Below are 125,375 nucleotides of genomic sequence, written 5' to 3'. Positions count from 1 at the left end.
AACTATTTAAAGTTCTGCTAGAAAAGGCAAACCCAATGTGAAGCATGTAAGTTTTTGTTTTGGGAAGAGTTCAACAATTTATGTGCCTTTTTAAGGCAATAATTTATTTTAAAGAGTGGGAGTGCAGCTTGTGGCCTGTTAACATCTGCCCTTGATATTTAAAATATTTGGCACAGTTTGTGAATCTGTTTTTTACCTATTCAAAATCATCTAACAAATGCTAGCCTGGAATTAAACTTTGGAGTATATAGGAAACAACACTGTCACTGTTTAAGCTTTGTATATAGAAAATATGTGGGTGTCGAGAAGGTATATTTTATTTTATTTATGTTGAGACTGTCTCACTCTGCCACCCAAGCTGGAGTGCAGTGGTGCAGTCATGGCTCACTGCAGCCTTAACCTGGGCTCAAGTGATCCTTCCACCTTACCTCCCAAGTAACTGGGACTACAGGTGCATGTCACCATGCCTGGCTAATTTTTGTATTTTTTGTAGAGATGAGGTTCACTATGTTGTCCAGGGTGGTCCCAAATTCCTGAACTCAAGCAGTCCACCTGTCTGGGCCTCCCAAAGTGTTGGGATTACAGGCGTGAGCCACTGCGCCCGGCCCAATACCTTACTATTAACCATAGTCATCCTACTATGTGATAGAATACCAGAACTTACTCCTCCTATCTAATTGTCACTTTATACCCATCGACCAGCCCTCCTCATCCTTTCTTCCCCCATCCCTTTCCCAGTCTGGTAACCACTGCATTAGACAGATTTTCGTTTTGATTTGTTCTATGGGTGACTGGTAGGTCTGACACGTCTTTGACTGTGGGCATCTTCCAGGTCCCACAGAACACCCTTTGAGAACATTCACATGCTGGCTGTCTGAGGCTTGATAAAGGTCCATGTTTTTATGAGCCTTGGAATTTGGACTTTGGTGATAGTACCTTTCAGCCTCTGTTTTCTCTATCCTGCCCCATCTTCTCTTCCCCCTCACAATCCCTGCCCCAGAGGAAACAAGCACTTGTGAATTGGTGGATTTGTCATAACTATGACAATACCGGGGGTTTTTTCCCCCTAGGAGCAGGTTTCTCCCTGATGCCCATGGATAGTACAGTCCTAGCCACAAAGGGGAGTTGAGCAAACATCGCCTGCTGCTGGTGCTGAATCCTCATAGGAATCATCATCAAGAACAGCCTCAAACCAGCCACTGTACCAGATGGCTCTCCCCACACTTGGAACCGTAATAATTTCTGGCATTGAGCCGAATCAGAACTGCTCTGACATAAAAGAAAAACTGTAATCCATAGCCCCAGGCCCAACACCTGGGCTGTCTCAGCTGCGAACTTGTTTCAGGTCGACTTGGGTTTGAGTCGTGGCCCCAGAACTTCACAGTTGTGTAGTCATGGAGAAGTCAGTTAACCTCTGTGAATCTCAGCATCCAGTGAGGAAATCCTCATCTCCCTCATAGGGATGCTGGATGTGTGCCTAGCACAGTGCCTAGCTTGCAGACAGTGTCCCCAAACAGAACCAGCCCTGAATAAATTGTGTGACACACAGGCCTCAGTTCTTGAAAAGGCTTTAGAGACTAGGCATGTGGCTTATGCCTATAATCCCAGCACTTTGAGAGGCTGAGGCTGGAGGATCACTTGAGCTCAGGAGTTTGAGACCAGCCTGGGCAGCACATTGAGACTTTGTCTCTAAAGAAAAAATCAAAAAAATTAGCCAGGCATGATGGCACGTGCCTGTCATCCCAGCTACCCTAAGAATTCCAGCCTGGATGACACAGTGAGACCTTGACTGAAAAAAAAAAAAAAAAAAAAAGAGGCTGGGCGCAGTGGCTCATGCCTGCATTCCCAGCACTTTGGGAGGCCGAGGCAGGTGGATCACCTGAGGTCAGGAATTCAAGACTAGCCTGGCCAATGTGGTGAAATTCTGTGTCTACTAAAAATACAAAAATTAGCTGGGCGTGGTGGCACACACCTATAATCCCAGCTCCTCGGGAGGCTGAGGCAGAAGAATCGCTCAAACCCGGGAGGCAGAGGTTGCAGTGAGCCAAGATTGCACCATTGCACTCCAACCTGGGCAATAAGAGCAAAAACTCGATCTCAAAAAAAAAAAAAAAAAAAAAAAAAATGGCCGGGCACAGTGGCTCACGCCTGTAATCCCAGCACTGTGGGAGGCCGAGGCGGGCGGATCACCTGAGGTCAGGAGTTCGAGACCAGCCTGACCAACATAGTGAAACCCTGTCTCTACTGAAAAAAATACAAAAATTAGCTGGGCATGGTGGTGCCTGCCTATAATTCCAGCTACTTGGGAGGCTGAGGCAGGAGAATCACTTGAACCCGGGAGACGGAGATTGCAGTGAGCCGAGATCGCACCATTGCACTCCAGCCTGGGCAACAAGAGCGAAACTACATCTCAAAAATAAAAATAAAAAAGGAAAAGGCCTTAGAAATTATTTGCCAAGGTTACACAATGTCAGGAACAGAGTTGGGAATAAGAAACAAAGTATTGCTGCTGTCTTGCAGCCTTCCTCTACCCAATCTGCATACCTTTCCCTAGCTAGTTAGCTGGTAGCCCAGGCAGTGCTAAACACCAGGTCTTAAATCTGAAGAAATAAATTGCTAGTTGAGACTGAGCAAGAGAGCTATTTTAGGGCAGACAAGCTTTCAGCACACCATAAATTCCATCACCTGGCAACTGCCTGATTTCTTGGGCAAGGCAACTTTCTGCCATCTGCATGTGTGGGCATCCAAACACGTGTTTGAGGTATGTGGCCTCTTGGGGCCTTCTCCCTGCCTCTGCTCAATAACCATAGCCATCTTCCAGGGAACTGTGGGCATGGGTTGGTGACATTCAAAATGCGAGTGACAAGGAGGTGAACAAGGTAGGCCCTCCCCCTACCGGGCTGGTATTCTGGGAACAACAGACAAGCTAACTGATGTCTTTAATGCCACAGTCAGCTTCTCTCTGCTCAAAATAAAAACTAAAATCTTTCTCAAGCTCTTCTCCCCCAACAATTAAGCCCTGAAGCCTTTAGGTGGGCAGAGAATGGCAGGCAGGTATCTACCTGGGGGTGGAGTGGGGAATTGTGGAGACCCAAAGGAGGGTTTGGAACCTGAGCAGGGTGGAGAGTGTCCCCATGAGTAGGAATGGATGAATGGCCTGGCATAGAGTATTAGCCCAAGCAGGGTGGAGAGGGTATACTTATTTGGGGATGGGGCAGGAGTGCAGAGTGTCAGAGACCGAGTGAGTGAGAGCAAACCCGTGGGTAGACTCCCCCAGTGGAGAGGAGAGGGTATCAGCTGGGGTAGATGAGGAGGGCATCTCCAAGGAGTAGAGCAGGCATGGGGTGTCTGAGTGGGGTGGCCCAAGGCAGGGTCATGTGCTAAGGAGGGCATCTGTGCAGGGATGGAGGTGATGGAAGAGGGGCTGCATACAGGCATTGGTCAAATAAGTTAAACGTATACGGCATTGGATTGGAATTGGAGGTATCAGTGTGAACTCATGGTTTTGGGTTTTTTGTTTTTTGCTTTTTTTGTTTTGTTTTTTTGTTTTTTGAGGCAGGGTGTCACTCTGTTGCCCAGGCTGGAGTGCAGTGGCACGATCACAGCTCACCACAACCTCTGCCTCCCAGGCTCAAGCAGTCCTTCTGCCTCAGCCTCCTGAGTAGCCGGGACTACAGGTGTGCACTACAACACCCAGCTAATTTTTGTATTTTTTTGTAGAGATGGGGTTTCGCCCTGTTGTTCAGACTGGTCTTGAACTCCCAGGCTCAAGCAATCCTGCCTCCTTGGCCTCCCAAAGTGTTAGGATTATGGGCATGAGCCACCATTCCCAGCCCATGGTCTTCAATACACTCATGCATACAAATTTTCAAAAGGCCAGGCGCAGAGGCTCACACCTGTAAAGCCTGGCGTTTTGGGAGGCCCAGGTGGGCAGATCGCTTGAGGCCAGGAGTTTGAGACCAGCCTGGACAACATGGTGAAACCCCATCCCTACAAAAAATATAAAAATAAGCCAGCAGGATGGCATACACCTGTAGTCTCAGCTTATTGGGAGGCTGAGGCAGGAGAATTGCTTAAACCCCAGAAGGCAGAGGTTGCAGTGAGCTGAGATTGTGCCACTGCACTCAAGCCTGGGCAACAGAGCGAGACTCCATCTCAATAAGTAAGTAAATAAATAAATAGGCCAGGCACGGTGGCTCATGCCTGTAATCCCAATACTTTGGGAGGCCGAGGTGGGTTGATCACCTGAGGTCGGCAGTTCGAGCCCAGCCTGGCCAACATGTGAAACCCCGTCTCTACCAAAAATACAAAAATTAGCTGGGCGTGGTGGTGTGCACCTGTAATCCCAGCTACTCAGGAAATTGAGGCAGGAGAATCACTCGTACCTGGGAAGTGGAGGTTGCAGTGAGCTGAGATTGCGCCACTGCACTCCAGCCTGGGCCACAAAGCAAGACTCCATCTCAAAAATAAATAGGGCCAGGTATGGTGGCTCACGCCTGTAATCCCAGCATTTTGGGAGGCCGAGGCAGGCAGATCACAAGGTCAGGAGTTCGAAACCAGCCTGGCCAGCATGGTGAAACCCCACCTCTACTAAAAATACAAAAATTAGCCAGGCGTAGTGGCGCGTGCCTGTAGTCCCAGCTACTTGGGAGGCTGAGGCAGGAGAATTGCTTTAACCCGGGAGGCAGAGGTTGTAAACCAAGATCGCGCCACTGCACTCCAGCCTGGGTGACAGAGCAAGACTCCATCTCAAAGAAAGAGAGAGAGAGAGAGAGACAGAAAAAAAGAGAAAGAAAAGGGGCTGAGAGGCAGAGGATGAGGAAGCAAGGAAAAAAAATAATAATGATAATAAAAAACCTGGAGTTTCTTGGGGAAATGGCAGATTCTGGGGCTGAGACAGGAAAAGTGTAAGATGAGCCCGGAACATCCATGCCAGAAAGTAAGAAAGGGCTCAAAGAACCATAGACACGTGTCAAAAGACAGGAGCTGTATGCATAAAGGCATGAAGAAAATTTTTAAAAAGGAGCCAGGCATGGTAGTTCATGCCTGTAGTCTCTGCTAATCAGGAGGCTGACGTGGGAGGATTTCTTGAGACCAGGAGTTTGAGGCTGCAGTGAGCTATGATGGCGCCTGTGAGTAGCCACTGCAGTCCAACCTGGGCAACAGCAAGACCTGTCTCTTTTTTCAATTTTAATTTAATTTAATTTATTTTTTTGAGACGGAGTCTCCTACTGTCACCCCGGCTGGTGTGCAGTAGCGCAATCTTGGCTCGCTACAACCTCCGCCTCCCAGGTTCAAGTGATTCTCCTGCCTCACCCTCCCAAGTAGCTAGGATTACAGGTGCCCGCCACCATACCTGGCTACTTTTTTGTATTTTTAGTAGAGACAGGGTTTCACTATGTGGATTTTATTTATTTTATTTTTGAGATGGAGTTTTGCTCTTGTCACCCAGGCTGGAGTACAATGACGTGATCTTGGCTCACTGCAACCTCTGCCTCCCGGGTTCAAGTGATTCTCCTGCCTAAGCTTCCTGAGTAGCTGGGATTACAGGTGCCTGCCACCACACCCAACTAATCTTTGTATTTTTGTATTTTTAGTAGATGGAGTTTCACCACGTTGGCCAGGCTGGTCTAAAACTCCTGACCTCAGGTGATCTGCCCACCTCGGCCTCCCAAAGTGCTGGGGTTACAGGCATGAGCCACTGCGCCTGGCCAATTTTTATTATTTATTTATTTATTTATTTATTTATTTATTTATTTTTGAGACGGAGTCTCACTCTGTCGCCCTGAGATTGCACCAGGCTGGAACGCAGTGGTGCAATCTCAGCTCACTGCAACCTTTGCCTCCAAGGTTCAAGTGATTCTCCTGCCTCAGCCTCCCAAGTAGCAGGGATTACAGGTGTCCGCCACCATGTCTGGCTAATTTTTTTAAAATTTATTTTTAGTAGAGATGGGGTTTCACCATGTTGGCTAGGCTGGTTTCAAACTCCTGACCTCAAGTGATTCGCCCACCTCAGCCTCCCAAAGTGTTAGCATTACAGACGTGAGCCACTGCGCCCAGCCAAGACCCTGTCTCTTGGAGAGAGACTGAGAGAAGCCCACTGGCCAGGGACAATTTGGACATCAAAAAAAGAAAAAAAAGATCATAATGGATTATAACCCATTGAATAAAATAGGAAGTCATGAGGCTATATAAATAAATTAGTAAATTGAAAGTTCAGTGTGAAACAGCATTCCATTCCTCATCAAAACTTCAAATTTACATGATTTATTCAATGGGTTATAATCCATTACTATCAGTATTTATTTTGATGCACAAAGTGTCAGATTTATTCATTACAAGGGGGAAAAAGCATATTACAGTGGAGAAGCCTGGCGGCCAGAAGCTCAATCACCTGATGGAAGTGAACATCATTAATAATGGGACACATAGCAGTTGCGTGCCTCCTGATAGGCTGAACAGAGAATACAGTGTTGCTGCTGGGGGATTTCTGCCAAAAATGTATAACCAGGATCTAATCACAAAGAAACATCAGAGAAACCCAGATTGAGGGACATGGTACAAAATAACTTGGCTGCATTACATCTTTGAAGGTGTTAAGGTCGTAAAAGACAAGGAGGGTCTGAGGAACTGTTCCAGTCTGAAGGAAACTGGTGACATGACAACAAGGAGAGCAACACATGATCCTTAATGGCTTCATTTTGCTACAGAGACATTATAGGGACATTTGGCAAAACTTGATTGGAATGTGAGGGTTAGATGGTAATAATGTATCAAGAATAATTTCCTGGCCAGGTGTGGTGGCTCATGCCTGTAATCCCACTTTGGGAAGTCAAGACAGGCAGATCAGTTGAGATCAGGAGTTTGAGATGAGCCTCGCCATCTCAAATACACAAAATACAAATCAAGTATTTTGTATTTGTCTCTACTCAAAATACAAAAATTAGTCGGGTGTGGTGGTCTGCAACCTGTAGTCCCAGCTACCCAGGAGGCTGAGGCATGAGAATTGCTTGAATTCAGGAGGCAGAGGTTGCAGTGAGCTAAGATCACGCCACTGCACTGCAGCCTGGGCGACAGAGCAAGACTCAGTCTCAAAAAATAATAAAATAAATAAAATAAAATAAAAATTTCCTGATTTTGATGCACATTCTGGTAAAAGCAGAGAATGTCCTTCTTTGCAGAAAATACTAAAGTATTTGAGGATGATGGGCTGTTAGGTTGGTAACGTACTCTGAAATTATTCAGGGAAAAACATTATACTATACTTACCCTTTTTTGTGTGTGTGTAATTTTGAGATTGTTTTCAAATAAATACATTTAATTAATTAACCTTCATGTCTGCCCATGTGTGCATACTAAGAGCCAAAGTGGTATGATATTCAGACCCCTAACACCTCTCCAACCTCACTACTTTACTAAGTGTGTTCCTGGCTGAGTGCAGTGGCTCACGCCTGTAATCCCAACACTTTGGGAGGCCGAGGCATACGGATCACTTGAGGTCAGGAGTTCGAGACCTGCCTGGCCAACATGGCGAAACCCCATCTCTACTAAAAATACAAAAATTAGCCAAGCATGGTGACGGGCGCCTGTAATCCCAGCTACTCGGGAGGCTGGGCAGGAGAATCACTTGAACCAGGGAGGCTGAGGTTGCAGTGAGCCAAGATCGTGCCATTGCACTGCAGCCTGGGCAACAGAGTGAGACTCCATCTCAAAAATTAAAAAATAAAAATAAAATCAGAGTGTTTTTCCAGCCACCCTTTCACTCCTCCTCCCCCAGCCTCCCAGCCTCCTGGCCTCTGCCCTTGCTGTGTCCTCCCATTATGCTTTCCTGCTCACTCTGATAGCTCACCTGAGGCCAGTCTGACCTTCGAGGCTTTGCTCAAGGGCTCGTGAATCTGGCTGCTTGAACTCTTGGGGCAATTCTGGCTGCTCCAGGGTTTGCCCAAATGGGTCTGGGGAGCCCTGGATGTCTGCAGATGTTCTCTTGGGGTCCCTGAGACCTTTTTCCCTTTAAAAGGGCTCTATACATTATTCACAGCAACAGTGTTTGTGCTATCCATTTGACACCGGGAGATAAGGCTTTGAATTATTCATTAGTACTTTTTGTTTTTGTCCAAATCTGATCACGTCAGTCCCCCGCTTAAGGAGCAAAATGCAGCTCTCATGGCTCCCCAGACTGCAGGCGTCTTCAGAATCAGTTCCCAACCTTCCTGTCCCTCTGTCCCTGTCCCTGCCCTTCACATACCTTCTCGACCCTGCCCATATCTGCCAAAGAACCCAGACCACTCACCTGTTTCTGAACTCCTGGGGCTTTTTTTTTTTTTTTTTTTTTTTTTTTGAGACAGAGTCTCGCTCTGTCGCCCAGGCTGGAGTGTAGTGGCACGAACTGGATCTCGGCTCACTGCAATCTCCTCCTCCGAGGTTCAAGCGATTCTCCTGCCTCAGCCTCCTGAGTGTCTGGGATTAAAAGTGCATGCCACCACACCTGGCTAATTTTTGTATTTTTAGTAGAGACAGGGTTTTGCCATGTTGGCCAGTGGCAGGCGCCCGTAATCCCAGCTACTCGAGAGGTTGAGGCAGGAGAATCACTGGAATCCGGGAGGCGGAGGTTATGGTGAGCTGAGGTCGCACCATTGCCCTCCGGCCTCGGCGACAGCGAGAGTCCATCTCGAAAAATTATTAAATGAAGTCCTCAAAATCATCTTCAGAAAAAGGCACAGACTTTACGGTCTCCTGGGCAGATCCTCAACCTTGGCAAAATAAACTTCTGAATTGATTGAGACTTGTCTCAGATACTTTTGGTTTATAACTCCCTCCCAACGCAGTTCTTCTGTGAGAGCCGTGAAGCCCCAGGATATGGCCCAGTGCCTGGCCCCTGGGGGTGGGGCAGCCGCAAATGCCTGGCGAGGTGTCTGTTGCCTCCTGGTTACCTCAGCAGCTCTCTGGGGTTCACATGGCTAGTTTAGCCAGGCCCAGCATGGACACCAGTCCTGGAGGGTAAGTGAAGGCAGGTCCCACGTTTCCTTATGGCCACACTCTTGGCCTTCTTCCCCAGAAACCCATGCCCCTTCCTCTGCCATGGAGAGAGAAGGTGGAGGGCAGCCAGGGAGAAGCGAGGCGGCTGCTGAGCAGGTGAATTCTCCCCAAATCATTACGTTTTGGAAGCAGCAGGAACCACAAACTGGGGTCCCGCAGAAACTGGGATTCCCTGGAGGCTCTGGTTAGGGGCCCAGGGTGGACTGGCTTGGATTGTCTTTGGTCATTGTAACCAAAGGAATGTCAAACTGGAAAATCCCAGCGAGCACTATTTTTAGAGACTCGGAGAGCATTTTTCCGGCTGAAGGGACAAGTTCCTTCAGAAGCAGCAGTTAACTCTCACCCCTGAACCACTCCTCCCTGGAACTCGCCCAGGCTCTGGCCCCTCCCTCCAGGCATGTGGGAACATTGCTGGAGGAGTCTGGTCAGGGCCCTGCCACCAAGGAGAGGGACAGGGACATCGGCTCCTTTCAAACACAAAACAATGGGTTTTGATTTTCACATCTTTGAGTCTAATCCTTCAGACATCAAGACTTATACTGGCACCTTTATTTTTAAATTTTTAATTTATTTTTTGAGACAGGATCTTGCTCTGTTGCCCAGGCTGGAGTACAGTGGGTGGATCATGTCTCACTGCAGCCTCTACCTTCTACACTCAACAGATCCCATCCTCCCCGCTCAGTCCCCCGAGGAGCTGGGATTACAGGTGCACACTTAACATGATTGTCTAATTTTTGTATTTTTTGTAAAGACGGGGTTTCACCATGTTGCCCAGGGTGGTCTCGAGCTCCTGAATTCAAGTGATCTGCCTGTCTCAGCCTCCCAAAGTGCTGGGATTTACAGGCATAAGGCACTGCGCCCAGCCTGGTACCTTTCTTTAGAAATAGAATCATTTGCCGGGCGCGATGGCTCATGCCTGTAATCCCAGCACTTTAGGAGGCCAAGGCAGGAGGATCACCTGAGGTTGGGAGTTCAATACTAGCCTGACCAACATGGAGAAACCCCGTCTCTTCTAAAAATACAAAATTAGCTGGGCTTGGTGGCACATGCCTGTAATCCCAGCTACTCGAGAGGCTGAGTCAGGAGAATCGCTTGAACCCAGGAGGCGGAGGTTGTGGTGAGCCGAGATTGCGCCATTGCACTCCAGCCTGGGCAACAAGAGTGAAACTCTGTCTCAAAAAAAAAAAAAAAAAAAAGAGAAATAGAATCATTTCATACCAAGTTGTTAGTCTTGAAGCACTAAATTAAAAATGTTCTTGTGTTTTTGGTTCATGCTTTTAACATTGATAATCGTTAATGATAAACTTAATCAGTCTTTCTCCTATATACCTTATGCTTGAAATCTTCTGCTTACCGTCCCTGTCTATATAATTTTCTGTTTGAGGTAGAAGTCTCTAAGGGCTCCTGCAAGTTTGTTTTTTTTTTTTCGAGACAGAGTTTTGCTCTGTCACCCAGGCTGGAGTGCAGTGGTCCATTCTCGGCTCGCTGCAACCTCCACCTCCTAGGTTCAAGCAATTCTCCTGCCTCAGCCTCCCGAGTAGTTGGAAGTATAGGTACATGCCACCAGGCCCGGCTAATTTTTGTATTTTTAGTAGAGATGGGGTTTCACCATGTTGGCCAGGCTGGTCTCAAACTCCTGACCTCATGCTCTGCCCGCCTCGACCTCCCAAAGTGCTGGGATTACAGGCGTGAGCCACTACCGTGCCCAGCTGGGCTTCTGCTAATTACTGAGTGTATAAAACGTAGTAGATCAAATCTATTGCTTAACAGAAGTTACAGGACAAGCTATCCCCATTCCCCTACATTTGTAAGGATGTACTGAGGAGGGGCCTCAGTGAGAGAAGAAATGAAGTGCAAACCCGTCTCCCCTCCCCATGATTAGGCACTGGCTCCAGACACAGAACACGCAGAGACCACAGTTTGGGAAGGTGTTTTGCTCCTAGCCCTTCATGAAATTTAGAATTTAAGGTCTTTGTAGGACCAATGCTTTTTTTTTTTCTCCTTTTCTTACTTTTCCTAAAAATAGGGTCTTGCTATGTTGCCCAGGCTGGTCTTGAACTCCTGGCCTCAAGTGATCCTCCCATCTCAGCCCTGCAAAGAATTGGGATTATAGGCATGAGCCACTGCACCCAGTCTAGACCAGTGCTTTTGAGGTTAGGACTCTCCATGAGTCCTGATGCTCAGGGAAGTCAGAGTGTGAGAGTGTGAGACAGAGAGAGAGAGAGAGAGTGTGTGTGTGTGTGTGTGTGTAGAAGGAGGGTACAGTTAGTGGTCTCCAGACTTGGAGGTAGTTGCCCTCAAACCCAGGACTAAATGAGACACTGAGGGACAAACCTGATCCAGGTGAACCAAGGTATCCCGGGGACTAGCCCCTACCTAAAGATGCTAAACATGAGCATGTTCTGAACAGACAGGTGCTGACTGTGTAGAGAAAAGGGTCAATGATAAGGAACTTGCTAGTGCCTAAGCACTGCCTGGGGTGAGAAAGATGCTGTTGTAAAAGACCCTGGGCAGCAGCCTAAGCCTCCTGAGGCCCAGGCATGTCCTTCCACATCAGCTGGCTGCCCTGAGCAGCTCTTCCAGCATAACGGGTCTGAGACAAGAATCAGCATTCTGGCAGTGTCTATCCTCCGGCAATAATTAACAAAGTAGCATCTGACTTATTCATCAGTCTCTTCTGAGTCTGGTTGTCCTGAGTCAGCTTGGATATGGGGACTAGACCCTGGAACCCAGGGACCTGGCCAAGGGCTGTCTGCTTCTGTGTCATCTTCATTTTGTCTTCAGCACCCGTAGACACCTGGAGGCACAGCTACACCCAGGGACTCATGATGTATTACAATCCAACGCCAAGGAAGGCACCACAATACCAGGTTTTGTCTACTATTTAAGGATCCATGTGGGATTCCCAACAACACCCTTTGGAAGTCTGCAAAATTCTTTTAAAAACCAGAAGTGAAAATTTTGAGTCTGTCCCTAGAACTAAAAATAAACTTAGGCTAGTGTCCAGGAACAGGAAACAGTTTAATAAGTACTGGAGGACAGCCTCCACTCTTGCCTCTGCTCAATCCATCGCTGCACTGAAGCCAGAGAGAGCATCCTTCAAGGCAGGCCTTGTTGGGCCACTCTCAGGCTTAGCCCTCTCCTGTTTCGAACCTACCCTCTTCTGTGGACCATGAGGTCCCACAGGGGACTGGTCCGCAGCTGCCTTTCAGCTTCAGGTCTCCTCTGCCAGTTCCCCACACTTGAATTCTGCACTCCTTTCTCTTCAGTGCGCCTTGCTGGTGCTTGTCTCTGGGCCTTGGCACATGTCGTTCCCTCTGCCCGCAGTATTTTCCCCAAACCCTTTTGCTTGGATAACTGGTGTTTGTATTTCAGATCTCAGCTGAAATTCTGACCCACAGACTCAATTAAATCTTTTTGCTGGAAATGTCCCTACCATCATGAACACCCTCCTTCCTCCAACAACACTCAGCACATATTCTGTTGCACTTACTGGTTTCAATACTGGCTCTCCATGTCCCTGCTGGCAGGGACTATCCGTCCCACCAAATGCCAAGTTTTTTTGTTTGTTTGTTTTTGTTTCTTTTCAGACGGAGTCTTGCTCTGTCGCCCAGGCTGGAGTGCAGTGGCGCGACCTTGGCTCACTGCAAGCTCCTCCTCCTGGGTTCACCCGCCATTCTCCTGCCTCAGCCTCCCAAGTAGCTGGGACTACAGGCGCGTGCCACCATGCCCGGCTAATTTTTGTATTTTTAGTAGAGACGGGGTTTCACTGTGCTAGCCAGGATGGTCTCGATCTCCTGACCTCGTGATCCACCCACCTCGGCCTCCCAAAGTGCTGGGATTACAGGCGTGAGCCACTGCGCCTGGCCGCCAAGTTTGTTTTTTAAAAAATCTTTTTTTTTTTTTTTTTTTTGAGACAGGGTCTCACTCTGTTGGCCAGGTTGAAGTGCAGTGGTATGATCATGGCTCACTGCAGTCTTGACTTCTGGAGCTCAGGTGATTCTCCCACCTCAGCCTCCCAAGTAGCTGGGACTACAGAGGTGCGCCACTACACACGGCTCATTTTTTTGTAGAGACATGGTCTCACCATGTTGCCCAGACTGTTCTTGAACCCCTGAGTTCAAGTGATTCGCCCATCTCCTCAGCTTCTCCCAAAATGTTGGGATTATAAGCATGAGGTACCACACTGGGCCTCAAACACATTTTTTTTTTTTTTTTTTTGAGATGGAGTCTCGCTCTGTCACCCAGGGTAGCACGATCTCAGCTCACTGCAACCTCCGCCTCCCAGGTTCAAGCAATTCTCCTGTCTCAGCCTCCTGAGTAGCTGGGATTACAGGGGCACACCACCACACCAAGCTAAGTTTTGTATTTTTGGTAGAGATGGAGTTTGGCCACGTTGGCCAGGCTGGTCTCAAACTCCTGACCTCAGGTGATCCACCCGCCCTGGCCTCCTAAAGTGCTAAGATTACAGGCATGAGCAACGTGCCTGGCCCTTAAACACATTCTTTTTTTCTTTTTTTTGGAGACAGAGTCTCACTCTGTTGCCCAGGCTGGAGTGCCGTGGCATGATCTCGGCTCACTGCAACCTCTGCCTCCCGGGTTCAAGCAATTCTCCTGCCTCAGCCTCCCGAGTAGCTGGGATTACAGGCACATGCCACTACGCCCAGCTAATTTTTGTATTTTTAGTAGAGTTGGGTTTTCACCATGTTGGCCAGGCTGGTCTCGAACTCCTGTTTCATGGGGTAATGGAGGACACTTGGCTTGTGCCTACTTTTTGGCTACTGTGGACAGTGCTGCTACAAACATTCATGAGGAAGGTTTTTTTGTGTTTCTTTTTAAATAAGAGCATAAAAATAAGGTTTTGTTTGTTTGTTTAGATGGTGTCTTGCTGTGTTACCAGGCTGGAGTTTGTAGTTACTCACAGGTGCAATCATAGCAAACTTCAGCCTTGAATTCCTGAGCTCAAGTGTTCTTCCTGCCTCAGACTTCTGAGTAGCTAGGACTACAGGCATGCATCATGGAGCCTGGCATGTCTCATGCAAGTTTTTGTTTCAGCACCTATTATCAATTTTTTTCTTTCTTTTCTTTTCTTTTTTTCTTTTTTCTTTTTTTTGAGAAAGGGTATCACTCTGTCGCCCAGGCTGGAGTGCGGTGGTACAGTCTCAGCTCACTGCAACCTTCCTCTCCCAGGTTCAAGCAATCCTCCCACCTGAGCCTCCCAAGCAGCTGGAACTACAGGCATGTGTCACCATACCCAGCTAGTTTTTTGTATTTTTTGTAGAGATGGGGTCTTGCCATATTGCCCAGGCTGGTCTTGAATTCCTGGACTTAAGCAATCTACCTGCCTTGGCCTCCCAAAGTGCTGGGATAACAGGCATGAGCCACTGTGCCCGGCCACCCATTATCAGTTCTTTTGGGTATATATGCAGGAGTGGAATTACTGTCTCATATAGTAATTCTATGTAACTGTTTGAAGAACTGCCAAACTTTCAACCCAGCAGTTACACCATTTACATTCTTACCAGCAATGTATAAGGGTTCCAGTTTCTCCGCATCCTCACCAACACTTGTAATTTCCTGTTGTTCTTATTATAGCTATCCTAGCAGTTATGAAGTGGTTTTGATTTGCATTTCCCTAATTTCCTTCAACTAATAACATCGAGCATATTTTCATGTGCTTGTCTAAGAGGTTTTTTTTTTTCTCTGAATATTCCTTTTTGGTAACATCTTCTTCTAAACTTTTTTTTTTTTTTTTTAATAGAGATGGGGTCTTACCGTGTTGCTCAGGCTGGTCTCGAACTCCTGGGCTCAAGCCATCTGCCCACCTCAACCTCCCAAAACGCTGGGATTACAGGCGTGAGCCACCGCATTCAGCCTTATTCTAAACTTTTTTTTTTTTTTTGAGACAGAGTCTTGCTCTGTCACTCAGGCTGGAGTGCAGAGGCACGATCTTAGCTCACTGCCACCTCTGCCTCCCGGGCTTAAGCGATTCTCCTGCCTCAGCCTCCTGAGTAGCTGGGACTACAGACATGCACCACCACTCTGGGCTAATTTTTGTTTTTTTAGTAGAGATGGAGTTTCGCCATGTTGGCCAGGCTGGTCTCGAACTCCTGACTGTAAATGATCCACCCACCTCGGCTTCCCAAAGTGCTGGGATTACAGGCATGTGTCACCACGCCCAGCCTTATTCTAAACTTTTTATGGTTACAGTATCTTCTCAGTTTACCTGAGAATACTGATATATACATGTGTATAAAATGGTATATATATATACACACACATATATATACCATTGTAAACATTTAATGACATATATCTTTTTTTTCGTTTTGACCTCTGTTATGTTATAGGCTTTCCTCAAATGTTTGGTGACTCTTAGTTGTCATTTATATTTCAAAGTAGGGTCCTCAAAAGCTCATTGGAAGCTCTGTGCCTGTAGGTGAGAAGTCTCAACTGTGGGATTCAGTGTTGGGTGATGTGGCTGGGCTCCACTTTGGGGTACTTCCCTTGTCAGGATCTTTGGGTGTTTCTTCTTGTGCTAATCATGTTTTCCAGAGAGAATGTGAGGTCTTGGCTACCATGATCTAGGGAAGGATGTCTGGGGGTCTCATTCATTAAGCAAACTTTCACTTACTCCACCTGTTTTTAGTACAGTATTCCTTCCCTGAACTGTGCCTAGTGATCTCTAACTAAGAAGCCTTCTGTTTCACCTTCTCCAGAGAACAAAGCTCCAGTCTTGGGGGATGGGTGTGAAAAGGGATCTAGGGATCCACTTGCTTCTTTAAAAGACTTCCACTTGATCTTATTACTCCTGCCTTCACCCCCTAACTCTACACTTACTTGGTGCTACCCATTCCTGAGCCTTTTGTTCTGTGATATATCACCTGTGCTGTATAATATTTCAGCCTTTCCCCTGCCAGTTTAGGGTTTGGCTTTCTTGGATCTGCTAAGTTACACTTGCCCATTTGCTTCCCAGCTTCCAACATTTTGTTGCCATTGTCTCCTTTCCCATTCCTTTTTTTTTTTTTTTGTAGCCCAGGCTGGAGTACAGTGGGGCAATCTCAGCTCACTGCAACCTCCACCTCCCAGGTTCAAGCGATTCTCCTGCCTCAGCCTCCCAAGTAGCTGGGATTACAGGGGCTCGCCACCATGTATGGCTAATTTTTTTTTGTTTTTGTATTTTTAGTAGAGACAAGGTTTCAACATGTTGGCCAGGCTGGTTTTGAACTCTTGACCTCAAGTGAACTCCCACCTCAGCCTCCCAAAGTGCTAGGATTACAGGCATGAGCCATGGTGCCCTGCTTCCTTTCCCATTCTTCATCCCAACAGTTTAATGCCCACCCACACCCCCTCAAAAAAATCCCTGTAACTGTCATTTCACTGGGATTTTGGGAGAAAGCAGAGGCAAGAGTCTACATCCAACCCCTCAATGTCACCATCGGCTGGTTGTCTATCCCAAGTTCTTAGTATATTGCTTAATCTATAGTAAGTGCCCGATAAATATTTGTTGATTTAGGGTCAGTCCTCTGTATCTGTGGTTTCTGCAGCTATGGATTCAACCAACTGCTGATAAAAAAAATTTGGAATAAAATAGGCTGGGCGCAGTGGCTTATGCCTGTAATCACAGCACTTTGGGAGGCCAAGGTAGGCAGATCACTCGAGGTCAGGAGTTCAAGACCAGCCTGGCCAACATGGCAAAACCCCGTCTCTACTAAAATCACACAAATTAGCCAGGCGTGTTAGTGGGTACCTGTAATCCCAGCTACACAGGAGGCTGAAGCATGAATAATTACTTGAACCTGGGAGGTGGAGGTTGCAGTGCGCAGCAATCATGCCACTGGGTGACAGAATGAGACTCCGTCTCAAAAAAAAAAAGTATTTGGAAAAAACAATAAAAAATAAGCTGGATGTGGTGGCTCATGCCTGTAATTCCAGCACTTTGGGAGGCTGAAGTGGGAGGACTGCTGAGACCAGAAGTTTGAGACCAGCCTGGGCAACATAATGAGACCCCATCTCCAAAAAAAAGAAAGAAAAAACAATTTAGCCAGGCATGGTGGTGGCATGCCTGTAGTCCCAGTTACTTAGGAGGCTGAGACAGGAGGATTGCTTAAGTCTAGGGGGTCGAGGTTACAGTGAGCTATGATTGTACCACTGCACTCCAGCCTGGGTGACAGAGTGAAAAGTCTATTTAAAAAAAAAACAAAAAACAAACAAAAAAAAACAAACCAGCGGGGCACGGTGGCTCACATCTGTAATCCCAGCCCTTTGGGAGGCTGAGGTGGGTAGATCACTTGAGGCCAGTAGTTTGAGACCTGCCTGGCCAACATGGTGAAACCCTGTCTCTACTAAAAATACCAAAATTAGCTGGGCGTGGTGGTCCCAGCTGCTCGGGAGGCTGAGGTGGGAGAATCGCTTGACCCCAGGAGGCGGAGGTTGCTGTAAGCGGAGATCTCACCCCAGCGCCCCAGCCTGGGTCACGAGCAAGACTCTGTCTCAGAAAACACACACACACACACACAAATATAGATAAAAAGTAATACAGTAGAACAATTATTTAAAGTATATGAGAGGATGTGTGTAGGTTATATGTAAATACTACACCATTTTATATAAAGGATTTGAGAGCATCTTCGGATTTTGGTATTCGAGGGTGTCCTGAAAACAAGCTCCCTCTCTTGCCCCCATACAGAAGGACAACAGTATTACAGTCACTGTCCTTCCCATCTTTGAAAAAGTTGAGGGCTGGGCATGGTCAGTCACACCTGTAATCCCAGCACTTTGGGAGGCTGAGGCAGGAGGATTGCTTGAGCCTGGGAGTTCGAGATCAGCCTGGGCAACACGGTGAGGCCCTATCTCTACAAAAATAATGATGATGAAACTAATAAATAATTTTTTTTAAAAAAAGAAAGAAAAAGTAGGAACCTGGGCTCTGCCCACCAATGAACTGTGTGACCTTGGACAAGCTACTTCCAGTCTGCAGCCTTAGTCTCTTCTTCTGTAAAATAGCAATAACAACGATACGTTCTTCAAGCGCCTTGCTCAGTGCCTAGAACATGGCAAGCTCTCGGTATTTGTGGTTGTGGAAGGGTTCAATATCAAAGCGACACTTCTTAGAAAGTCAGTGTTTTACTTAGCTTAAAATTAGCCTGCACACTTGAATTGTAAATTGGTCCCTAATTAATGCCCTTCGGGGCAAAATCTGTGTTTAACCTTACTTGATGCGTAGACAGAGCTAGCAAAGCTTTTCAGCTGAGAGGAGAGAAACGTGTCGGTCGCCTGGGTCAGCCAGGCGGGGACAACCTGCAGTGGGGCGGCTCCTCACCCTACCCCGCTCCGCCCCTGGCCTCGGAACCGGTTTGTTCCAGGCGCCCAGCGTGAGAACACAGGCACTTACCCACCTCTCGTCGGCCCAACAGTCCGAGTCAGGCCCACCCTGGCCACGCACCGTTCCCGGCACCCGGGTGGCGCAGCCCGTCTCTGTTTTTACCGGGAAGCTCCCCACCCTATGCGTCGAGGACCCCACTTTCTTCAAAGGAGAACCTGAGGCAGCGTCTGGGAAAGCAACTCCATGGCCTCCAGGTCCACCTCGACCCTTTCCTCAGCCCCAAGACCCCGCTGCCTGAACCCCATCGCCCCGCGTGCCGGGATCACCAGCGCCCACCAGCGGCTCCGGCCCCGGCTCTAGGCGCAGGTGGGGGCGGGGCCAGGGCGGGGCCTGAGGAGCCGGCGCCCCGCCCCGCCCCGGGGCCCGCGGCGCCGCCGCCTCCACCTCCCCCGAGCCGCGGAGCGCCTCCGAGCGGCCGGCTGCGGCCTGGCTCCGCCCCTCCCGGTCCGGCGCGCCGGCTCCCGCCTCCTTCCCTCTCCTGGCTCCCACCTCCCTCCCTTTCCGCTGCCGAGGCGGCGGGAGCCGAGCCCGAGCGGACCGAGCCGCAGCCGCAGCCGGGCGGCGGGCGAGAGGCGGCGGCGGCGGCGGCGGCGGCGGGCGGGCCGCGGGCGGTCAGTCGGGAGGCGGCGGCGGCGGCGATGCGGCGGCCCCGCTGAGTCCGCCCGCTCCTGGCGCCGGGAGCCAGCCGCGCGAGGCGGCCCGGGCCGGGCGGCAGCATGCGGAGCGGCGAGGAGCTGGACGGCTTCGAGGGCGAGGCCTCGAGCACCTCCATGATCTCGGGCGCCAGCAGCCCGTACCAGCCCACCACCGAGCCGGTGAGCCAGCGCCGCGGGCTGGCCGGCCTGCGCTGCGACCCCGACTACCTGCGCGGCGCGCTCGGCCGCCTCAAGGTCGCCCAAGTGGTAGGTGCCGGGCGGGGCCCCAGGTGCCCGAGGGTGGCCTAGCAGCACTCCTCTCTCCCCGCCCCGCTGCGGGGCCTCCGCCGCGTACCCGCTTGCCCGGGCCGGAGCCCGCTCCTCGCGCCCCCTCTCCCTCGTGGGGTCCCGGGGCCACTCTGCAGCCTCCTCTGGGGACCCCGCCCTCGGCCAGAGCCTGCCCTTCCCAGGCCGGCAGCCTCAGGTGTGCGCCTCCTACCTGAGCACCTGCCCTCGGGCCTACCTGTCCGCTCCGCTCCCGCTCCCGGGAGTCTGTGGCGTTACTGGGCTGGGTGCTGCTGGGAATCCTGCTGTCTCCTGGGTACAGCTGGTTTTAGCAACCTGTGGCAGGTTTTCCCGGCCCGCGCAACCTCCAGACGGTGCTCGTCTGTTTCTGCCTGCGGAGACGAGGGACTGTGGCTTGGTTCCCCCTTGATGTCTAGCTGGGTGCCAGGCGTATATGGTAGGAGCTTAGTATTTGCTGGATGGAGGCAGGTAGCCCTGATGCAGTGGGGGAGCCCAGATATGCCCACAATTCTCTACACTGCAGAGGTTTGTGTCCTTCTAACCAAGAAGACAGACTTGGCATCCCGGAATCCACCGCCCAGCACGGTGGCTGGCACTGCCCAATTGGTACCCAGAGTTAAATCTGGGAGGGCAGCCAGTTTTGGAGGTAGCAGAAACAGAGAACTTTCTGTTGGACTTGTCTGTAGTAGAGCTCATTTCTCAGGGTCCTATGTTTTAGCTTCCAGGGTGTTCTGGGCAGGGGCCTCTCAGCTCTGTTCCTGCTTTGTGGTTTTGTAACATGCCTCTGCGGGCAACTGCTTAGCTCTGTTGTGTGCATGCTCTAATTCAGAAAAACCCGTGTGTCCCCCCAACATTCTCTGTCACAGGCAGGCCTTCTGAGGCCACCGGCCTGAAAACTTTATAGACTTCTCATGGTCAGAGAAGCCACTTGTTCTCTCTCGCTCTCTTTTTTGAGACCGGGTCTCTGTCGCCCAGGGTGGAGTGCACTGGTGCGATCGTGGCTCACTGCAGGTTCGACCTCCCAGGCTCAAGCGATCTTCTCACCTCAGCTTCCCGAGTAGCTGGGACTACAAGCACGTTCCACTATGCCGGGTTAATTTTTGTATTTTTAGTAGAGATGGGGTTTCACCATGTTGCCCAGACTGGTCTCCAACTACTGGGCTCAAGCGATCACCCCTCCTTGGTTTCCCAAAGTGCTGGGATTACAGGCATGAGCCACCGTGCCAGGTCTGGTCCTCCTGTTCCTACTCGAGTGCATAAGCATTCCTTGGGAATAATATAATGTGTGGATACATACCCTTTAAATAAATGTCCTGGTGTTTGTAAATGACAGAATCATAGGCTATTTTATGTCTCTCTTGGGTGAAAGGCTTGTTCTGCTGACTGCCAGAGGGTATTTTTGAAGGGCTTTTTGGAAAGAAAAATGGATCAGATAATCTGTCTTCAGAATTTTAAATTTACCTTATCTGGTAAACTGGAATGTTTTCAAAGATGTATTGGTTTTGTAGTTTGGCTTTGCTGTTAGCAAAGAGAATGTAGGAGGTGAAGGGAGGTGTGCAATTGCCTTTTTTTTGTTTTTGAGATGGACTCTAGCTCTGTCGCCCAGGCTGGAGTGCAGTGGCACAATCTTGGCTCACTGCCACCTCCGCCTCCCGGGTTCAAGCGATTCTCCTGCCTCAGCCTCCCGAGTAGCTGGGATTACAGGCGCCCACCACCACGCCCAGCTAATTTTTGTAATTTTAGTAGAGACGGGGTTTCGCTGTGTTGGCCTGGCCAGGCTGGTCTCGAACTCCTTACCTCATGATCCGCCCACCTCGGCCTCCCAAAGTGCTGGGATCACAAGCGTGAGCCACCACACCCTGCCTGCAATTGCCTTTTAAAAGAGGCAGCTAGCCAGTGTTTGAGTATGGGGTGCCAGCAGCCCGTACAGATAATTAGAAATGAATAAGAAAAGAGCAGGGCTTGGTCAAATACCTTGCTTTGTTTGCACTGTGGGATTTTGAAAGTAAATAGAACTTGTCCCTAAAAGGATCTAGGAAAAGAATTGAAATCCAGTTTGTAGACTGTTAGTTATTACTGCATTGCTGGGACTTTATCACCTAAGTCGAGGGATGGAAGCTGGTGGCATTTATCATTACCTTTTGGTAAGGTACTGTTTTGTTGTAGTGTTGTTCTTTTCTTTTTTTCTTTTCTTTTCTCTCTTTCTTTCTCTCTCTCTCTCTCGCTCTCTCTCTCTCCCTCTCTCCCTCTCTCCCTCTCTCTCTCTTTCTTTCTCTCTTTCTTCTCACTCTTTTTCTTTCTTTTTTAAACACTCGGTCTAACTCTGTTACCCAGGCTGGAGTGCAGTGGCACAATCTTGGCTCACTGCAACCTCCGCCACCTGGGCTCAAGAGACCCACCCACCTCAGCCTCCCAAGTAGCTGGGACCACAGACGCACACCACCATGCCCAGCTAATTTTTTGTATTTTTGGTAGAGACGGGGTTTCACTATGTTGCCCAGGCTGGTCTCGAACTCCTGAGCTCAGGTGATCTGCCCGCCTCGGCCTCCCAATGTGCCTGGATTACAGACGTGAGCCACCACACCCGGCCTAGAGTTGTACTTTTCATCTGGAAGAACTTTTGGGCCTAGCCCGCAGAATCTCGCCTAACTCTGTTGTTTGTTAATCTCTAGAACTTAAACTCTGAGAGGTTATATGTGGGTGAGTAAAGGAAAGGGACCTGCTTGAAGGGTATGGCAACTTGAAATGGTTTTGCTGTAGTTGGCTTCCCAGCCTTGATAAAAATCCCACAAAACTCCAAGAAATTGGACTCTAAATTTAAACTGGAAAAGAAAATAAGAAGTCATTATAAAGATACTTCTGAGATCTTACAAAACTCAGAATCCATCAAGAAATATGAGTAAGTTCTAACTCTGTGGTTTGGAGAAAAATTTGACTTTTAAAAATCAGGAAGCTGAGGTGGGGGGATTGCTTGAGCCTAGGAGTTCAAGGTCACAGGGAGCTATTATGGTGCCTGGGAGTAGCCACTGTGCTCCAGCTTGGGCAACATAGCAAGATCCCATGTCTAAAAATAAATTTAGTTGTGTGTGTGTGTGTGTGTTTTTTTTTTTTTTTTGAGGCAAACTTTTGCTCTTGATGCCCAGGATGGAGTGCAATGGCACCGTCTCAGCTAACTGCAACCTCCGCCTCCTGGGTTCAAGCAATTCTCCAGCCTCAGCCTCCCGAGTAGCTGGGATTACTGGCGCCTGCCGCCATGCCTAGCTAATTTTTGTATTTTTAGTGGAGACAGGGTTTCGCCATGTTGGCTAGGCTGGTCTCAAACTTCTGACCTCAGGTGATCCACCCGCCTCAGTCTCCCAAAGTGCTGGGATTAATAGGCGTGAGCCACCGCGACTGGCCATAAATATAGTTTTTTTAGATTTTTTTTTTTTTTTGAGATGGAGTCTTGCTCTGTCACCCAGGCTGCAGTGCAGTGGCACAATCTTGGCTCACTTCAGCCTCCACCTCCCGGGTTCAAGCGATTCTCCTGCCTCAGCCTCCCAGGTAGCTGGGATTACAGGCGCCCGTTAGCACGCCCGGCTAAGTTTCGTATTTTTTAGTAGAGATGGGGTTTCCCCATGTTGGCCGGGCTGGTCTTGAACTCCTGACCTCAAGTGATCTGCCCACCTTGGTCTCCCAAAGTGTTGGGGTTACAGGCGTGAGCCCTGCGTTGGGCTGTAGACTTTTTTGTGGTGTTTTTTGTGGCCGATCGCAACCTGTAGATCCTTGCTATTCCAAGTTTGGCCTTAGGCCAGCAGCATTGCCATCACCTAAGGGCTTGTTAGAAATGCAGAATCAGTGGCCTCACCCTAGAACTTCTGAGTCACCTGCATTTAAACAAGATTCCTCAGGTGATCCACGTGTACATTAAAGTTTGAGACTTACCTTTCTATATCCTTTCAGTGTTAAAAAACCTTGCAACAGGCCGGGCTCACGCCTGTAATGCCAGCATTTTGGGAGTCCGAGGTGGCTGGATCACTTGAGGTCAGCAGTTCAAGACTAGCCTGGCCACCATGGTGAAACCACATCTCTACAAAAATACAAAAAATTAGCTGGGCATAATAGCGAGTGCCTGTAATCCCAGGTACTCCAGAGGCTGAGGCAGGAGAAGTGCTTGAACCTGGGAGGCAGAGGTTGCAGTGAGCTGAGATTGTACCATTGCATTCCAGCCTGAGTGACAGAGCAAGACTCTGTCTCAAAAAAAAAAACAAAAAACCACAAAACAAAAAAAAACCTCGCACAGGTGCTAGCAACCAGCTTTCGATAAATAGTCAACCTCAAGGCTGAGATTTTTCTGTAAAATGAGACTGCCAATACCTCCCTCAAAGGATTAAGAAGATGAAATAATATGTGTAAGTTAGTACCTACTGTATTATGCATCTAACTGATGTGCAATAAATGTTAGCTGTCATAGTGCTAACAATGCCTGTCTCTAAAGAAACTATGTGAAAATATCACCAAAAAATGTAATTATGTATTTGAATTAAAGATAGTTTAATTTCTTATGATTTAAGTTAAATTGATACTTTTAATGGAATGTGATTTGATAGTAAAGCTAATCTGAAACATTATGAAAAAATTAAATGGTGCAGTTGCATAGATTCTATCTTTCCTTTTTCTTTTTGAGACAAGGTCCTGCTGTGTGCCCAGGCTGGAGTGCAGTGGTACAATCATAGGTTACTGCAGCCTCAACCTCCTGGGCTCAAGTGATCCTTCCACCTCAGCCCTCCAACTAGCTGGGACTACAGGTGTGTGCCACTATGCCTGGCTAATTTTTAAATTTTTTGTAGAGATAGTGTCTCCCTATGTTGCCCAGGTTGGTTTCAAACTCATGAGCTCAAGCAACCCTCCCTCTTCGGCTTCCCAAAGTGCTGAGATTACAGGCATGAGTCACTTACCTCAGCCTATATCTTTTCAAAATGAAACTTGTACGTATCTCTTAGTTGGGGACAATGTCTAGTGTGGTTAAACAACTGATTTAAATTATCTGCTTCCTCCTTGTGTGAATTCTTTTTTTTTATTTTTTTAAATGAATAAAGACAGAATCTAATGAGACTGTGTTGCCCAAGTTGGTCGCAAACTGGGATTACAGGCGTGAGCCACCACACCTGATCCACATCCCTTTCTTGAGCCCTTCCCATGCTTAGATGACTTTCTGACAACGTGTTTGTATAGGACTTTTTAATAACAAAAGATGGGTAACAGGAATTTTTTTTTTAAGACAGATTTTTGCTGTCGACCAGGAGGTCGAGGCTGCAGTAACCTATGATTGTACCACTGCACTCCAGCCTGGGCACAGCCTGTCACCCAGGCTGGAATGCAGTGTCATGATCATAGCTCACTGTAACCTCGAACTTCTGGGCTCAAGGGAGCCTCTTGCCTCAGCCTCCTGAATAGCCAGGACTACAGGCATGCGCCACTATGCCCTGCTATTTTTTTTTTATTTTTGTAGAGACGAGGTCTTGCTATGTTGCCTCAAACTGGAGGCTAATCTCGAACTCCTGAGCTCAAGCAATCCTACTGTTTTGGTCTCCCAAAGTGCTGGGATTACAGGTGTGAGCCACTGTGCCTGGCCTGGAAATGTTTAAATGCAAATTTTAGCTCTGCTGATTTTGATGTCTCTTAATCTCATCACATCTGGGTTCCTCAGTTGTACAGTATGGGTGGTAGTGACTAATTGAGCATTTTAGGAATTGTAAGAATTAAGAGGTTAATGTTTGATAGTTGCTTTCTTACGTAACTCAAAAACAAATGTGAGTATTTGCACTTCAGGGGTGGGTAATGGCATATCTTTTATTTGATGGAAACCTTGTTAGTTTTTTAAATCTCAAGCCAGTCAGCATAATCCCTGGCTGGTTACTGTTCTCTGGAGGATGTGCAGGGGTGGGGCAGTAATACATTATAGAAATCATATACAACACAAATATAGCCACATTTACAAAGCTGCAACTTTGAGAAATGACTGGCTGTAGACATAGCACTGAGCTTATCAGCCCCAAATCCCCTCAGTTCTGTTGGAGGGGCTGGTTCAACCGAGGTTCAGCTGGGTTCCTGATTCGTAAGAGCTGGTCAAATGACCAGGCAGACACACAATGCCCCTGGTCAAACCGTGAAGGATTCTGCGTTTTGTTTACTACTGAAGATTCCTTTGTACTCCTGGCTCCCGTTTATCCCTAAAGTCATGCATATACAAGCGCATAATGGTAGATGAAGCAGTGGGTTTCTCTATGTTGGATTCTCCGGTCCACCATTCTGTGGCTCCTTGTAAAACAGTCTCATTTTCCTTTAGGAAGATTGTTGTCTTTAGGAGTTGTCTTCCTGATCAAGGACTTGGAGTCAAATAAATTCTAGCAGAAAAGCAAAGTTATAATTACTCTTAAGTTTTTTTGATGATTAAAAATAATGAAATTATAATCCACGATCTCAAAAGAAGTTGTTAAATGTAGGGTATACATGTGTTTTACAAAACCACACAAAGACAGTTCAAGAAAATGATACTACAGACCAATATTCCTCATATGAACACAGACACAGAAATCCTCAACAAAATACCATATAGAAAATAAAACCCAGCATAATGGAGAAAGAATAATACACCAAACCAACTGTGATTTATCCCAGGAACAAAAAGGTTGGTGCAGTTTTTGAAAGTAAATGTTATAGGTGTACACCATATTAACAGCTTAAAATAACAGGCCAGACACAATGGCTTATGTCTGTAGTCCCAGCACTTTGGGAGGCCGAGGCAAGTGGATTGCTTGAGCCCAGGAGTTCAAGACCAGCCTGGGCAACATGGTGAAACCCCTTCTCTACAAAAAATACAAAAATTAGCATGACATGGTTGTGCATGCCTGTAGTCCCAGCTATAGGCTAAGGTGGCAGAATTGCTTGAGCCCAGGAGGTCAAGGCTGCAGTGAGCCGTGATCGTGCCACTACACTCCAGCCTGGGCGACAGAGTGAGACCCTTTCTTAAAAACAAAACAAAACCCAAAGCCACATGATTCTATCATTTGATGCAGAAAAAAAAACTTTTGACAAAATTCAGTACTTTTCCATAATAAATGCTGTCAGCAAACTTGGAAGAGTAAGGAACTTCTTCAACCTGAAAAAGGGCATCTACAAAAAATCTACAGCTAACATTATACTTAGTGGGGAAAGAATGAATGCTTTCCCCCTATGATAGGAAATAGGCAATGACATCTACTGTCACCACTCATATTCAAGATCATACTGGAAGTCCTAGCCATTACAAAAAAATTAATAGGAGGCATACAGATCAGAAACAAAACTGTCCCTATTTGCATATGGCATGATTATCTAGATAGATAATCACATGGGAATCTATAAAAAATCTCCTAGAACTAATAAATGAGTTAGCAAGGTTACAGGATATAAGGTCAACACACAATAACCAATAGTATTTTTATATCCTAGCAATAAGTCATTGGAAATTAAAACAACCAATATCAGTTATAACAGCACTGAAAAGAATGAAATTCTTAGATATAAATCTCACAAAACATGTATAGGATCTGCTCACTGAAAACTACAAAACACTGAAGAAAGAAATCAAAGATGACCAAAATAAGTAGACAGGCGTTCTGTGTTCATTAGGATTGGAAAACTCAATATAGTTAAAATATTAGTTCTCCACAAATGATCTATAGGTTTAATACGATCCCAAAATCCTAGCAAGGTTTTTTTGTAGATAGAAGAATGCTGATTCTAAACTTTATATTAGCCAGGCAAAGGGCTAGTGATGGTTTATGGAGGTACGTTCCAGGGAGAGAGAACAATGACATGAAGTCACCCTTGTTTAGGGTAGAATGTGTGTGCATGTGTTGAGGGGAGTGTTTCTGAGAGTATGATGGACTTCGTATCTCTTACTGGCCATGAGACTTTTGGCAAGCTACTTGTTCACTCAGGCCACAAGCAGATCTCCTGCAGGTCTCTCACTTGGGGATTGTAAGTTGGGGATAATGGTAGTATTACGGTGCTGGTGAGCCCACCATGCTCCCTAGCTCAGCGTCTCAAGACACCACGTCATCAAAGCCTGTTGGAGGTTGCTATGGTCTGAATGTTGGTGTTCCCCCAAAATTCAGATGTTGGAACCTAAAACCTAGTGTGATAGTATTAAGAGGTGGAGCCTTTTGGGAAGTAATTAAGTCATGAGGGCTCAGCCCTCGTGAATGGGATTAGTGCCCTTTTAAAAGAGTTTGAAGGGAGTGTCCTTGCTCATTCTGCCATGTGAGGACACATAGAAAGTGCTGTCTGTGAAGAATGGGCCCTCACTCAGATAGTGAATCTGCTGGCACCTGGATCTTGGAGTTTCCACCCTCCAGAACTATGAGCAATAAATTTCTATTTATAAATTACCCATTTTGGCCGGGCGCGGTGGCTCACGCCTGTAATCCCAGCACCCTGGGAGGCCGATCACAAGGTCAGGAGATCAAGATCATCCTGGCTAACACGGTGAAACCCAATCTCTACGAAAAATATAAAAAATTAGCCGGGCGTGGTGGCAGGCGCCTGTAGTCCCAGCTACTTGGGAGGCTGAGGCAGGAGAATAGCGTGAACCTGGGAGGTGGAGCTTGCAGTTAGCCGAGATTGCGCCACTGCACTCCAGCCTGGGCGACACAGTGAGACTCCTTCTCAAAAAAAAAAAAAAAAAAAAAAAAAAAAATTACCCTTTTTATGGTATTTGGTTATAGCAACCAGAACAGACAACAGACTGATAGTGATACAGAATATCTCCAGAATGATACAAGTTGGGGAACTGGGTGGCCGAGGGCCAGGGTGTCAGGGAGACATTTTCTGCTGTATAACTGTTTGTACCTTTTGTATTTTATTTTATTTTATTTTTGAGACAGGGTCTCACTATGTTGCCTAGGCTGGTCACAAACTCCTGGGCTCAAGCGATCCTCTTGCCTTCAGCTCCCAAAGTCCTGGGTTTACAGGCGTGAGCCACTGCTCCCAGCCCTTGAATTTTATACCACAGGCAAGTACCTGCTATTCAAAAATTACTCAAATAGTAGATGTTACTAGCTTTACCTTAGTATAGCCTTAAAGCTCATATACTGACTGTAATCTTTAACTTTTCATGACTTTCCTTTCTTTGGAATTTGGAGGCCCTTGGGAAGAATGATTTAGATAATACAGACCACTTGGACAAACTTGAAGCTTAAATTGTTTTAAAATGCACTTTTCTGTTAAAAAAAAAAAAAAGCAAGCATTCTGCACAATAGTGGGTGCTTAATAAATTTGTTGCTTCTAATGGAAAACTTCTTCCATTTGAAAGGAATTTACCCTCATTTTATTTGTTAGTGAAAATGTTGTAACATTAAAGAAAATTAGAAATTAGAAAAATAATCATCGTATTATGACAGACTCAAATGAAAAGGACTTGGGAATTTTTTCCTTTCCAAAGGCTACATATGATCCCCTATGGCAAAGTCTGGTGATTACGGTTTCTAGTTTTTTTGCTATTAGGAAGATGCGTCAATAAATGTCCTCATGAGTGTAGCCTGGATTCTTTTTTGGAATTATTATTTTTGGTTAAATTTCAAGGAATGCTTTTACTACATCAAAGGACAAGACCACCACATTTCTGAACATTCAAAAAAAAAAAAATACAGACTTGATTGACATTTCTTCCCAAAACATATCTGAAGATCTCAGTTTATTCCAGGTTTCTGGTGTGCTTACCCACAAGTGTTATCCACAGACAACTGGGAAATGGTGATCTCTGTAAATCCTAATGGCTCCTCCTGGACCACAGGGCTAAATTAATTCTTTCTCCACAACTTTGGAGGAACTTTGTTTTTGTTTTTTGTTTTTTGTTTTTGTTTTTGTTTTTTTTTTTTGAGACAGAGTCTCACTCTGTCACCCAGGCTGGAGTGCAGTGGCGCAATCTCGGTTCACTGCAACCTCCACCTCCCGGGTTCAAGCGATTCTCCTGCCTCCTCCTCCTGAGTAGCTGGGATTACAGGCGCCTGGCTAATTTTTGTATTTTTTGTAGAGATAGGGTACCATGTTGGCCAAGCTGGTCTTGAACTCCTGAGCTCAGGTGATGTGCTCATCTTGGCCTCCCAAAGTGCTGGGATTACAGGTGTGAGCCACTGTGCCTGGCTGGAACTTTGTTCTTTTTTTTTTTGGAGACGGAATCTTGCTCTGTCACCAGGCTGGAGTACAGTGGTGCGATCTCGGCTGACTGCAACCTCTGCCTCCTGGATTCAAGGGATTCTCCTGCCTCAGACTCCCCGAGTAGCTGGGACTACAGGCGCATGCCACCACGCCCAGCTAACTTTGGTATTTTTAGTAGAGACGGGGTTTCACCATGTTGGCCGGGATTGTCTTGATCTCTTGACCTTGTGATCCACCCACCTCGGCCTCCCAAACTGCTGGGATTACAGGCATGAGCCACCATACCCGGCTCCGGAACTTTGTTCTTAATTAGAAATCAGGCCAGGCGCGGTGGCTCATGCCTGTAATCCTAGCACTTTGAGAGGCCGAGGTGGACAGATTGCCTGAGCTCAGGAGTTCGAGACCAGCCTGGGTAACATGGTGAAACAAGATCTCTACTAAAAATACAAAAAATTATCCGGGTGTGGTGGCCTATGCCTGTAGTCCCAGCAACTCAGGAGGCTGAGGCACAAGAATCGCTTGAACCTGGGAGGCGGAGGTTGCAGTGAGCCAAAATTGCACCACTGCACTCCAGCCTGGGCAATAGAGTGAGACCCTGCCTCAAAAAACAAACAAAAAATCAGTAAGAATCTTTCCCAGATTATGGCACTCCAAAGGATGCTTAGAGGTAAAGACAGGGCTGTATGTCAGGATGCTTCTCTCTTGGTAGAATGAATGCATACCTGGGTGCCTAGGAGAGAGCTCTTTCCAGCCTAAAGTCGTGCTGTACAGACTTGAGCTGCACCACATGTGTGGCCTACCCCATTAAGGACTGAGGTATGTCTGGAAGCTGGGGTTGATTTTTTTTTTCTTCCCCCACAGCAGTCTTCCCTGAGCCATTGAAATAGCCTGGAAATACCAGCATGGGTTCTTCAGCCTATAGCTGTTATCACTGACTCTCGCATCCTTATTTCTGGAAGTAACCCCAAATGCTTTTGCAGGATGACATGGGATTCGTTTGGAAAATAAAGTTACTTATTAGAGAGTAGAACAGAAGGGATCACAGATAATAAATTTTCCCAGACAGTCTCAATTTCCTGTGCTGCCTCATCAGACCATATTTTACTATATTTACTATATTTTACTATAAATTGTGAAGTATTCTAAGCATTGAAATTATAGCAATTCATGTGACAGTACCCGTGTGCTCACAATATACCCTGATATTTTTATTTGGAAAATAAGGTGATTCCTGGAGAACAGCCTATGTGTACAAGAGAAGTAACAAGCAGGGTGAGATGAGATGAGATTTGGGTTCATTAGCCTCAGGGCTCCAGGAAGGAGGAAGGATATAGACTGGGAGAGGTAGAGAGGAAGAGAGCAGGGAACCCCTGCTCAGGGGGATTGCTTCGGCCTGTCAGCTGACTTAAACTTTGACCTCAGTTTGAAGTGGTCCAGGGCTCTAGAGCAGGGCTGCAGCAGGCTGGAGAAGAGGCCAATAAGTAGAAGGGCTCAAGCTCAGAAAGTGACACCTCCTGGGGGAGAAGATAATTGCTTGTTTAAGTATTTGGAAACTATCCTATTTTTAAACAGTTTAACTTCTTGATGGGGGAGGATTTTTGTGAAAAATTCTCAAAGCAGTGGGTGGGGGGTGTTCAGGCTTCATTGCAGTGCCTCTCGTGTGTGGCCTTTTCTCCGGATGGGGGCTATCGCTGGTTTTCAGAGTGGGGTCCTGGGATCACTAGAGTTTATTAAGGTAGTAACGGGAGATTGAGAGTCAGAATGAGGGCTGGGGGTGCAGTGGCTCACGCCTGTAATCCCAGCACTTTGGGAGGCCGAGGCAGGCAGATCACTTGAGGTCAGGAGTTTGAGACAAGCCTGGCCAACATAGTAAAACCCAGTCTTTACTAAAAATGCAAAAAAAATTAGCTGGGCTTGGTGGTGGGTGCTTGTAATCCCAGCTACTCGGGAGGATGAGGCAGGAGAATCGCTTGAACCCCGGGAGATGGAGGTTTCAGTAAGCCGAGATCATGCCACTGCTCTCCAACCTGGGCGACAGAGGGAGACTCTGTCTCAAAAACAAAAAAAAGAGGGCCTGGGTACTAATTATATTTCAAACAGTCTATACTGTAAACCACAGTAAGCAGAATAAGGCAGATTTCTGCTTACATTAAGCAGAATGAGGTAAAATTTCTTACCTTCGGCTGGAATTTTATAATACCGATTACTGCAGGTTGATCAGGAGCTTTCAGTAAGCTTTTGATTAATACGCACCTGCCTTCATCTTTGCACTCAGGGTTTATTCTCTCATCCCTCACCCTCTTCCTGAAAATGCCCACTTAGCTATTTTTATTTTTTAAATTAGGCAGCCGCCTGCACTGGAATAGGCTCAGAGAGATTCCCACTTGGCTCTGTTCTTCTGGTTCCTGCTCAAAAGAGACCTTCCCTATCCCCCCGCATCTGGAATAGAACACTCCCCCACCCCACTCTGCCTTACTATTGACCCCTCTCACCCTGCTTGATTCTTCTCCAGAGCATTGACCATCCAGCTGGAAGGCCAGCTCCACGAGAGCAAAGACTTGGCTTTCAAGTTCCCTGCCGTATCCCGTGTCTAAACCAGGGTCTGGCACATAGGTGTTGAATAGACAGTTGAATGTACGTGTTTGTTTAATAAAAGAAAAAAAATGGGCCGGGCATGGTAGCTCACACCTGTAATCCCAGCACTTTGGGAGGCCGAGGCAGGCGGATCACCAAGTCAGGAGATAGAGACCATTCTGGCTAACATGGTGAAACCCCGTTTCTACTGAAAATACAAAAAATTAGCTGGGCGTGGTGGTGGGCGCCTGTAGTCCCAGCTGCTCGGGAGGCTGAGGCAGGAGAATGGCGTGAACCCGGGAGGCGGAGCTTGCAGTGAGCCGAGATCACGCCACCTGCACTCCAGCCTGGGTGGCACAGCGAGACTCCGTCTCAAAAAAAAAAAAAAAAAAAAAGAGAAAAAAATGGGTTATTAATGTAGTTTATAAGGTCAAGTTTTTGAAAACATGGAATCCATGGGGAAAATTTATATATATGTATATATATATATATACACATACATATATATATATATAGACACACACACACACACACAGACACACACACAACTAGACTCTATTTGAGGTGGAAAATATTGGAGAGAGAGTATGGAAATAAAATGCCATTGTAATTACTTTTTCTTTTTTTAACTTTAAGTAGACTATCTACTGCTACTAGGAAACAGAAGATTTTGCTTAGGAGACAGATTTTTATAAAAGTTGGGGAAACCATAAGAGGCTTTGCCAATCTTTTTGCCTAGAAAAGTGTAACATGAAAACCAGGATTCTGTAATTATTATTGAAGTTGTCTGCTTTCTGATTAACACATTCAGAAAGAGAGAGGCTTGTATCTGTCAAGCAAGTATCTTTCAAGAGACACTTTTCAGGCAAAGAAAAAGTCACAACTAGAATTGAAGCTGAGGGTCATAGTGATTATTTTTTTAAAGCTTTCTGACTAAAATAAAAGAACAACCGTTCTATGAGGCCTGCAAAGGGAGGCTGGCGATCTTCAGTGAAGGCTAGAGAAGGCTATAGGAAATACTGTTAAGCCAGCATTTTGTTGTTGACAATTTCAAATGAATGGTTAAGTTTGCGAATTAAATGAGTTAATAAACACTTAAAATGTTCAAAGTTTAATCAAATGTGGATAGTTCTGGATGTTTTCTTTACTGCCACTGCGATTTGATGACTGGTGCAGTGGAAGCCTTCATTTTTGTGGTTTCCCGTTTATTCCAGCACCACTGTGAAAAACAGTTTAAGGCTAAAAGATTTTTGTGCCAGTGGAAAAAAAAAAGAAAAACAACCCAGAAACAATGGCTCTTCCAGGGGTAGTTGCTTCCTCAGCTTGTCTACTTTCTTTCACCCATTTTCAGGCCAAGCCCTAGAAATGTGTATAACTTGAGATTAAGAGTTGGCTAAATAACTTGAAAGTTAGATCAAGATCAGTAACTAGATGTCAGTAAAAATGCTATCATTCACCCCTTTTTAAAAAATCCATACTTTCTTTATACACATTTGAGTGCCTAGGGTGGGCCAGGTACTATTAGAAATAAGACAAAAATCTCTGCCTTCAAAGAGCTCCCAGGCTCTTGGGAGTAAGGGTTTGGAGTGAGGCAGACAAAAGTACACAAACCATTGGACCACCTGAGCCAGGGGCTGTGATAGAGGCCTGGGGATAGTGGGCTTGGCAGGAAGCACTTGTGGCCATTTGGGAAAGGGGCACATTGCTGTAAGATGCTGAATGGCCAATGCCTGGAATAAGGAGGGTGTGCCTGTGGCAAAGGAATATCCCAGGTGCTAGGGTCCAGCCCAGAAAGGCGTGGTAAGAGGTGAGTCAAGTGTGGTTCACCAGGCAAAGGTATGGAAGGGAAGGGCAAGTGATTCAACAAATGGGGCAAGATGAGGGGGACCCAGGCTGGTGAGGGGCTGATTTGTTAGGCTGATGAATTTGGATTTTTCTAAAAGAGATGGGGAACAGTTATAACTGTGGCCATTGAGTGCTTGAAATGTGGCTGGGACGAATTGAGATATGCATAAATACAAAATACACCCTGGATTTTAAAGATTTAATAGGGAAAGCTGGGCGCCGTGGCTCACGTCTGTAATACCAGCACTTTGGGAGGCCGAGGCGGGCGGATCCCAAGGTCAGGAGATCGATACCATCCTGGCTAACATGGTGAAACGCCATCTCTACTAAAAATACAAAAAAATTAGCCGGGCGTGGTGGCGGGTGCCTGTAGTCCCAGCTACTTAGGAGGCTGAGGCAGGAGAATGGCATGAACCCGGGAGGTGGAGCTTGCAGTGAGCCAAGATCGGGCCACTGCACTCCAGCCTGGGCAACAGAGCAAGACTCTGTCTCAAAAAAAGAAAAAAAAAAGATTTAATAGGGAAAAATCATGTCAGCTATCATTAATAATTTTATACTGATTATATATTGAAGTAATATTTTTCGTTTTTCCTTTATAGAGACAGGGTCTCACTATGTTGCCCAGGCTGGCCTGGAACTCCTGGCCTCAAGTGATCCTTCTGCCTCAGCCTCCCAAAGTACTAGGATTGCAGGTGTGAGCCACTGTGTCTGGTCAATATTTTGGATATATTGGATTGCATAAAATATACTATCCAAATTCTACCTTTTTACTTTTTAAAATATGGCTATTAGAAAATTTTCAGTTGCATGTGTGGCTTACGTATTTCTGTTGGATATTTCTAGGTTAGAAGGTGGGTGCAGCGGCTTTGAGAAGGGTGAGATTATTGCAGCAGAACCTGGTTAGGGACTTTGAGTAGATCCAGTGAGAAAAGAAGGCTTAACTAACTGGTCTTTTGGCAGTGGAGATGGAAAGGACATAACTACATGAGAGAGAGTTAAGAGGTGGAGGTGGCCATTATGGTGTTTTTTTTTTTTTTTTTTGAGATGGAGTCTTGCTCTGTTGCCCAGGCTGGAGTGCAGTGGCACGATCTCAGCTCACTGCACGCTCTGCTTCCCAGGTTCACGCCATTATCCTGCCTCAGCCTCCTGAGCAGCTGGGACTACAGGCGCACACCACCACGCCTGGCTAATTTTTTGTATTTTTAGTAGAGGCGGGGTTTCACCGTGTTAGCCATGATGGTCTTGATCTCCTGACCTCGTGATCCGCCCGCCTTGGCCTCCCAAAGTGCTGGGATTACAGGCGTGAGCCACCATGCCCAGCGTTTTTTTTTTTTTTTTTTTTTGAGATGGAGTCTCACTGTCACCCAGGCTGGAGTGCGGTGGTGTGATCTCTGCTCACTGCAGCCTCCGCCTCCTGGGTTCAAGCAATTCTCGGGCCTCAGCCTCCCGAGTAGCTGGGGTTACAGGCACCCACCACCACACCTGGCCAATTTTTGTATTTTTAGTAGAGACAGGGTTTCACCATGTTAGCGAGGCTGGTCGGGAACTCCTGGCCTCAAGTGATCCATACGCCTTGGCCTCCCAAAGTGCTGAGATTATAGGCATGAGCCACCGTGCCTGGTGGGCAGTTATGATTTATTATATTTCTTGCTTTTAGTTTACAGTACATTCAATTCATTTCACAATCAATAAATGATACTAAAGGTAGCACTGAAGTGTGCATTGCTATGTGCCAGATTGTTAAGTGTTTTATGTGTGTTACCTCATTTAACGTTCATGGCAAGCTTATGAGGCAGACACTGTTAATGTTGCCATTTTACAGATGCAGAAACAGAAGCCTACTGGGGTCAGTAACTGGCTAGCTGGTGGGGAGCTGTGCAGTCTACCTTCCAAGGCCAGAGACCCTGTGTGAGTTTGTTTCTGTAACCATTAGGCGGATTGTGAGCATTGCTCCAGCATCACTCATCGGTCTCATCTTTTTTTTTTTTTTTGATGTAGAGTCTCGCTCTGTCACCCAGGCTGGAGTGCAGTGGTGTGATCTCAGTTCACTGCAACCTCCGCCTCCCAGGTTCAAGCGTTTCTGTTGCCTCAGTCTCCCGAGTAGCTGGGATTACAGGCACCCACCACCACGCCAAGCTGATTTTTATATTTTTAGTAGAGACAGGGTTTCACCATGTTGTCCAGGCTGGTCTCGAATTCCTGACCTCAAGTGATCTGCCCACCTCGGCCTCCCAAACTGCTGGGATTACAGGCATGAGACACTGCGCCCGGCCTCATCGGTCCCATCTTACATTGACTTGGTCTGTTTCTGTTTTCCCCTCTGCTGGCTCTGCTCCTGGGGGCGGGGGTCTCCAGCCTCAAGAGAACCCTTTTTGCATAATTCAGGGGTCACATCTCTCAGAGTCAGGGGAGAAGGGGGGCCCTCAGTTATTCTTTCTCCTTGGATTATTGATAAAATTTAAGAATTGCTAAAATCAGAACCAGTAAAAGTGATGAGGAAGCTGGAGGCCATCTTTTCCCATGGAGCGGGGTAAAGAAGTGAAAATTGAGACTTGATTGTCCTCCTTCTTGCCAGCAGACTTCAAAGTGTTTGGGGTCGGATGAATTATTGACCTGGAATCTTTTTCTTTACTTCTTAGAACAGCTAATACAGAGTATTGGCACCTTTTTTGGACTTTAACTTGTTTGTAGATATTAAAGGATAATTTTTTTTTTTTTTTTTTTTTTTTTTTAAGACGGAGTCTTGCTCTGTCATCCAGGCTGGAGCGCAGTGGCATGATCTTGACATACTGCAACCTCTGTCTCCTGGGCTCAAGTGATCCTCCCACCTCAGCCTCCCACAGTCAGCTGGGACCACAGGCGTGCACCACCATGCCTGACTAATTTTTGTACATTTTGTAGAGGTGGGATTTCGCCATGTTGCCCAGGCTGGTCTTGAACTCCTGGACTCAAGTGATCCACCTCAGCCTCCCAAAGTGCTGGGATTACAGGCGTGAGCCACTGCTCCTGGCCAAAGAATAATTTTTTAAAGATAAAATCATGACTCATACAAATGTAAAGTATTTTATTAATTAATGAGGGAAACAGTAGGATGTTACAACCAACTCAAAGGAAAATTCAAAGAGCAGACACATGCACACACACGTTCCATGAAATCAATTTCAGATACATGCAGCTCTGGCTTGGAGTTGAATCAATTGTCTCTCCACCAGACAGAATTAATTTGCCTATTTATAGATGAGGATCATTTGCATTGCTGTCAGTTATGTACAGTTTAACAGAGTTACAAATAGCTCAAGGACAATGAAAGGTGCAAATTCCATAGGATCAGATAACTTGGAAAGTTATGTTCTAACAAGGCCTAGTTTTCCATCGAAGATACTTGGTATTTTTGGTTCATTTCGAAAGCATTCACAATTTATCTTGAAATGGGGACTATGTGGCGAGAGGGGGCTGGGTGGGCTGGATTTTTATCCAGCTCATCATGTTAGAACCTCCCAATTTCATTTGTTTCTTTCTCTCCCTTTCCTCTGTTCCTCTAGCCTGAGAAGGGAGCCCCGCATCTCCAGGTTGCTAGAGGAGCATTCTTTATGGCTTTCTGCTCTCCTCTCTGGATTTTCATTTTTCTCTTTTTCCCCTGATGGCTTTGCTTTTCATTTCTTTTGTTTTTAGAGATGAGGCCTCACTGGGTTGCCCAAGCTAGAGTACAGTGGTGTGATCATGGCTCACTGCACCCTTGAATTCCTGGGCTCAAGTGATCTCCTGCTTCAGTTTGCTGAGTAGCTGGGACTATAGGCACGTGCCACCACACCTGACCCTGGTCACTTTTCTTCACGAAAATAGATCTTGAGGCAGGGCATGGTGGCTCATACCTGTACTTCCAGCACTTTGGGAGGCTGAGGCGGGCAAATCACCTGAGGTCAGAAGTTAGACCAGTCTGGCCAGCGTGGTGAAACCCAGACTCCAAATATAAAACTTAGCAGAGCATCATGGCACACGCCTGTAATCCCAGCTACTTAGGAGGCTGAGACAGGAGAATCGCTTGAACCCGGTAGGTGGAGGTTGCAGTGAGCTGAGATCATGCCATTGCACTGTAGCCTGGGCAACAGAGTGAGATTCTGTTTCAAAAAAAAAAAAAATATCTTGACCACCTACACTTAGGACCGTGCCCTTTAGGCCTCAGCTTGGCCTTTAAGGGCCTGAGTCAGGCTAGAATGATTAGGAGTACGAGTACAGATAAGACTACCTGTCACCATAGGGTTGGTGTGAGGTGGCCATGGGAAACATTTGATGAGTGTTGTTATTGTTAAAATGTCCATGGGCGCTTAATTTAGCCAGGTTCTGGTCCAGTCACTTTCCCATTCAGATTCTCTCCACGTAAATCTGCCAGCCTCAGCCTGGCTGGAAACTCTTGTTCCCCAAAATAACACGCTGTTGCTGCAAGGCCGCTGCTGCCCTTTGCCCAGCCTACAGATGCCCCAGAAGTCAGTGGGCCAGGGTGAGGCAGGGCCTCATGTCCCCTTCGCTACTTCCCTGCCTCCACCTGTCTTCCTCTGGTCCTGCCATGCCTGGCGTCACTGGTTTTTCTTTTCCTTTTTATATATTTTTTTGAGACAGGGTCTTGTTCTGTTTCCCAGGCTGGAGTACAATGACACAATCTTGGCTCACTGCAGCCTCAACCTCCTGGTCCCAAGTGGTCCTAGACCCTCAGCCTCTAGAGTAGCTGGGACTACAGGTGTGCTACCACGCCTGGCTAATTTTGTGTTTTGTAGAGACAGGGTCTTAACATGTTGCCTGAGCTGCTCTTGAACTCCTGGGCTCAAGCAATCCTCTTGCCCTGGTCCCCAAAGAGCTGGGATTACAGGCGTGAACCACTGCACCCAGCCTGAGATGGGGTCTTAACATGTTGCCTCAGCTGCTCTTGAACTCCTGGGCTCAAGCTGCCCTGGCCCCCAAAGTGCTGGGATTATAGGCATGAGCCACCAAGCCTGGCTGTCACTGGTTTTTCTCTGCTCTGATTGGTGTCCTGTGATGAAGCACTATCTTAGATTACATATGTCCCTGACTCTCTGGGCACTGGCTTTCTGAACAGATTTGGATAATAAGGAATACTTATGTTCTACTGTAGTAAGTTTATAAACATCTGCATGGCAGAGGCCCAGTTTTCTTCTGTAAAGTGCTCACAGTGGTGATCACTTGGTAAGCATTTGCTGGCTCAGCCAAGTTCAGTTTGATGGTGTTGGGAAGTTTGGAACAAGTCCCAAATCAAGGAAGAAAAGAAACAACTAATTCATGTTGAAGGTGAATGCATGGTATATAAATCAATAACGAAGGGTCAAGGTGGCTCCAAACAGTCAGAAACTCAAGAGTTTTAGACTCTAAGGGATCGTGAAGCTATTGTGTGCCTCCCTTGTTTTACAGGTGAGGAATCTGACCCCTAGAGAAGTTGGGGCTTTCCTGTAGCTACCCCGTTGGTTGGTGGCCCTGGGAGCTGAGCCTCAGGGTCGCATTCTTTCCCCATGCTTTACTGCCATAGGGATGGAGGTTTGATCCTTTCTGTGAGGCCAGATGTGGGACAGTTCTGTGATTTGTGATCATCTTTTGTGTCTGTTATATGGTTATGGGGAGAGACAGAAGAATTATGAAGAGCCTTAGGAGTTTTTTAGAATAGTAGTTTAGGAAAGACTGTATATGACACATCAACTCTTTGTGATGTTCTGTGTAAAGAGCAAGTATTTAACCAACTCAGGCAATTGCCCAAGTGAATGTACTGGGGCAGGCAATTAATTGACTGAGAGCCCCAAAGTTTGGATTGCAACAAAATCCTGGTGTTGGATATAACTTTGCCTTACTCTCTATGATAGTAAAGTGAGAACAGGATAATTTAACAGCAGATTTGTCTACATTCCCGTTAGAGTGTGATTTATTATTTTTTTTAGCTGGGCATGGTGGCATGCGCTTATAGTTCCAGTTCCTTGGGTGGCAGAGGCAGGAAGAGTATGAGGAGACTGGGAGTACGAGGTTACAATGAGCTATGATCGCACCACTGCACTCCAGCCTGGATGACAGAGTGAGGTCCTATCTTAAAAAAATAAAATAAGTATTTAAAAAATAAATAGTGTTGTTTTAGAGCTGGAACTGGGGAAACAGGCCCCCACTTGTCGTGTGTAAATAATTTGCACGGCTGTTTGGTCCTGCAGTATGTGGCGGTGGTGGAGGTGGTGGTGAGTGGTTGCTGGTGGTTGGCTGAGGAGTCACTGTGCATGTCCATGTCTCACCTTCACTAGATGCTTTGGAAAAGCTTCAGCTGTTGGTTTGGGTTGGGGGCCCAGGGACTGCCAGGCTGGTTAAATGAGTGAAGCCCACAAGAAATGACTAACTGCTAGGTCGCAGGGAGCCCAACAGGGCCAGGGGTCTGCAGAACTTCTCCTTTGTGTCTTTGCCTCCATGGAGTTCTGTAGGTGGCCTGCAGGTTTTTTTTTTTTTTTTTTTTTAATGAATAATAAAGTCTACCATTGTGTCTCAGATCAGATCAATATAAAGGAAAAAAATTTTGTTAAAATTCTGGCTGTTGGCTGGGCGTGGCTCACACCTGTAATCCCAGCACTTTGGGAGGCCCAAGGAGGATGGATCACCTGAGGTCAGGAGTTTGAGACCAGCCTGGCCAACATAGTGAAACCCCATTTCTACTAAAAATACAAAAATTAGCTGGGCATGGTGGCGCATGCCTGTAATCCCAGCTACTTGGGAGACTGAGGCAGGAGAATCGCTTGAACCCGGGAGGCGGAGGTTGCAGTGAGCTGAGATCACGCCATTGCACTCCAGCCTGGCCAACAGAGTGAGACTCTGTCTCAAAAAATTGAAAAAAAATTTTTTTAAAGTAAAGAATATATAGCACCAGGCAGGTGCAGTGGCTCACGCCTGTAATCTCAGCACTTTGGGAGGCCGAGGCAGGTGGATCACCTGAGGTCAGGAGTTTGAGACTAGCCTGGCCAACATGGTGAAACCCCACCTGTACTAAAAATACAAAAAATTAGCTGGGTGTGGTGGCAGGCACCTGTAATCCCAGCTACTCAGGAGGCTGAGGCAGGAGAATTGCTTGAACCCGGGAGGTGGAGGTTGCAGTGAGCTGAGACTGTGCCACTGCACTCCAGCCTGGGCAACAAGAGCAAAACTCCATCTCAAAAAAAAAAAAAAAAAAGAATATGTAACACCTTTCAGCATTTGGTCCTCTGTGAGGTCTGTAGATGATGACGTATTCAACACCAAATGACTGAATGAACACAGATACACAGGTAGCTTGCTGACTGATTTCAACGAGAGCATCCATTTGTTGAAATTCCACTTGAACCTAATTCCAGTGGAAATTAGTTTCCACTGAGAACCTAAGTTACCATCAGGATATCTGTCAAGCAATTGATGATGTGTGATGGGCAGTAGAGACTGATGCAGATAACCTGTTAGAATTTCCACTGTAGTTGGAAATTTGCACTGTCTGGGTGTGTGCACTGAGGGGCCTTTGTGACCGTCTGGGCTGCTCCCGGGCTATGTCTGTCCCTGTCTCTGCAGTGTTGGCCTGAGTTGCCAGGAGCAGATACCTGGGTTCCTTTGGGTTTCCTGCAGGACTCACTAGTAAGCCAGGCCTTTGAGGGAGGCTTGGAAGGGCCAAGCAGCTGGGCCTCATGCATCTTGGGGACTCATTAATCCAAAGGGACTCAGCTTTTCCATCTATCTGGTCAAGTGCAGCCTGTGGCCCCTGGGTCCCAAAGGCCTATGTCCTCCCTTCGCAGACCAGATTGTGACCCGACTGCATCTGAAAGAGAACTTCGCTCTGCCTAGCTCCATGCTAGCCTCACTAGCCTAAGGCCAACCAAGTGCTTCCTCCTCTGCCAACTGGGCATGGAGAGGGGTCTGTCCACCAAGCTTGTCTGGCAGGGGCTGATGAGCACTGACTGCCTTGCTCTGAGAACTTGGGGGCAAAAACTGGCTGGTGGAATGCGGGGGCCATGGCCCCATTGTGGAAGGCAGCACATGGTACTTTGTCTCAGATAACCAAGGACTGGCCACCATTGACCTCAAAGAATCCCACGACCAAGACTGTTTCAGGACCTGAGTGGAAGTTGCAAACATGCAAAGGAAGGTGGTGTTCTCAATAAAATGTCAATCCCCTGTTTGGTTACTGCCAAGAAGAGAACACTGGCTGAGGAAAATACTATGTTTTAAAGTAAGTAAACTGCAAGGAGTATGTAAAAAACATTGCTGCCTGGCTTGTTTGCAGTGGGAAACACAATCTCTTGCTTTAAGGAATGCCATATTAAGAGGCCCTGTGGAACAAACCACATTTCACTGTTAAGTAGCTGCACAAAAGTATAGTACAACATTGAGAATCTGCAGTGTGCACACTGAGGCATTTTCTGTAAATAATAGTATAACGTGGGCCGGGTGCAATCCCAGGACTTTGGGAGGCTGAGGTGGGTGGATCCCTTGTGTTCAGGAATTCGAGACCAGCCTGGGCAGCACAGGGAGACCCTGTCTCTACAAAAAAATAAGAAAATTAGCTGAGCATGGTGGTGTGAGCCTGTAGTCCCAGCTACTTGGGAGGCTGAGGTGGGAGGATTGCTTGAGCTTAGGAGGTTGAGGCTGCAGTGAGCTCTGATTGTGCTACTGCACTCCAGCCTGGGTGACAGAGTGAGACTCTGTCTCAAAAAAAAAAAAAAAAAAAAAAAAAAAAGCCAGGCGCGGTGGCTCACACCTGTGATCCCAGCACTTTGGGAGGCTGAGGTGGGAGGATCACTTTAGACCAGCCTGGCCAACATGTGAAACTCCATCCCCACTAAAAAATACAAAAAAAAAAAAAATTGATGTGGTGGCGCGTGCCTGTAATCCCAGCTTCTTGGGAGGCTGAGGCAGGAGAATCGCTTGAACCTGGGAGGCTGAGGTTGTAGTGAGCTGAGATCGCACCACTGTGATCGGAGCAAGACTCCGTCTCAAAAAAAAAAAAAAAAAAAAAAAAAGCCAGGCGCAGTGGCTTACACCTGTGATCCCAGCACTTTGGGAGGCTGAGGTGGGAGGATCCCTTGAGGTCAGGAGTTCAAGACTAGCCTGGCCGACATGTAAAACTCCATCTCTACTAAAAATACAAAAAAAAAAAAAGACAAAAAACTAGCTGGGTGTGGTGGCACGTGCCTGTAATCCCAGCTTCTTGGGAGGTTGAGGCAGGAGAATCACTTGAACTGGGGAGGCTGAGGTTGTAGTGAGCTGAGATCACACCACTGCAATCAGAGACTCCATCTCAAAAAAAACAAAAGTGTAACTCAAAAGTAACCCTTAAGAATCAGAGGAATAATAAAAGATTTTTTAGTGGAGTTGCAGGTATTACATTTTCTGAGATATGTTACTAACTTATATATTACATAGGTTATAATATATTATCAGCCTATATATAAGAATATATACATATTTTATATATATATGTATATATATAAGTTGTTGTAAAAGTAGTTACGGTTCTGGTCATTAGGTTTTTTTTTTTTTTTTTTTTTTGAGACGTAGTCTTGCTGTGTCTCCCATCTGTCTCCCAGGCTGGAGTGCAATGGCTCAATCTCGGCTTATTGCAACCTCGGCTTCCTGGGTTCAAGTGATTCTCCTGCTTCAGTCTCCTGAGAAGCTGGGATTACAGGCGCACACTGCCACGCCCAGCTAATTTTTTTTTTTTTTTTTGTATTTTTAGTAGAGACAAGTGTTTCACCATGTTGGCCAGGCTGGTCTCAAGTTATCCACCCGCCTCGGCCTCCCAAAGTGCTGGGATTTCAGGCATGAGGCACTGTGCCTGGCCTGGTCATTACTTTTAATGACAAAAACTACAATTACTTCTGCACCAACATATGTGTCATAAATATATCCTGATAGATTATATATACGTGTGTGTGTGTGTGTGTGTGTGTGTGTGTGTGTGTGTTTTGAGACATGGTCTAACCATGTTGCCCAGGCTGGAGTGCAGTCATGGTCATGGCTCACCACATCCTCGACCTGCCGGGCCCAAGTGATCCTCTGTAAGTCTCCTGAGTAGCTGGGACCACAGGTGTGTGCCACCACACCACTCCTGGCTAATTTTTTTTTTTTTAAATTTTTTTTGTAGAGACCGAGTTTCCCTGTGTTGCCCAAGCTGGAGATTATATATTTGAAATATTCATTACTGGTCTGTCTGTTCTCTCATCATGATGCTAATTTCAGTTGAATGCCAGAGAGCACCTGATGGTCTATTTGGGTAGAGTTTTCCCAGCTAGGCCAAGTTACAGGTGCCTGGCCAGCCTGTGGGTTGGTGCCCCTGAGTCAGGTGCCCACTCCTCTTGTGTGCTAAGGATCCTGAGCATGACAAGCTGTGTAAGCAACAGTCTGGAGTCACTTTCCTTGGAGGTTCCGGGGAGAGGAGGAGAAGATAAGGGATGAGAATGGAATGGTTAGTTCTAGAAGGGATCAGTGAGCCCGCTGATGTTTTCCTATGAAACCATTGTTGTTCTCTCCATCACAACTCTTTGCTGAGTGCTACCCTTTCCTGCACACCTCTTCCAAATTTTCTGTCTCCCCTGGGCCCACTCCCCTGTCTTTGTTCCATCTCAGGAGGCCTGCGGCCTCTTCACCATCACTCACAGGTCTCCTTCCATCCAGCCACCCGTGCCGCTTGCCTGATTCCTTCCCCTCTATTTGGAGACTCCTGAAGTTAGCCCTTCTCTTTGAGAAGGCTTCCCTGTTTCTATTCTTCATTCTCCAGTCGCACATCTGGTGAAGTGTCTTTTGGGAATCTGGTACTGTATGAGGCTTACGAAGCTGCTTTATGTCAAGGAGCTTACAGTCAAGTCATACATAAATTTGTCTGTAATATAAATATCAGTTTTTTTATCTTGAATATTTTCCAAAATGGCAAAAACTTATTTTCTGATTACAAAAAAATTTGTGTCCCTTGTTTTAAAAAGTCAGACTGATGTAGAAAAATAGAGAAAAGAGTAAAAATACTGGTGTTCTCCTCAGCTAGAGAGGACTCCCATTAACAGTTAGGTCTACATTGTTCTGGACTTTGTTCCCATGCGCATACTTGTAAAAATGGGTTATTACACATACCACACAGTTTGCTTCGGGGTATGATGCAGAGTGGTTTTTGGAATTACAGATTTACATTATTACTTTTTTTTTTTTTTATATGGAGTCTTGCTCTGTTGCCGGGCTGGAGTGCAGTGGCCTGATCTCAGCTCACTGCAACCTCTGCCTCCTGGGTTCAGGCGATTTTCCTGCCTCAGCCTCCTGAGTAGCTAGGACTACAGGTTCGTGCCACCACGCCCAGCTAATTTTTGTATTTTTAGTAAAGATGGGGTTTCACCGTGTTGGCCAGGATGGTCTCAGTCTCTTGACCTTGTGATCCACCCACCTTGGCCTCCCAAAGTGCTGGGATTACAGGCGTGAGCCACAGTGCCCGGCTACATTATTACTTTTAAGAACTTTTTATGGAAGTGCAATATACGTATAGAGAAGTGCACGATTTTTTTTTTTTTTTTTTGAGACAGAGTCTTGCTCTGTCGCCCAGGTTGGATCTTGGCTCGCTGCAGCCTCTGCCTCCCAGGTTCCAGTGATTCTCCTGCCTCAGCCTCCTGGGTAGCTGGGATTACAGGTGCACGCCACCAAGCCCAGCTAATTTTCTTTTTTTTTTTTTGGTAGAGATGGGGTTTCACCATGTTGGCCAGGCTGGTCCCGAACTCCTGACCTCAGGTGATCTGCCCGCCTTGGCATCCCAGAGTGCTGGGATTACAGGCGTGAGCCGTTGCGCCTGGCCGAAGTGCACAAATTTTAAATACACAGCTAAGATCTGAACATGATGCTTCGTTATGCTTTAGCCTCTCTCTGGTTGGCTCCATGTAGTAGACTCTCTCCTGCTTTTGTTTTGGTTGCCATTTTGAAAATTGCTTTATTTCCTTCTTTACATTATTTTTGTTTCATGATTAAGTGGCAAAATTGAAGGCTTTATTCTCTACTTTGAATCTAAAACAAAGCTAATTTAGAATTTGTCATATAGGTTTGAATTAAACAAATATAATAAAGGAGTGTGCACCATTTTCTTTCTGAGAGCATTAAAAAATCCAGCAAATGGCTGGGCGCAGTGGCTCACGCCTGTAATCCCAGCACTTTGGGAGGCCGAGGTGGGTGGATCACGAGGTCAGGAGATCGAGACCATCCTGGCTAACACAGTGAAACCCCGTCTCTACTAAAAATACAAAAAAAAATTAGCCAGGCACGGTGGAGGGCGTCTGTAGTCCCAGCTACTTGGGAGGCTGAGGCAGGAGAATGGCGTGGACCCGGGAGGCAGAGCTTGCAGTGAACTGAGATTGCTCCACTGCACTCCAGTCTGGGTGACAGAGTAAGACTCTGTCTCAAAAAAAAAAAAAAAAAAAAAAAAGATCCAGCAAATGTTTGAGCTGTTAGAGGTTTGGGCACATGCCAAGGATGTTGGTGGTCTTCACGTGCTCTTTTTTTTTTTTTTAATTAACATGTAGTAAATTGACTTTTTTTGGTGTACACTATTATGAGTTTTAGCATGCACATATATTCGTGTAGCCACTACCATAATGAGGATACTGAACAGTTTCATCAACCCACAAAACTTCCTCGTTCCCTTTCTTTGTAGTCACATCCAATTCTTGGCAACCTCATCTGTTTCTCATCAGTATAGTTTTGTCATTTCCAAAATGTCACAGAAATGGAATCATAAGTATGTACTTTTAAGACTGTCTTTCATTCAGTGTAATGCATTTGATATTCATTCATGTTGTATTTTATGAATAGTCATTCCTTTTTATTGCTGAGTAGTTTTCCATTGTAGGCATGCCCCACAGTTTCTTTATTCACCTGTTAAAGGGCATTTGAGTTATTTTCAACTTTTGGTGATTATGAATGGAGTTACTGTAAATATTCATACCATTTTTTTCTGTGAATGTAGGTTTTTATCTCACTGGGGTTAATACCCAGGAGTGAAATTGCTGGGTCATAGAGTAAGTGTTTCACTGTACAGGAAACAGCTAAACAGTTTTCCAGCATAGCTATACCATTTTGTATTCTTCCCAGCAGTACATGGGAGTTCTAGTTGCTCTGCCTCTTGGCTAGCACTTCATAGTCCTTTTTTTTTTTTTTTTTTTTTTTTTGAAGCTGTTGTAATATTCTTTTTGTTGAAGCAGATGAGAAATTAATTTTATTAGGAATAATGTAAAGAAATAAATACCAGCAAGTTTCTCAACTCTTCAGAACTCATGGTGATTTTAAGGTAATAGTCAAAAGCTTATTTAGGGACAGTGAAGTGTTGTCATCTGTTTTCCTCAGAGATCCTAAAATATATGACATTCTAGATTTCCAAGTTCAACAATTCAAATCTTACTCATAATATTATGACACTTTAAAGTTATCCAGAGTTTATTACATTCCAAATGCCAAAAATGAGGAGTTAAATCAAATTATGTATATTTACTTTAAGATCAACAAAAAATTTTAGTATATTCTAAGAATAGTAAAGAAAAAGCAAAAACATGGACAGATATTTCCGAAAACAATCCATAAGTTCTGTGGTCATAGCAACTCTACAAAACACCAGCAAGGCATCAGAATGGCCGTAAGCAGAACTTAGTTTGTATAGAATCAAGCATACAAACCAACCAGAAAATGGGGCTGGGCGTGGTGGTTCATGCCTGTAATCCCAGCACTCTGGGGGGCTGAGGTGGGAGGATCACTTGAGTCCAGGAATTTGAGACCAGCCTGGGCAACATAGCAAAACTCTGTCTTTACACAAAATTAAAAAAAAAAAAATAGCTCTGTTGGTGGCGTGACCTGTAGTCCTAGCTACTCAGGAGGCTGAGGTGGGAGGACCCTTGAGCTGAGCAGTTGGAGGCTTCAGTGAGCAATAATTCTGCCACTGTACTCCAACCTGGGTGACAGTGAGACCCTGTCTCTCAAAAACCAAAAGGAAAACAAACAAAAAACCCACAAAAAACGAAAAAACAGGGAAAAGTTTTGGTTCATATAAAGCAAAGAAAACAGAAGAAATATTATTTCCAAAGATGGTAACTACTTTTTTTTTTTTGAGACAGAGTCTCGCCCTGTCAGCCAGGTTGGAGTGCAGTGGCGCGATCACGGCTCACTGCAACCTCTGCCTCCTGGTTCAAGCGATTCTCCTGCCTCGGCCTCCTAAATAGCTGGGATTACAGGCACACACCACAACACCTGGCTAATTTTTTGGATCTTTAGTAGAGACAGGGTTTCACCATGTTGGCCAGGCTGGTCTTGAGCTTCTGACCTCATGATCTGCCCGCCTCGGCCTCCCAAAGTGCTGGGGTTATGGGCGTGAGCCACCGCACTCGGCCCTTTTTTCTTTTTTAAACTTTGTAAAGTTCGTATGTTAATATCAAAAGGGAATGTAAGGGAAGCTGATATGCATTTTAAACTGTGTGTAAATACATCTTATGTGTGTAGGTGTGATATTACATATGACAAGACACATTTCTACAAAGAAAATGGAGTTATTTAATATTACAACCTGAAATGTAGTACATAACAGGTCCCCAGTTCATTGCTTTGTAGAACCTTCACATTTATTTTATTTTACAAGTTTTATTTCTTTATTTTTTATTTTATTTTATTTTATTTTTTTGAGATGGAGTCTCGCTCTGGTGCCCAGGCTGGAATGCTGTGGTGCCATCTCAGCTCACTGTAGCCTCTGCCTCCCAGGTTCCAGCGATTCTCCTTCCTCAGCCTCCCGGGTGGCTGAGATTACAGGCATGTGTCACCACACCCAGCTAATTTTTGTATTTTTAGCAGAGATGGGGTTTTGCCATGTTGGCCAGGCTGGTCTCGACCTCCCGACCTCAGGTGATCCGCCCGCCTCGGCCTCCCAAAGTGTTAGGATTACAGGCGTGAGCCACTGTGCCCGGCCCCAACTTTTATTTTAGATATGGGGGTACATGTGCAGGTTTGTTATGTGGGTATATTGCACCCAGGTAGTGAACATAGTACCTGATAGGTAGTTTTTCCACCCATTCCTCACTCCCTCCCTCCTTCCAAGTAATCAGAGGTATCTGTTGTTCCCGTGTTTATGTCCACAGGAGCTTAATGTTTAGGTCCCACTTATAACTGAAAACATGTGGTATTTGGTTTTCTGTTCCTGTGTTAATTTACTTAGGATTATGGCCTCCAGCTCCATCCGTGTTGCTGCAAAGGGCATGATCTCATTCTTTTTTATGACTGCCATTGTAACATTCTAATAGGTGTGTAGTGGCATCTCATAATAGCTTTATTTTGCATTTCCCTAAAATGGCTAATGATATCAAGCATCTTGTGCTTATTTGCCATCTCTTGGGTGAAGAACCTGTTCAAGTAATTTTTATTGGGCAGTTTGTTTTCTTACTATTGAATTTTGAGAATTCTTTATATACTTTGGATACAAGACTTTTGTCAGATACGTGACTTGCGAATATTTTAACTCTGTGGCTTGTCTTCTTATTTTTTATTTTATTTTATTTTATTTTATTTTATTTTTGAGACGGAGTCTTGCTCTGTCGCCCAGGCTAGAGTGCAGTGGCGCGATCTCGGCTCACTGCCAGCTCTGCCTCCTGGGTTCATGCCATTCTCCTGCCTCAGCCTCCTGAGTAGCTGGGACTACAGGCGCCTGCCACCACGCCCGGCTAATTTTTTTGTATTTTTAGTAGAGACAGTGTTTCACCGTGTTAGTCAGAATGGTCTCGATCTCCTGACCTCATGTTCCGCCTGCCTTGGCCTCCCAAAGTGCTGGGATTACAGGCGTGAGCCACTGCGCCTGGCCTGTCTTATTTTCTTAACAATTTCCTTTGCAGAACAAGTTTCTTTCTTTCTTTCTTTTTCTTTCCTTTTCCTTTTCCTTTTCCTTTCCTTTCCTTTCTTTTCTGTTTTTTTTTGAGACAGAGTCTCACTCTGTCGCCCAGGCTGGAGTGCAGTGGTGCAATCTCCGCTCACTGCAACCTCCGTTTCCTGGGTTCAAGCCATTCTCCTGCCTCAGCCTCCCAAGTAGCTGGGATTACAGGTGTGTGGCATGATGCCCTGCTAATTTTTTGTGTGTTTTTAGTAGAGTTGGGTTTTTGCCATGTTGGCCAGGCTGGTCTCGAACTCCTAACCTCAAGTGATCCACCTGCTTCGGCCTCCCAAAGTGCTGGGATTACAGGCATGAGACGCCATGCCTGGCCTTTTTTTTTGAGACAGAGTCTCGCTCTGTCTCACCCAGGCTGGAGTGTGGTAGTATAATCTCTGCTCACTGCAGCCTCTGCCTCCTGGGTTCAAGTGATTCTCCTGTCTCAGCCTCCCGAGTAGCTGGGACTACAGGCATGTACCACCACACCCAGCTAGTTTTGTATTTTTAGTAGAGATGGGGTTTCATTGTGTTGGCTAGGCTGGTCTTGAACTCCTGACCTCAGGTGATCTGCCTGCCTGGGCCTCCCAAAGTGTTGGGATTACAGGTGTGAGCCACCACGCCCAGACCAAGTTTCTAATTTTGAAGAAGTTTTATCCGTTTTTTTTCTTATGGATTATGTTTCTGGTGTCATGTCTAAAAACTATTCTCAGCTTATAAAGATTTTCTCCTATGTGTTCTTCTGAATTTTATTGTTTAACATTTTACGTTTAGATCTATGATTCCTTTTGAATTAATTAAAATTTTTTTTTTTTTTTTTAAGAAACAGGGTCTTGGCCAGGCATGGTGGCTCATGCCTGTAATCCTAGCACTTTGGGAGGCTGAGGTGGCTGGATTGCTTGAGGTCAGGAGGTCGAGACCAGCCTGGACAACATGGCAAAACCCTGTCTCTACAAAAAAATACCAAAACAATTAGCTGGGCATGGTGGCATGTACCTGTAATTCTAGCTGCTAGGGAGGCTGAGGTGGAAGTCTCACTTGAGCCTGGTAGGTCAAGGCTGCACTGAGCCGTGATTGCACCACTGTACTCCAGGGCTACAGAGCGAGACTCTCTCTCGGAGAAACAGTGTTTTGCTCTGTCATCCAGGGTGGTCTTGAACTCCTGGTCTCAAGGCGATCCTCCTGCTTTGGCCTTCCAAAGTGCTGGGATTACACGTGTGAGCCACCATGTCCTGCCTATATTTAATGTAATTATTAGTATGCTTAAATTTAAACCTACCATTTTGTTATTTATTTTCTGTTTGTTCCCTCTGTTTTGTTCCTGTTTTCCCTTTCCTCTTTTCTTTTGGAGTCTTTGAATATTTGTTAGTCTTTCATTATAATTGATTTATTGAGTTTTGACTAGTATCTCTTTATATAGTTTTTTTAAAAGTGTTTGGTCTAGGAATTACATTATACATACACATAATTATAACATTAATATTTTATACTTTACTTATAATTAATATTTCATTACTTAGAATGAAATACAGAAACCTTGCAAGTACATAGGTCCCTTTACCTTCCTACTTTGTTTTCGTTGTCAAATACATTGAAATCCCAACATTGTTATAGATTTTGCTCTTAACCATCATGCATACTTGAAATAACTCGAGAAGAATTGTATATTATGTTTACTGAAGTTTTTACCATTTCTGATGCTTTTCTTTCACTACTGATGTTCCACGTTTCCCTCTGGTATCATTTCCATTCTCCGTGAAGAACCTCATAGCGTTTCATTTAGAGCAGATTTGTTGGCTATGAGTTCTCTTCATTTTCCTTTACCTGAAAATGTTTTTTTTTTTTTTTTTTTTTTTTTTGAGACGGAGTCTCACTCTGTCCACCCAGGCTGGAGTGCAGTGGCGCTATCTCGGCTCACTGCAACCTCCGCCTCCCGGGTTCAAGCAATTCTCCTGCCTCAGCCTCCAGAGTAGCTGGGACTACAGGTGCCCACCACCATGCCCAGCTAATTTTTGTATTTTTAGTAGAGACAGGGTTTCACCATGTTGGCCAGGCTGGTCTCAAACTCCTGAGATCAGGTGATCTGCCTGCCTCAGCCTCCCAAAGTGATGGGATTATAGGCATGTGCCACTGCACCTGGCCTGTTCTAAGCTTTATATAAAATAATCCAAGAAGTAGGGATGCATACTCTTTAAACAAATAGAAAGACAGAAAGTCTCAGCTAAGAAATAGAAGATATAAAGAAGAAAATGGGCCGGGTGTGTTGGCTCACACCTGTGATCCCAGCACTTTGGGAGGCCGAGGTGGGTGGATCACGAAGTCAGGAGATGAGACCATCCTGGTCAACATGGTGAATCCCTGTCTCTACTAAAAATACAAAAATTAGCTGGGTGTGGCGGCGCTTGCCTGTAATCCCAGCTACTTGGGAGGCTGAGGCAGGAGAATCGCTTGAATTTGGGAGGCAGAGGTTGCAGTGAGCCAAGATCGCACCACTGAACTCCAGCCTGACGACAGAGCTAGACTCCGTTTCAAAAAAAAAAAAAAAAAGAAGCAAATGAAAATCTTAGAACCATAGAACATAGTATCCAAAATAAAAATGGATGGGCTGGATAGCAGAATGTAGCTCATCACTCACTGTAACCTTGAACTCCTGGGCTCAAGCAATGCTCCCGCTTCAGCCTCCTGATTAGCTGGGACTGCAGGGGTATACCACCATGCCTGGCTAATCTTGGGTTATTTTATTATAGCTGCTTTACAATCTGATAATTCCAACAACTGTGTCATCTTGGCATTGGCATCTGTTGATTGTCTTTTTCCATATGAATTGAGATTTTCCTGGTTCTTTGTACGCCAAGTAATTTAGAATTATATCATGGACATTTGTTTATTATGTTATGGGACTCTGGTCTTGTTTAAATCCTATGAAGAATGTTGATTTTTGTTTTGTTTTCGAAAGCAATCAACTTGGTTGGGTTCAAGTGAGAAGTTCTGGTCAGTCTTCTGTGGGTTGAAGGTTCAATATCAATTCTGTTTCAGAGCCTTTGTGATGCTATTTGAATCTTTGCTTGGTATATGCCACCCAGTGGTCAGTCTGGGACCTAGGTGGTGACCTATCCCATAGTTCATTCTCAACATCTTTACTGCACTGTTTAGGGTCAGATACACATATATACAACTTGGGGTGAGCCCAGGAATTTATAAGCTTTGTGGGCTTGGTTTTTTGATTTATAAACAGGAGTTTATAGAACTTTATGGGTTTGCTTCCTCTTTCTGCTAATTCCTTGGTGTTTTCCAGCCCTTAGAACTCCTCTTTCGGGTCTGTGTCCCAAAAGCTGGTTGTTTAGTTACCCTACTCTGTTGAACAGTTTCCACAACTGTGTCCATGTCCTAGGCCACATGGTGGGAGGACAGGGGAAGGGGAAAGCAATGGGGTTCGCTCATGCCCTAAGAACTCGGGTTCCTCTGAGTCGACTCCTCTGTTGTGGACATCTGTAGTCTCCTGCTGCTGCATTGCCTCTGACACTTCAGGATTGTCTGGGGTCTGAAATCTAAGTGAGAATGAAGGAAAAAAAAGTTAAAAGGAAAATAAAACCCAGGATTGTCCTCAGTGTCTATGAGTGTTAGGAAAATCCCCCTGTCCACTTTTCTGGCCAGAACTAGAGGATTGTCCTGGACTCCCTATCTATACCAGACTCTCTTTTCTGGGTTTTTCTGGGTTTGAGGCTCCTTAGAGTCTAAGCTGGGGAACATTGGAGGAAAAATAGGAAACTGACTGTTGGTTCTGTGGTGCTTTGAACTCTGGGCATCTTCCCCATCTTCCTACTTCTATTTGTTTTTCAGCGTCCTGAAATAGCTGCTTTTCAGCATCCTGAAATAGCTGCTCTGTGCATTGTTTGCAGTTTGATAGCAGCATTCAGTGGGACAGACAGGCTGGAGTGTACCTACTTCATTAACTGGAACTGGAATTCCAAATTTGTGATACTTGGAAGCTTTCTAATTTGTTTTTGTTGTCTGTTTTTATTGTCTGATAGCCAAATAGGCTCCTGGCTTGCAGGCTCCTGGCTTGTGTAGAGATGAATCATGGTAGCATGGTGTTTTGGTTTTTTGTTTGTTTTGTTTTTGTGATAAGGAAATGTTTTATTTTTATATTATTTTATTTTTTTGAGACAGAGTCTTGCTCTGTTGCCCAGGCTGGAGTGCAGTGGGGCGATCTCAGCTCACTGCAGTCTCTGCCTCCCGAGTTCACGCAATTCTCCTGCCTCAGCCTCCTGAGTAGCTGGAATTACAGGCATGCACCACCATGCCTGGCTAATTTTTTTGTTGTTTTAGTAGAGATGGGGTTTCACCATGTTGGCCAGGCTGGTCTTGAACTTCTGACCTCAGGTGATCCGCCCACCTTGGCCTCCCAAAGTGCTGGGATTACAGATGTGAGCCACCACGCCCGGCCTGTAGTAAGGAAATGTTTTAAATATTACTCTGGGATATTCCTGGCATGTGCAAGGAATCATATAAAAGGATCCATTTTGATAAAATTTGGACTTAATGTTACTATCTTTTCATATTAACGAACAGACTTTTCTGCCTGTGAATATGAGAACAGAGCATTATAGAAAAGATTTGGGACTGCTTAGCTCTACTTCCCACCAAAAATGACAGTCTTTTACTTCATCCTTAACTGACAAGCGTTTAGCCTCAGTGTGACTGATGCCGGCTAAAATCACCAGGTCTGTTTTCACTTGGCTGCTTTTATCAAGTCTGTTCTCCCTGCCCTATATTCCTGTAGCTGAATCTTTGAACCTGAAATTTATACGGGTTACAGTCCATCTGCAGCACCAGTCTGGCTGATGTTGGGTAATTTTGAAGCTTATTATCTTACATATTAGCAATCTGAAATCTCTTATTCACAAATGTGGCAAGTGATAAACCAGCTTTGTATGTTTTCTCCCAAATAATTTCTAGAAACTTATGTGGCCCTTCACCTGAGCCCATGTTTTAGGCTGACATGGAACATTAATTATCAACCTTTGGATAGTGTCCAGTTGCATGTGGACCTGGTTTAATGACTGTTTCGTAGATGCCTGTTCATGCCCTGTTGGTCAGTCATTGCTCAGCTATTTTCCTGAGTGTCTGTTCGGGAGGGATAGAGCAGGGAGCCAGCTAGACACGATTCCGGAGACAAGCCCCACCGTGCGGTAAACTGCACTTCCTCACTTAGCACAGCGAGCAGGAGAGGGAAGAGCTGACTATGGGGACAGGGCAGTCAAGTGTTAGGAGATTTGAGGAGACAGCAGGAAGCCTGCAGAGGGAGAGGCTTATTGTGGAGGGATGAGGAAAGGCTTCCCAGAGCAGCTTGCAGTTATTTTTTTATTTGCTTGTTTTTAAATTACTTCTTAAAGAAATCACACAAGTAATACCAATTTAAGAAAAATTAGAAAATACCTCTAAGTTAAAAGAAAAAAACACATGTCCTAGTATCTTACTTATCAGAGATGAACACTAGTCACATTGTGTGTAACACTTTGTCTCCATATTTGTTTACATATGTGTCTGTGTGCATATATTTACAAGTACAGATTGCTTTGTAACGTGACTGTTTTATGCATGCATCTCCTTATCAATAGACTTCACAACATTGAAAAGTTTTCTTTTTAATTTACATGCAATAAATTTCACTTTTTATGGTGGAGTTTTGTTTGTTTTTTTTTTTTTTTTTGAGACAGGATCTCACCCTATTGTCCAGGCTGGAGTTCAGTGGCATAATCAGGGCTCACTGCAGCCTCTACCTCCCAGACTCAAGCAATCCTCCTACCTCTGCCTTCCAAGAAGCTGGGACCACAGACATGTGCCACCACGCCTGGCTAATTTTTTCTTTTTTTGTGGAGATGGAGTCTCACTAGATTGCCCAGGCTGGTCTCCAACTCCTGGGCTCAAGTGATCCTCCTGCCTTAGCCTCACAAAGTGCTGGGATTACAGGCATGAGCCACTGTGCTCTGCCTTGTAGTTTTAATTTGCATTTTCCTAATAGCTAGTGATGTTAAGGATCTTTTCATGTGCTCGTTTGTCAACTACGTATCTTCTTTCGTGATGTGCTCATATCTTTTACCCACTTTTTAATTGGGTTGTTTCTTATTGTGGAGATTTGAGTTTTTTGTATGTTCTGGATATAAGTTCTTCAACATTTTTTAAAAATTTAAATTTTTATTATGGAAACTTTCAAACACACACTAGTGAAGATAATAGTACAAGTCCCCACATACTTTTTATCCAGCTTTTACAGTATCACCATTTTGCATTTTTGTTTAATCAACACTCCCCTCCTTTTTTGTTGTAATATTTTAAAACAAGTCTTCAATATCATAGCATTTCAACTACAAATATGAAGTATGCATCTCTATCAGTTACGAACTTTATTTTAAATGACACATCCACAATATCAATATTACTTCAAAATAACATATAATTATTCCTTAATGTCATTGACTATCCTATGTTCACTTTTCCCCAGTGATCTCCAAAATGCCCTTTTGGTTTGTTTGAATTAGGATCTAAACAAGGTCCATACATGATTGCATTTGCTTGCTGTGTCTGAAGTCTCTCTTAATCTTACAACAGCCCTCATCTCCCTTTATGTCATTTGTTTGCTGATGAAATGGGGTAATTTGTTATATAGATTTCCCAGATTTTGGCCTTGACTGGTGGCTTTCTCTAGTGTGATTTTTTTTTTTTTTTTTTTTGAGGCAGAGTCTCACTCTGTTGCCCAGGCTGGAGTGCAGTGGCACGATCTCGGCTCACTGCAACCTCCGCCTCTGAGGTTCAAGTGATTCTTGTGCCTCAGCCTCCCAAGTAGCTGGGACTACAGGTGCACACCACCATGCCCAGCTAATTTTTGTATTTTTAGTAGTGACGGCACAATATTGGCCAGGCTGGTCTCAAACTCCTGACCTCAAGTGATCCGCCTGCCTCAGCCTCCCAAAGTGCTGGGATTACAGGTGTGAGCCATCACGCCCAGCCTCTAGTGTGATTTTAACATGCTCCTTTAACTTCTCTGTTTCCTGTAACCTGGTTACTCTATATAGCTTGACTGTGGGATGGGGTTGGGGGTGGGATGAAAAGAAGCTGTCTCAGGTCGGCTGAGACACTAGCAGGTGGAGTAGCTGATTGTCTTGCTTTTAGTGAAGCCAAGATTGATTGATGGGTGGTTGATCCATCTGTTTGAAATTCCTCATCGGTGGCTTTAATAGCTACTGATGCTCACAAGCTAGATCAGCCATTCTTCCTCCCTGTGGGAGGAGATTTTGCCCCCCAGGGGATATTTGACAGTATCTGGAGACATTTTTGGCTTTCTTCACTTGGGGGTGGGAGGAGTACTGGCACCTGGTGGTGTGGAGGCCAGGGATGCTGCTAAACATACTCAATGCACAGGACAGGCCCTCACAATGAAGAGTGATCCGGTCTGAGATGCCAGTAATGCTGAGTTTGAGAAATCTTGTTCTAGAGCCCAGTGTGGGTATCAGGATTTTGAAAGGATCCCTGGATGAACCAAGTATATGAGCCACTGGCATAGGTCAAGGGCCACAGGAAATCACAGAGCGATAAAACTGGTTTGGGCTGAAGAAAGAGCCACAGAAAGCTTTGGTGGAGGAAGTACGACTCGAATGGGAGTTAGGAGCGTGACTTTGATAAATGAACAGGCAGAAAAAGAATATTTTTTTGGTTGAGTTCAGCAGTTAATGCCCTCTAACTCCTGGTTTTCAGATGGATTGAGAATCTGGGTCCAGATCATTTCAAAATAATGGTTTCCTCCCTCCCTCCATCTTTCCCTACCTCCCTCCTTCCCTCCTTCCCTCCCTCTCTCCCTCCTTCCCTCCTCTCCTTCCCTCCCTTCTTCCCTCCTTCCCTCTCTCCTTCCCTCCCTCCCTCCCTCTCTCCCTGCTTCCTTCCTTCTCTCCTTCCCTCCCTTCTTCCCTCCTTCCCTTTCTCCTTCCCTCCCTCCCTTCCTCCATTCTTTCCCTTTCTTTGCTTTCTCGCAATCATAGCTCACTGCAGCCTAGACCTCCTGAGCTCAGTGATCCTCCCACCTCAGCCCTCTGAGTAGCTGGGACTACAGGCATGCATCACAACGTCTAGCTAATTTTTAATTTTTTCATATTTTTTGTAGAGATGGAGTCTTAGTATGTTGCCTAGGCTGGTCTCGAACTCCAGGCCTCAAGTGGTCCTTCCACCTTGGCCTCCCAAAATGCTGGGATTATAGGCATGGTTATGGCGCCTGGCCGATGATTTTCTAATTCAGTCATTCCTTTTGTATTTATTAACTGGAATTTTGTAAAGATCTTTTCCTCACCATCTGTTTGATTTTCCTGAAATACAGTTTGTACAGGAAAGGCAAGGTAAATGCTGATTCTTTTGATTCTTTTCCTTCATTAATTTTCCTAATAACAAGCTAATGCTTTAGCAACCTCTAAAGGTGAACAATGAGTTTTTTCTCCAAACTCATGGATTTTTACAGATTTGATACATGTCATTTAAAAAGCCTTTATTTTGAAATAATTACAGACTGAAAGATTGCAAGAGTAGTATAAAACAATATATACTTTGATCTAGATTCTCCAAATGTTAATTTTACCATATTAGCTTTATCCTTCCTCTACTGTCTCTCTCTCTGTGTTTATATATCTGTATATGTATATTTATAGAATATTTTAAGTCTTTTGAGAGTACAGACTTGATGTCTCTTTTATCTCTAAAAACTTCAGTGTCCTAAAGACAAGATTACTTTCTTACATAACCACACTGTAGTTACCAAAATCAGGAAATTAGGGCTGGCTGCGGTGGCTCACGCCTGTAATCCCAGTACTTTGGGAGACCAAGGCAGGCAGATCACCTGAGGTTAGGAGTTTGGGACCAGCCTGGCCAACATGGTGAAACCCTGGGTCTACTAAAAATACAAAAATTAGCCGGACGTGGTGGCGGGCGCCTATAGCCCAAGATACTCGGGAGGCTGAGGCAGGAGAACCGCATGAACCTGGGAGGCGGAGGTTGCAGTGAGCTGAGATCACGCCCTTGCACTCCAGCCTGGGTGACAGAGCGAGACTCCATCTGGAAAAAAAAAAAAAAAAAAAAAATCAGGAAATTAACACTGATTCAGTACTCTTAGCTAATCTATAGACCTTATTCATGTTTCCCTCTTTGTCTCAAAAATCTGTTTAATAAATGAAAATCCTAGATCATGTTGTCATTTAGTTGTCATGTCTCTTTAATCTCCTTGAGTCTGGGATAGTTCTTTAGCCTTCGTTTCATGTCATTGACAGTTGAAGAATACAGGCGAGTTATTTTGTAGATTGTCCCTCAATTTGGGTTTGTCTGACGCTGTCTCCTGTTTGGATTCTGGTTATTTTGTGGTAGTGTCGGGAACACCACAGAAGGGACGATGTGTCCTTTCAGTACATCATATCAGAGGCAGATGATGTAGATTTGACCCATTATTGGAGATCTTAACCTGGTTAAGGGGATGTCTGCCCAGATTCTCCACTGTTGAGTTACTGTTTTTTGTTTTTTGTTTTTTTCTATGTAGTTAATAAGTATTTTTTTGTGTGTGGGAAGATATTTTCAGACAATGTAAATATCTTATAACTTCTTAACCTTTCACAGCCTGGGCAACATGGCGAAACTACAAAAAATACAAAAATTAGCTGGGCTCTGTGGGGCATGCCTGTAGTCCCAGCTACTCGGGAGGCTGAGGTGGGAAGATGTTTTGAGACTGGGAGGCAGAGGTTGCATTGAGCCAAGATCACGCCGCTGTACTACAGGCTGGACAACAGAGTGAGACTCTGTCTCAAAAGAAACAACAATAACAACAACAAAAAACCCTTTCATTCATTAGTTTTAATGTCCATTGATGACTCTTGCCTGAATCAAGAATTATGATAGCTGCCAAATGGCAGTTTTTTAAATCCACCATTCCTTCTATATTTGTTGGTTGGATTTTCAACTGTAGGAAAGAGTTTTTCCTTTTCCCTTCTTAATTTATATTTGTATGAACTCATGAGTTTGGATTTTTTTCATTGATTTTAATACTTAATTATTATTTTTGTTTGTTTTTAGAGACAAATACTCTGTCTCCCAGATACTATGCTCTGTTGTCCAGGCTAGAATGTATTGGCATGATCATAGCTCACTGCAGCCTTGACCTCCTGAGCTCAAGAGATCCTCCCAACTCAGCCTCCTGAGTAGCTGGGACCATAGGCATGGGCCACCGTTCCCGGCTAATTTATTTTTGTAGAGATGGTGTCTCACTATGTTTCCCAGGCTGGTCTCCAGTTTCTAGGATCAAGTGATCTTCATGCCTTAGCCTTCCAAAGCGCTGAGATTACAGGCATGAACCACTGTACTCGGCCAAACTATAATTATTTATTTTGATGCTCAAGTTGTCTCAGATTTGGCCAATGGGAGCCCCTCTACACTGGTTCCAGTGTCCTTTAGACATGTTCCCTTCATTCTCTGAGCACAAGATGTTTCATGCTCATCTTGGACTCTCCTACCCCAGCCCTGGATTTTCCAGGGAGCCCTGCTTCCTTTAAGTGAAAAATGGTAGTATTTAGAAACTAAGATTTGGATCTTATATCTTGTATATATGTATGTAATACATATATACACATATATAAACACACACACACACGTTTCTGTCCTAGACCTCAGTTAGGCATTTTACCAAGAAATCCCTGTTCCTTTAGTGGGAAATAATATTTATCCTGTGGATGTCCTGTCCAAGACCTGAATTAGCCATTTCTCTAAGAAACCCTTGTTACTTTTAGTAGGAAATATTATTTAGAGACCTCAATCTGGGTACTTGGGGTGGTTATTGTCACTGAGTTATTACTTCTACGTCTTTTTGGCCGATAATAGCTATTTTTTAAAAAGAAATAAGTTCAGCTGGGCGCAGTACCTCACGCCTGTAATCTCAGCACTTTCGGAGGCCGAGGCAGGTGGATTGCTTGAGTCCCAGCCTTGGCAACATGGCGAAATCCTGTGTCTACAAAAATTAGAAAAATTAGCCAGGTGTGGTGGTGTGTGCCTGTGGTACCAGCTGCTTGGGAGGCTGAGGTGGGAGGTTGACTTGAGCCTGGGTGGGAGGTTGCAGTGAGCACAACACTCTAGCCTGGGTGACAGAGTGAGACTCTGTCTCAAAAAAGCCCCCCAAAACCCAAAAAACAAAAAGGAAATTCGGATACATTTTACATGTTCACATTTCTTTACTGGACTGGAGCTTGGTGAAGACAGGAAATATATCTGAGGGCTCTGTTGGCCCTTTCACATAGTAAGGACAATGGCTGCCATTTAGCTGAATACTCACTCTTGGGCATGGTGCAAAGTATTCTACATTTAATCCTCACAGCAATCCTTTAGCATCAGAATTGCCCCTTAATTCATTTTACAGTTGAATAAATAAAAGAAAATCCATTTTACAATTTATAAAGAGAGGCTCAGAGAAGAGAAGTAAATGTGCCCAGGGTCACAGTGGCAGAGCTGGGATCAGGGCCCAGGGCCGTGAGCCTCCAGAGCCCCACTCCTTAATTACTGTGCGACGGGCTATGCTAACGGCAAGAGGATTTTTGCACTCACATTTGTGGGTGCCTGGTGATATTACGTAGAGGTGCCCAGTTTGTGGGGGAACAGTTATGGCCTGGGTCTGGGGCTTAGATAGACATTCAGACTAGAAGGGTGAATTTGGGAGTGTGAGTCTGGAGGAGGGAGTCTGTTGGTAAGCATGTGTTTCATGAGAAGGCAGCAGAGGCGAGGCCCTGGAGAGCACCTGCCGTGTGACAGGAGGCAGGATGGGAAGGGGGAGCAGTGGAAGTCCAGTGCAGGTGGAGGGTGATCACTAATGCCTAGTGCTGTAGAGGGTTCTGGAGTCCAGATGTGAACCCCAACTCTGCTGTTAACAAGACTTATCTTGGCTGGTTTGTTTAACAACTTTGCTTCACTTTGCTTGTCAATAAGATGGGGATTAAAAACCATGTTCTTCCTGGGGTGATGAAAATGTTTTGTAATTGCATAATAGTGATGGTTGCACAACTTTGAATATACTAAAAGTCACTGAATTGTGTATTTTAGAGAGTGAATTTTATGGTGTGTGAATTATATCTTAATTAAAAACTGGCTGGGTGCAGTGGCTCACGCCTTTAATCCCAGCACTTTCGGAGGCCGAGGCAGGTGGATCACTTGAGGCCAGGAGTTTGAGACTGGCCTGGCCAACATAGCAAAACCCTGTCTCTGCTAAAAAAAAAAACATAAAAATTAGCCAGGCATGGTGGCACACGCCTCTAATCCCAGCTACTTGGGTAGCTGAGGCAGGGAGAATTGCTTGAACCCGGTAGGCGGAGGTTGCAGTGAGCCGAGATTGCTCACTGCACTCCAGCCTGGGCAACAGAGAAAGACTCTGTCTTAAAAACAAACAAAAACCAACCAACCATGTTTCTATCAGGATGGAATGAATTTTAAGAAGTGCCCAGCATCGTATTTGACTCATAGTAGAAGGGTTCAGCAAACGTAGACTTTTTAAGGAAGGCCACAGTGTCACACATTCTAGGTTCCACTGTTCTCACTGTCTCTGGAGCTGGGGACACCATTATAACCACCATGCTGAACAGTAGTCCCTGACCTGTGGGGTAAGGATGGCGGCCCTGGGGGTTATAGGTTTGGGCCTGTACTGCTAACCCTTAGCTCACTGCATCTCCCTCTCCTCTCCCAGAGACTGGTTCCAAGACCTGTCTCTCTGGATGGTGCAGAGGTCCTGAGGGTTGCCAGGGTAGTGGGTCTCACGACTGAGCTGGGTTTTCCCATTGGACATCCATCTGGCCTCTTACGATATGCAGTTCACTATTTTGGCTGAAATCAATCTTTAGCAAAAAGCTTTTCCCAGCCTGCTCGTTTCTCATTCAATGAGAAATGCTGTGCCCTTACTCTCAGTTATGGTGGTTGGCCAGAGTTGTTAGGTTGGGGAAGTACCCACGAAGTAAAGCAGGAAGAGGAAGGAAAGGAGGAGGTTTTGCTTTTGAATTGTGGGGATGCGACACTGCTTTCTGGGATTTCAGCTTCATCTATGAAGCTAAGACCATGAGAAAGGAAGGGGGAAAAGAAGATCCTAATGGCAGCAGTGTAGTTAAACAGCTTCAGATGTTTATGGTTTAAGGGCAGTTTGTTTCCTCTATCCTCTACATGTGCTTTGTTTTTGCTCCATTACTGATTTAAACAGTCTGAAAATTTGGCTTTTTGAGCAGGGTAGCATTCGCAATAAGATTCTGTGGGCAATCTCTTGGCAAGAAAGATGCTGACCATCCTGTGGTTTTCTGAAATCATGTGCAATTGTATCATCAAACCACATAATAAGGATTTCTGGATTTTCTTTTAAAAATAAGAAAATGTTTTGCACTTTATTGGATAACCCTGTTTGTGTGCTCTAAGTAGTTAGATACCAAAAAATAAACCTATTTTAATTGGAGCCTGTGATACAGTGTCCAGCCATTGTTGATGGGTAACCTGTGGGTTTAATGTATGTGTTAGAGCATGCTTCTAAGTATGAAAATTTACGTTGAAGGTGGGAATCTTGCCAAAAAATGGAATTGAATGCAATGTCCAAAGTTCAGCTCTTATTTATGGCTTTAGAATTCCAAAATAGCAAAATCGTTTACACAGAGAACCCGCTCGAAACATCCGTCAGGGACACTAATTGAACAGGCCTTAGTGACACAGGCCACACCCAGACCCAACCAAGCTTTCTGGGGCATCAGCAACCCAATGCTTCTGTCCTCGGCGGAAAACGGTGCCTTCAGGGATCTGTGGTAAGCACCACTTAGAGTGGAGTGTGGCCTCGGAGGCCGGCGGGCTTCCTTTGGGAGTGCACACCTTGCTGCCGTCTGCTGCAACCCAGGCTTGCCTGCACTCTGTTTTCTTTTGACCATCCTGAGTCCTTGGAAGCCTCTCCCTTTGACCCCATTTCTCCTTTTCTTGTCAACAGTGAGGAACTTACTTGCCTCCACCCCTTGGCTCCTTTACTCAACTAATCACTGTTGACTAATTAGTCCTCCTGGCCAGCCCAGGTGGCTTTAGCTCCTGAGGGCCGTCTCTGCCCTTCCAGAGCAGGTAGTTTTCTGTTACTTCTTTGCTACCCTCAGGTCCTAGCTTGGGCACTGCCAGAGAAAAGCAATGAAACCAAAGATCACATGCAAACACCTTGGTTGCAGATTGAATAATTTACACCTGCAATTAGCTCCTTTGTTTCAGAACCAAACATTATTTGCTCATTGCTCGATTGTCTCAAGGGAGAGGAGGGTGATATTTTAAATTTATCTTCCTCATGGGATGGCCTCCCTTGGGAGGGGAAAAAAACTCATGGATTATTTTTCTTAGAAAAATTAAGATATTACTACAGCTAGATCCCTTTGAGAATGAGCAGTCACGTTGTGGGCTTTGTCAGACTCTCAGCACTGGCTACCCCAGGTCTTGTACTGCTTTCCTTGAAGAGAAATCATACATGGTGATTTTTCCCATGGTGAATGAGGTAGGGGAGGAACTAGCTTTGGGACCTGGCCACACGATGGAGGTGCTGCCTGCTTCCTGAGTCGGGGTGTGAGGATCAGAGATGTTTGGACTGTGCCTGGTGCAGAGCCCTGTAGCTTCCTTACATTATTGATGCTCCCTAAGTGGAAGCCGTTGTTATTCCGAGGTGCCTGGCATTGCATAGCTATTTGCCCCCCTTTGCAGACCATATGAATGGCTTCTGGCCTGGGAACTTATGTTTTAAGGTGATCTGTTGTTTAGCGTGTGTATAAAGAGTGGCTTAAAACTCCCGATCTCAACACCGTGAAAGATGGTGGGGAGAGGCCTCGTGCCTCTTCTGTAGTTCCGGCTCCAGGAGCCCATCTTAACATCCCCTGTTGGTTGCTAAGAGAGGAGCTGGCTTCCGAAGCGGAGTCCCTTCCTTGCTCTCTGCTGCCCCCTCTGGATTCTCTGTTCTGCACATTCCGAGGTCTTCCAGCAGCCGTTAACAACTAGCCTTTTTCGTCTGTGGCTAAATACAAGCCCTGTCTCGTCTTTCAGATATTTTTTCAGTATTGGCAAGAATAGAGACATTTTAATTTCGAATGTGCTGGAGTTGATTAGAGCTTCGTCTGATTCTGAAGACACTTTGAACCCTGCTGTGTGTGCGCGTGTGGTCACCACTCAGCTTCCTAGGTCTTCACTAGGTTAACAGAGTCCTTAATAGTTGCTCCCCTGCTGGGTAAATGAGCTTCCATGTTTTTACTCTGTAAATTGTGCATGACATGACAAAGCTGAGTATTGACCAGCACATGTCTTTTGTGTTTCCCAAACTAGTTTACCTCCAGACATGGCTGTGCAAAGTGTTAAGAGGTGTGCGGGAGGAAGAAATCTGTGCTTGTGTAACATCCATATATTAAGTAAAGGTAAACAGGTTTTACTGTGAGGCTTTTCAGAACTGTTAAGATGCTGGTGTGCCTGATACCCTAAGACCAGGGATATAGTTAAGGTGGGAACAGCATGGGGCTTAGGATGAGAAGACCCAAAGCTGTATGTCTGCAGGGCCCACCACTCTGCACACTTGTGTCCATTTGGGGCTGCTCCTCTGTAAGGGAAAGGGCCAGGCTGCATCTGTAGTCTCAGCCTTAAAAAAAATTTTTTTAAAGCACAACAGAAATACTTTCCCAATGTATAAACCCGAACGATGGTTTACAAACTAGTCTTCTTGGAACATTAGTTTAGGAGAAGGCTATTAACAGGTGTTCTGTTCTTTGGCCAGAAAACTTTAGGAACTATTGCTAATGGGAGTATAAACATAAAACAGAGGCACTTTGGTGAGGAACTAGGTTCTATCCCAACCTTCCACCCACCTCCAGCCAACCAAGGAACACATCTTGAAAGCCAGGCACTATCTCACACAAATGTTCTCTCCCGCTTTTCCTCTAAGACCACCTGAGTTCGGTGTTGACTGGGAAGCCTTCTAAAGCCTCTGCTGCTGCCTAAGCCCTCATTGACCCTCCCTCTTCCAAATCCTAGCAGCACTTTTTGTCTCGATACCTCCCTGGGCACCGAGCCACGCACCTGGTTAGTTCTTTTTGTGTATAATAGCATGTGTTGGCTGGACTGGAACTGAGACCTTAAGCACAGAGTCTCCAAGTGCCACAGAACAATCAGGGTTGAGGGAGAAGTTGTCTGGCCCCACCCTGTTTGCCTGGGGCGTGGCCTTTCTTGTATATGTCTGTGATCCTGACATGTACAGGGATTAGGGGCCCTGAAAGAAGCCATACTCAGGAGAGGAGGGCAGCAGACGAGTGCCAGTGAGACCTCTGCCCCTGCCCCCCATGAGGAGGGAGTCGGGCTCTGGACCTGACTCGTGTTCATAGGAGGGTGTGAACCTGGTGCGAGGCTGAGGTTGAGCCCAGGCTTGGGGAGTAGGGAGGCTGCTGAGGACGGACCATACCTGCTCCTACTGTGGAGTCTGCAGGACACCAGGTGATACACGTCATGATTAAATTGGGATATACTCTTCAATAGATTTGAAATGACTTGTCATGGAAATAATGCATATGTCAGGAAGAAAAAAAATCAGGGATAGATAGATAGATAGATAGATAGATAGATAGATAGATAGATAGATAAAGAGAAGGAATCAAGACCAAGAGAAAAAAGGAGCATATTTGCTCCCTAAGCAGCTTGTTCACCAATGCATCCCTAGAGTTAGGATCGTGCCTGGCACGTAGTAGATCCTCAGTTAATTTTAGCTGAATAAAGGGATGGTACTTGCCTAAATACTACTTTGAAAAAAAAAATGGACTTTTAAAACATAAAGGCAAATGCCCACACCCCCCTCAGCAACTTTTTCTTTTTTTAAGAGACAGGGTCTCACACTATTGCCGAGACTGGAGTGCAGTGGCTATTACACAGCCATGATCATAGCTCACGGTAGGCAGCCTCAAACTCCTGGGCACAGGCGATCCTCCTGCCTAGGCCTCCTGGGTAGCTAGGACTACAGGTGTGCACCACTGTGCCCAGCAACCTCAGTCACTGTTTAGGACATAGTGTCTGGGGGCTAAGATTTCTCTTTTCTTTTCCTTTTCCTTTTCTTTTCTTTTTTTGACAGAGTCTCACTCTGTCAGCCAGGCTGGGGTGCAGTGGAATGATCTTGGCTCACTGTAACCTCTGCCTTTTGGGTTCAAGCGATTCTTCTGCCTCAGCTTCCTGAGTAGCTGGGATTATAGGCCTGTGCTACCACACCCAGCTAATTTTTGTATTTTTAGTAGAGACGGGGTTTCACCGTGTTGGCCAGGCTGGTCTTGAACTTCTGACCTCGGGTGATCAGCCTGCTTCAGCCTACCACAGTGTTGAGATTACAGGCATGAGCCACCGTCCTCGGCCTGGGGGCTAAGATTTCTTTCTTTTTTTTTTTGAGACGGAGTTTCATTCTTATTGCCCAGGCCGGAGTGCAATGGCATGATCTCGGCTCACTGTAGCCTCCGCCTCCCGGGTTCAAGTGATACTTCTGTCTCAGCCTCCCGAGTAGCTGAGATTATAGGCATGCGTCACCAGGCCCAGCTAATTTTATATTTTTAGCAGAGATGGGGTTTCGCCATGTTGGTCAGGCTGGTCTTGAACTCCTGACCTCAGGTGATCCACCAGCCTCGGCCTCCCAAAGTGCTAAGATTTCTTAAGATATTAATGATGAGGAAAAACCCAGATCCAGGAAAATATTTTCTTTCCCACACAGATGAAGACACCATCCTCGTAGCAGTTGGGAAAAGCAAGAATATTAGGTAGTAACAACCAAGGTTCATTTTTGTGCTTACTCTTTCTAGCCTATGTGTCCTCACTGCTGGTAGACCAGCTACATTTCAGAGCTTGCTGGGCACCGTGTTGAAGGGAGGTCTCTGGAACATCTCACACTGGCAACAAAGTCTTCCACCTGAAAGTGATGCACTTGGCAGCTCATTAGCCAGAAGTAGTCTTGTGGCCCCACACAAATTCAAAGGATGCGGGGAAGGTGCTGGATGGTGGAGAACCACAAATATTTGGCAGCCAGCATTAATGACTCCTACAACCCTAATGACAGACTGTCTTTTATAGGATGAGAGTTGCTTTGGATTCAAGTGAATACAGGCAAAGTGCATTTAAAGCAATGGGTCACCATCACTGTAAATAAAAATACCACTTTAATCAAATGATTTCACAACTTCTCTCACACAGATGTCTCATGAGTAATCAAAGAACAGCAAAGCTGGGTGTGGTGGCTTGCACCTGTAATCCCAGCTACTCGGGAGGCTGAGGTGGGAGGATCTCTTGAGCCAGGAGTTTGAGTCCAGCCTGGGCAACATAGTGAGACTCATTTTTTTTTAAAAAAGGAAGAACAATAGTTTGAAGTTAGGTTCTCTGGTGTTTTGTGTGGGTGATTAAGGCTGGATCCTGAACTTCTCTGAGTAGCACTCACAGAGATAGATGTTCACATTCCTCATTTGTCCTTTTGTCCAACTTCTTCCCCAGTCTCCTCACAGTTGGCCCTGCGCACACCTTCCTTACCCCCAACGGTGTATCAGAAGCGATGCTCACGTATTTCTAGGTGATGTCATAGATTGCTTTTTTAGATGGAAAAACAGGATAAGTTTTTGACTTCTCAGATGACTGACAAGATTAAATCTGGACTAAAAAGAGAACTTTCTTTTGTGAAAACAGGCTATAATTGTGATGCCTGTGTACTTTTTAAAAGGACTTTTTTTTTTTTTTCGAGACAGAGTCTCGTACTGTCACCCAACCTGGAGTGCAGTGGCATGATCTCAGCTCACTGTAACCTCCGCCTCCCCATTTCAAGCGATTCTCCTGCCTCAGCCTCCCGAGTAGCTGGGACTACAGGCACCTGCCACCACACTCGACTACTTTTTTGTATTTTTTTTTTTTTTTTTTTTTTTTTAGTAGAGGCAGGATTTCACCGTGTTAGCCAGGATAGTCTTGATCTCCTGACTTCATGATCCACCCACCTCGGCCTCCCAAAGTGTTGGAATTGCAGCTGTGAGCCACTGCACCTGGTCAAAAGGACTTTTAAAAAGTCCTGTCCGGGCTGGGCGCGGTGGGTCACGCCTGTAATCCCAGCACTTTGGGAGGCCGAAGCGGGTAGATCACCTGAGGTCAGGAGTTCGAGACCATCCTGGTCAACATGGTGAAACCCTGTCTCTACTAAAAATACAAAAATTAGCCAGGTGTGGTGGTGCACACCTATAATCCCAGCTACTCAGGAGGCTGAGGCAGGAGAATCGTTTGAACCCAGGAGGTGGAGGTTGCAGTGAGCCAAGATCGCGCCATTGCACTTCAGCCTGGGTAACACAGCGAGACTCTGTCTCAAAAAAAAAAAAAAAAAAAATTCATGAATGTTTCAAAACAAGGATTGGTTCTTAGAGGTCACTAAAATTTAACTCATAACCTGGATGTTTCAAAAAAGTGTCCATACATAGGGCATTTAATTTTTTTTCTAATTAAAAACACATATACTCTTTGTAGAAATTTTGGAAAATGAAAGCAGGCTCAATGAAAATAAACCTATCCACATTTCTACCATATAGATGGGTTCACTATCAATATTTTACTATAGATTCTTCCTGAATCTATAATACATACATGTGATATATTTACATACATGCAGTTATATACAATGTGTACATATATGTGTATATATTATATGCATGTATTATAAATACATATATGCATGAATATGCATATTTCTTACATATTCAAACACTACAGGAGTGTTAATTAAAAAAGGAAAAATCTCCGTGATTCCCCTGTTCCCCACGCAATCCTAATCCATAGAGAGGTATTGATTTTTTACTGTTTAACTTAAATCCTTCAGTGCACATAAATGTGTTTGTAAACACAAATATGCTTATTTTTTGTTCTTCATCAAAAATGGGGTCACTTTATGCCTCGTGTTCTGTACTCTGTTCTTTCTCTAAGTATCCCTTGGACCCTTTCCCCGCCAGTCCACAGAATCCCCCATCTCTCTGCCTTGTGTTTCTTACTCTATGTAGATGTGCTGTTGTTTATTCACCATGGCTCTCCTGCTGGACGCTTTGTTTGTTTGTTTGTTTTTGAGACAGAGTCTCGCTCTGTCGCCCAGGCTGGAGTACAGTGGCACAATCTCAGCTCACTGCAACCTCCACTTCCCGGGTTCAAGTGATTCTCCTGCCTCAGCCTCCCGAGTAGCTGAGATTACAGGCACCCACCACCACACTCGGCTAATTTTTGTATTTTTAGTAAAGACAGGGTTTCACGATATTGGTCAGGCTGCTCTCGAACTCCTGACCTCAGGTGATCCAGCTACCTAGGCCTCCCAAAGTGCTGGGATTACAGGCGTGAGCCACCACGGCCGGCCTGGTTGCTTTTTAATATGACACACAGTGCAGCATCATACATGTGCATTTATTCATAGGGTACATAGTCCTAGAATTTCTAGGTCTAAAGGTGTGCACAGTTACAGTTTTTTGTTTTTTGTTTTTGAGATAGAGTCTCTGTCGCCCAGGCTGGAATGCAGTGGCACAATCTTGGCTCACTGCAACCTCTGCCTCCCGGGTTCAAGCAGTTCTCTGCCTCAGCCTTCCAAGTAGCTGAGATTATAGGTGTCCGCCACCACGCCTGCTTTGTATTTTTAGTAGAGATAGGGTTTCACCATCTTGGCCAGGCTGGTCTTAAACTCCTGACCTCATGATCCACCCGCCTTGGCCTCCCAAAGTGCTGGGATTGCAGGCGTGAGCTACTGTGCCTGGCCGTGTTTTTTCTTTGAGACGGAGTTTTGCTCTTGTTGCCCAGGCTGGAGTGCAGTGACGCAGTCTCAGCTCACTGCAATCTCCGCCTCCCAGGTTCAAGTGATTCTCTTGCCTCAGCCTCCCAAGTAGTTGGGATTACAGGCGCCTGCCACCATGCCCAGATAATTTTTGTATTTTTAGTAAAGACTGAGTTTCACCATGTTGGCCAGGCTGATCTCAAACTCCTGACCTCAGGTGATCCGCCCACCTTGGCCTCCCAAAGTGCTGGAATTACAGGCATAAGCCACCGTGCCCGGCCAATTTTGACAGGGATTGGGAGATCACTGTCTGCATGCCATGCTGGTCTGTACCCTCACCATCAGTGTGGAAAATGGCCTGATTTGACATTCTCTCACCAGTATGGGATATCACTTTATAATTTTTATGAATCGAGTAGATGAAAAGGGTACCTCAGTTTGCATTTCTCTTGTTGGAAGTGAAGTTGAGCATCTGTTTATGTGTTTATTGGTCATTCCCCGCCCCTGCCCTGGGTCTGGAACATTGCAGGCTGCTGTGGCAGGGAAGGAGCATGGTGGAACTGTCTGTAGTTCCAAAAGGCTGCTGCCAAGGGTCACCACAGGTGTCTCCCCCACTCACACTTCATTGTCCAAACCTAGCAGTAGGTACAGGTTTTGAGGAGCTTAAGACTCATGATTTTGGGAAAAGAAAGACAAAAACACAAGACAGGTACAATAGTGAATATTGTTTTAAAATAAGAAACACACTAAATGACAAATTTTTTTTGGGGGGGGGCCTTCTTTTGACATCCAACAGGAAACAATAAATTACAAATTTAAAAAGCATTTTCTTTCTGTTTTTGTTTTGGCCTCCACTGCAATAGATCCTTCGTAGATTTGAACTTCAGTATGATCAGTAATTCTGAAAAAGTATACAAAGTCTACCGGACATTTCGGTTTACACAAGTGCAGTTCAGATTTTAGGTTGCCACTACATTGTTTCGAGCAACATCATGTCATTATACGGTCAATATGTTATGAGGCCCCATTCACTGATTTATTGATGACCACCTGTAGGATTTTGTCGCTGAACACTTGTTTCTTCATGCTGTTTCAGTGAGTTGGAAGCAATTTTGTGTGCCATTTTATTTGGGATTGTCAGACTTTGTCAATTTAAAATTCATCAGCTGTATCAAGATGCGATCTGGTACGTTGGGATACATAAAACTCCAAACTCCTGCACAGAAGTACTTGGCTGTTGGCTGGGGGTGGTGGCTTATACCTGTAATCCTAGCACTTTGGGAGGCCGAGGCGGGTGGATCACCTGGGGTCAGGAGTTCGAGACCAGCTTGGCCAACATGATGAAACCCTGTCTCTACTGAAAATACAAAAACTAGCCGGGCGTGGTGGTGGGCACCTTTAATCCCAGCTACTTGGGAGGCTGAGACAGGAGAATTGCTTGAACCTGGAAGGCAGAGGTTGCAGTGAGCCAAGATCATGCCATTGCACTCCAGCCTGGGCTACAAGAGCGAAACTCCATCTCAAAATAATAATAATAATAAAAATAAGAAGTACTTGCTGTTTATAGTACTGCCACAGTTTTGTGCCCTGCACACCCTGGAATTCTGATAAATTCTGTTTCATGTGGCTCCCATCAAAAATGGGAGAAAACATGTAGTGCATTTATAGTTGCATACACTACATTATTGAGTATTTTCCTGATAAGACACAACTCTCATTTAGGCACTGATGACAATAGAATTCTCTACTTACAATTTTACGCATTTGATGATCTGAAGAATTTCCCACAGACAAGCTTCTGGCTCTGTATGTTTCAAACCCTATTTCTCCTCCACTACCCACATATTTCTAGTTGGTCATCATAGGACAGTTTATCTCATGAAGTTTGGGGTCTGTTCCATTGTCATAATGTCAGATGAGCCTGTGCAGTGGTGTCAGAGCATATGTGAAAGCCATTCCTCCACTGGGAGTGCTACGGTAGCTTAACCACACGTGGAACCAGCAGCTAAACCCAAATTTAATGTATCCCTCCCTCAACTTCCAGTTAGCTGAATGCCAAAAATGCCCACTGTGGCTGGGTGCAGTGGCTCATGCCTGTAATCCCAGTACTTTGCAGGGCTGAGGTGGGTGGATCACTTGAGGTCAGGAGTTCGAGACCAGCCTGACCAACATGACGAAACCCTGTCTCTACTAAAAGTACAAAAATTAGCCGGCCTTGGTGGCAGGTGCCTGTAATCCCAACTACTCAGGAGGCTGAAGCAGGAGAATCACTTGAACTCGGGAAGCAGAGGTTGCACTGAGCCAAGATCTCACCACTGCATTCCAGCCTGGGTGACAGAGACTCTGGCAACAAACAAAACAAAACAAAAAATCGCTATTTCATTATTGCCTGGCACAAGAAGCTGTGACAGAAAGTTACAGTGGAAGGACGACTATTATGGTAACTTCATCAGCCAGTCCTCTCTCTTTCCTTCTCTTCCTGCTTTTTGATGCTGCCAATCATAATTTGCCACCGTTGTGGAAATCTGACAACCTATTAATATCAATTCTGGTTTTGTTTGTTTGTTCATTTGTTTGTTTTGGCGATGAAGTCTCCCTTCGTCACCCAGGCTGGAGTGCAGTGGCGCGATCTCGGCTCACTGCAAACTCTACCTCCAGGGTTCAAGCGATTTTCATGCCTCAGCCTCCTGCCTAGCTGGGATTACAGGCAGTTGCCGCCACACCCAGCTAATTTTTTATATTTTTAGTAGAGACAGGGTTTCACTGTGTTGGTCAGGCTGGTCTGGAATTCCTGGCCTCAAGTGATCCAACTGCCTTGGCTTCCCAAAGTGCTGGGATTACAGGTGTGAGCCACTGTGCCTGGCCCAGTTTACTTATTAAATATGAAAATATTTACTCTGGTCAGTTTGTAGGTGCCACCTGGAAAGGACACTCTCCAAGGGCATCCATAATCTCATGATTAGCAAACAAAAAAGTTTTTTCTTTGTATACATCTTTTTGGACATCTGTGTATAATTTGTTCACGTGACATTTGCTCACTTCAAGGTTGTTATAAGTTGAACTATTTTTGACTCTTTGGTTCCCTTGAAGTTGTTGGCTTCTAGTATCACTTTATCTGAGCCCTTCTTGGTCAATAGGTAGTTTTTATTTCAGCAGTGATTAGATTTCACTGTGCTAGAGAAAATGTTGACATTTTGCTGTGTCCAATGTCAGACAAAAAAATGTTTTGCTTGTAACAGCAGAGTATTAGAAACCATCTAAATGCCTATCAATAGGGGATCAATTAAATTGTGGTATGTGTATAGAGGTGTATATGTTTGTATTTATGTATCTGTCTATGTAATTACATATGAATACTATGTAATTATTAAAAGTAACATCTATATGTGGACATACCTGTGGATACACTATTTAGCAGAAAAAGTGGGCTAGAAAATAAGATGTATAATAGATATTTTATGGTTTAAATAGGTGTAGGTTACAACATGTTATTTTCTTATTTTGTATATAGCATTTTGTCATTTGTAGAGCCCTTTTACATATATTTTTGTTTGGGTTTTGAACACAGTGACCATTTGAGATTTGGAAAGGAGGCAGGTATAATTTTATGGGTGAGAAGCTAATAGGGAAATAACATAGTGAGGCAGTAAGAACTGGAGAGACTGAGAATCAAATCTTGGCTATTACATCCTGGCACCGCTTCTTGCTATCTACATGTCACAGAACCTTAATTTCCTTATCTGTAAAATGGGGCTAATAACTACCTCATAAGGATGTGCTGGGGAACTAAATGATAAAAAATGAGAAGTGCCTATAAGGTGTTTGATTTGTATGTACCTGTAATCAATGAGTAATGAGTAGAATATTAATGTTTTATAACAACAAGAGTTTTCCCTCCCTGATATATTATTTATTGCTGCGTAACTAATTACCTTAAAACTTTGTGACTTAAAACAAGACATCTTAGGCAGGCCACAGTGGCTCAGACCAGTAATCCCAGTGCTTTGGGAGGCTGAGGTGGGAGGATCTCTTGAGGCCAGGAGTTTGAGACCAGCCTGTGTGAGACCCTGTCTCTACAAAATAAAGTATTATCTGGGCATGGTGGTGTGCACCTGTAGTTCCAGCTACTCGAAAGTTTGAGGTAGGAGGGTCACTTGAGTCTAGGAGTTCAAGGTTGCAATGAGCTATGATTGCATCACTCCACTCCCTGGGTGACAGAGGAAGACCCTGTCTTAAAAAAGCAAACAAACAAGAATCAGATCTTTCTTTTCTTTTCATTTCTGTGTGTCAGGAATTTGGGGGGTGGCTTTGCTCTGGTTCTCTCAGGAGGTTGCAGTCAAGCTTTTGGCTAGGACTATGTCATCTGAACGCTTGCCTGGGGCTGGAGGACCCATATCTAAGATGGCTTGTTCAACATGGCTGTTGGCAGGAGGCTTTAGTTCTTGGCACTTATACCTCTCCATAGGGCTGCTTGAGTACCCTCAAGACATGGCAGCTGGTTTTTCCCCATCATGAGTGGTCTAAGAGAGAGCAAGGCAGGAACCATGCTAACTTTTCTGACTGAGCCTGTGCAGTCACACACCTGTGAAGTCATTTCTGCAAGGTAATAGGTCAGCCCTATTCATTGTTGCAAGGGTCTTCGCACTCTCCTCCCAGCTTCTGCCCTTGTCCTCACTGTAGTCTGTTCTCCACGAAGTAGCTGGTGGCCCTTTTAAGACCCAAAGGAGATCCTGCCACTCTCTGGTGCTTACATCACACTCAGAGTGAGAGCCGCATACCTCACTGCACCCAAGGGCTCTTTGGGTCTGACCTCCCTCCTGTGATTCTCCCTAGGGGCCACCTGACCCCCTTCCCAGGGATCTCACCTTGCTCCTCCCTCTGCCTCCAGTGCTCTTTCTCCAGACAGCTGTCCCTTATATGTTCAGCAACTCTGTCTCAAATAGCACCCTCCAGGGACACTCTGTCTAAACTTTATTTATTTTTATTATTTTTTTTGAGACAGAGTCTCACTCTATCACCCAGGCTGGAGTGCAGTGCAGTGGCGTGATCTCAGCTCACTGCAACCTCCGCCTCCAGGCTCAAGCAGTTCTCTCGTTTCAGCCTCCCGAGTAGCTGGGATTACAGGCGTGTGCCACCATGCCCAGTTAGTGGTTTCACCGTGTTGGCCAGGCTGATCTCGAACTCCTGACCTCATGTGATCCACCCGCCTCGGCCTCCCATAGTGCTGGGATTACAGCTGTGAGCCACTGCGCCTGCCCTAAACTTTATTTTATGTTAAAATTTTTTTAGACAGAGTCTCACTCTGTCACCCAAGCAGGAGTGCAGTGGCACAGTCTCTACTCACTGCAACTTCCGCCTCCCAGGTTCAAGGGATTCTCATGCATTAGCCTCCCTAGTAGCTGGGATTACAGGTGTGCAGCACCACGTCTGGCTAATTTTTGTATTTTTAGTAGAGACAAAGTTTTGTCATGTTGGCCATGCTGGTCTGGAATTCATGGCCTCAAGCAATCCATCCGCCTCAGCCTTTTGATGTGCTGGGATTACAGGCATGTGCTACCATGCCCAGCTAATTTTTGTATTTTTAGTAGAGACAGGATTTCGCCATGTTGGCCAAGCTGGTATGGAACTCCTGGCCTCGAGCAATCCACCCGCCTCAACCTCCTGAAGTGCTGTAATCCTAAAGGGATTACAGGCGTGAGCCACTCTTCCTGGTCTCTGTCTAAACTTTCAAACACCTTTGCCTCAGCTATGCTTTGTTCAGCTTCCCTGCTTCCATTTTTCTCCTTCGTTCTTATCACTGTCTAACTCACTCTGTTTTTAAATGTAATTAAAAAAAAATTCCTTTATTAGACTGTGAGCTAAGAGCAGGAGTTTTTGTCTGTTTTGTTCACTGCCACAACAAATGGTCTATTAGATTTGCATATCCGTGAAGCCATTTTTATGTTAATATTTAAGAATGTAGGTGTTACCTTCCCACACAAATATGGTTGAAGTTAGCATACCAGAAACATTTGTAACTCATCAGTACAGTGTGTTATTTCTTGCCCAAGATTACTAGATCTGATTACTGGGGTGAAAAAAAGGGGAAAGTTTAGGAGTTTCCCTTATGTGAACTCTTTCTTTTGTGAACTGATTGCAAGTTAGGCGTGTAATTCAGATGGAGAATTAAAGTCTGTGGTGCAATAGAGAATTATAAGAAGAGCCATTAGGAGAAGCACAGTGTGTATATTTAAAGACCCATATCTTTTGTGTTATTGACAAGTAAAAATTTCTATATTTACTGTGTACAGCATGATGTTTCTAAATGTGTATACAATGTGGAATGGCTCAGTCCCGCGAGGTAACGCGCATTATCTCACATACTTACCTTTTTTTTTTTTTTTGTGATGAGAACATTTAAAATCTACTCTTTTTGTTTGTTTGTTTTTGTTTTTGTTCTTTTGAGATGGAGTCTCACTCTGTCACCCAGGCTAGCGTGCAGTGGCACGATTTCAGCTCACTGCAACCTCCGCCTCCCGGGTTTCAAGCGATTCTCCTGCCTCAGCCTCCCAAGTAGCTAGGATTACAGGTGCCCACCACCATGTCCATCTAATTTTTGTATTTTTAGTAGAGACGGGGTTTCACCATGTTAATCAGGCTGGTCTCAAACTCCTGACCTCAGGTGATCCACCTGCCTCAGCCGTCCAAAGTGCTGGGATTACAGGCATGAGCCACCGAACCCGGCCTAAAATCTCCTCTTAACAATACAATGCAGTACATTGTTGTTGACTAAGTCACCATGTTGTACAATAGATCTCTTGAACTTATTCTTCCTGTCTAACTGAAATTTTGTATCCTTTGACCAAGAAGACCTGTGTCTTTAATGTGTTGACTTAGAAAAGACCACATATTGTTAGGAAAGAGGTTCTCTGTAGAAGTATTGACAATGGGAAAGGCAGAACCACTCTTCCATTCACCTGAAGACACTGACCAGGCAACCAGGAATTGTAGATGTGGGTTTTCTAATGGCTCATTCAGCCCCCATCTGCCAGCTATGTGCAAGTTACTGTGCTTGGTGCCTTGGGGGTAGATGGGAATGGACTACCTTGCCCCCTAAAAGCTCAGGAGGCAGAGGCTGCAAGATGGTAAGGATAGAATGCAATCACAGGTGAACCAGCTTTCCTGGGAGAGGGTGGGATAAGCTGATGTCTGGCAGGGAGAAGCAGTCAGGGAAGACATGGGGAGGAGGTGGCAGCAGCATCAAGTGGAGCATTGGAAAGCATGAGTAGGACTTCAGCAGGTGAAGAAAGGCCCCAGAACAGCCCGTGCCTTGGATGCTGCTGGCACTTTAATCATCTGAAGATCTCATCAGAAAGCAGATTCTGATTGTGTAGTTCAAGGGGAAGAAGCAGAGATTCTGCATTTCTCACAAGCTCTGAAAGACAAGTCTCTAGAGGACCACAGAGCTGCCTGCCTCTGCTTCCTTGACCTTTGAGGTGGAGGCCAGCCTGGAAGCAGAAGCAGCAGCATAGGCTTCAGATGCCACTGAACTGAGCGGAGTGGGAGCCTGAGACTGATCTGGCTTTAGGTGCTCGAAACCTTTCTTTGATCACAGGGCCATTAACTCCGCCTTTGGGCCTCCTCCTTCTCCTGAAATCCCCCTTTAAAAGTTCACTTGGTAATTTCCATTGATATCTACTTGATTTTATGATCTGCGAACTCTTAGGACATATTGCCAGAATGGTACCTTGGTCCTTCAGAAAAAAATTTATTTATTTATTTATTTTTTTGAGATGGAATTTTGTTCTTGTTGCCCAGGCTAGAGTGCAATGGCGCAATCTCAGCTTACTGCAACGTCTACCTCCCAGGTTCATGCGATTCTCCTGCCTCAGTCTCCTGAGTAGCTGGGATTACAGGCATGTGCCACCACACCCGGCTGATTTTGTATTTTTAGTAGAGAGGGGGTTTCTCCATGTTGGTCAGGCTGGTCTTGAACTCCAGACCTCAGATGATCTGCCAACCTTGGCCTCCCAAAGTACTGGGATTACAGGCATGAGCCCCCCCCAGCCTAGAAATTTATTCTATTATTGGTAGATTTATTAATGTTTTTTAATAAGCTACCATCTTCTTGTGATCAAGTTCAAAAAATGTATATTTTAAAACCATATGAATTAATTAGGTGGGCCTCTTGTTCCCACCTAATTGGGGGAAGAGGAGATTATACCAGTCATTGTTTTAAAGCCATCACGAGTCCCAGTTAACCTGTGTGACTTTAGCGGGAGCCACCAAGGTAACTGCAGATGGCATAAGTCAGACACTATCAGAATTCTGCTCTCCCAGTGTTTGGGATAATTGTGGTAGAGACCATGAATTAGAAACACACATAGGCAACACCCACTTACTTATTGGTGGCAGGAGAAGACCTAGAAACATTGTAGAGATGTTTCTGCTTCCCCCCAAGGGCCAGCAGTTTACACCCGGGGGGCCACATCACACCAGATTGATTTCAGTGTATGTGGTGGGGCCTTCACTGTTTACATTAGTAATTTGATCCTTCCATTAAGACCCCTGCACCTATTCTTTATGGAAGAATTGAAGCGGGTCTGATTTCCGACAGTTACACTGCTGTCCCCAGAGGAAAACTCAGTGGCAGTACGTTGTTGTTGTTCAGTGTTATATAAGCATGGCAGGTACGTATGTCTGCAGATGTATACTAAATATATACATACATATATGTTTCCAATTTTCTTCCTAGATCTTGGCCCTGATTGCATTCATCTGCATAGAGACCATCATGGCGTGCTCCCCGTGTGAAGGCCTCTACTTTTTTGAGTTTGTGAGCTGCAGTGCGTTTGTGGTGACTGGCGTCTTGCTGATTATGTTCAGTCTCAACCTGCACATGAGGATCCCCCAGATCAACTGGAATCTGACAGTGAGTACAAGCTGCCGCTCTGGCCATGAAAGGATCACATGCCGGTTGGCTCCAAGGAAAAGTTGGAATCTCTGCAGGTCGTGTTTGGTTCTAGTTCATTTTGATCCTTAAATATTCCATTATAATTCAACTGTGAAATTTTAAATTTCTTTACTGGGTTGAATAAAACTACAAAATAAACTGAATCTTAACTAATGGGAGAAACATCATAACAATTATTTTGGCCACCTTAAAGATGTCATTTCAATTTTGCGATCATCTGAGAAGACTGGTCATGTTGATATTTGGAGAATATGGGAAATAAAATACAGTGTAGACATTTACATACTTTTCAGACTGGACCTAAAAGCCATTTATAAAAATATTGATTCTGGAAGAATTGAAAATATGAAAGAAAATGCCAGTAACTTACAGAGCCTAGGAATATTATTAAACTCAAAGCAACTAGGAGGACCTGGGGGATTTGGTGGTTTGATCAGAAAGTCTTGAGTGGAAACCTGCCCTCTTCTCCCCATGGTTTGAGTTCTTAGCCCTGTTTGGCCACCCTTGTTAATCAGATGGGAAGCACAGGGCTGGTCAGTCCTAGACCCCCTTTCCTAGACTGTGTCCTTACTGTGCTGAGTGAGAAGGGGATTTTAATATCATTTGGTTTTCTTGATATTTATTTACAAATTAGCATGTGCAAGAGCTCAAAGGGAGTCAGTTAGGGAGATCCATTAAGCACAGTCGGCTGCCTCACCCTGCTGTGCCTGTGGGATGAGAACGCTGTGGGCACCTCAGCTGCTGAGGGGGAAGCAGGAGGAGAGTGCCTCAGACCAGCTACCCTTGCCTGAGATTGGGAGCCACACAGAAGCCACACGTGGCTCTGTCTGTGTTTGGCTACTGCTGGGCCCATGAGAAAGTGTGGGCCCCAAGGAGGAGGCTGGAGCTGCCACCTCCCTGGCAGGGCTGCTCTCCTGGTTCCCTGGGTGGGGAAGGTCCTCCTTACAGGTGCTCTCTGGGTTGTCCTAACCAGCACAGACTCCTAAAGGAGGAAAAAAGGAGAGCTGCTGATCTAGAAAAGTAGGTATCAGTTGAAAACTTAGCTGTTTTTTGTCTTAGCACCGGAAGGTGAGAAAAATGTGGTGGTATTTTAAATTTAAGCTCTAAAACCTCAAGATAACTAGAAGCATTTTGTCTGAGTTTTTGTGACAGGTTGTAATGTCTCGACTATTTTTAAAATGAGGTTTATGTTATCCATAAGAAAATGCTTACAGAGCATGTAGTAGACCGTTTAAGAGCACTTTGCAAACCTCCCCCAGTTAAAATGTTCATACTACGGATGCAGGGTCAAGGTCAAGGTCAGCATCTTGTTCATTGCTATCCTACTTGCCTAGTGTTCCTGAGGCCTGTCAATAAATACTTGTTGAGTAAGGGGCTGGGCTGTGAAACCCTGCAGAAGGACCTATTTGACAAAGAAGCAGCTGCTGGAAAGGTTAAGACTATAGGCATTGAGTCAGACAGACTGAGCTGGGTTTGAGTCCAAGGTGGCTGCTAAAACGGGCTGTGCATGACCCTGGGCTAGTCACTGAGAGCCCTACATTGGTGAAGTGTCAGCACTGGTAAAGTGGAGATAATAATTTTTTTTTTTTGCAGGGTTTTTTTTTAAGTATAAAATGAGGTAATGGGTGTAAAGGCATCTGGTAAGGCCTCAAACCAGTGGGCACTGTGGCCAGTGCAGCAATGTTAATCTCACCTGAGTAAGAGGTGTCTTGGCACGCTGCTGTTATGTTACCCACACTGTTCCCCTGTTTACTTCCACCAGGTTTGACTTGACCCCCTTAATTCTGTTTTGTCCGTTTATCTGACAGCCATTAACCTGTTAAAAGACTTCACGCTTCAGATTTCTTACTAATTTATACCGGCGTTTATCCCCAGAAATACCTACTTTTTGTTGTTGTTGTTTGTTTTTTGTTTTTTTGAGACGGAGTCTTGCTCTGTTGCCCAGGCTGGAGTGCAGTGGTGCGATCTCGGCTCACTGAAACCTCTGCCTCCGGGTTCAAGCGATTCTCCTGCCTCACCCTCCCTAGTAGCTGAGATTATGGGCGTGTACCACCATGCCCAGCTAATTTTTGTATTTTTAGTAGAGATGGGGTTTCACCATGTTGGCCAGGCTGGTTTCAAACACCTGACCTCAGGTGATCCACCCACCTCGGCCTCCCAAAGTGCTGGGATTACAGGTGTGAGCCACCACGCCCAGCCCAGAAATACCTATTTAGTGAGCTTTCTGGAATTCTGCTTTTTCTATTTTAATCATGAAAGATTTTCCACTTGTTGACTACCACACTACCATGTCACCGGTCATGTTGAGGTGCATCTCTTCCCAGGGAAGTTGATACTCGTTCTTTTCTTCTGGGTGGTGGTGGCCTGGGCCCGTGGTTGGGTGTTGGTGATGTGGTCACTTGAGAACACCATCCTGTTCTTTGGGATCCGTTCCAGACTTTCCACTCTTTTGGAGCAGATAAAGGCTGTGTGTTTGCCCAAGAAAAGGGCATATACCTTACATGAACTTGAGGAGATGGTACTTTTTTTTTTTTTTTTTGAGATGGAGTCTTGCTCTGTCGCCCAGGCTGGAGTGCAGTGGTGCGATCTCAGCTCACTGCAACCTTTGACTCCTAGGTTCAAGTGATTTTCCTGTCTCAGCCTCCTGAGTAGCTGGGATTACAGGCGTGCACCACCATGCCCAGCTAATTTTTGTATTTTTATTAGAGATGAGGTTTCGCCATGTTGGCCAGACTGTTCTCCAACTCCTGACCTTAGGTGATCTGCCCACCTTGGCCTCCCAAAGTGCTGAGTTACAGGCGTGAGCCACCACACCCTGCCAAGATGGTATCTATTAAAGGCAGCTCATGTCCAGTGTTCTCTGAGAGGGGTGAAAAAGTGAGCTCCTCAGGGCCGATCTCAGCTCATCAACTCGCTACAGAAGGGTTGGCCTTGGCTGTGTTGTGTTTCTATAACAAGGTGGTGGGAGTATTGGGAGTATTTTTGTCTCCAGCAGAGCCAGCCTGATGGTTAAAATAGGGTGTGATTGGTATAGATTTAAAAACACAGGTCATTCCCGGAGCCAGGTTGACATAAATATGGATGAGAAATGATAAATAAGGAGGACAATGCATAATTTTCTACAAGCATAATTTGATGGAATTTGAGTGATTCTGTTAATGTCAAGTTTTTGGTTTGGGTTTATTTTTGGATGGATTGTGGGACTTTGAGATATATATATATATATATATATATATATATATATTTTTTTTTTTTTTTTTTTTTGAAACGGAGTTTCGCTCTTGTTGCCCAGGCTGGAATGCAATGGCGCAATCTTGGCTCACCGCAACCTCCACCTCCCAGGTTCAAACGATTCTCCTGCCTCAGCCTCCCGAGTAGCTGGGATTACAGGCATGTGCCACCACACCCGGCTAATTTTTTTGTATTTTTAGTAGAGAGGGGGTTTCTCCTTGTTGGTCAGACTGGTCTTGGACTCCGAATCTCAGGTGATCTGCCCGCCTCAGCCTTCCAAAGTGCTGGGATTACAGGCGTGACCCACCGCGCCTGGCGATATTTGTTTTTCTCTGTGTCCTAGGAGCTCATACACTCATATGTTCCACCCCTGTTTACTTTGATTAGTGCCACGGGGCTCCTCCTTTCCTCCCCTTCCCTTCTGGGATGTGGCGCTATCTAAAAGGTGTGTCTGATCCTCCCCCATCCCAAAAGCCTGCCAGTGGCTCCCACTCAACTGGCCCCAGAGCCCAGGGCCAGCTCAGCCCAACTTCCCAGAAGAGGAGGTCTGCACTTGCCTTCTCTACTTCCCCCTCTCCTAATCTCGCTTTTCTAATCTCTTATTGTCAAATTCTGAAAAAATGATGAAAGTAAATATGGAGTTTAATATACAGCCACCACCTGGGTCAACAAATAGGGGATTGTCAACACCCCAAAAGCTTCCCATGTGTATTTTCCAGCCAAACACACCCCCTGCCCCTTCCCCCAGTCCACCATCCTGACTGTGTGGTGGTCTTCCCCAATTCATCTTCAGCTCACTCCAGTCTGGCGGCATTGAAAGTCCCCTGGTCGGGAGCCTGGGACGGGGCCTCTGTGTTCCTAGATCCTCTGGTTGCTCTTGGGTTCTCACCCCACTCAACGTCCTGGCGGTGTCTGCTATGGGGCGCTCTGTCCTTCCTGCCATACTCTCTCATCTCGCATCCTGGGCCCCCACACTGTCCTGTTTTTCTTCTTCCACTTTGGTCGCCCTTTCTTAGTGGGCTCTGTGGCCCTGGAGGCCTCTTAGGCTTCTATCTCAGAACCCAGGCTGGGTGCTGTGGTGGGTTGAGAATAGTTGGCAATCACCCCCAGGGGCCACTGGCTGAGCCCTGAGCCCTTGGGCGTGACTCGTGTTTTTTTTTTCTGACACCAAATACGTTTTCCACACCAAGCTGTCCTGTAATCCTTTGACACTGGGTGTTTAACAATTCCGTTCAATTCTGACACTATCGGAGTTAGCACAGATCCCACAGACGAGGGCCCAGTCCCACAAGATGGCCCCACTTTAGACACCAGCTGCAAAAGGGGCGCCCAGGCACTTCTGTCTGGCTGAGTACAGATTCGATGGTTTCCACCGCCCCTCAGGTTCAGTCATTTTCTGCAGTGACTCACAGGACTCAGGAAGGGGCTTTACTTAAACAATCACTGATATGTTTTACAGGATACAACTCAGGAACAGCCACATGGGAGAGATGCATAGGGTGAGGTCTGGAGGGCCTCAGATGCAGGAGCCTCTGTCCTTATGGAGTCAGAATGAGCTCCACTCAGAAGCTCCCCAGACCCCATCGTTTAGGTATTTTTTTCTGGAGATTTCACTAGGTAGGCATGACTGATTGGCCATTTGGTGATTGAACTCAATGTCTAGCTCCTCTAACTTCCCTGGAGGTCCAGGGGATGGGGCTGAAAATTCCAACTGTTTAATCACCTGGCTGGTTTTTCTGGTGACCTGCCCCTATCCTGAAACTGTCTACCACCCTCTTCCCACAAAAGTCACTTCATTAGCATAAACTCAGGTATGATTGAAAGGGACTTATTATGAATAACAAAAGATGCTCGTATCACTCGAGATTCAAGGGTTTGATTAAATATTTTTCATTATAGCACAGTCATTCTTTCTGGGACCCAGTTTCCTCATCCATGAAAGTAGAACAAAATAACAAGTCCTGTCTTGTGGGCATTTTGGATCATAATTAGGTTAGAATTCACTGGGAGTGATATGATTGGCACAGTGACTCCATAGATGGTAGCTGCTACTGTCATCAACATTATAATTGTCCCTTTGATCCTGGGGCCATTCAAGCACAAGTGAGTGCAAAGGATGGGCCGAGTGCTTGCAAACGTTCTTGTCTCCTGGATGTGTAGGACAGAGGCTAGAGCCAGCCACCTAGCACATTGGTTTGGGCCAACCAGGATTGCAGTGACAGCCCCAGGCTGATTCTGTGTACAAATATTTCATTTGTGATCAGTTCAGCCTTGATTTGTTTCATGGCCCAGGAACTCAAGTGCTTGATGCTGACTTAAGATTTGCAGTATTCCAGTATTAAGCCTTTCAAGTAATAAGTGCTTATTGTAAAACAAAACAAAACAAAAAACAACAAAAAAACTCCCAAAAACTAGAAGATAATAGGTAATTTTAAAAAAATCGTCTGATGACCCAAGAGAAATGAAAACTTGTCCACACAAAAGCTTGTAGGTTCATAGCTACATTATCTGTAATAACCAAAAAGTAGAAATAAATGTCCATCAACTGATGAAGGATAAATAACATGTGATGTATCTATACAATGGAATATTATTCAGTAATAACAAGGAATGAGTACTGATACATGCTACAAGATGAATAAACCTTAGAACCATTATACTAAATGGAAGATGTAGGGGGAGAAAAGAGAGATCAGACTGTTACTGTGTCTGTGTAGAAAGGGAAGACATAAGAAATTCCATTTTGACCTGTACCTTGAACAATTGCTTTGCTGAGATGCTGTTAATTTGTAACTTTGCCCCAGCCACTTTGTCCCAGTCACTTTGCCCCAGCCACTTTGCCCCAACCTTGAGCTCACAAAAACATGTGTTGTTATGGAATCAAGGTTTAAGGGATCTAGGGCTGTGCAGGACGTGCCTTGTTAACAAAATGTTTACAAGCAGTATGCTTGGTAAAAGTCATCGCCATTCTCTAGTCTCAATAAACCAGGGGCACAATGCACTGCGAAAAGCCACAGGGACCTCTGCCTTGGAAAGCCGGGTATTGTCCAAGGTTTCTCCCCATGTGATAGTCTGAAATATGGCCTCGTGGGATGAAAAAGACCTGACCGTCCCCCAGCCCGACACCTGTAAAGGGTCGGTGCTGAGGAGGGTTAGTAAAAGAGGCAAGCCTCTTGCAGTTGAGATAGAGAAAGGCCACTGTCTCCTGCCTGCCCCTGGGAACTGAATGTCTCGGTATAAAACCCGATTGTACATTTGTTCAATTCTGAGATAGGAGAAAAACCGCCCTGTGGCGGGAGGCCAGACATGTTGGCAGCAATGTTGCCTTGTTATTCTTTACTCCACTGAGATGTTTGGGCAGAGAGAAACATAAATCTGGCCTACGTGCACATCCAGACATAGTACCTCCCCTTGAACTTAATTATGACATAGATTCCTTTGCTCACGTTTTTTTTGCTGACCTTCTCCCTATTATCACCCTGCTCTCCTACCACATTCCTCTTGCTGAGATAATGAAAATAATAATCAATAAAAACTGAGAGAACTCAGAGACTGGTGCCAGTGCAGGTCCTTGATATGCTGAGTGCTGGTCTCCTGGGCCCACTGTTGTTTCTCTGTACTTTGTCTCTGTGTCTTACTTCTTTTCTCAGTCTCTCGTCCCACCTGACGAGGTATCCCACAGGTGTGGAGAGGCAGGCCACGCCTTCAGAAGAGGCCAGGCACAAAACACATGTTATGTCATTCTATTTGTATGAAATGTCCAGAATATTTGTGGCAGATTTCACACACAGGAAAAAAAAATGTCCAGAATAGGCAAATCCATAGAGACAGAAAGCAGATTGGTGGTTGCCTAGGGTTGGGGGAGGAATGAGAAATAACTGCTAATGCGTATGAGGCTTTTTTTGGAGTGCTAAAAATGTTCTAAAATTACATTGTGATTGAATTATATACTTTAATTGGGTATATGTTATGGTATGTGAATTATATCTCAATAAAGCTGTTTAAAAATACATGATATGACCCAATAAAGGGTAACCACTTAAAATACTTGAGTATAAATCCTTCTAAACTGTTCTCTCTAGACTGTTTTTTGCATATGCATGTGTGTTGTGATATGTGAGTGCAGAAAAATGGAACCATTAAAGTCATGCTTTTTCATTTAAATTATTGTACCTTACATGTTAAATATACAACTACATGATTATTTTTAATGACTGCATAGTGTTCCATTATGGAAATACCATTTTATTGAACAACTCCCCTATTGAGCCCTTTGTTTGCTTCCTTACACTTAGACCTTTTTGCCTTATATCATTTATTTATTTATTTTTTGGAGACAGAGTCTCACTCTGTCCCCCAGGCTGCAGTGCAGAGGCGCAGTCTCCGCTCACTGCAGCCTCGACCTCCTGGGCTCAATCAATCTTCCTACCTCAGCCTTCCAAGTAGCTGGGACTACAGGAACGCACTACCATGCCTGGCTAATGTTTTTGAATTTTTTTGTAGAGAGAGGGTTTTGCTGTGTTGCCCAGGCTGGTCTCGAACTCCTGAGCTCAAACAATCCACCCACCTCAGCCTCCCAAGTGTTGGGATTACAGGCAGGAGCCACCATGCCTGGCCCCCAATATAATTTTCTTTTTTCTTTTTTTTTTTTTTTCGAGACGGAGTCTCGTTCTGTCTCTCAGGCTGTAGTGCAGTGGCACGATCTCAGCTCACTGCGACCTTTGCTTCCCAGGTTCAAGTGTTTCCTCTGCCTCAGCCTCCCGAGTAGCTGGGTTACAGGCATGTGCCACCATGCCCAGCTAATTTTTGTAATTTTTTAGTAGAGACAGGGTCTCGCCATGTTGGCTAGTCTGGTCTAGAACTCCTGATCTCAGGTGATTCGCCTGCCTCAGCCTCCCAAAGTGCTGGGATTAAAGGCATGAGCCACCACTCCCAGCCCTCACTATGATATTTAAGATGGATTTCCAAGTGTGGGATTCATAGGAAAATGACATGAACCTCTTTAAAACCCTTGATACCTATTGGCAGTGGTTTTCCAGGAAGTTGTGTCATTGAAGCCCTTCTTGCTGGTCTTCTCATTCTCTCCAACACACACACTTACCCCAGGTACATAGTCTGCTAGTCCCACAGGTGAATAGTAGTATATGATTGCCAATTTAATTTTCATTTCTTTGGCTATAAGTAAATTTGAATATTTGTTCCTGCTTATTACCCATTAGTATTCTTTTTCAAATAGCTTATTTATGTCCTTTCCTCACTTTGTTACTTTTTCTCATTAATAATGCAAGAGCTATTTATAAATTAAAGATATTGAGCTTTTTTTGTTTTTTGTTTTTTGCTTTTTGAGACGGAGTGTCGCTCAGCCACCCAGGCTGGAGTGCAGTGGCGCGATCTTGGCTCACTGCAGCCACCGTCTCCTGGGTTCAAGCAATTCTCCTGTCTTAGCCTCTCGAGTAGCTGGGATTACAGGCACCTGCCATCACGCCTGGCTAATTTTTGTATTTTAGTAGAGATGGGTTTTCACCATGTTGGCCAAGCTCTTCTTGAACTCCTGACCTCAGGTGATCTGCCTGCCTCAGCCTCCCAAAGTGCTAGGATTATAGATGTGAGCCACTGCGCCTGGCCTTTTTTTTTTTTTTTTTTTTTTTTTGAGACAGAGTCTCGCTCTGTCACCTAGGCTGGAGTGCAGGGGTGCAGTCTTGGCTTACTGCAACCTCTGCCTCCCAGAATCCAGCAATTCTCCTGACTCAGCCTCCTGAGTAGCTAGGACTGCAGGCACCCACCACCACGTCCAGCTAATTTTTTGTATTTTTTTAGTAGAGATGGAGGTTCACCATGTTGGCCAGGGTGGTCTCAAACTCCTGACCTCAAGTGATCCACCCGCCTCAGCCACCCAAAGTGCTGGGATTACAGACGTGAGCCACTGTGCCTGGCCAATATTGACCATCTTGTCAAATGGTTATTTCAGGTTTAATATTTGTCAAGATTGTACTTGAAGGTTTCTGCATTTGGTATAATGCTTAGAAAGTTCTTCTTGACCAGGGTTATTTAAACACACACACATACTTTTGTGGTTTTACTTTTTTAAATGTAATTTTTATTCTTTGATTTATTTTGCTTTAAGGTGTTAGGTAGGAATACACATTTTTAAAAGTATTTGTTCAATAGTTGCTTAACACTTTCATTTGTTTCCTCACTACCTTTTTAAAATACAGCATTATGTTTTAAATGGCACTATTCCATTGTCATACCCAACTGAATTAGCAGTATTTAATTTTATTTAATATCCAGTTCATATTCAGATGTCCCCTTTGTCTCACAATGTCTTTTGACATTTGTTTTGTTCAAATCGTGATGCAAACAAGGTCCCTGCAAACAGCTCCTTTCCCCTACCCCCACGCTTTTGTTGTTGTTGAGACGGAGTCTCCCTCTGTTGCTCAGGCTGGAGTGCAGTGGCACAATCTGGGCTCACAGCAACCTCCGCCTCTTGGATTCATGCAGTTCTCCTGCCTCAGCCTCCTGAGTAGCTGGGACTACAGGTGCGTGCTACTATGCCCAGCTAACTTTTTTTTTTTTTGAGAGGGAGTCTCACTCTGTCGCCCAGGCTGGAGTGCAGTGGCGAGATCTTGGCTCATTGCAACCTCTGCCTCCTGGCCTCTAGTGATTCTCTTGCCTCAGCCTGCCGAGTAACTGGGACTACAGGGTGCAAGCCACCGTGCCTGGCTAATTTTTTGTGTTTTAGTAGAGATGGGGTTTCGCCATGTTGCCTAGGGTTTCGCCATGTTGCCTAGGCCTCGAACTCCTGAGCTCAGGCCGTCCACCCACCTCGGCCTCCCAAAGTGCTGGGATTACAGATGTGAGCCACCGCGCCTGGCCACGGCTAATTTTTAGTAGAGACGGGGTCCAGCTAATTTTTGTATTTTTAGTAGAGACGGGGTTTCACCATGTTTGCCAGGCTGGTCTCCATCTCCTGACCTCAGGTGATCCGCCCACCTCAGCCTCCCAAAGTGTTGGGATTATAGGCGTGAGCCACCGCGCCTGGCCTCCCTTTTTGTTTTTATTCTGTTGACTTGTTAGAAAAACTGGGTCATTTATCCTGTAGAAGGTCTTGCAGTTGAGTTGGCTGCATGCACCCTCATGGTAGTGTTTCACATGTGCTTCTTTCCCCATTTTCTCTGTGACCTAATCATTGATCTCAGGGCAGTGTGGTGCCATAGCAGCTGCTCTGACAATTGAAATGTTTTCTGATCTGCTCTGCCCTTGAGGTGGCCACTTGTCACCTGTGGCCACTGAGCACTCGAATTGTGGCTAGTGTGATTGAAGAGCGAAATTTTTTATCTTATATGAATTAGTTTAACTTTAGTCACATATGGCTAGTGTTTGCCCTATTGGACAGCACAGTCCTAGAAGCTCAATTATATTTAGATTCATCTTTTAAGCAAGTGCTTCAGTATTTAGATATGATTCAGTGGGATTTGAGGAGGCAGATATGTTATGCTCTTATTAGCAGTTGCTGGCGTTTTTTTTTCCCCTGGTTTAATCTGGTGCCTTAGCCTCAGATCATGTTGAAAGATTATTTTTTACCTTTTTAAAATAGGCTTTTTGAAATATTTTTTCCCTGTATTCGCTGTTCCCATTCATCATCTCATTCTCCACTCACTATTGTTAATGATCATTACTAAAGCAAATTTAAAACTACTGATACTCCTACAACTTTAAAATTTTTGACTGTTTTCTTTTTTTCTTTTTCTTTTTTTTTTTTTTGAGACAGAGTTTTGCTCTTGTTGCCTAGGCTGGAGTGCAACGGCGCAGTCTTGGCTCATTGCAACCTCCGCCTCCAGGGTTCCAGCGATTCTCCTGCCTCAGCCTCCCGAGTAGCTGGGATTACAGGCATGTGCCACCACACTGGCTAATTTTGTATTTTTAGTAGAGACGGGGTTTTTCCATGTTGGTCAGGCTGGTCTCGAACTCCCAACCTCAGGTGATCCGCCCGCCTTGGCCTCCCAAAGTGCTGGGATTACAGGCATGAGCCACCTTGCCTGGCCTGTTTGTTTTCTGGCCCTTTGCTGCATCTCTGTTTTTATGTAGTCACTGTTAATGTCGATACTGTTTTATTTGATATTTGACCTCACAGTGTATTGTATTTTCCCCTCGTTTCTGAATAGTCTTTGCTTTGGGAAGTATATTTTATGTTCTCTTTTTACCCCTACAGCATGTTACCCAGAGCTGAGTGTAATTAAACGCTTCCTGGTTTGAATTTGTGAAAAATTTGCCCTGGCTTACGCAGGTCATAGCTGAAACCCATCCTGCTGGCAGATGCATCTGAGCAGAGCTTTCCGTGAGCCAGGAGCAGGTTGGGTGTCTGCTGCAAGACTCAGCACTGTTATGATGCCACCATTGTCTCTTTACATCTTATTTTATTATTTTATTGAGACAGAGTCTTGCTCTGTCACCCAGGCTAGAGTGCAGTGGCACGATCTTAGCTCACTGCAACCTCTGCCTCCTGGGTTCAAGTGACTCTCATGCTTCAGCTGCCCAAGTAGCTGGGATTACAGGCATGCGCCACCATGCCCAGCTAATTTTTGTATTTTTAGTAGAGATGGGGTTTCACCATGTTGACCAGGCTGTTCTCGAACACCTGACCTCAAGTGATCCATCCGCCTCAGCCTCCCAAAGTGCTGGGATTACAGGTGTGAGCCACCGCACCAGCCATCTTTACACCTTCAAAAAGAGGAAATCGACCTTGGAGCCAGGCCAGACCAGAGGACCCATCAGGTGTGGATAGTGTAATCAGCCTGGCACTCAGGCAGTTTGGGCTTTTTCCTGAATTTTTTTCCTATAGAGGTTTTACAGGTACTCTGGTGTGACCCAGGCTACCGGGCGCCTCATGCCAAAGTAGTAATAACAGAAGTGACAGTAAATATGTAGGCGACCGTAGCTGTGGGCCAGGCACCATGCTGGGCTCTTCACCTGTATGGTTCCATTTAATTCCTTCAACAACTCTGGAAGGGGGTACATTCTCACGTAAAGCACAGAAACATAAAGTAGCTTGTCCAGAGTCATATGGGTGGTTTGGACCCTGCTCAGGCTGTGACCTTTCATTACCCTGCTATGTTCCCTTCTACAAATAAGATGAGTTAAATCTGTGAAACGGTGGATGCGTGCTGTGCAAGAAGCTTAGGAGAAAATTCTCCAGGCTTTAGTGACATAGAGGCTTGAAAGACTGCTTGAGAAAGAGTGTGAAGTCTGGCTAAGTGTGCTCTCTATGTGTGAAAGTTTGTTTTGAATGTCACATGTGAGTGCGGGGAATGCTGGAGGGATTTCACCAGTTTTAGTACATTTGGATCCTTGGGGAGCTTTGTCCGTAGCAAGATGATTTGAGTGTGGTTTTTAAAAGATGGCACCAGACCTCTAAATGGTAATTAGTGTTAGCAATTTTGGTTACTATTTCTTCAGAAAGGGTAGTGGGGTTGGTGAAAATGTAGATTTTGTGGTGGTGATTTATCAAGTAGTGTCATAAACTGTTAACTTTGCCTTCTTTTGTGTGACCAGTAACCCTGTGACATTGAGACTGAAATATGGAGCCACCAGGGAGGTTGGGTATCGTGGGTCTTATTTTGAAAGTTCTTCAGTTGCTTTTGGAGCAAAGATGGAATGGTTCTTTTCACTTGGTTTATTTTGTCTCTCTCTTTAGGATTTGGTCAACACTGGACTCAGCACTTTCCTTTTCTTTATTGCTTCAATCGTACTGGCTGCTTTAAACCATAGAGCCGGAGCAGAAATTGCTGCCGTGGTAAGCAAACTCAAATGGTTAAAGCAGGCTGATCTGGGGACCGCCTGTGACCTGCTCCCCTGTCCCTGGCATGTGTCCTGCTCCCCCTCCTGTGGCTTTTCCTTTGCTAAAGATGATGTTACTGGGCCAGTGGGGGTCCCAGTCCCTTCAGTGCTGTGGTTCTCAAAGTATGGGCCCCAGAACAGCAGCCTCGGCATCTGTTAGACATCCTTAGGCTCCGCTCCAGAGCTACTGAGTCAGAAATGTATTTGAATTAACCATCTGGATGATACAGATGCGCTCTCAAGTTCAAGAACCCCTGCTTTGGTTCGTTTCCAACACAGTCCTTGATGTCTGTCAGTGATGTTAAGAGCCTTATCTGCCTGGGGAAGGGAGGGTTCTTGAATGCAGTCATGACACCATTTAGCAGTCACATGACATTTCAAGGTGGAAATGCCACGGCAGGTGGGGACCAGATAATGTAGGACTTCCCCTCTCCATGCCCTGCATTTCTGTATTGTTCTCAGTTTATGAGGAACAGGTATCCTTTTTGTAATGGGGGGATTAAAAGGTTTATAAATGATTAAACTAGCTGCTCTCCCAGGTGCCACTCAGGCGATTTATCAGTCTTAATAATTAAAACTCTGTGCTTCTCACTCTGGAGCTGCTTACTTGGAGCTGCCCCATGAGAGGCAGGTGTGGGATAGGGGCTGTGATGTGGAACATTGGCCCTGTGGCTTGATTTGGGACCCACATGCGAAACCCTGATTTTCTGTCTATGTTACATTTTGTCTGCACTGTGTTTTCTCATCTGGGACCAGAGGCCCTGAAGGTGCAGTAAAAGAGGTACTTTTGTGACTTATTTTCTTATATGTCCAAAATACTTCAAAGGAAACCTTAGGCTGTCTTTAGGTCAGGCAAGATTTTCTGTGTGTCACATGACTAGAGACTTACCCGTGGTGTGACAGCCACACATCCAGCAGGGCTAGGCACAGGCTTCCCTTTGACTCTGAGCCACCCCGTCATATGTATTTGAAACAAGACTTTAGATCAAATGGGGCTGCTGAGAGGGGGAAAAGATCAAGGAATGAAGGCACAGGGTTGTAATGATCAGTTGGCAGAGCAGGAAGGCTGCATGTGGCTTGGGTCACCACAGAAGCCTTGAAGGGCTAGGCCACGTGCCCGAGGACTAACTGTGCTGGTGTGTTTTTAGATATTTGGCTTCTTGGCAACTGCGGCATATGCAGTGAACACATTCCTGGCAGTGCAGAAATGGAGAGTCAGTGTCCGCCAGCAGAGCACCAACGACTACATCCGAGCCCGCACGGAGTCCAGGGATGTGGACAGTCGCCCTGAGATCCAGCGCCTGGACACGTGAGGACCTGCCTGGATCCTCCTCCCTCCCGTCCTCGTGCCTGTCTCTCAGTCAAGTTTTCTTTCCCTTGTCGTGTCAGATTTCCATGTGATTCAGTTGAATTTTGTCCTCTTTGGTAAAAGTTCATTTTGGGAAAGGGTTTCCCGAGTGGCCCAGTGGGCAGGTCTGCAGTGGAGTTGGGAGGCCCACGTTCCTCGGCGTTTGGGGCTGTGGAGCAGCCGGCGTCACTGCCCAGGTCCACTTGAGGTCTTACCTGCCCTGAAGCACAGGCTTCCTTTGACTCTGAGCCACCTTGTCATGTGTATTTGTAACAAGACTTTGGATTAAATGGGGCTGCTAAGAGGGGGGAAATATGAAGGAATGAAGGGACAGCATTGGAATGGTCAGTCGGCAGTGGTTCTTAGGCAGCCTTAGGCACCACCTGCTCCAAGTCAGTGTTGAGTCTGCGTGCTGGGATCCAGCCCACTCCTCGTCTTCCATGCCAGGGCCCCCAGGCAGCCAGCACCAGCCCAAAGGCCACAAGCCTGGGGAAAGCCGATGTCCTGTTAGGATAGCTCCCAGGGACCTCTGACTCAAGGAAGGGTGACCTTTTGTTTCCTACTCTGCTGAGAAATCACTTGACTCTTCCTCAAATGAATCACCTTCCTGAACCCCAGATTCTTCTCCAGGAATATGGGGGCCATCTTGTTATGGGGACTATCTTGTTTTCTAGTTTCCTGCCTACCCTAAATACTTTGAGGCTGAATTGCAGATTTTCAGTCATTTTACCTTCTCAGGTAAAAGCCATGAAAGAAACAAGCCTATTCCGCCAGCCAAAGCACTTGCCCATTTGCTGGCTTCATGAACTGCAGGTGGGAGGTATGTGTTTGTGTTAAAAAACAGCATGCACACGCGTGTGCACACACACGCACACACATTCCCCTCTATTTTAGGGATGTGTGCTAATTTTCTAAATGCCTGCAAAGGGTTCTGAAATGATTCTGAGCAGATTCGTCTAGGATTTGAAAATACTTGAATTTGCACCAGAGCACACCCTTCCACTCATGTTTCAGAAGGCACTAATTGTCGCTTTGGGCGCCTCAGTGTCATAACTATAGATATCATTCTTGGGAGTTGTTGGGGGGAATAATCCTAGCTACTTAAGGTTTCTGATTGATTCTTGATAAAGTGAAGATTATTGTGTGTGGTGAATGAGTTCAGTGAGTCCCCATGATGCAGTAGTTTTTTAAAAAAAATTAGATTAATTATATCTTTTATGGAAAAAAGTTGTTTTAGTTTGTCAGGTTTTCCCTCTTTGAACTGTTTTTAATATTTACAAACCTCACTTTAGCTCTAACATTTTGTGTTTAGCCCTCAGCAAAAAGCACTTACTGTGGCAGGAAGATTTTGCAGTAACGTGGAGAAATCCCCAAGATCAAGTGCTGACAAATGTTGACAGCTTTAGCAGCGTACTGTGTAATAAATAACTCTGAGGGGGCGGCGGGGTGTCTGTGCAAGAAAGCGTCCCCTTATGCACATGTGGCGTCTCATTCCCCAGAAAAGGACAGTATCTGATCTCACAGTGTTGATCAGGCAACACTGCTGGGCTGGGGGTCGGAGTTGGGGTTAGCTCCCTGCACCAACACCTTCAGTACGATCTGAGTTCGGAGCAGTGGCCCAGGCTATGTGGCTGAGCACCATGTCTGCCTCAGGGGCTGACCCTGCTAGCCTGTTAACATCTCATCTCCCCTCTGCTCCCACAGAGAGGGCAGCCAGGCCAGCTCACAGCTGGGTGTGCTGCCTGGCAGGTCTGTTGAGTGTGTTTGCAAAGTCAAAATTGGGCTTATCTCCCTTTGAGAGTTCCTTTTAAAATAGGGCCACAAAGGCTCAGCCTTGCATTAAATGGGGCCCACTTGGAAGGACCACCCTGAGCTTTATCAGAAATCTCCTGCTGAGAATCATGTTACTTGGCCCCCAAAAAAGGCCACCTCTGAAGTGAAATTGAAAACGAGAATGCCATTCAGGTGGGCTTGTTGCCCAAGTTTTCCCAGGTCACTTCAGTAAAACCACTTGATCATCTGGTGAAAGAGGAGGGGCAGGTGGTTGGCCTCCTGAGGATATGTTGTCAGCTGCAAGAAATAGTTCTGAAGTCACTGAAACTAAATGCAGATGAATGACCAAAAAGGATGACACGCCAGAGAGTGACTTAGGAGTTAATTTGCATCTTTGTGATAGACTCTTCAGAATTATTTATGTCCCTGTAACTATTTAATATCCTTTGTGCCATGAGGCTCCTCGGTGGTTTTGTAAATGTTCTCCTTGTATTTAATTAACTCCCACTAGAACCGGAAGTGGTGCCATGGACACTTTCTAGTTGATGTAATGTGTGGTTGCACATCTCATCATGTATAGACCATGTGGTGACAAAAGTTCTGGAGGGAATAGGGTTGTCCACGGTGAATGTGAAGACGCCTATATTTTTCTTATATTGCCTCTATGCAAACAGAAGACAATCTATATCTGGGGGCCTTAAAATGACCTCTTGGCAAATTGGAGGAAGCGTTTTTGCATTTAATAGTTTCAATAGGGACCAATATCAGTTTGGTTTGGGGCATTTGAAGGCTGAGCGACCTTAGTTTTTCTCAGTGTTCTGGTGGGACAATATTGGTTTTCACATTTAAAGCAAAACTTGAAGAAACTGCAGTTGCTGTGTGCATTCGGATTTTTTCCTGGACACTGTACAGCTGAAACCCTCAAGCATTTGGTGGAACCTCTGGTGGTTTTAGATGGATGCAAACACTGACATCCTCAGAGAAAGTTTATTTTGGCACTGATTGGGTGGATTTGGTATTTTTTCACTCTGATTCTCTTTGATATCCTTCTTTCACACTGCTGAAGGCATGGGAGGGAAATGTGTTTTCCCTGCCTTAAAGAGGGATTACAGTCACGAAAGGCTGGAGATACTTGTTGGCCCCACATAAAGCTGGGAAGAGCAGACGCAGTTACAGATTAAAATCTCGTCAGAGAAGTTTGATTTGAAGTAAACAGCCATCCGAGGGAGGTGACTTTTGTCTACAGAAAAAGCAAGAATGTGGCAGCCTGCACAGCCCCAATACACATCTTCCTTGGCAATGTGAGCTGAAGCCAGCACGGGCAGGGCCGGCCCAGCTCTGAGGGCTTGGCCCTGGGAAGCCGGCGGCACCCCCAGCCCTTTGGGCCCTGTTACTGTCCCCTGGCAGGAAGGCTCACGCCTGTGGGCAGCCAGGGGATGTGTCTGACCTCCACCCTATGTCGGGTGCTTCTGGGACAGCTTTGTGACTCAGTTGAAAACATTTTGGCTCTCTTCAAGTTTGCAGTTACATCTGTGGTTCTTGGAAGCTGTCCTAGTAAGTCAGCCTTGAGTTAAGCCTGAGGAGACCAAGCTCCAACACCTTTGTGCACTCATGTACGTGAATTCTTGCTTGCAGTGAATGAGCCCTGAACAACCCTAGTGGGTGTCATGTCCTGCGTGTGGCCCAGGCGTACCTTTTCTTGTAGATTCACATGAGAAACCCGTCACCTATCCATGTGCTCTGAGAGGTGGACTGAGGTCTAATCCCTTTCTATGCCAGATTTTCTGTGGGTTGGTCTTAGCACCTAGGAGATGAATAGAGCATGGAGACACCTGAACAATTTAGTGATTCTGCAAGGCAGTGATGATTTAAGGGTTCCTATTGTCTCATCTGTGTTCAAAACAAAACAATCATGAAGTCTTTGTGCCACTGCCTGACTGTCATCTTCTCCAGATCTTGTTTACAGAGAAATAATGACGTTAAACAGGTATCAGAAAGGGGAAAAAAGTTTCTAGGCCAAGAGCTGCTGGTGGATTCTCTTGAGCAGAATAACAAGTTGCTTCCTGCTCCAGAGACTGCCATTAGCTTGTGAAGTCTCTAGGTGCCTTGTTATTTCCTAGTGAAGTTGCAGAATCCAGGGTTTTTTCCAGGTTTGTCTTATTTGATCAGCACCCATGTCCAGGCCCAACAGCTTGGTAGGCTGGTGAGGTCCACACACGGCCAGGTCTGGGAGATGAGGGAGGAAGCAGTGGCCTGGAACACCCCACCTGTCTGCTATCATCACTAGACAGCTCAGGCTGTCTTGGAAACATGTACTTTGTTAACTGCCTTCCTGTCCTCTTGTCTTTGAAAGCTGTCTCACGTTCCACAGTCAGCTTGAGGGCAAGAGTGGGATGCTGGGGACAGGTCTTCCCTGTGCTGTGGGTGAGCTCCTGGCATCTGGCTCAGGAACATGTGGGTCCAGCAGGTGACTCTGAAGCTGGCTTGGCTGCCATCTCAGACAGGACACAGGCCTGACACCCTCAGCTTTCAGCTTTGTAAACTTCCCTGGCGCTTTATAGAATCTTGTGTTTCTTCTCTTCTCAGCAGATATCATTCAAGTCACAAGAACTGTCTGGTTGAGAAAGTAATTTAAAATATTTGACCTTTTATGTTTCTTTCATTTAGAAACTGTGAGAGAAAATACCGTCAATATCTGTTAGGTCTAGAAAAATTTTCTTCTGAAAGTGAATGTTCTGTTTAATTCTTCTTCATGCAAGTGAGTAGCATTTGTACACTCTTCAGCTTGAAGCGGAGTGGGTCCTATTGTATTTTCCCTTCTTTTGTCTGGAATATATTCTTTTTCCATTTGGATGCAGTTTTACAGTTTTTCAACCTTTGGGATTTTTTTTTCCTTTCTAGTTTTTCCTACTCCACAAACGTAACAGTAAGGAAAAAATCACCCACAAACCTGCTGAGTTTGAATCACTGGCAACTTGCCTAGAAAAGTTCAGATGATGGGTCCTTGAATGGTGTATCTATTTCATAGGGTAAGTTTGTTGTCTATGTTTGTTTTTTTATGCTGAGGCTTTAATTCAGGTGACTTGCTATCTAGACACCTGGGGTGGCGTGTTTTCTTTGGGATGCATAATACACAAAGGCCAGGGAGCCTTTGGCTTGGACCCCAGGGAGCTATTGGAACTTTTAAAGTTTGAGTTTAGGAGTAAGAACATATCTCAGACCACCTTAATCAGCTTTGCTGATGGGATTTAGGGCCAGGTCAGAGTTTCTTTTCGTAACTGCCTGAAAAGAGATGGTGTGAAACAAGATTCTGATAATGGTTTGTGTGAGATTTGATCATAGTCTAAAACTATCACGTCTGAGTTGCCTTAGGATGACGCGCGTAGGGATGGTGAGGAGATGAGGGGAGAGGAGGGAGACCTGCTGGTGCCCTTGCACCAGGGTGAGGCCTGACTCACGCTGCTTCCCCCCACAGGCCCTGCTTTGCTTGCCTCCTTTTTCCAGAATCGATTTTGCAAGTTTCAAGACTCTGTTCCCCTCTTTGCAGAAGTGAGGAAGGCAAATACTCAGGGTTTGAAGGGCGACCTGGCTGGCCCGAGGGCTGGCAGATGTGAGGGCAGGACACCTGGGATGGACTCGTAGGCTGGCCCAGGCCCAAAGGGGGCTGCCTGTTCCCAACTCTTTCACTCTGTAACCCATTTTAAAATGAGTTTTTGAATCTTGCCTCAAATTGACCTACTTGGATAAAATCAGTGCTTTTCCTAACTTGATTTCATTTGACGTGGTTCCCTCTAAGAGAAATGGTAGGAATTGAAACTATTTGTATATGTTGAAATTTGTAGGGGTTCAGGAACCCATGGCAGAAACACTAAACTATTTATTTACAGGTATGACTATTTTTTTTCAAAGTAGGCAATTCTTTGTATATTTTAAGGCAAATAATCACTTCACCTCTGGTGCCTTCCATGCGTCGCATAAGCACTCGTCAATCGTGGAATTGGAAAAAAAGATGTACATTTAGTTAAACAAGATAACACTATTTTTGTAGCATGATTTTAGATTGTGTCCTTTTAATATTATTTTCAACAATGGTAGTTTTGAGGTTTTGGCCATTTTCTCTTTACACTTTGTATGTATTTTAAAGAAGAAAAAAAACAAAAAAATTCCCTGGCTATTCCTCTTTCCTCTCTGCTGCTGCTTCTCCCACATCTTGTTCCTGCTTATTTAAATAGTCTGAGAGTAAGAGTATATTTCTGTGAAATAATTGTAAGTCAGTATAATTGCATTTGGCATTTTTTAACCACTTGCTCAGTTTGGAGCCACTGCTCACCTCAAACAGTACAAAGAAAGTGTTTCCATATTTTACAAACAAAAGAGTAGCATCAGAGCCCTGACCTCCTGTCTTTGGGTGTAAAATGGTGAGAGGCCGGTGTCCGGCTCCTTCCCCTGTGGTTTGGGCTGGTGAACTGAGCCCAAGCGTATTCTCTGGCCCGGGCCCCTTCCAGAATCAGTGCGGGCGTCCTGCAGAGGCACGGCCTTCCTGCCGCTGCAGAGTGGGAAGCTTCCCGGGGGACCTCAGCCGGCTCCGGGGCTCTCACCTTCCACTGGGATCTCAGATTGGTTCATTGTGGATGCTCTGGCTAGGCTCAGCGGCCTTTTCCAGGCTTCAGGCCTGAACAAAACAGGCTGTTTGCTGTGAGGAGCTAGATGACACCAAGACACAGACACATACTCTTCACCGGCTCCTTTTGCCTCTCCTTCCTGCAGGACGTGAGTTATGTCTGGTCCCAAAACCCTTGAGTAAACTAGCTGAGCCATTGCAAATGAAGGTACAGATGGATTGAAACATAAAATTGTAGCTTTTGGTGTCCTTCTGAAGGGTCAGAATATGTAATTATTTGATGACCAAGGAAGTCAAGTCAGATGGCTAAGTAGTAACTTTCCAATATGATTTCTCCGTGGTACCTCACCTGGCGGCACTTTTGGGGGGCAATGTTAACAACTATCACATTTTACTTGTCAAGTTTCTTTCATTTCAGCAGTTTAAAGACACAACTGTGGGCTTTCTGAGGCGATGCCCGTTGGGCAAACAGGTTTATGTGTTTGGTTTTTCAGCTGACGTGGAAGCCTTGGGTGGGCGCCCCCTGGCTGGCCTGGCTTTTGGGTTCAAGTCTGTATGTCTGGAGTGGGTTGGGGCCCCAAAGCTTTGCTGCTATTGATTTGTCCCCGACAGCAGGCAAAGCCTCACATTGCCCTCGATTTTCCCCCTTTCATTTGAAGGACCAATTTTTCATGGTACTTGTCTTGATCTTTTTCATAGTGTTCAAATCTGTATTTTTGTATGTAGAGGGAAATAATTTTCTCAACACTAATCGTTAATAACTATTGTATTAAATTGTCATGAAGGAACTCTTGTTTAATAAATGGACGTGTAAGGATGTCGTTGTCTCTCCTCACTCTGACTGGCCTCCTCTGCCCCTTAAAGGTTGCGGATCCAGTTCCTGAAATAGGGCTGCTGTGTGGAGGTTGGACAGAGCCACGATCCTCGGGGTGGAACAAGGCCTCTGTGACACCAACTTTGCCGCTTTGCCAGGGCTTACAAGGTGGAATGTAAATTCCACCAGGGGCCTCTCCACTCCTGCACACCCAGCTTTCTTACCCATTTTCAGCACATGTGGTGTGTGACAGTTTGGGCGGAATGTCTTGTCTTTTCCCATCAGCCTGGATAAGAATGTGGACCCGGGTCCTCCAGGGCTGCAGTTCTCTGGGCTGTTATGCAACCAGCTTCCAAACCAGGAGAGCCCCAGGGTTCCGGCTGCCTGAGGCTGCCGTGAGACACTATCCTGATGTGTAAGTGAGAGGGCCCTGGGCCAGTTACCCGACCTTTGTCTCCGTTTGTTTGTTTGTAAAACAGGGTAGTGTTAGAACTAGAGCAGGGGTCCCCAACCCCTGGGCAGTGGACTGGTACCATGGGACCTGTTAGGAGCCAGGCCGCACAGCAGGAGGTGGGTGGCAAGCAACGGCATTACCGCCTGAGCTCCGCCTCCTGTCAGATTGGCAGTGGGATTAGGTTCTCATAGGAACGCGAATCCTATTGTAAACTGTGCATGCTACGGATCTAGGTTGTGTGCTCCCTATGAGAATCTAATGCCTGATGATCTGAGATAGAACAGTTTCATCCTGAAACCATCCCCTCCCACCCTCACCCCAACCCCCACCCCCCAACACCCAGTCCATGGAAAAACTGTCTTCCACGAAACTGGTCCCTGGTGCCAAAAAGGTTAGGGACCACTGAAATAAAGGATTAAATGGTAGTCAGATTTCATGTGTATTTTTGCTAAAACTGAAAGCTGTCAGGATCCACATTGGCATTACCAGTTTGTACTGAGGCCTGACACAATACCCAACAGTATTGCTCTGGTTTTTTCAAACACACACTCCAAGCAAGTGGTCAGTCTGGCTTAATTCATTATGGCTTTTTTTTCAGGGTAAGAGATTCACATGCAAGAGAATAAGGCTACAAATGCTCCAAACGTGGGTCCAGAACTCTGGCTCTTTTGTGAGGCCTAGAGTCACAGAAAATGTCATCTGTTAAGAAGCTGCTTTTGCATAAAAAAAAATATAAAAAGTTACAAAATTCCATCACAGACAGATACACAGTATAAATCGTTAGGTGAACACAGAAGGCTGGTCTCATCTCCCGCAGTGGCCCATAGACCTGCCCTGGGGTCTGGAAGTTCACTGTCCTGAGGGTCCAGGAACTCCTGCCTGCTGGCTGGGCTCTAGGAAGAAGGAGGGTTTGGCTGGGCCTGCCCAGCTCCCCATGACACTGTCACTGTGATGCCACTGTTGTACCCTCTGTCGTCTGGACCAGTCAGTCTATGAGCTCTTCTTTGAAACCGTCTTAGACCCAGAATGGTCATCTCACCCCCAGAAGACATGGTTTCCACGGGTGGGAGGTGTCAGTTATGGGTGCCGAGCCCCACTTCCTGGGCGACGAGGCAAAGGTCAATTTCTCCCTGCTTCAAGAATGAAGAGGGAACTGGTGCTCCTTGAACCAAAGATTCTTGGAAGGGTCATTGTCACCAAAGTGCCTGGTGGGGGCAGGAGCACCAAGTGCAGACAAACCCACCGGGGCCTGGCGGGGCAGCCCTGTCACGGTTTCTGTCTTTGTTCCTGTTAGTGAAACAGAAGACCCCCGACCCCCGCCACCTAGCAGCATGGAACACCTGCTGCCCAGATACAGACAAGGCTCTGCTTTGTCTCCTTGTGCTGGTTTTTGGCAGAGAGGTTAAAGGGCTGAAGGCCTGTGGGACAGAAATGGGGAGAAGGGGTGGGATACCCAAGATGCCCTCATACGCAGCGTGGTCAACAGTGCTGAGCTGAGGGGCAAGCCTGGTAGGCTGGGCTCAGGCAGAACCTGAGGCTGTAGGGGGCCTGCTATGTCCGCAGCCCCCTCTGCAACTCAGAAGTCCAGGCCTCCCCTCCAACGCCAGCGTCCCCTGTGAGGCGCAGGGGTGGAGGCCTGTGTGGCTCAGGTTGCCAAGGCACCCACCCAGGCCTTCAGTCAGAGTCCGAGTCGGAATTCTCTTCTGAAAGGAAAGCAGAGAAGATGCTTGGCAGGAGGCTCAGGGCAGCGGTGCCTGGGAACGGTCTCTGGGGAAGCACAGCTGGGTTGCTGGCAGGAGCCTGGGTGCAGGCCTCCCGCAGCTGACTCTACCATTCCCAGTGATGGCTGGCATCAGGGCGGGCCGTGGGCCTGAGGCCCTCCATAGGCAGCAGCCACTTTCTCTCTCTCTCTTTTTTTGTTGTTGTTGTTGTTTTTTGTTTTTGAGACAGAGTCTTGCTCATCACCCAGGCTGGAGTGCAATGGCGGGATCTCGACTCACTGCAACTTCCGCCCTCCCAAGTTCAAGTGATTCTCCTGCCTCAGCCTCCCGAGTAGCTGGGATTATAAGCGTGTGCCACAACACCTGGCTAATTTTTGTACTTTTAGTAGAGATGGATTTTCACCAGGCTGGTCTTGAACTCCTGACCTCAGGTGATCTACCTACCTCAGCCTCCCAAAGTGCTGGGGTAACAGGCGTGAGCCACTGCACCCAGCCGCAGAAGCCACTTGCACCTCCAGGGTGTGGGTGCAGGTGCAGGTGGGGGTGTTTCCACCCTAAGACTGAAGCCCAGGTGCCCCTTCCTCAGGCCCAGCCCCTCCGGAGTCTCCCTGGGCTGTTCTCAGCTGGGTGGGTCAGGGCTGTACCTCTCCATCCCAGCTCTACCCCCACCCCCAGGTTCAGCAGGACAAGGTGAGGACAGCTATTTTCTTGTCCTCCAAACTAAAATATACTAGAAAATCAGCAAGCCTCTTTTTAGCCATTTTATATCTTCAATCCCCCTCCCCCAATCCTTGTTTAATATTGTAATCAGAAACAACTTTATAATGGTAAGGGCCTGCCATGAGGTGTACCTCGAGGGTTCCTGAAATCCCAATTCTGTCTCGGAGCTCTGTAGAGCCTTCTGGAACCTCCACCCCAGAAGGAAAAGCACCAGAGTCACTAACCCCCCACCCCACCCCAGTGCTGGTTGCTACTTCCTGATGCTCATCCCCTCCCTGGCCAGCCTCTGTCTCTCAGAACCCCAGTCAGTCCCCATGAGCTGTCGCTGGCTCATGGCCGGGCTCAGGGCTGGGGTGTGGGCAGCCTAGTCCCTAAACCCCAGCTCTGTCCCTCACTCCTGTTTCTGGGCTGCACTCCTCAGATTTTGTGGGTTTTGCTATATTCAATTTTTTTCCCCCCGAGGTGGAGTTTCTCTCTGTCGCCCAGGCTGGAGTGCAGTGTCGTGATCTGAGGTCACTGCAACCTCTGCCTCCCGTAGGTGATTCTCCTGCCTCAGCCTCCCAAGTAGCTGGGATTACAGGCGGGCACCATCATGCCTGGCTGATTTTTGTATTTTTAGTAGAGATGGGGTTTCACCATGTTGGCCAGGCTGGTCTCAAACTCCTGACCTCAAGTGATCCACCCATCTCGGCCTCCCAAAGTGCTGAGATTACAGGCATGAGCCACTGTGCCTGGCCGCTATATTCAATTCTAACATATAAGTCAAGAATAATTTTACAGCAAAATAATTGTTACATATGTGAAACTCTCCAAATAGTAAAACAAAAAAACAAAAGACAAAAAAAAACCCACCCAAGTTTCCACTGACGTTTACTAATTGTTCCCTGGGCTGGTTGTCTGGGATCACTTGCTGCAGGCAACTGGGAGCAGGTTGCAGAGCCTGAGGAAACCGCCTGGGAGCTCTAACCTAATATTTGCCAAGGGATGGGATGGGATGAGTGGCACTCATTTTCAGCAGAAGGACGGTTTCTGGGATTCACAAATCCCCATGGCCCCAGCACCTGGCTGTTAGGAAACCAGTGGCTCTTAAGCCTAACCTACTGTGGTCCTGCCTAGGGAAGATCCCAACCACGGGGTGGGGCCTGCAGGCCGTTCCAGAGCTGCCCTTGTCTACCTGTCCAGCCACAGGCACTGCCAGCACGGGCACATCCGCCTGGTCCAGAGAAGCATCTCCCCAGGCAGAAGCGCCTGCTGTCTCTGCTCTCAGCCTTCTTCCCTACACCGGCCTGGTCTCTTCTGCCTGCACACTTCTCTACTGCCATCCGTCAGGACCCAGCTCTAGCATCCCCTCCAGAGCCTCGGGCCAGCTGACACTCAGCGTGGGCCTGCTTTCAACTACTGTATCCCTCCCTCTATCGGCTCCTGTTTTACTGTTGTCATTGCTGCCCCATCTGGCCCCTCCCCTGGTACGGGACACATCATGTGTCCCTTGCCACGGTTTCTGGGTCTGACTCCTTTCTGGGCTCTGAGCTCCGCAGGACAGGCCGGGATGGGTAAGACAGCAGAGGGGCTGGGTTTGGGGGGTGGCCACTCTGGATCCCAGGTGGACAGGTGCCTGAGAGTGACTGGCTGCCCGGGGGGGTCGTCCAGGGAGACTTGCCGGCCTGGCCCGAGGCTCAGCCATGCCCACTGCTTGCCCCTCCTCGAAAGGCTGGGGTGAGGGTGCACGAGGGGAATGGGACTGGCTTTGTATCAGTGCTGCATGAGGGTAGGTGAGAATGGGCTTTGAAAACACTTCTTGCCATGGGGAGAGAGGAAATGATCCCACCCCAGCCTCAAACTAGCTGGCCATCCCCAAGGGAGGGCAGGCCCCTGTTGCAGCACTGCTGGGGTGATCAGGGCGGCCGCTCACCTTCTGTCTTGTGGGCTGTGGTCTCATCTGCAGAGTCCCCTTGTTTGAGGAATTTGGCCACGTCGTTAAAGATCAGGTAGAAATCAATTGCAAACACAATGGTAGCAAAGAAGCCAAACACCTGTGGACAGAGTGGATGGGATGCATCACAGGGCTGACTCCCTGCTCTGGGAGGCTGCTGCCCCAGCATCGCAGCCCATTTCAGATCTGCTTGGACAAACAGCCTGAGTGACAGGCACAGACCCCTTTGAGTAACGGAAGTGGGAAAATGAGCTGTGAACTTGGTTTGACAAACAGCCTTTCAAAACTCTGAGTAGAGTCAATCTCTAACGAGAGGACTTTGGAATCATCATCGGGACCCACATGAGACCCCAGGGGGGCCCCAGCAGGGAAAGGCTCTGCCCCAGGTCCCACTCTAAATGAGGGGCTAGAGGGGCATCTGCAGTTTCCAGAGGGGTGGGGCGGCTGCTCACCCCAGCGGCTTTGGAAGCCCCATCCGAGTACTTGGCGACGGCCGTGATGGAGATGGCAAAGTAGATGAGGGCCGCGGTGACACAGCGCAGGAAGTCCTGGGGAGAGAGGGGCATGCTGCCCTGAGCCCCTGGAGCTGAGCACAGCATGGGGAGGAGGGCTGGCAGCCTGGTCGTGTTCCCAGCCCCAGGCCTAGCACCTGAGGGCTCCTACCCCGTCCTGGCCCCACCCACATGCCTAGGCCCTTGTCCCACCCCCTAGGTGCCTCTGCTGCCCTGCCAGCAGCTGACACTGCCCTATCCCGGGTCCAGCGGGGCTGCTGTCCTAAGCTCTGGACAAAAAACTGTGTGGATCAGGCTGCAGCCTGCCCTGCGACACGGTGGAAGCAGAAGTTGGAAACACCCCCACCTGCTCCCTTCCCGCTCTCCAGTGGGGAGATCTGGCTCTGGGCCTCGGCTTTGCCACACTCTTGTGGCCGATCCATTTATGGATCACAGTTTCTGCTTACCCGTCCCTAAGATGGGGACACAGAGGGTGCAGCCCTCCTGAGGCAGCAGATGATGGATATGAAGTCAAGAGACAAGGGTTCAAGTCGAGCCTTTGCTGCCCTTTCTCTAGGACACATTTCATTCAGCGAAGTCCACTGGGGTCTGGGCCCTCACAGGTGATAAAACGAGGTCAGGGTTGCTGTTGGCTGAGGTCTGGGTAAGCCCTGCAAGTCCTCAGTTAACCTGTCCTGCCCACGTGGAAATGGCTTGAATTCCTGTGGCGGCAGCTCATTCCTGTACGCCCAGTGGGGAGCACCGGCGCCACCTGGTGGCCAGAGACCCTATCCGGGTTCCCTGCCTCACAGACCTGCTCTAGAGGCACCACAGCCCACTTTAGGTCACAGGGCTGCTGAGTAGTGGAGCTGGGATGATCTGAAGCTGGGTCTCTCCAATCAGTTCTAACCAACTGCAAACTCCAGCACACTAGAGAAAGGATAAGGGCCCAAGTGCACGACTCTGGACTCCTCATCTGGCCGCTTTGTGCAGGACACCCCTCTCTCCTGGGGCCCCTGTGCTCACCATCATGGGCCAGCACAAGCCCTGCCACTTGTCATTCAGCTGCATGGCATCAGCAAAGAGGAAGTACAAGGCCAGCAGGAACTCCAGCAGAGGCGCTGTGAGGAAGGCAGATGCTGAGGACGCCACATAGCAGATAAAAGTGATGAATGAGAGACCCTGCGGGGAAGGAGTTTGAGGTGAAGTCGGAGCCTTTTCATGCTCCTTGTCCAGTGCTCCTCTGAGCCAGGCCCTGTGGTCAGGATAGAGGAGGCTCCAGCAGGGGAAGCCAACTGCTCACAGTCCCGCAGCTGGGAAGTGGCAGAGCCAGATTAGAATCCCAGGCCAAGCACAGTGGCTCACACCTGTAATCCCAGCACTTTGAGAGGCCGAGGCAGGTGGATTGCTTGAGCCCAGAAATTTGACCCCAGCTTGGGCAACATGGCAAAACCTCATCTCGGCAAAATATACAAAAATTAGCTGGGCATGGTGGTAGTGTGTGCCTGAAATCCCAGCTACTCGGGAGGCTGAGGTGGGAGGATCACCTGAGCCCAGGGAGGTCGAGGCTGCAGTGAGCTGTGATCAGGCTACTGCACTCCATCCTGGGTGAGAGACAGAGACCCTGTCCGCACCCGCCCCTACAAAAAAAAAAACCCAGCATGGCCCAGGCCCACACCTATGCTGCCTCCCAGTCCTGGCCATGACCCTGAGTCCTCACCTCACCCCACCCCAGCTCCCTGCCAGGACCTAGTCAGAAAGCCCCAGCCTCCCAAGCACATCCACTCCACTCAGTGCCCTGCAGAGGGAAATCAAAGTGAGGCAGGAACCAGTTTCCAAAAAGTAACACCCAACACCAAAGACGTGCGCTCGTCACTGAATGTAAATTTCACCTTGAAAAGAAAAAACAAATCTTGAACCTTAATGATATGTGTCCTGAAGTGTTCAGAGGTGAAATGTCCTGATGTCTGCAATTTATTTTGTGTTATAAGATAAAATGGATTGATGGACAGATAAAGCAAACAAATCTTTCAGAGTTTTAATGTATTTGCAAATTTTCATAATAATAAGAAAGGAACATCTAACAGAGGGTGTGTTGGCACTGACACCTCAGGCCCTGCTGCCTTATTCATACATGGCCAGCTGTGAAAGGTGGGGCCAGCTGTACTTGAACTACAAGAATCAAAATGTTCACTGTGATCTTGCCCACAACTCTGTAGGTGGGAAGAGCTGATGCAGGAGGATGTCGAGCCCTGGGCATTCCTACAGCCCAGGTGCGCTGCAGAGCAGGCCAAGGTGACCTGTTGGCTAGCCTGGGGCTCCACAGTGCCTGGTACCCTGAGGCTCACGGGCGTCTCCTCTGACCCTCACATCCACCCATGAGCACAGCCCCACTTTACAGATGAGAAGACTGTCACATGGCTAATCAGAGGCTACTAGAATTTGAACCCAGGGCTGGCTGACCCCCCAGATAGAGTTATCTTAGCTCCGCCCCCGAGATGGAGTCTTGCTCTGTCCCCCAGGCTGGAGTGCAGTGGCATGATCTCAGTTCACTGCAACCTCCACCTCCCGGGTTCAAGTGATTCTCCTGCCTCAGCCTTCCCGAGTAGCTGGGATTACAGGCGCCCGCCACCACACCCAGCTAATTTTTGTATTTTTAGTAGAGACAGGGTTTCACCATGCTGGCCAGGCTGGTCTCGAATTCCTGACCTCAGGTGATCCACCCACCTCGGCCTCCTAAAGTGCTGGGATTATAGGTGTGAGCCACCACGCCCAGCCCAGATAGAGTTCTTAAGCAACTTGGCCCTGTGGGTGCTGGGGAGGCCATCTGTCCCTGGTTTCTGTCACTGTGGCTGCGTTTGAACATGTCTATGGCTGAGTAGCTTCTAGTGGGTGCGGGAGGCCCCATGGGGACACTCAGATGCCCCACAGGAAGCACTGTGGCTGCTTCAGACAAATGAACTGCAGGGATCCCAGGGGGTCCCCAGAGCACCCCCATTTGCTCTGCACATGGCTTTGGGTGCAGCTGAGCCCCCTTTGGAAAGATAGACTAAGGCATAGAGAGGGGCTGGGAGGCTCCTGGGGCCTCCCAGGAAGGCCTTCCATGGGACTGACCCAGTCCTGGCCCTCCCCTTCCTGTCTCCTATGCCTGTGCCCCAAAGCCTAATTCTGGGGATTCCTCTCTCAATTCCTGTTTTCTCATCCCGCGATTTCTGGGACCACTTCCTCTCTCTGTTTCTGTCCATCTCAGCTTCTGCACTTGCTTGGCCTGGGGGTGGGAGTGAGGGGACTAGGGAGGCAGGAGTGCCCTCAGCGGCTCCTGTGAACCCTGAGTGCTGACCGTTTACCCTTCCTTATCTTCCCTGACCTGGATTCCTGACATCTGCTGGGTCCAGGGTGGCCTCTATGCTCCTGCTGGACATATGCCTCCCCACTATGAGGTGGTCCTGGGTGGGGATGGGGTGGGTTCAAGCCACGCTGGGGATGGTGGATTCGAGGCTTCTCCCCTCAAGTGGCTCCCAGCGGTCTCCAGGGTGGGGCTGGGAGTGTGGGCTCGGAGTGTGGCCTTGGTGTCTGACTTGGGCGTTGGGCAGGTGGCCTCTGGGCTGACCGTGGGAGAGGCTGCAGGACCACCTTCTGCCCTCTGCCCTGAGCGACCAGGGAGAGGTCCCGGAGCAGAATCCCCCTTCCTCCTGCCCCCACCCTCCTGGCCGCTCTCACTGGGCCCCTCAGTTGAGCCACCTGTCAAATCAGGCGCCTGAGCGCTCTCATCTGTGAAGTGGGGACAAGGGCAGGAAGCGCCAAGTCGCTGGGATCTAAGCAACAAGTGGCCGCCGCCGTGCGCCGCTCTCTCCTCCCGCCTCCCCCTGCCTCCCGCCCGGCCTCTCCCTCCCCATCCCCGGCGGCCCAGCGCCACCCCTACCCCACGGCGGACAGTGCGGGCGCCTCCGGTGTCCAGAGGACAAAGAAGCCCCACCAGCCGGGGTGGGGGCGGGCGCGGAGTAGGAAGGAGCCCGGCCGCGGAGGGGAGGAGGGCGATGAAGTCACCGCGGGGCCGCCTCACCCAGTCCCGAGGGTGGAGGGGGTCCCTCCCGCTCCGCACGGCCCCCCACCCGCTCGGCCCCGGCCCGCCCTACTCGCGCGCAGGAAAGCGGACCCCGCCGCGGCCCGGGAGTCCCGGAGGTCCGAGTTGCCCGAGTCCCCGGGGCCCAGAGAGAGCGGGGGCGCCTGGGGGCCCCACAGCAGGACCCACATCCCCGGGCCCCACCCGCTTCCCACGGCCCGCAGCTCTGGACTCGCGGGGACAGTACCGCGGATGGCCTGGGCTCGGGCCCCGCCCCGCCGCCCAAAGTTTGGGGACCTCGACCCAACTTCGCCAGGCGCCCGAGAAAAGTCGGCCAAGGCGGCGCGGAGAGGGGGGATCGGAGCACGGCGGCCGCCCCCGGACCCCACCCGCGCCCTGACGTCCTCCTCCGAAAGGAGCCGCGCAGTCCCAGCGGGGTGGCCGAGGGTCCCGCCGCACTCACCGACTCGGCCAGCAGGAGGCGGCCTTTGAGAGAGCAGAGGAAAGCCCGCGCCGGCAGCAGGGCGCGGAGCCCGGGGACCGCGGGGCCGGGACGGGAGCCGCCGGTGGGCTCGGGGTCCGGGTCGGGGTCGGGGTCTGGGGGCCACATGGCGGCGGCGGCGGCGGTAGGGCCGGGGCTCGGCCTGGCTCCCCTCTTCTCGCGCCCGGAGGGAAGCGGAAACCCGGGCTGTGCGGAAGGAGGGCAGGCGACACTGGCTCGCGCAGGGGCGCATCCCCCGCCGCCCCGCCCCGCCTCGCCCCGCCCCCACCCGCTCCTCCAGCCCGCCCCTCCCCCTCGGACCCCGGCTGCGGGGGATGCTGGGCCCGACCCGCCCGCGCCCCGGCCTGGGGCCTCTGCAGATTCCACCTTCTTTCTCACCCTGGTTCGGGCCGCTGGAGACCTCCCGATCACCGCCCCGGCACCCCTTCGGAGCTCCCACCCGTCTGCCCCTATCGAGAAGGGCTGTCTATACTCGCTGTCTCCGGTCTAACTTCCTGCCCGTGCGCGTTTCTGGGATCCGGGAACCCAGGCGTCTCGACAGCAAAGACCCCGGCCGTGATGTCGGCTCCGCAACCCATGCCCTCTCTCCTTCTTGGGGTCCGGAGTTTTCTTGCGACTTTCTTGGCCACCCCTCCTGTCCCCGGCCAGCCCCACCCTCCTCCAGGGCCTCTTTGTTGGCTGTTCTAGGCCTCGGTCCTGCACCCGCCTCCCCCAACCCATTCTCAGAGGACTCTCAGACCTGCAAGCGCAGCTCCAGGCACACACACAGACACGCACACACGCGCGCGCAAACACACACAGGCACGCACATCTGCAGGACTTCCTGACCTGCAGTCCCCCCACCCCAACACATCTCTCTCTCTCTCTCTCTCTCACACACACACACACACACACTCCACACGCTCATGCGTGCACATCTAGAGAGCGTCTGGAGTTCAGCGTGATCAAGACCCAGCTTCCTGTGCCTCTGCGAAGGGCACTGCCCCCTCCTTTCCTTCCACCCAACTAGCGGAGACCTGCGGGTTGTCCTTGTCCCTCTTCACCGGCAGTCTGTAACCCACTTTCACCTCCTGTAACTTTCTCTGATCTCTGTCCACTTCTCACCACCACTAGATCCGAAACCATTCCTGCCTGCCCGCTGAACTACTGTGATGGTGTCTTTAAGAGGCCCTTAGGTTTTCTCTCTGGGCAGCCGGGGGAGAGCTTATAGCACAGTACTGCGCACCCTTGACATAACTAACTCCATCTTAGAAAAATACTTCATTTTATATTTCATAGGGTGCTTTGCCAACAAGGACAAGATGTTTTGTTTAATAAAAAATAGAAGGTCAGGCGCTGTGGCTCATGCCTGTAATCCCAGCACGTTGGGAGGCTGAGGTGGGCAGATCACGAGGTCAGGAGTGAGTTTGAGACCAGCCTGGCCAATATAGTGAAATCCCGTGTCTACTAAAAATACAAAAATTAGCTGGGCGTGGTGGCACGGTGCCTGTAATCTCAGCTACTCGGGAGGCTGAGGCACAGGAATCGCTTGAACCCTGGAGGCATAGGTTGCAGTGAGCCAAAATCATACCACTGCACCCCAGCCTGGGCGACAGAGCAAGACTCCGTCTCAAAAAATAAAAAAATAAAATAAATAAAGACTGAATCCAACCAGATAAGGACACAAAGAAGCACATTGTTCCTCTATCATTTCTCACCAGAGCACTCTGTGACTACAAAACTGCAGCCCAGCAGCCTTAACTGACAACCATCTTGCTGCATTCATGATAAGAACTCTGCATCTGCCTCCCAAGGCTCTGCCCCTCAAAGACTCTGCAAGACCCTCAAGCCCAGACCAGGATTCCTTTTGTCTTCTTCCTTACCTTGGAACTGGTTCCTTAACCTTTTCTCCTATCTCTTTTTCTCTTGATGTTAAATGCTACTTTGTTTGTTGTGGAATGTTTATAACATTTACATGTGGATTAAGTATACTATTATGTATGGTTTGCAATATTGACTGACTTGTGGAGTGGCTTGAGCCCGTGTGCTCACTACTGAGTGAATGGGAAGTACTAAGGAAAATTGGCTCCTTGGGTCTGGGTGCTGTGGCCCATGCTTATAATTCCAGCATTTTGGGAGGCTGAGGCGGGCAGATCACCTGAGGTCAGGAGTTCGAGACCAGCTTGGCCAACATGGCGAAAACCCATCTCCACTAAAAATACAAAAATTAGCTGGGCGTGGTGGCACAGGCCTGTAACCCCAGCTACTTGGGAGGGTGAGGCATGAGAATCGCTTGAACCCAGAAGGCAGAGGTTGCAGTGAGCCGAGATCGCACCACTGCACTCCAGCTGCACTCCAGCCTGGGCAGCAGAGTGAGACTCTGTATGAAAGAAAAAAAAAAAAAGAAGAAGAAGAAGAAGCAAATTGGCTCCTTGGGATAGCTCGTGGCTTTTGTTTTTTTTTACCCTTGGGTATAGGGTGAATAAAAATCTGACATTGTGGAAAGACACAAACACGTGTGGACCTAGTTATCTCTTTTTTCTTTTTTGAGACAGTCTCGCTCTGTCACCCAGGCTGGAGTGCAGTGGCATGATTTTGGCTCACTGCAACCTCCACTTCCCAGATTCAAGGGATTCTCATGCCTCAGTCTCCCAAGTAGCTGGGATTACAGGCCTGTGCCACCACACCCAGCTAATTTTTGTATTTTTAGTAGAGACAGGGTTTCGCCATGTTGGCCAGGCTGGTCTTAAACTCCTGGCCTCCAACAATCTTCCCGCCTCGGCCTCCCAAAGGTTTGGGATTACAGGCGTGAGCCACCGCACCTGGCCGGACCTGGTTATCTCTTGACCTTGTACCACTCATGACAATCACCAGTCGTTGATCACTTCTGATGGCAGCCGTGGCTCCAGACAACCTGCTGCTGACATCACCCAGCCACAGCAGGGAGGCATGGTCTGGGCCACACACTCCATGGAGCAGGCAGGAGTCCTGCTCTCCCAGGTGCAGCTGCAGCTACCCAAACTGCAGTTGCAGACTGGGGCCTCCTCCATGGGGCAGACAGGAGCCCTGGGACCCCCCTTCCCACAGCTACAGCCGCCCAAACCACAGCTACAGGCTCAGGCATCCCTGTACTCTTAGGGGCCCAGGAAGGCCCCCACCTGCCCTCCCAGGCTTGGAAGTGCCTTCTCCTGCTGCCTGGCTTCTTCCTGCTGTGGACACCTGCTCTGATCTGGGAGCAAAGTTGGGGCAAGCCTGGGCTTCATGAATGACAGCAGGAGGCAGATATATTCCTGGGTGGAAGGGGGCGGGTCCCATTGGGGCCCCACCTTCGGGCCAGGGAGGGCCTGAAGGCTGGGGGCCAGGCTGCCAGTCCGACCGACCAGAGTGGGAACTTGTACTGCCTTTTCTGGCCCACCCATGGCTGCCCATAGATCAACTGGGCTCACACTTCCTCCACTCTGCAGCCCGTAAAAGCCCCAGTCTCAGCCAGAGCTGAGCAGAGGTTGGGAGGACCAGCTACAGAGAGGAGCCACACTCTCCAGGGCCTCCTCTCTGCTGAGAGCTGAACACTCAATGGGATGACCTCCCTACAGAGAAGAGCTACCCACTGTGGGTCTTCTCTGAGCTTTCTAACACTCAGTAAACCTCCTTGTTGACTTGTTCTCCCTCCACTTGTCTGTGTACCTCATTCTTCCTGGATGCAAGACAAGAATGCCGGCAAAGGTGCCACTGGCCACAGAGGTTTCCAGCCAGAAAATTAACACCCCAAAGATCCTGTAACACTTCCGTCTCCTCCCCACAAAAATAAACACACACACACACACACACACACACACACACACACACACACAACCTTGGGAGCTTCCCATCCTGCACAGGGTCTTGGTATAGAAGGAAAATATAACTCCTTGCTGTGCTTCCCTCCCCTGCCTCTCCCATGGACCTCTTACAGTTCCTGGAACAAACTATGGTCCCTCCTGCCACAGAGCCATTGTCCATGCTGACCCCCACCCAGAATGCTTCTCCACCTTCTTCTCTAACTAACTCCTCCGTATTCTTCAGTGACTGTAGTGCAGTATTGCTTCCTCAGAGAAGCCTTTCTTGACATTCATTTTTTCATCCAACAGCAGTGCCTAGGGTACAGCAAGGCCCCAGCTTTTTCTGCTGCTGCTGGTGATGGTGGTGGAATAAACACTAAACATATCCAGAGAATCCTGAATAAGGTGTTCCTGGTGATAGATAACAGATGTCTGGCTGGTTGGGAGGACAGCCAGGAAGGGAGTGTCAAAGAAAGGACTGAGCCAAGGTGTTTGGGGGGAAGGGTGGGGGAAGATGGGGGGAGCTGGTCAGAGAAGGGGCAGGGCTACACTGGGAGGACCAGAACCTGGTGTTTGGATTTTACTGACAATTCCCTAGGAGGAGGCCAGGTGAGGGTTATAACAGAGAGAAATCTGGTTCCCATTGGTGTTATTAAAAACATGGCCCTGGGCCGGGCGCAGTAGCTCATGCCTGTAATCCCAGCACTTTGGGAGGCCGAGGTGGGCTGATCACCTGAGGTCAGGAGTGGAAGACCAGCCTGGCCAACATGGTGAAACCCCGTCTCTACTAAAAACACAAAAAATTAGCCGGGTGTGGTGGTGTGCCCCCTGTAGTTCTAGCTACTTAGGAGGCTAAGACAGGAGAATTGCTTGAACCTGGGAGGCTGAGGTTGCAGTGAGCTGGGATTGCGCCACTGCACTCCAGCCTGGGTGACAGAGAGAGACTCCGTCTCAAAAAAAAAAAAAAACACCACACACACACACACACGCACACACACACACACACACACAAAAGGATGGCTCTGAACTGCAACTCATTCATAAGAAGAAAACCACCCAATTTTTTTTAATGGGTCAAAGATTTGAACAGACAATTCACTAAAAGACATGTATGAACATCCAATAAGCATGTAAAAAGATGCTCAACATCATGAGACATCTAGGAATGCAAATTAAAACCACGATGAGATACTACTGCACGTCTACTGAAATGGCTTCAAAAGGGGGCACTACCAGCTGCTGGTGAGGATGTGGGGAGCTGGGGCACTTGTGCCTGTGGAGTCCTGGTTCGGCTCTTTCTGGCTTCTTTTTGTTTCCTAATCTTAAAAAAATCTGTAAAAGACACTTAGTTTTCTCTAGTTAATACTGGAAAAAAGACCACACTGATAGACATGGTTAAATTCCCTCATTTCTTTAGGGATGAACTAAATGGCTAGTATCATCATTTTAAAAAGGATCTTGCGGGCCACGTGTGGTGGTTCATGCCTAATAGCACAGCACTTTGGGAGGTAGAAATGGGAGGATCACCTGAGCCCAGGAGTTCCAGGTTACAGTGATCTGTGATTGCCTTACTGCACTCCAGCCTGGGCAATAAAGTGAGCGAGTGAGACCTTGTCTCAACAAACAAACAAACAAACAAAACCACAGTGAGATCATGTCTCCATGAAAAAAAAAAAAAAAGAAAGATAAAATGTCTTGACCTTGGTGGAGCTTATGTTGAGAAATAAAATTCATTTTTAAAAATTTTTATATTTTAATTCAATTTCCATGAACTTTTGGAGGTCCGCTTATATTTTTTCTTTCTGTTTTTTGTTTTGTTTTGTTTTTTGGACAGAATCTCATTCTGTTGCTGAGGCTGGAGTGCAGTGGCAAGATCTCAGCTCAATGCAACCTCTGCTTCCTGGGTTCAAGCGATTCTCATGCCTCAGCCTCCCAAGTAGTTGAGATTACAGTGTGTGCATCACCAGAGCTGGCTAATTTTTTTTTTATTTTTATTTTTTGTAATTTTAGTAGAGGCAGGGTTTCGTCATGTTTCCCAGGCTGGTCTTGAACTCCTGGGCTCAAATGATCTACCTGCCTTAGCCTCCCAAAGTGCTGGGATTACAGACGTGAGCCACTGTGTCCAGCCTCTTATTTCTTTTCTTAATTTTTAATTTAGAGATGGGGTCTCAATATGTTGTCCTGGCTGGTCTTGAACTGTTGGGCTTAAAGGATCCTTCAGCCTCCCAAAGTGCTGGGATTATAGGTGTGAGTCACCCTGCCTGACCCCCTCATAATTTTTATAGCCTGAGCTGGAAACCAAATGGCCATCAACAGGTGAAGGGATAAAGAAACTTCCATCCATACGATGGAATACTATTCAGCAAGAAAAAGGAACAAACCATTGATAAACAAAGCAATGTGGATGCATTCTGCAGATAGCATGTTGAGGGAAGGAGGCCAGACTCAAAAGGTACATACTCCATGATTTCATTTTTATGAAATTCTAGAACAAGCAAAAGTAAGCTACAGTAACAGAAATCAGATCGGTGGTTGCCTGAGGTGGGGGCAGAAGAAAGCTTCCTGGAGTGCTAAGAAATGTTCTTTATTTTGATTGGGGTGGCGGTTACACAGGGACCTACATTTGTCAAAACACATCAAACTGTTACTTACAATGGGTGCATTTTATTTCGTGTAATTTATATCTCAATTTACAAAAAGGGTACCGAGAAAAAGCAAAATATGGCACTGAACTAGAGAAGCTGAAAGAGGAGAAGTGGGTAGGTGCCTGTATATAAGATAACTGCACACTCATGATGTCACCATCCATCCTGCCAGCAGACTGTGAGCTCCTGAGGGGGCCTGTCATAGTCCAGCCCCAGCCCAGAGCCTGTCACATAGGATGACATCAGGAAATGTCTGCTATGGAATGAAGGCAGGGTGGCTCTATTTCCTCTACATGCCTCCGGTAAGGAAGAATTTTTTCTTCTTCATTTGTTTATTTAATTCGTTTGTTATAATTAAAAACCATCGTACTGGCCGGGCACAGTGTCTCACGCCTGTAATCCTAGCACTTTGAGAGGCCGAGGCAGGTGGATCACAAAGTCAGGAGTTTGAGACCAGCCTGGCCAACATGGTGAAATCCTGTCTCTACTAAAAAATACAAAAAAATTAGCTGGGTGTGGTGGCATGCGCCTATAATCTCAGCTACTCGGGAGGCTGAGGCAGGAGAATCGCTTGAACCCGGGAGGCGGAGGTTGCAGTGAGCCAAGATTGTGCCATTGCACTCCAGCCTGGGCGACAGAGCGAGACTCTGTCTCAAAAACAAACAAACAAACAAACCCATCATACTTAATTTTGTTAGCTAAGTTGTTTCCATTTGGCCCCTAGGCCCCCTTCATTAGGGACTTCATTCAGTATGTAAGTGAGCTCCTGTGTACTTAACACGCCTCCCGTCTCGCCCCGCCCCGCTTCCTTATTTTATGACGCCGTAAGATGCTCCAGGTTCATTTTGTATTCTCTGCATCCCAGCTCTAGAATCACTCATTCCTCCAAAAAGTTCTGGTTCTTTTCATTGGAGAGTGATATTTAGAAGCCAAGGTCTCTCTGGGCAGTTTGCATTAGAGAATTTGCATTTCTCTGGTTATGAGTAGATTAAGCATTTTTCAAATGCGTAAGAGCCATTTGCATCTCCTTTTCTGAGAAGTGACTGTTCACATCCTTTTTGGCTATTCTTTTGAATTGTTGTTCTTTAAAAATTGATACATTAAAACACATAAGGCTGGGTGCAGTGGCTCATGCCTGTAATCTCTGCACTTTGAGATGCTGCGACAGGAGGATTGCTGGAGCCTGGAAGTTCACGACCAGCCTGGGCAACATATGGAGACCCTGCCTCTACAAAACATTTTTAACAATTAGCTGGGCATGGTGGCGCACCCCTGTGGTCCCAGTTACTCAGGAGGCTGAAGTGGGAGGATTGCTTGAGTTCAGGAGTTCTAGGCTGTGAGCTGTGATTGCACCACTGCACTCCAGCCTGGGCTGAGAGTGTGAGTCCCTGTCTCACTAAAAAAAAAAAAAAGCAAAAACAGGAGACTGAATATTCTCTCTTAGTGGGTACAAAGTTTATCTGTATATCTATGACATACTTTGCTAATTGTGTAATTTAAACCCTCTGCATACTTTTTGTTTTTACTTGATGTATTAACTTATTAAAACAGGTATGTTAAAGCTGCTAACTAAAATTTTAGATTTATCACTCTGTCCTTACATTTCTTTCTTTTTTGTGGGTGGAAACAGGGTTGCACTCTGTTGCCCAAGCTGGAGTGCAGTGGTGCAATCATGGTTCATTGCAGCCTTGACCTCCCAGGCTCAGGTGATCCTCCCACCTCAGCCTCCAGAGTTGCTGGACCACAGGCACACACCATCATGTCTGGCTAATTTTTTTTTTTTTGAGATGGAGTTTCACTTTTTTTGCCCAGGCTGGAGTGCAGTGGCACGATCTCGGCTCACTGCAACCTCTGCTGCCTAAGTTCAAGTGATTCTCCTGCCTCAGCCTCCTGAGTAGCTGGGATTACAGGTGCCCACTACTGTGCCTGGTTAATTGTATTTTTAGTAGAGACGGGGTTTCACCATGTTGTTCAGGCTGGTCTGAAACTCCTGACCTCAGGCGATCCACCCACCTCAGCCTCCCAAAGTGCTGGGATTACAGGTGTGAGCCACTGTGCCCAGCCTAATTTTTTGTAGTTTTTGGAACAATGGGGTCTCACTAGGTTTTCCAGACTGGCTTCAAAGTCCTGGGCTCAAGCAGTCCACCTGCCTTGACCTCCCAAAGTGCTGGGATTATGGGATGAGCCACTGTGCCCAGGCTGTCCTTGCATTTCTAATAGGTTGCTGTTGTATATTTTTGCAGCTATTTTCCTTCCATTATTGATGTCTAGCTTTATTCTGTTGTAACTAGAGAAGATACTTTGTATAATGTTGATTTTTTTTTTTTTTTTTTTTTTTTTTTTGAGATGGAGTTTCACTCTTGTCGCCCAGGCGGGAGTGCAATGGCATGATCTTGGCTTACTGCAACCTCTGCCTCCCGGGTTCAAGAGATTCTCATGCCTCAGCCTCCCGAGTAGCTGGGATTACAGGCGCATGCCACCATGCCTGGCTAATTTTTGTATTTTAGTAGAGACGGGGTTTTGCCATGGTGGCCAGGCTGGTCTCGAACTCCTGACCTCAGGTGATCCACTAGCCTTGGCCTCCCAAAGTGCTGGGATTACAGGTGTGAGCCATTGCGCCTAGTCCATAATGTTGATATTTTAAAACTTACTGAACTTGTTTTGTGTCCTAACATATGGTCTGTCCTAGAGAATGTTCCATGTGTACTTAAGAAGAATTTGGGACTGGGCACGGTGGCTCATGCCTGTAATCCCAGCACTTTGAGAGGCTGAGGTGGGTGGATCACGAGGTCAGGAGGTCGAGACCATCCTCGCTAACACGGTGAAACCCCGTCTCTACTAAAAACACAAAAAATTAGCTGGGCGTGGTGGCACATGCCTGTAGTCCCAGCTATTCGGGAGTTTGAGGCAGGAGAATCGCTTGAACTTTGGGAGGTGGAGGTTGCAGTGAGCCAAGATCACGCCACTGCACTCCAGCCTGGGCGACAGGGCAAGACTCCGTCTCAATAAACAAACAAACAAACAAACAAACATATAAGTAAGATAAAAAAGAAGAATGTGTATTCTGCTGTTGGGTGGAGTATTCAATGCACACCTGTTGGGTCTAGATGGCTTCTAGTGTTGTTCAGGTCCTCTGTATTCTTCTTCTGCTAGATAGCCTATCCCTTCTCTGCAGTACTATTTGGATTTGTTGTTTGTGTGCCTGAGCGGCCAGTCTAGGATCTGAGTCCTAGTATACCCTGTAGTTTAGTTCTATAGGACTTTGCTATGCTGTCTAGGGTCAAATCCATGCATACACAGTTTGAGGGTGATCCCGGGGTTCATGGACAACTTGACGGGATTTCTTCTTTCAGCTCTCTGCTGTCCATGGCCTCCCCGACACTTTCAAGTTCCTAGGGGTCCCCTGTTTAGAAAGCGTGGGCTTTAATTTCTCCACTCTGTTTCACACTTCCTGACATTGCTTATGTTTTCAGTGGAGAGCAGTAAGAGGATAGAGAAAAACACCAAGGGGATTTCCCCCCACACTCTTGGGATCACAATTCTGCTCAGAGAGAAAGCTTCCCCTGCCTTGGACTTTCAAGTTCCTACTTTTTTTTTTTTTTTTTTTTTTTGAGACGAAGTCTTGTTCTGTTGCCCAGGCTGGAGTGTAGTGGTACTATCTTGGCTCACTGCAATCTCCACCTCCCTGCTTCAAGCAATTCTCTTGCCTCAGCCTCCCGAGTAGCTGGGACTACAGGCACATGTCATCACACCTGGCTAATTTTTTTGTATTTTTAGTAGAGATGGGGTTTCACCATGTTGGCCAGACTGGTCTCGAACTCCTGACCTCAGGCAATCTGCCTGCCTCAGCCTCCCAAAGTGCTGGGATACAGGTGTGAGCCACCGCGACCCACCAACTTCCTGCTTGTTAAACTGCTGCCATCATTGCCGTTGATATTGTGATATTGTCTGGGGGCTGGGGCCAGAGAGAATGATAAAAACAGACTATTTCCACCCCCCCTCCCCACTCCCTGATCCATAAGGGCTCTGTTTCTTGCTCCTTGGACTAGTGTATTTGTTAGCTCAGGCTTCCGTATCAAAATACCACAAACTGTATCACTTAAATGATAGAAAGTAATTGTTTCACAGTTCTGGAGGCTGGATATCCATGATCAAGATGCCAGCAAATTCAGTTTCTGGTGAGGATCCTCTTCTCAGCTTGTTGATGGCCTGTACCACTGTCTCTTCACATGGTCTTTCCTCTGTGCCATATTAGGGCTGGGGAGAACACACCCTGGTGTCTTTCCTTATGAGGACACTAATTCTATCAGAACAGGGCCCCATCCTTATTCCCTCACTTAACCTTAACTACTTCCTTAGAGACTCCATCTCCATACTAAAATGAGGGCTTCAGCATATGATTTTTTGGGAGGGGGACACATTCAGTCCATAAAAACTAGGAATAGAAGGTTTCTCTTGGAACTCTTTCTGTCCATACCCAATGTGTAGTTTTGGATTTGGATTACCTATGAGTCCAGGGCAGGAGGCACCAAAGGGAAAAAAAACCCAGGAAATTTACTGCTGGTTCAGTGGTACTTTATATTCTGGTCTGTTCTCCCAATCTACTTGCTACTATTTGCTTTTCAGAAGCACCAGAGAGCTGCTCCATGCACTCTGTCCAAGGCTTTTTGTTGCATTCATTGCTTTCAGCAGGAAAGATAGAATGTGATATGCCTCCTCCATCTTCCTCAGAGCTGGCTTTTAAAAATAGTTGCATTTATAACTTTTTTGAGTCATTTTGTTATAGGTGTATCTCTTATACAAATTATGAAGTTAGATTTAGAAAACCTCAATAATCTGATAGTTTCTGTCTTTTTTGTTGCTGTTGTTTGTTTGTTTGAGATGGAGTCTCGCTCTGTTGCCCAGGCCGAAGTGCAGTGGCGTGATCTCAGCTCACTGCAACCTCCGCCTCCTGGGTTCCAGCGATTCTCCTGCCTCAGCCTCCCGAGTAGCTGGGATTACAGGCATGTGCCACCACGCCTGGCTAATTTTTGTATTTTTAGTAGAGATGGGGTTTCACCATGTTGGCCAGGATGGTCTCGATCTCCTGATCTCGTGATCTGCCTGCCTCAGCCTCCCAAAGTGCTGGGATTACAGGTGTGAGCCACCACACCTGGCCTAAATCAATTTTTCTATTAAAAGACAGAAACTAGGCCACCTGACACTCCACCTGACAACAGAATACACATTCTTCTTAAGTGCACATGGAACATTCTCTAGGACAGACCATATGTTAGGACAAAAAACAAGTTCAATAAGTTTTCAAATATCAACATTATGGGCTGGGCACAGTGGCTCACACCTGTAATCCCAGCACTTGGGGAGGCTGAGGTGGGTGGATCACTTGAGGTCAGGAAACCCCCTGGCAACAAAGTGAAACCCTGTCTCTTAAAAAAAAAAAGAAAAAGTGATACAGCCGTAAAATGGAATATTATTCAACCATAAAAAATGAATGAAGTTATAGAAATGTCTTAAAACTAGATAGAAATGGTGGTAGCACAACATTGTGAATGTACTAAAAACCACTTAAATTTTCACTTTAAATTTTTTTTTTTTTTTTTTTTTTTTTTTGTGATGGATTTTCGCTCTTGTTGCCCAGGCCTGAGTGCAATGGCACAATCTTGGCTCACTGCAACCTCCGCCTCCTAGATTCAAGCAATTCTCCTGCCTCAGCCTCCCGAGTAGCTGGGATACTCAGCCTCCCGAGTAGCTGGGATTACAGACATGCGCCATCACGCTAGGCTAATTTTTGTATTTTGTAGTAGAGACAGGGTTTTACCATATTGACCAGGCTGGTCTCGAACTCCTGACCTCGTGATCCACCCGCCTTGGCCTCCCAAAGTGCTGGGATTACAGGCATGAGCCACCGTGCCCAGCCCAGCTCCATTGTTTTCTAATGTCCGGAGTGGACTCTGATGTTTGGTTTTTTTCTTGTCAGTGTCATCTTTGTGTTCTCTCTGTCTCTCAGCTTTTAGGATTTTTTCTTAATCTTTAGAATTCTGATACTTCACCAAGAAATGTGTAGGCAGGTGAGGATGCTTTCCCAGTAAACCTGCTCAACACTGGGTGGGCCCTCTCCCTCCCCTCCCCTCCCTCTCCTTTCCCTTCCCTTTTTTCTCCCTTCCTTCCTCCCTCCCTCCTTCCCTTCCCTTCCCCTTCCTTCCTTCCTTCCTTCTCTCTTTCTTTTTTTTCTTTCTCTCTCTCCCTTTCTTCTTCTTTTTTTTTTGAAACAGGGTCTTGCTTTGTCACCCAGGCTAGGGTGCAGTGGTGCAATCTTGGTTCACTGCATCCTCAACCTCTCAGCCTCAAATGATTGATTTTCCCACTTCAACCTCTGGAATAGCTGGGACTACAGGCACACACCAGTATGCCCGGCTAATTTTTTTGTTTTTTGTAGAGACAGGGTTTTGCCATGTTGGCTAGGCTGATCTCTAACTCCTGAGCTCAAGAGATCCACCTGCCTTGGCTTCCCAAAGTGCTGGGATTACAGGCGTGAGCTACCACACCTGGCCTTGGTGGGTCCTTTCTATAAGATTTTAGTTTTAATTTAACTGAAAATTTTTTTCTGTTTAAGATTTTCTCGCCTTCTGTGACTCCTTTTAGATGGTTGTTGGATAAATCCTCCTAGATTTGTCCTCTATGTCTTTTTTCCAAAAAAGAAAGTCTGCCTTTTTGTTTGATTTTCTAGATTTCCTTTATTTTTCAAATCATGAATTGGCATCTTAAATTATGTCTATTCTATTATTCAACCCCTCTGTTAAATTTTAAAATCTTGGCTGGATGCAGTGGCTCATGCCTGTAATCCCAGCATCCTGGGAAGTTGAGGTGAGTGGATTGCTTGAGGTCAGGAGTTCGAAAGCAGCCTGGACAACGTGGTGAAACCCCGTTTCTACTAAAAATACAAAAAAAATTAGACAGGCATGGTGGCAGGCGCCTGTAATCCCAGGTACTTGGGAGGCTGAGGCAGGACAATCACTTGAACTGGAGAGGTGGAGGTTGCAGTGAGCCGAGATCGTGCCACTGCACTCCAGCCTGGGCGACAGGATGAGACTCTGTCTCAACAACAACAGCAACAACAAAAATTCAAAATCTTTGTTGTAGTTTCCCACACTCCTACCCCAAGAACTCTTGTTTGCTGGTTGCCGTTTTTGAGTCTCTTTTGTTTGAAGGACACAGTATCCATTTTTATTCTGTGTGTATTAATTAGGTTTTTTGCTGAATCTGCATTTCAACCAGATGTGTAAGTGACATGCCCCACACCCAGGCCATTCTCTGCTCCAGACAGGTACTTACCTGATGTAGTTTTCTTCTGAAGGGGCATCTTCCTACAGCCCATGTCCCTGTCCTGGGGTCCTCTTCTTAGCATGACACCTGAAGTCTCGCTCAACCCCAACCCAGCCCCCACTTCATGCTCATTGTACCCTGGGATTCGCAGAAACCCTGCCTGTTCACAAGTATCACCTCGGGAGTTGAGAGGAGTGACCAAATTCGTTTAGGAAAGTTCACACTTTTCCACAGAATTCTGAGCATAAGTCATATTTAGCTTCCTTTGTTAGGTAAAATTTATATACAACGAAAATGCACAGATCTGAAATATACTATTTAATGTTTTGACAAATGTGTACACTTGTGTGATCAGCTCCTCCAATGAAGAGATGAAATTTCTGGTACCCACAAAAGCTCCCTTATGTCTCTTTGGAAATGTGAAAGGAAAATAAAATACT

General features: G+C 46.7%; 2 protein-coding genes across 6 annotated transcripts; one reads left to right on the top strand and one right to left on the bottom strand.

Annotated features, from left to right (window-relative positions):
* Positions 1-19,021: 19,021 nt before the first annotated feature.
* CMTM4 (CKLF like MARVEL transmembrane domain containing 4) lies at positions 19,022-101,289 on the top strand. 2 transcript variants are annotated; one of them, XM_054534036.2, is made up of 4 exons: positions 19,022-19,236; positions 79,444-79,620; positions 92,588-92,686; positions 93,879-101,289. In XM_054534036.2, the coding sequence occupies exons 1-4, from the start codon at positions 19,138-19,140 to the stop codon at positions 94,041-94,043; spliced, it is 540 nt and encodes a 179-aa protein (XP_054390011.1). In that variant the 5' UTR covers positions 19,022-19,137; the 3' UTR covers positions 94,044-101,289. The 2 variants fall into 2 exon arrangements, with proteins under 2 accessions (XP_054390011.1, XP_002826552.1); XM_002826506.6 differs by having other exon boundaries at positions 19,022-19,323.
* Positions 101,290-102,302: 1,013 nt separating this feature from the next.
* Positions 102,303-112,101, bottom strand: CMTM3 (CKLF like MARVEL transmembrane domain containing 3). 4 transcript variants are annotated; one of them, XM_024233351.2, is made up of 6 exons: positions 111,643-112,101; positions 111,132-111,356; positions 107,632-107,787; positions 106,567-106,662; positions 106,094-106,214; positions 102,303-103,443 (listed from the first exon to the last, which is right to left on the bottom strand). In XM_024233351.2, the coding sequence occupies exons 2-6, from the start codon at positions 111,276-111,278 to the stop codon at positions 103,415-103,417; spliced, it is 549 nt and encodes a 182-aa protein (XP_024089119.1). In that variant the 5' UTR covers positions 111,279-111,356; positions 111,643-112,101; the 3' UTR covers positions 102,303-103,414. The 4 variants fall into 4 exon arrangements, with proteins under 4 accessions (XP_024089119.1, XP_054390009.1, XP_063573409.1 ...); XM_054534034.2 differs by having other exon boundaries at positions 111,549-111,816; XM_054534035.2 differs by lacking the exon at positions 102,303-103,443 and adding an exon at positions 103,872-105,148 and having other exon boundaries at positions 111,549-111,820.
* Positions 112,102-125,375: the final 13,274 nt, after the last annotated feature.

This window comes from Pongo abelii, chromosome 18 (assembly GCF_028885655.2).
Source record: "Pongo abelii isolate AG06213 chromosome 18, NHGRI_mPonAbe1-v2.0_pri, whole genome shotgun sequence".
NCBI classification, from domain to species: Eukaryota; Metazoa; Chordata; class Mammalia; order Primates; family Hominidae; genus Pongo; species Pongo abelii.
This window is presented reverse-complemented; position numbering and strand designations above follow the sequence as displayed.

Bases quoted from the DNA above. Each gene is read 5' to 3' on its own strand.
- CMTM4 (XM_002826506.6), top strand. From the start codon at position 19,138: ATGCGGAGCGGCGAGGAGCTGGACGGCTTCGAGGGCGAGGCCTCGAGC. The intron at 19,324-79,443 runs GTAGGTGCCGGG...TTTTCTTCCTAG, and splicing joins GCCTCAAGGTCGCCCAAGTG to ATCTTGGCCCTGATTGCATT. The intron at 92,687-93,878 runs GTAAGCAAACTC...GTGTGTTTTTAG, and splicing joins GAGCAGAAATTGCTGCCGTG to ATATTTGGCTTCTTGGCAAC.
- CMTM3 (XM_024233351.2), bottom strand. From the start codon at position 111,278: ATGTGGCCCCCAGACCCCGACCCCGACCCGGACCCCGAGCCCACCGGC. The intron at 107,788-111,131 runs GTGAGTGCGGCG...CCTTCCCCGCAG, and splicing joins GCCTCCTGCTGGCCGAGTCG to GGTCTCTCATTCATCACTTT. The intron at 103,444-106,093 runs GTGAGCGGCCGC...CTTTCCTTTCAG, and splicing joins CACAGCCCACAAGACAGAAG to AAGAGAATTCCGACTCGGAC.